This window comes from Bufo bufo, chromosome 2 (genome assembly GCF_905171765.1).
Source record: "Bufo bufo chromosome 2, aBufBuf1.1, whole genome shotgun sequence".
In the NCBI taxonomy this organism is placed as follows: domain Eukaryota; kingdom Metazoa; phylum Chordata; class Amphibia; order Anura; family Bufonidae; genus Bufo; species Bufo bufo.
Genome location: NC_053390.1, coordinates 537,740,856 through 537,885,034, shown reverse-complemented (window position 1 = coordinate 537,885,034; position 144,179 = coordinate 537,740,856). Strand labels below are relative to the sequence as shown.

Below are 144,179 nucleotides of genomic sequence, written 5' to 3'. Positions count from 1 at the left end.
ACGGATCTGCTCTGAACGCAAGTGTGAAAGTAGCCTTAGGGGCGAGAACCTGGGATCTTTCATCCCTTGTCCTATTCAGCTCTATCAGGGTGAATAGGACTTCACACTGTCCCTGCTGCTCTGTGCCTTGTGCACACAGCATCAGGGATGTTACCATGGCAACCAGGGCTTCTGTAGCGTCCTGGCTGCCATGGTAACTGATCGGAGCCCCAGGCTTACACAGCTGGGGCTCCGATCAGAAGCTGCCACTGCACCACCAATGAGGGGGAGGGGAGAGGTCCCTGTGGCCACTGCCACCAATGATTTTAATACTGGGGGGGTTGAGAGGGGCTGGCGCACTGTGCCACCAATGATTTTAATGGGATGGGGGGTTGAGGGGGGGGGGGCACACTGCACCACCAATGATAAATTACCCCTTTATACAGGAGGCTGGTACTGGCAGATCAGCAGTTAACCCCTCAGGTGCGGCACCTAAGGGGTTAACTGCCTCTGATCGCAGCTCCCTGTCAGCGACAGGGTGCCGGCAAGGCGATTCTGCTGCCGGCACCCGCCTCCTGTATTGTGTTAAAGACTGACTTTCACTATCAGGCCACACAGAGCGGCGCCCAGCGATGTCTCAGCACTCACCATTAGTCCTGGGCGCCGCTCCGTTCGCCCGCAGTGCTCCATTACTGTCTCCTCTCCTGCTCCACATGCTGCTGATTACTATCGGAGCGATGGGAGGAGACATCAGCTTCACTAGTGGGCGTTCCTTCTCCCTGGCTGTAGCGCTGTCCAATCGCAGCGCAGGGAGAAGAACGCCCACTAGTGAAGCTGATGTCTCCTCCCATCGCTCCGATAGTAATCAGCAGCATGTGGAGCAGGAGAGGAGACAGTAATGGGGCACTGCAGGCGAACGGAGCGGCGCCCAGGACTAATGGTGAGTGCTGAGACATCGCTGGGCTCCGCTCTGTGTGGGAAATGGAAATAGTCCTATCATTGGTGGCTCAGTGCGCCCGCCCCTCTCTCCTCATTGGTGGCGCAGTGCGCCCGCCCCTCCTCCCCCCCCTCTCTTCTCATTGGTGGCAGCGGCAGCAGCACAGGGGGAGGGAGGACAGCTTCCTTCTCCCCGTGCTGCTGAGAGAACATGAGCGCGCCGATAGCGCGCTCATGTTCAGAGATACTAGACTGCCGGGCCGCAAAGATATTCATTGCGGGCCGCATGTTTGACACCCATGCTGTAGTGTGTTTTTCCACTTTAATTTTGAGGGTGACTCCAAATCCAGACCTCCATGGGTTAAAAAATTTGATTTCCATTTTTTTTTTTGGTGTGATTTTGTTGTCAGCACATTCAACTATGTAAAGAACAAAGTATTTCAGAAGAATATTTAATTAATTCAGATCTAGGATGTGTTATTTTTTTGAGCAGTGTATAAAATAGTTTTTTTACACAATAAAAGCACACAGAGCTATGGGGACTGGGTATTGCGGATGTGCTAGCGGCCATCTAGCAAACCATGTCCTCAGCTCTATACACAAAATCCAGGTGACAGGTTCCCTTTAACATCATCTGACAGCAACACATCAGCTAGGAAGTCTGTTTCAGCAAAAGCAGTCAGAGTTTCAATCGGGATAACATTTCTATGTAAAGCATCCTTTTGTAGATGAACTTCAACTGCTAACTGAAATGTTCCAGCTCCAGTTTATTCTGTTTAACCAAAGAGCTTCACCCCTAGTGGAATGTAGCCAGCTTATGCCATCCATAATGGTGACCAGGGTTGCCAACCGACCAGAACTTTCTAGACCGTCTGTAAAAAAAATAGGCCACTTTTTTCCAATGCCAGTGGGAAAAAAAAAATGGATGTATGATTTTTATTTTTTAGGCTGGTGGTACTTCACTAGATTATTTTGGTGGTAATTATCAGTATTTTACTGCTCACAATAAATGCTGGTAATGAGTTCCTTTCAGTATATTGAGTTAGGGTACTTTCACACTTGCGGCAGAGGAACTGCCTGCCGGATCCGCCAAAACGTATGCAAACTGATGGCATTTGTCAGACGGAAACGGATGCGGATCCGGATCAGTCTCTCCGGTGTCATCCGGAAAAACGGATCAGATATAAAAGATTTTTGCATATTTTTCGGTCTGCGCAGACCAGAATGCCGGATCCGACATTCTGGCAAGTGTTCAGTCTTTTTGGCCGGAGAGAAAACTGCAGCATACTTATCTCCGTCCTGAAATGGCAAAAAGACTGAACTGATGCATCCTGAACGGATTTCTCTCCATTCAGAATGCATGGGCATAAAACTGATCCGTTTTTTTCCGGTATTGAGCCCCGAGGACGGAACGCTAAGCCGGAAAAGAATAACGCTAGTGTGAACATACCCTTATAGACAAGTATTACTTTATCATTCATTATGGTTTACTAATTTGTCCGTAAAAAATGTTGAATGTCTGTGATTTTCAAATAAGTTGTCCAGAATGAAGAAAACTTTTGGGGGTCCTGGGTTCAAATCTGACCATGGACAACATCTGCATGAAGTTTGTATGTTCTCCCCATATTTGCGCGAGTTTCCTCCCACCCTCCAAAGACATACGGACAGGGAGCTTAGGTTGTGAGCCCCACTGGGGACAGTTTGATGATAATGTCTGTAAAGCGCTGTGGAATATGACAGCGCTATATAAGTGCATAAATAATTGGTCAGTCTATCACAGGGATCAGCAACCTCCGGCACTCCAGCTGCTGTGAAACTACAACTCCCAGCATGCAAACATGCTCAGCTGTTCTCACAACTCCCATAGAAGTGAATGGAGCACTCTGGGAGTTGTAGTTTCAGAACATCTGGAGTGCCGGAGGTTGCTGATCCCTGGTCTATCAGGTAACAATGGACAAGGTCTCGCACAGACATTTCAGAGAAGTCTTCATTCAGCGGTCAGGATAGTTTTATCAGACACAATGGACAATATCCACATGTGTAATTTCACACCGCACCATTTCAAGGGGTGAAACACATAGCAGAAATTGACAAGCCACGGATAGTAAAAATCCACACTGCATGTCCATGCAGTCATTCATATAAATCTCATCCGCTCTGCTGCTACTGTATTCCTTTGTGCGTTTCCATCTGCGAATCCGGACTAAAAATCTGTAGGTATTCTGCTAGATGTGGACATAATGTAAGGGTATATTCATGCGCTGCAGAAATTTCTGCGAATGTCACATTCATCTGAATGGGGTCTGTGCAAATATCGGTCATGTGTGATTAGAAAATAAAATATGCATCAAGAACCTTCCTTTACTGCTGTGTCTGTAATAGGAGGCAAGGCATGCTTAAAGGGGGTGTTTCATCTAGGTCAGGGTTCCTCAGGCCCCACCTGTCTGTCATGGTTTCAGGATTTCCTTAGTATTGAACAGGTGATATAATTAGCGTCAATGCATCAGGACTTACCACAGGTATTCATTCTGTGGGATATTCTCAAATCATGATCGATAGGTGGGTCCTGAGGACTGGAGTTGAGGAACACTGATCTAGGTGATAAGTGTTCAGCACTGGACAACACCTTAAGGCCTCTTTCACACTGGCGTTGCGGGAAAAGGTGCAGGTGCGTTGCGGGAACATGCGTGATTTTTCCGCTCACATTGTAATGCGTTTTACTCGCGCGTGAGAAAAATCGGCATGTTTGGTACCGAAACCCGAACTTCTTCACAGAAGTTCGGGCTTGGGATCGGTGTTCTGTAGATTGTATTATTTTCCCTTATACCATGGTTATAAGGGAAAATAATAGCATTCTGAATACAGAATGCATAGTACAATAGTGCTGGAGGGGTTAAAAAAATTTAAAATAATTTAACTCGCCTTAATCCACTTGCTCGCGCAGCCCGGCTTCTCTTCTTTGCTGTGTACAGGAAAAGGACCTGTGGTGACGTCACTCCGGTCATCACATGATCTTTTACCATGGTGATGGATCGTGTGATGACCGGAGTGATGTCACCACAGGTCCTTTTCCTGTACACAGCAAAGAAGAAGACAGAAGAGAAGCCGGGCTGCGGGAGCAAGTGGATTAAGGAGAGTTTAATTATTTGAATTTTTTTTTTAACCCCTCCAGCCCTATTGTACTATGCATTCTGTATTCAGAATGCTATTATTTTCCCTTATAACCATGTTATAAGGGAAAATAATAAAGATCGGGTCCCCATCGCGATCGTCACCTAGCAACGGTGCGTGAAAATCGCACCGCATCCGCACTTGCTATGGGGCCTGCGTTACGTGAAAAACGCACAAAATAGAGCTTGCTGCGATTTTCACGCAACGCACAAGTGATGCGTGAAAATTACCGCTCATGTGAACAGCCCCATAGAAATGAATGGGTCCTGATTCAGTGCGGGTGCAATGCGTTCAACTCACGCATTGCGCCCGTGTGAAAGGGGCCTAAGGGTTCATTCACACGTCCGTAATTTGGGTCCATGTTCGTTCCGCAATTTGCGGACCCATTCACTATCAATGGGGCTGGAACGGATGCAAATCCGCATTTTTGGGGATCCGCAATTCTGTTCCTGAAAAAAATAGAACATGTCCTATTCTTGTCCGCAATTGCGGACCAGAAAAGGCATTTTCTATTGTAATGTGTGGTCCGTAAACTGGCCACACACACACACACCAAAAAATAAATAAAAAAATTGTATAAACCTGCAGTGAGATCAGCCAGTATTCCTATGTGGATGGGGCCACCTCTCTCTTTCCTGATGGTATTCCGATGTGGATGGGGCCACCTCTCTCTTTCCTGATGGTATTCCGATGTGGATGGGGCCACCTCTCTCTTTCCTGATGGCATTCCTATGTGGATGGGGCTCTCACTCTCTTTCTTCCCTGATAGCATGTCGGGCAAAAGAAGGATTGGGCATGTTGGATTTCAACCTGACTGTATTTTGTTCCTGAGGAAGATTTCCCACTTCCCATTGAACTAAACAAGCAGGCTTGGACTGGAGAAATATTTGCCTACAGCTACTAGTTTAGGACCAGCTTTAGACTGCTGCCGTGGAATATATATAGAATATTCACTGATCTGTTATACTAGCCATAGATTTCTATTATGACGGAATAGCAATATGCAGACTACGCAATTCACCATATACACGAACATCAAAAACTGAAGTTTGCTCATCCCTAATTGTTAACCGCAGCTGTGCTATCCATGCACAGCTATGCTGGGTACACATTACATAAGGAGCCAGTTGCAGATACCCTCTTCTCTGTGGTACCGTACAGGCACAAAATTGACAGGGCCGGTCGAGATCAAGTCAGAAGGGGGAGCCTCTTGAGCAGCAGGGATAGCTCCTCACAGCTCAACAACTCTGGTGAATGAATCGATTCGCTCATCTCTAATTATGTTATTTATCTCACACAGTAATCAATGAAAAATGAATGTGCCAGAAGTGCGTTTGTTACGTTGCCTGAAAACATAGAATAAAAAGTGATAAAAAATCAGCATGTACTACAAAATGGCACCTAATAAAACTACAGCTCAAGCAAGAAAATAAGCCCTCACATAGCTCCATTGACAGAAAAGTGAAAAAAGCTCAGAATATGGTAACACAATGCAAGTTTTTTTTTATGTAACGTTTAATTCTATAAAAGTAGTAAAACATAATGAAAACCATACACATTTTATATTGCTGTAATCACACTGACTGTCAGGATAAACTTAAAGGATAGCTAAATCCTTGTAAAAAAGAAAAGGGGCAGAATGGTAGAACTGCTTTTTAATTTCAGAATGCATTGAGGCTTAACTGATCCGTTTTGGGCCGCTTGTGAGAGCCCTGAAACGGATCTCACAAGCGGACCCAGAAACGCCAGTGTGAAAGTAACCTAAGACGCAAAAACCACACACATTAGAAACCACACTAAAGGAAAAATCCCATCCAATGTACTATCATGCAAACGATCTCCCTCTTGTGACAGAAGTAGGCAACTGCTGTTCATGGATTGCTACACCACATGAAGTCAAACCCTAATTAGTATTAAACCATAAGCGATAGCTCCCCAATATAATGCCCACCTAAAATATGAGAGACAAAAACCTTCACAGTTCACTATACAAATTTGATCAAATCTCATTAATAATACTCATATCAGTGAAAAAGTGATGATAGACTAAGGACTAGCCCAGAATAAATATTAACATGCCAAATAAAGTAATAAATACAGCTCTAAAAACCCTGAATTCATACACCCCCAGTGGAGGTCCTTAACCCAAGGCCAGGCCATTTTTAGCAAATCTGACATGTGTCACTTTATGTGGTGATAACTTTAAAAAGCTTTTACTTATCCAGGCCATTCTGAGATTGTTTTCTCGTCACACTTCATGATAGTCATAAATTGGAGTCAATATATTTCACCTTTATTTATGAAAAAATCCCCAATTTACAAAAAATTTGGAAAAATTTGCAAATGTGTCAATTTCTCTACTTTTATAACAGATTGTAATACCTCCAAAAATAGTTATTACTTTACATTCCCCATATGTCTACTTCACGTTTGCATTATTTTGAAAATTACATTCAAATTTTTTGGGACGTTAGAAGGCTTAGAAACAAATCTTAAAATGTTTAAGAAAATTTCCAAAACCCAATTTTTTCAGGACCAGTTCAGTTATGAAGTCACTTTCTGGGGCTTACATATTAGAAACCACCCATAAAATAACCCCATTTTAGAAACGACACACCTCAAGCCATTCAAAATTGATTTTAACGTTGTTAACCCTTTAGGTGCCCTGCGAAAATGGAAAATGGGAATGAAATTTAAAAATGTCACTTTGTCTTAGCAGATTAGAAATTTTAATCTATTTTTTCTGCAACACATCAAGGATTAATAGCCAAACAAAACTCAAAATCTATTACCCTGAATCTGGAGTTTACAGAAACATCCCATGTATGCTCAAAAATTGATGTATGGGCGCACAGCAGGCTTCAGAGTGGAAGGAGCACCATATGGCTTTTAGAGAGCGGATTTAGCTGGAATCGTAATTGGGCGCTATGTCACATATGAAGACACCCTGAGGTGGCCCTACAGTGGAAACCCCCAAAAAGTATCCCCATTCTGGAAACTACACCCCTCAAGGATTATTTCAAGGTATGTAGAGAGCACTTTGACCCATCAGGCGTTTGACAGAATTAGGAAACACTTGGTTGTGAAAATGAAAAATTAAAAAAAAAAATTCCAGAAAAAGTTGCTGTACACCCACATCTTTTACTTTCACAAGGGGTAACAGGACAAAATGCACCCCACATTTTGTTCCCCATTTTCCCCCGAATACGGAAACACTCCATATGTGCTCAAAAATGATGTATGGGCGCACACCAGGGCTCTAGAGTCAAACAGCAAAATATGGATTTTGCTGACCTGAATTGGCAGACATTGATTTTAGGTGCCATGTCGCATTTAAAAGATTCCTGAGGTCCCCAGAAATTAAAACCCCCAAAAAGTGACCCAATATCGGAAAGAGCACCCCTGTACGAACATTTTAAGTGGTAGAAAGGTTACTTTTCAGCAAACAGGTGTCTCACAGAAGGCAGAAACAAAAGGATTTCAAAGCACACGTTTGTGGGGAAAAAAAAAGAAATTACTAGCAGACTTCAATTTTTCCCCCACAAGGGGTTAACTGAGAAAATGCACTCCAGTATGTGTTCCCCATTTTCTCCCCATTCAGGAAACACCCCATATTTGCTTGTAGCCAGCTGTATGCCTCTAGAGCCCTGCTGTGCGCCCAAAGTGCAAAATATGTTTTTTGCAGGCTTGAATAAACAGACATGGATTTTAGGTGCCATGTCACATTTAATAGATTCCTAAGGTCCCCAGAAATTAAAAAAACCATTTTGGAAAGAGCACCCCCGTACGAACATTTTAAGGGGTGGAAGGGGCACTTTTGACCTAGCAGTTGTCTCACAGAAAAGAATATGTAGTGGTTGTTGGAAAGTGGATATGCAAGCGAGGTGGACTAAATCAGAGATATAAAGGGAGCATAAAGGATGAAATTAAATCAAATACTGCATGGATGAGTGGTAGATTTCAAAACACTCCTGCATGCACAGGCCAGGTTTTTCAGGGCAGGTTTCGCAGTAGTAAATGGTGTCTTTCGTTATCCCCCTTTTGGAACACACCCTGCATATTTTTTGGGTCCTTCCCTTCCTTGCTGTCTGGCGGACTTGACCTGTAAAATGTTGCCCTGGTACGACACGGGCACCATGACTTCCAGAAGTACTGGGACCCTCCCCGACCTGGCTTTGAAAAATTAGGGCCTTGAAAACCACCTCTTGGAACTGAAGGAAAGTTCCTATGTGGCCTGCAGACTGAAATAGCACGTACGCATTGCACATTGCCATCTGTACAATGTGTACGGCCAGCTTTTTGTACCACACTTTTGTTTTTTGTGTGGCCACTCCAGAATCAGAGTATCCACTCCTGTACGTATGGGTAAATAATTAGTATCCACAGGAATCCCTTTTTATCCACTGACTCTTATGGAATACCAAAATCACACTGATAGTGAAGTACTGCTATTGTCGACCGCAAGCACACCTGAAGTTATACTTACAAGCGCACAGCAGTATTCAGACACTTCAAAAGACGCTATAGGAGCAACTCCATCTAGGTCCTCCTTCCCGATGTTGATCCTATAAGGGGTTCGCTACAATAGTGAGGTACCGTCTCCAATTTATATAAAACAGGTATTTATTATACTCCCAATTCCATAAAAAATATAAGCATTTCTCAAATAAAAGCAGCAGCCAAATGCACGCACCTCTAATATTGGAGTTCGGACATTTTCTACCAGACGCTGCGTGCATAAGGCTGCTGCTTTTATTTGAGAAATGCTTATATTTTTTATGGAATTGGGAGTATAATGAATACCTAGAATAAAAGTTAGAGAGGGCTCACCTACACACCTAGACATTTTATACCTAAAGTGTAAGGTCAAACAACATGGTGTCCTGGGGTTGGAGTGATGTCACTTCCGGGTCATACACACATCGGCAGTAAAATCATTGATACAGTCATTGCTAACTTACATTTTTCGTGGGACTGATGGTGTAGCCTAAGGCAAGTATATCCAGTTATACTATGTGGGTTTTGTTCATGGAACACTGCAAAAACCGGCTCAGGTGGCAGAGCGTATCCCGGGACCACTTCCGGTCCGTGGAACGCACTGCTGGAGCGCACGCTGAGCAAGTGCGCATGCGCCGGACGAGGTGCTGAACGTGGAGTGCATCCGATGTGGCGCGCCCAATGCCTCTGCTGGAAGGGAGGCTTGGAACGCATGGTGCGTTCCACTGACAGCATCACGCTGTCCTTGAGCTCAGGGACCGAAATATAATGTCCCTGCGGGCGTATGTGTATCTTGGATAGGTGGTGAATGGGAAAAATAGATGAAATCTATTATCCGACCCGGATTATTACAAAATTCTCAAAGAAGACCCAACCAATATTTTCAAAAAGGCTCTGACAGAATTGATAGATCAGGGCTTCCATCTGAACATTATTGACAAAAAAGAGAAACTCTTTCTGTCCCCTTCCCATCCATCTTTAGCCAAATTTTATTTTCTTCCGAAGATACACAAATCCCTCGACAACCCCCCAGGCCGACCTATTATTTCAGGTATAAATTCACTCACCTCAAATCTTTCAGCATAAGTAGATTTTTTCCTACAGAAGCATGTCCAATCATTACCCTCATACCTCAAAGATACCCCTCATCTTATTAAGCTTCTACAGGATTTCCAGTGGCAGAATGAGTATATCTGGGTAACGCTAGATGTAGTCTCCTTGTACAGCAATATCAGACATGAATTTGGGATAGCAGCCGTTGGACATCACCTCAGCCAAGATTCCTCCATGCCCGATCCACAGATGAATTTGTTTTGAAATCAATAGAATTCATTCTACAACACAACTATTTCAATTTCAATGACCAGTTTTACATTCAAACAAAAGGTACCGCGATGGGGACCAAATTTGCCCCATCGTATGCGAATCTGTTTTTGGGGATGTTTGAGAAACAGTTTGATCTTCTCTCCCATCCAAAAATAAGATTTTATAAACGTTACATAGACGATATGTTGTTTATTTGGGAAGGAAATAGTGAAGAACTCACTCATTTTTTTAACGAGCTCAATAAAAATGATTGGGGTCTATCCTTCACCATGGAACAACATCCCAATAAAGCTATCTTTTTGGATATCCACTTGGAATCGGAATCTGATACCATCAAAGCGAAGACACATTTCAAAAAGGTAGATGCAAACAGCTACCTGGAATTTAAGAGCTGTCATTAGGCTAAATGTAAAAGAAATATACAAATTTAGCCAAATGAAACGGATCAGAAGAAATTGCTCTGATAACCAAGTTCTACGGGAACAACTCTCAATTCTTCAGAAAAAGGTTATCCTAGATCCTTAATCCAGGACTCCATGAAAAGATCCTTAAAGTTGAGCCAAACCGATGCCCTACTGCCCAAAAAAACTGAACCAGCTCCCATTAAAGCACCGCAGTTTAATCTCATTACCCAATACAACAACAAACATACACAAATCAGAAATATTATAACCAAACACTGGAATATCCTCTTAAAAGACCCCATCCTGAAAGACATTTTATCTGCTGTCCCGACTCTTACATTCAGAAGGGCCCCTACCCTGAAAAATATTCTGGCCCCATCTTGCCCTAACTTTGTAAAAAATAAAAAAATTAACCACGTGGACATCACCAAAGGGGTTTTCAAATGTGGTACTAAACGATGCAAATGCTGTCAGATGATAGCCCATGGGACAAAAGAAATACAAATCCCTGGTTCTGATGAGACTTACACTTTAAGACACAATATGAACTGTGGGACAAGATTTGTCATATACTTATTAGAATGCCCATGCAAGCTCTTTTATGTAGGAAGAACACCACAGACCTTAAGAGAACGGATGAACGAGCACCGCTCAAATGTAAAAAGACAAATCCTTATACACAGTGTTCCCAAACACTTCCACGAGTTCCACAACAGTGACACAGCACTCCTAAAGGTCACACCCCTCGAATGGGTCCCCCAGTCGTATCAGTGCCTGTCACGTAAAGAAATATACTGGATCTATCGTTTGAACACGCTGTCCCCCTTTGGTTTGAATGAAACCCTTGAGTATACCAATTACTGACCACCGAATCTTTAATTTATTTGCAAAACCAGCCACCCCTTAATTGGAGTCTCCTATTCCTTTTTTATATTCCTTCGACACCGTCCAGTTTTAAATATTTTTTTTTCTCTTTTTTCTTTGAAGTGTTCATATACTTAAAGATGATATATATCCTACATTTAGACCCAATATGTTATATATTTTAAAGAAGACTAATTATGCATCTATTTATGTATTTATTTATTTATTTATATATTGGACTTTACACAACCTGATGAGATGTTTCGATGTATATTTGCACTAAGTATTGGAAGTGTGTTTGTGTGTGTACATGCTGATACAATTTTTGTATATACACTCACCTAAAGAATTATTAGGAACACCATACTAATACGGTGTTGGACCCCCTTTTGCCTTCAGAACTGCCTTAATTCTACGTGGCATTGATTCCACAAGGTGCTGATAGCATTCTTAAGAAATGTTGGCCCATATTGATAGGATAGCATCTTACAGTTGATGGAGATTTGAGGGATGCACATCCAGGGCACGAAGCTCCCATTCCACCACATCCCAAAGATGCTCTATTGGGTTGAGATCTGGTGACTGTGGGGGCCATTTTAGTACAGTGAACTCATTGTCATGTTCAAGAAACCAATTTTAAATGATTCGAGCTTTATGACATGGTGCATTATCCTGCTGGAAGTAGCCATCAGAGGATGGGTACATGGTGGTCATGAAGGGATGGACATGGTCAGAAACAATTCTCAGGTAGCCCGTGGCATTTAAACGATGCCCAATTGGCACTAAGGGGCCTAAAGTGTGCCCAGAAAACATCCCCCACACCATTACACCACCACAACCAGCCTGCAGTGGTAACAAGGCATGATGGATACATGTTCTCATTCTGTTTACGCCAAATTCGGACTCTACCATTTGAATGTCTCAACAGAAATCGAGACTCATCAGACCAGGCAACATTTTTCCAGTCTTCAACAGTCCAATTTTGGTGAGCTCGTGCAAATTGTAGCCTCTTTTTCCTATTTGTAGTGGAGATGAGTGGTACCCGGTGGGGTCTTCTGCTGTTGTAGCCCATCCGCCTCAAGGTTGTGCGTGTTGTGGCTTCATAAATGCTTTGCTGCATACCTCGGTTGTAACGAGTGGTTATTTCAGTCAACGTTGCTCTTCTATCAGCTTGAATCAGTCGGCACATTTTCCTCTGACCTCTAGCATCCACAAGGCATTTTTGCTCACAGGACTGCCGCATACTGGATAGTTGTGCGTGAAAATCCCAGTAACTGAGCAGATTGTGAAATACTCAGACCGGCCCGTCTGGCACCAACAACCATGCCACGCTCAAAATTGCTTAAATCACCTTTCTTTCCCATTCTGACATTCAGTTTGGAGTTCAGGAGATTGTCTTGACCAGGACAACACCCCTAAATGCATTGAAGCAACTGCCATGTGATTGGTTGACTAGATAATTGCATTAATGAGAAATAGAACAGGTGTTCCTAATAATTCTTTAGGTGAGTGTATATTGATCCAGTCATTTTCCACTTTTTTTTCACATATTTATTCATATTTTTTCATATATATTTTTTTGTATTTGTACATATTCATTTTTTGTATTTTTATATATCTATTTTTTATACATACAGTACAGACCAAAAGTTTGGACACACCTTCTCATTCAAAGAGTTTTCTTTATTTTCATGACTATGAAAATTGTAGATTTTCAAGAGAATGCCAAGAGTGTGCAAAGCAGTAATCAAAGCAAAAGGTGGCTACTTTGAAGAACCTAGAATATGACATATTTTCAGTTGTTTCACACTTGTTTGTTATGTATATAATTCCACATGTGTTAATTCATAGTTTTGATGCCTTCATAGTCATGAAAATAAAGAAAACTCTTTGAATGAGAAGGTGTGTCCAAACTTTTGGTCTGTACTGTATATATATTTTTTATACTTATCCAGTCTATATCTATTTATCGCACTGATTTATTTATTTATATATACACATGGAAATATATTATATATCTTGTACCCATTAGCAGTGAGTTATAAATAATAATTTTTCCCTTTACCAATAGAATTTTAATATCTGATCCCTTGGGGATCTTGATATATATATAGTAGTCCGATTTTTATATTCATTAATTTCTTAGATATTTATCATTATCATTATCCCCTTTCATCTATTTTTCCCATTCACCACCTATCCAAGATACACATACGCCTGCAGGGACATTATATTTCGGTCCCTGAGCTCAAGGACAGCGTGATGCTGTCAGTGGAACGCACCATGCGTTCCAAGCCTCCCTTCCAGCAGAGGCATTGGGCGTGACATAGGACGTTAGGCGCGCCACGTTCAGCACCTCGTCCGGCGCATGCGCACTTGCTCAGCGTGCGCTCCAGCAGTGCGTTCGACGGACCGGAAGTGGCCCCGGGATACGCTCCGCCACCTGAGCCGGTTTTTGCACCGTTCCATGAACGAAACCCACATAGTATAACTGGATATACTTGCCTTAGGCTACACCATCAGTCCCACGAAAAATGTAAGTTAGCAATGACCGTATCAATGATTTTACTGCCGATGTGTGTATGACCCGGAAGTGACAATCACTCCAACCCCAGGACACCATGTTGTTTGACCTTACACTTTAGGTATAAAATGTCTGTTTGTTATATGTAATATCATTCTGCTCCTGATGAGGGGGACTTACTCTGGGCCCCAAAACGCGTAGAGCTCTATTTTCCGGTTGTTTGGAAATAAAGGATTTTTTGCAAGAAGTACTGACTCTGGGACTGCTGTCTCATCCTAAGATTCTTGAAGCGATCCAGGATTGGGAGGATTTTTTTGTTGGGTGTCTTGAGCTTTATCCCTCAAAATTTCCTCCCAGTGAAGTGAGTGGAGACCACTAATACCTATTGATTTTATATCTTTTATATTGATTATATTTATCTATATTTATTTTTATTGATTCTATATGGGACCAAACCTGGTATCATTAGTGTGGATCTCACTGCTACTTGATTTTATTGCACAATACCTATTCAGGAGTTGTACGTTCAGGGATTATTCCTGTTTACACTCTCCTGAATGCACCTACCTCCATCCAGCGACTAATAATTGGTCTAAATATTAGATACTTCTGGTGTCAGTATTATTGATCCGTAGGGGTCAACTATACGTACCTTCCAGATACCTTTATTGATACCTTCCTCTGCCTCGACTGGTGCCTCACATTTATGCAAAGAGTCAGTATTTGCAGTGTTGGCCCTTCTTTTTCAGGACCGCTGCAATTCGACTGGGCATGCTCTCAATCAACTTCTGGGCCAATTCCTGACTGATAGCAACCCATTCTTTCATAATCACTTCTTGGAGTTTGTCAGAATTAGTGGGTTTTTGTTTGTCCACCCGCCTCTTGAGGATTGACCACAAGTTCTCAATGGGATTAAGATCTGGGGAGTTTCCAGGCCATGGACCCAAAATGTCAAAGTTTTGGCCCCCGAGCCACTTAGTTATCACTTTTGCCTTATGGCACGGTGCTCCATCGTGCTGGAAAATGCATTGTTCTTCACCAAACTGTTGTTGGAAGAAGTTGCTGTTGGAGGGTGTTTTGGTACCATTCTTTATTCATGGCTGTGTTTTTGGGCAAAATTGTGAGTGAGCCCACTCCCTTGGATGAGAAGCAACCCCACACATGAATGGTCTCAGGATGCTTTACTGTTGGCATGACACAGGACTGATGGTAGCGCTCACCTTTTCTTCTCCGGACAAGCCTTTTTCCAGATGCCCCAAACAATCGGAAAGAGGCTTCATCGGAGAATATGACTTTGCCCCAGTCCTCAGCAGTCCATTCACCAAACTTTCTGCAGAAGATCAATCTGTCCCTGATGTTTTTTTGGAGAGAAGTGGCTTCTTTGCTGCCCTTCTTGACACCAGGCCATCTTCCAAAAGTCTTCGCCTCACTGTGCGTGCAGATGCGCTCACACCTGCCTGCTGCCATTCCTGAGAAAGCTCTGCACTGGTGGCACTCCGATCCCACAGCTGAATCCTCTTTAGGAGACGATCCTGGCGCTTGCTGGACTTTTTTGAACGCCCTGAAGCCTTCTTAACAAGAATTGAACCTCTTTCCTTGAAGTTCTTGATGATCCTATAAATTGTTGATTGAGCTGCAATCTTAGTAGCTACAATATCCTTGCCTGTGAAGCCATTTTTATGCAACGAAAGGATGGCTGCACGCGTTTCTTTGCAGGTCACCATGGTTAACAATGGAAGAACAATGATTTCAAGCATCACCCTCCTTTTAACATGTCAAGTCTGCCATTTTAACCCAATCAGCCTGACATAATGATCTCCAGCCTTGTGCTCGTCAACATTCTCACCTGAGTTAACAAGACGATTACTGAAATGATCTCCAGGTCCTTTAATGACAGCAATGAAATGCAGTGGAAAGGTTTTTTTGGGATTAAGTTAATTTTCATGGCAAAGGAGGACTATGCAATTCATCTGATCACTCTTCATAACATTCTGGAGTATATGCAAATTGCTATTATAAAAACTTAAGCAGCAACTTTTCCAATTTCCAATATTTATCTAATTCTCAAAACTTTTGGCCACGACTGTATATATCTAACTACCACTAACTGCTCTTCTTTTTTCACACAAAAAATTAATAAAAAACAAAACAAAAACGTGCAGATGTAAACGAGCACACTACTGATTGGTGTTCTGCAGCACGCACACAGATCATGCGTGCAAAAACTAGTATAAAAATTCAATACAGTGTTAAAAAAGTGAACACTGATTAAAAATTAACATATACATATATATATACATATATATATATATATATATATATATAATGGACAGCACTTCCAGAAATATAAAAACGTCACTGTATTGTACCACATGGGTAAATACATTTTTATATTTCTGGAAGTGCTGTCCATTTTATGTTTTGGGTCATTTAGCCTGTACCCTGGGACATAGCACCCATTTGTGATTTGGATAGTCGGTGCTGCCATTTTTTTTCTAATATATATATTAGAAAAAAATCAACACAGATGTAAAAAAAAATCAAAAATAAAGTGCAAAGGATAATTCCCAGGTGCTGATCAGGCAGGTATGCACTGAACAGCACTTGGAGGTCACAGCTCGTATGCAGAAAAAGGGGTGCAGAGCTGGAAAATTGTAAAAAAAATAAAAAGACCACAAAACACAGACAGACCAAATGGCGTCCGTAAAAAAAAAAAAAAGGACGGGGGATGGGAAGGGACAGGGATGGAGGGGGGTTTAGGGATCTGAACAGCTGCAAATGAAAAAAATAAATAAAATCAGTGCAGCAATTCCAGATGTTGTTCTCTTTTTCTTCTTTAAGCAGGAAAGGGTTGAAAGCGCAGTGGTGGTGCACCACAAGTCCCAGCAAGCCAACAGCAGCACAGAACCTCTCTGCATGCAGTTCACCAGCTAGAATGGCTGCATGCAGGGAGGTTCAGCCCTTTCCTGTGCAGCTATAGCACTGCCATTGGCTGGAGCATTGTTCCAGCCAATCGCAGCGCTGGCAGGGGGCACCGGTGTCCCCTGCCTCACCTTGGAGGAGACCGGTGCTGACCAATTCACCACCGGTCACCTCCCCCGATGCTTCTTACAGCTTCAGGCACTGCGATGTGCCGGTCTTCATTAACCAGTCAATCGCAGCTCTTGGAGCAGCAGGGGGGCGGTGCAGCACCATGGGGCCCTTACCCGGCATGGCTTCCTGCCGGTAAGAGCAGCCATGGTGCCCCGATTGTTCCTCAGAGCCCTGCCTGGTCAGGTGGCAGTAGGGGTGGACAACAAATACTTTGGCCTAGATATACTAATGTATCTACCAACAATCTGTCTAAAAATAGTGGCACAATTTGGCGCATCTTGGGTTTCTACACTTTTCCCCCTGATATGCTTGTTGAGGGGACAGGGCTTAGCTGAAAGTAGAAAGAACTTTGCTTGAAAGGGGCAGGGACTATAGTGCGCCATTTTTGTAGCAGTTCTTGCTTACAAAATAGGTCTCGAAGTAAGCCAACCAATAGAGAGAAGTAAACAGGAGGGAGCCATTACATTGAAGTGAATGGGACAGCAGAGCTGTAATTACACCTGCTCGCTGCTGCAATGTCAATGGCAAGCATGTAAACAGAAAAGAAAGCACAGCACTCGTATATATACTGATTCTCACCAGATGATCATGCGGCTGCTGCGAGTCGGGCCCCTGCCTATCTGACATTGATTACCTATCCTGAAGAGAAGTCACCAATATAGCAAAAGCAGAGAACCCATTTAAGGACCTCCACTGGGGGTTTGTGAATTTAGGATTTTTAGAGCTGTATTTACCATTTCACTTGGCATGATAATAGTTATTCTAAGCTATTCCACTAATGTGGGTATGTTTTAGTACTTTTTCATAATAATAGCACTTAAAAAATAAAAATACATTTTTGGGTCTCCAAATTATCAGATACACAACTTTTTTTTTTCATAGAAAAAGCTGTATGCAGTCATGTGGATTTATGTATTTTGGGGTTTGTTCACTCATTGGGTTTTGTTTACTCCATCGTATCTGACACAGTAGGATACTGCCTTTCCTCGCTGGAACCTGTTGACCATAATGGGACCCGGCCTGTTTCTGGCATTAGTGCTGAAATTCAGCCAGACAAAAACCTGATTCAAGTACTTTTTTTGTCCGTCTGAATCCTGGCACTAATGCCATATACCGGCTGGATCCTCCCTGGGGCCCATTATAGTCAACGGGGCCTGGTTGCGCTTCGGCCCTTTCCGGCTATGCTCGATAGAATGAACTCCAGCAGGTTGTTCCACTGCCGGAACAGCCTGCCTGAATAGTATAACACTAGTGTGAAACTAGCGTTAACTTTATTCTGTAGATCAGTACATTTACAGAAATATATTTTTGATAGTTTCTTTATGTTCTACTACCTGCATCCACCTGAAAAAAACCTGTAAAGTGGGAAGTAAGGGAAAGGATGTCACAGCAGTACAGTGCTGGCAGAAGGCAGACGCCCCCCTGCTTCTGAGTGAAATGCATTTGGCTGTGCAGCTGAAACAGGGAACATGGCTGAAAAAAATTCATTAGGGAAGCCCAAACATTTATGGTTGTACAAAGAAGCCATCAAGCAAACTTTTTCTTTGAAAACCTCAGGTACACTTTAAACAGCTGGGATCTCTGATCCAGGCCATGGCAGCAGGGTGTCAGCTGTGGTTAGCCCACACTCACCATCTGCGCCTACACCATCACAATCCTATAAATATACAGCGGATTGCAGAAACTCCTTGGTAACAGCGCAGTATATATACAGAGAATAACATCAAGGGGTTAAGGCTGGAACCATGTTTTTTTTAAGCCAAAGCTAGGAGTAGATCCAAAAGAAAGAAAATAAAAGGACTTTTGTTTTTGTTTTCTTCGCATGACCACTGCATGATTCACTTTTATAGGACTGCTAGAGAAAGCAGAGCATTGTACACAGCAGTTCCATTGAAGTGAATAGAGTGGTAGTGAAGCATGTACACAAACTCTCCATTCAGTCATGGGAATTGGGGAACCGCATTTTTATGATTGCTGGGAGTACAAGCATGATACATTTATTACCTATCATGTGGAAAAATGATAAACCTACAAGAACTAACAGCACTCACAATCATAATGTCATTGTGTTGTGTGTGTTTGGTCATTGCCTTTTAATGTGTTTTAACCATGGATATTTATATTACAAAGGGGAAGGGGGGGGGTCAGTCTTCGGTTTTCTTTTTGGCGTGTTAGACCTCTTGCACACGAACGTGTGAGCCCCGTGGCCGGGCCGCAATGCACGAACACCCACCGTGGGGCAGCTGCAGCGGACCCATTCACTTTAATGGGTCCGTGATCCGGCCGTTCCGCAAAAAGATAGGACATGTCCTATCTTTTTGCGGAACGGAAGTACGGGACGAAACCCCACGGAAGCACTCCATAGAGCTTCTGTAGGGTTCCGTTCAGCATCTCTGGATTTGCAGACCCATTGAAGTGAATGGGTCCGCATCCGTGATGCAGAATGCACACGGAACGGTGCCCGTGTATTGCGGATCGGCAAATGCAGTCTGCAATACGGCCACGGAGCGCACACGTTCGTGTGCAATAAGCCTTACTGTCTGATTTAGGTAGATATGGTTACAAAAGGGCTACTTATGTTGGTGTGATGAAATGATAAATTATGTTTATGGTAAAACCCCTTTGATTAAATGCTAGAGCCCTCCTCCCCCAACTTAATTCTAACTCAGTAGATGAAGTATTGTTTATTGTTCTATAAAACACTAAAATTAAATAAGAAACACACCGAATAGGATAATAAATTTATTATAAGATTCACATACCTGAGCTGTACATTTCTTTATCATCCCACAGATTTTACATACATACTTTTTACACAAGCTCACAAAGTTGGTAAAACAACAATGCAGATATACTTACATTAGAAAAGGTTGGTGCAAGTTTATAACCAATGGAAACAATATATAGTAGACCACTAACCTGCCCTGTGAGCAATGTACTATAGCGTTCACTGGCCTTTCACTAAGTTTCTGTATCTAATAGGTTACATGAGATTATTAATTGCTGGTGCCTTAGAGTACATTAAATGACCGGTAAACTAAGGTTTATGTTCCCTGCTTACCATTTTGGCAGCTTAGAATACCAGATTTGCCCTAGGTCTCACAAATGCCCCAGTGGTGGTTTAAATACAAGCAGGCTCAAAATAGCCAAAAACAATACCTCGGAGCCTTAAAGGGGTATTCCGGTTGTTGGCAGTTATTCCCTATACACAGGATAACTATTAGATCGGCGGTGATCCTACCGCCGGGACCCTTACTGATCACAAGAATGGGAGCCCAGTACCCCCTGCTGCTCCCCTGGAATGAAGTGGCCTGTTGCACATGCGCGTGGCCGCTCCATTGATTTCTATGGGAGTTCCGGAGATAGCCAAGTACATCGCTCGGCTATCTCCGGAATTCCCATAGAAATCAATGGAGCAGCCGAAAATAGCCCTATACTGTTTTACATGGACTGATGCATATCCAGTGATCGGGAATGAACCATTCATTAATTCCTGATCACTGCTTGTTGGTTGAGCAGAGATGATTGCTGCATTTACATACAGCAATCATCTCTTCTCTATGGAGATGAAAGATTACTACTTCTTGTCCACATACATATTCATGGTTTGCTGGCAGCAGATCACTGTTTACACAGGACAATCTACTTCCAGCAAATGATTTTATGTGCTGCTTGAAAAAGTGATAACCAATAAGCGTTTTGCTTGTTTGTCAGGAAAAACAGGCTATTACTGTGTCCTTTCACTTTACATTACTACAATATAGTCCTATAGTGGCCAAAAGTGAAACATCAGAAGCGTATTCCACTCTTCGGTGCCTGCAAATGGTTCAGATGTGTGTGCAGAAAATCTGCAAAGAAACCTGCACTAAAACGTACATAAATGCGTTTTTTGATGCAGCGCTCACCCTTTTACTGAAAAGGGTAAAATTTGCACAAAAAACCCCCACAATTGACATGCTGTGGATTTTAAAATCTGTACAATTTCTGAACCCAAGGGAAAAAAATAAAATATATGTATATGAGATTTGTCTAACCTCATACACTTTGTTGGTACTGTATTAGGGCTCATTCACACAACCGTGGTTTGCTTGCGCACCTGAGCTGCATTTTTTGCGGCTCAGGTGCAGACCCATTCACTTCAACGGGGCTGCAAAAGATGCGGACAGCACACGGAGTGCGTTGCTCCGTTCCATGGCCCCACAAAAATTATAGATCATGTCCTATTCTTGTCCGTTTTGTGGACAAGAATAGGCATTTCTATAATGGGCCGTCCGTTCAGCAAATTCCGGCATACGGGCGGCATCAGTGTTTTGCGAATCTGCAATTTGCGGGCCGCAAAACACGGCACGTGAACAAGCCCCCCTTACACTGTGGTTTTTCCGTTTAAAAAAAAAAACACATGCAGTTTGGTCAAGCCATACGTTTCTATGTTTTTTTCTGTTTGACATACAGCAAAAACATGTGAACGGCCACTTTAGTTTTTTCAAGGAAGTGGAGGTGACCAAAAAAAAACTGCAAATCGGCCATTTTTTTCTGTTATTTTAATTGTTTGCCCATGTTTATTTAAAATTGGGAAAGAATATATATATATATATATATATATATATATATATTTTATTTTAAAGTTTTTATTTTTTATGGTAATTTTTAGTCCCTTTTCTTGTACCATAGACTGCAACAGAATACGATTGCAGTCTATGGGGTTTTGACAGGCTTCCTATTAAGTCATGATGTAGGCAGGGCTTAACAGGCAGTTTGTTATCGAAAGGCTTCACAAGGCCGAAGGCTGCCATAGTAACTGATTGGGACCCTGTGAGCCTTCTCCTCTAACCCCTCAGATGCCATGCTCGCTATTGACTGCAGCATGTAAGGGGTTAAATGAGGGAGAATGGAGTCATCTCCAGTCCCAGTTATTGTGGCTGGGTGTCCTGCTGCATATGGAGTGGGATCACCTTGTGAGCCAATGTCATACATCCCTGCTCCACCTTAATCCTTTGCTGTCAAAGCAGTGGAATAGGTGGCTGTCAAATATTGATGATACCATACTTGACGAAACCAAAAATAGTAGTAAGACAGCACTACTCACTGAGATTGTTTACTCAAGGTAACCATTTAGTGGTGGTGCCAGCAGTGTTGAATCCTGGCCTATTGGACTCCTAGATGTATAGCAAAGGTAGAAAGGAAACCGCGGCACTCCAAGGTCTTCAAACAAAGTTACGTGTTTATTCCCACCAGGCAAGCGACGTTTCGACTCAGTCTTTTTCAAGCAAAAGAAAAAGACTGAGTCGAAACGTCGCTTTCCTGGTGGGAATAAACACGTAACTTTGTTTGAAGACCTTGGAGTGCCGCGGTTTCCTTTCTACATTTACCATACTTGACGAAAACATTATGGCTCTGATTCATCAAGACCAACATGTACTAAGCCAGTTTTGATGGGTCCTATGCTGCTGGAGGAGGCATAGGGATTTGTCAGATGACATGCCTCCTCTGGAAGTCCATGCGCCAATCTGAAATCTATGAGTAGGGGAATGATAAATTCCCTCCTAAGACCCTATGGAGTGTACCCATAGACATGAGATTGTCAGTGACAAAATCTGCTGAAAAAAGTATGATATCTACTGTAGGTACATCTACAATGACTTAAAACAAGTGACTTACCACTAGTGAGCTCAGTTGCATATGTCTTGTAGCTAAATAAGCATTCCTTTAGGTATCTGGATGACTGATGCCTTGTTTTATCAAGGATAGTATTATCAGTTAAGCTCATTTCAAGAACATAAGCTAATTCCTGAAATGGATTAACTGTCTTTCAATTCAGAAACAGACTTGTCAATGCTTGTAAAGCCAGCCTGTATTACACTGGCCAATGGTCGGCCAGTTCATCGTTAATGAGCGCTCGCAGGAACGCTCGTTAGCAATGATCTGACAGTGTAAAACTGGAGCAAATTACCCGATCAATGGGTTTGCACGTTGATTGGGCAATTGGAATGTTTAAAAATCATTGTTTGCCGGCAGCAGGTCGCGCTGTCTAATCGTCGCGCCTCAGCTATCGCTCCTCCCCATACTGAGGAAGAGATCACTGCATGAGCAGCAGTCTCCTTCACTAATGAGCAGGCAATTGCCGGGAAGAAACGCTTCCCTCCTGACAATTGCCTACAGAATCGCTGTATCTAATACAGCCTTAATACATAATGAAAGATTAGAAACAAGGGTTTGATCTTTTTCCCCCTAGAAAACAACCCCCAAATTCTCCATAGGCTTTGTTGGCATTTGCAGCTCAGCCAACATCTTTAATGGGCACTGTAGTTATTCACTGACTTGCTCACAAGGTAGTTTCAAGAATTAAAAAAAACAAAAACTCTGATGTTCACCATCTTTACTGTCCTGCTAGTTGTTCTACAAAAAGGACACAAAATAAGGGCTTATGTGCATGGCTTAAAGCAGTTTTAGAACCAACTGTATCTCCTATTTCACATGGAAAAAAATCCCTATAGGGATGTTCCATCAAACTGTGTAGCTGGTGCTTCTAGAACAGAATATCTTCATATATACAGTCAAGTCGAGGCTGTACAGCTTTATACCATGGTGCTATGAGGATCTGTGCCAATAAGACTAATCCCTAAATGTCTAAATTCACCCTATTCCCTCTTATGCCAGCCTATGCAGGATGGTCCTAGATAAAGATGTACAAGTTTCTTGGCCCTGCCCTGGAGTTTGTTCTCAGTGGCATGACAACCAAATTGAAATTTGGTTTTTAACCTAAAGACATCAAAACATTTACCCAGGTTTTATTAACCTTGTATATTAAAACACCAAAAATAATTCATAATGTAATTCAAGTCCCTGAAATGGTCTTCCATACCATACCTTGCAAATATATGAATTGTGATAGAAATATTAAAGGCTCTAGCAATACTAGCTTTAAAGTGATCTTTGCATAAACATCAGGGAATAAAATAAATCTGTAATTTCATACCAACTATCTAAAATGAAATAATAAATATCAGGCAAATATTGTAATACAGATGGCATTTATACTGATGCCAAAAGTTTTTTTTTTACCTCTTGAGATTAAAATCTAGAAAACACAGTGACATCACTTGGGTTTAAAACCATTTGGCTTTTTTGTTTGCAAAGTAAAATGTGGAAAATCTAAAGTCATCAGGTGTCTGAACCAAATGACAAACTTTACCTTTTTTCCATCCCTCGTTATTCAATGGGGTCAGAGGTAAGAGAGTAAGGATGAACTAATAAAAATAAAAAAACGCCAGTAAAAAAATCTGGGGGACTATGCCCTTTGTTGAAATAGAAGAACCATGATATGAGTAATCTTATTATATATAAATATATCATAAATATAAAGTGAATCACCAATAATAAAATAACACTGGTCTGAGGCGCTAACCTTCACCAAAACCACAGCAAATTACCTCCGATTACTGTAGCTTACAGAATGACATGAGCACAGTTTACAGGCCACTTTTAACACCAATATACACCATATGAAAATTGTCCAAAAAATTTGCAGGCACGTGTTCCCCCATGTTACTAGGTACTGCTGACAGTCATCCTTCTAGAGACGAGAAGCTGGTCAGATCTTTAGTCTCTGGACATTACCTGCCTATTGGGTCTTTAGATGACTTGCAATGCAATAGTATATCCATTGTATCAGAAACTCACAACCATGACACACTTCAGTGAGCAAGCAAACTCAGTCCCCAATACACAGGAACAAGTAATCCACAAAAAGTATACGTAAGGAAGAACAATGGTACAAGTCATGAGGCAAATCTTCCAAAGGGTGCATGTACCCTTAGACTGCTGCTCTTCTGTTCCCCTTACTGTCCATTACAGGAAAGATGTAGGACTGTCAACAGGCTGGTTATAGAAAGAAGAAGCTACAGAAAAGAGAGAGAAAAATGTTGAAGAACAGGGTACAATCTGCAACACCAACCGTGAGCCTTCAGCTGTTGAACTAGAAGTTAGCTTGAAGCTTAACAGTAACTGGAAAAATGACATGTTGGCCAACCAGCTCAGTAAAGTAATCTAGAGTGATCTGCATGGAAGGGAAAAGCAAACAGTAAAACCATAGGGTTATTGTTAGAAATTATAACGGAATAGTTGTCTGATGTTAGAAATAAATGTCTGCATTTTTCCTAGAAACAGAGCCACCTTTCTATGTGGATTGCTTTTTTGGTATTCCGCGATACTGGAATGGGTGTGTGGTCATTGACAAGAGAGATACTGTTTTTAGGAAGAAAAAAAGAACATCCCATTTGCTGAAAACAACCCTTTAATTGCATTCATAAAAAAAACTAATACATTTAAAAGAGTTTTCTGGGTGTTTAATATTGATGAACTGTCCTCAGGATACAGTAGGTCATCAATATCAGTTCGGTGGGTGGAGGACTCATAGCATCCCCGCCAATTAGATGTTTGATTCAGACCCCCACCAATCAGGTATTGATAGCCTATCCTGAGGATAGTCCATGAATAAGAAAATATTGGAAAACCCCTTTAAAGGGCTATTCCAAGTAATCCTTCAATTCAAATGGGTGACTTGGGGGGCCCCCGTTCTTAGGACAGGTGGTGGTCCCATCGTTGGAACCTCCACAGATCTTGCAGTTATCAACTACCCACATGTAACTTGCTATTCATGGAAAACCCCTTTAACCAATGAATTATAAAAACAGATGCACAGCACACAATACCAATATCTGCTGATCCACATCAGATATTCAGAAAATGCATCTTGTAAACCCACCAGCTTCATTGATTTCCTCCTTAAAAATTGTAAAAGCCTTAGAAAGAGATGTGTGCAAACATTTGCTGGTACTGCATGGACCCAGATACCATCTGGCTTTGGTCTAAACATGACCATAGGTATCCTGCTTTGAGGTTTTTTTTTGCCCCCACTTATGCAGGCCAAGTGGCAAAATAATGTACAATTGGATGGCAATGGGCCACACATCATACTGTATATATAAAAATGAAAGAAGAAAGAGAGTAGCCAAGCTCACCTGCATACACAATGGAAGCACGGGTATTGCCAGGAACACAGCAGAAATCCAACCAAGCGTGTCAGGTCAAAGACATTATTAAGAGTCTTTGACCTGAAACGCGTAGACTTGGTGTCTCTCTTGGATTTTATACTTCTGGAACAATAAAGGATGTTTTCTTATATTTTTTGAAAGCTGGGTTTATCGGATTTTTCTCCGTTATATATATATATATATATATATATATACAGTACAGACCAAAAGTTTGGACACATCTTCTCATTCAAAGAGTTTTCTTTATTTTCATGACTATGAAGGCATCAAAACTATGAATTAACACATGTGGAATTATAAACATAACAAACAAGTGTGAAACAACTGAAAATATGTCATATTCTAGGTTCTTCAAAGTAGCCACCTTTTGCTTTGATTACTGCTTTGCACACTCTTGGCATTCTCTTGATGAGCTTCAAGAGGTAGTCCCCTGAAATGGTCTTCCAACAGTCTTGAAGGAGTTCCCAGAGATGCTTAGCACTTGTTGGCCCTTTTGCCTTCACTCTGTGGTCCAGCTCACCCCAAACCATCTTGATTGGGTTCAGGTCCAGTGACTGTGGAGGCCAGGTCATCTGTCGCAGCACCCCATCACTCTCCTTCATGGTCAAATAGCCCTTACTTTCAAAGTTTTCCCAGTTTTTCGGCTGACTGACTAACTTTCATTTCTTAAAGTAATGATGGCCACTCGTTTTTCTTTACTTAGCTGCTTTTTTCTTGCCATAATACAAATTCTAACAGTCTATTCAGTAGGACTATCAGCTGTGTATCCACCTGACTTCTCCTCAACGCAACTGATGGTCCCAACCCCATTTATAAGGCAAGAAATCCCACTTATTAAACCTGACAGGGCACACCTGTGAAGTGAAAACCATTTCAGGGGACTACCACTTAAAGCTGATCAAGAGAATGCCAAGAGTGTGCAAAGCAGTAATCAAAGCAAAAGGTGGCTACTTTGAAGAACCTAGAATATTACATATTTTCAGTTGTTTCACACTTGTTTGTTATGAATATAATTCCACATGTGTTAATTCATAGTTTTGATGCTTTCAGTGTTAATCTACAATTTTCATAGTCATGAAAATAAAGAAAACTCTTTGAATGAGAAGGTGTGTCCAAACTTTTGGTCTGTACTGTATATATATGTTAGATCATTGGGCAAAGGATCCAACTTATTAGATCAAATTTTTAACAGATTGTCAGTAGCTGTACTAACAAAAAAACAAAACAGTGACTATTTGATGGACATCTGTTGGTTGCATATACTAGTTGAAAATATGCTTTTTGGCCTACAAAAAAAAAAGAAAAATAGAAATAATGGTAACTCCAAGTTATGGTATAGGTATTACCAGGGGAAATATATATATATATATATATATAATTTTCCCAGATTTTTATTTATTTATTCCATCTAGTCATTATTGATGGGTCACACAAGATTTTATACTAGGCCAGTTAAAACCAACATGGCCTTTAAATGGCATATTTAGCTGCCATTACGTTATATAAGGTTATATTTTCATTCCTGTGCTTGGTTGGAAAAACTCATATTGTTCATTTCTCAAGATCAAGAAAAAAAAATACATACAAGACAAACGATCTTTTCTGGGGTAATTTTAATAACAAGGCAAAAAGCCCATCAGTTGTACTTTATGTTACACATACTGTTCATCATAATCACAGATTAGCGAACAACTCGTGAAAGTAAAGAGACCATAACATTTTTTTTGTAGGAGGTGGAATTGTATCATTGAAACTTACCTTTATGGGCATCTTCCAATTTACTACAATACCTGGTAAATACTGTATGCACAGTTTAAAATGGTAGTCTCCAACATTTATTTTAAATTTGTAATTTGAAATTCACTGAAAATTGAACATAATCACTTTTGACAAAGATCTGGTGAAAGAAGGTTAGGACAGACCTATGGGCCATGTTATTAAAAAATTTTTACATCTTTTTGTAGTGTAATAGTCAAAAGGCGCCTACTTTTTAAATAAGTGATCTCATTGTGTAGCTATTATTATATTCAATATGGCAGCTAGCTAGCGGAAGAAAATGGTGGCCATTAATGGTTTAATGGGCTTGCATTGTAGACAGATTGTGCAATGTATCTTATTGTGGCAATCCTTTAAAAGCTGCTAACTATACACTAGGGCAGTTAAAAACCAAGCAAAAATCTGACATAACTGCACTGCATCAGTGTTCCTATAGAAAAAGGTTTCCTTCAAGTTTTAACCTCCAAGTTCTCTATTTGTATTGTGTCGATATATGTATGTGTGTGTAAAACACAATGAAAACATACAATATGCATGACAGACATATCAAACATGCAGCAGTGCATTTTGTCTTGTCAAAATCTGGAAATAAAATACTTTAAAGGGGTTCTGCACTTTGTTTAAACTGATGATCTATCCTCTGGATAGATCATCAGCATCTGATCGGCGGGGGTCCGACACCCGGGACCCCCGCCGATCAGCTGGGCCTGCGGTAATCAGCGGCCTTCTCACTGTTTACCGCAGGTCCAGTGACGTCACGACTAGTATCACTGGCCTGGGCGTGGCTAAGCTCTGTTCCCTTGAATGGAGCTTAGCCCCGCCCAGGCCAGTTGATACAAGTCGTGATGTCACTCGGCCAGCGGTAAACAGAATGCGGGCGTCCCGGGTGTCGGACCCCCGCCGATCAGAAGCTGACGATCTATCCAGAGGCTAGATCATCAGTTTAAACAAAGTGCAGAACCCCTTTAACATACTTTGGGCCATATTTATCATTAGCTCAAGTCAGAATAATGGAGTGAAAAACTCAAATTTTTTTGCGCAATCGCTAAAACTGCGCAAAAATTTGCAACTTTTTTCTGTTCTGCACTATGCTCGCCAGTTTTCTGAAAGTGGGTGTGTTTTCTTATGTAAATGAATCTCTAGACAGATTTACTATTGCGACTATTTAAAAAGTCGCAAAAAAATGCGCAATTTCACTCCAGTGAGGACCATGCTTATCTTATGAGACTTTTTAATAGAACATGCGACTTTTTCGTAAAGACGTGAGATTTTTGTAAAGCTGCTTACTGACAGATAAACTGCTACCATCAAACCACATTTATTACAGTCTTAAAGGGCCGATCATAAATCTGACTTGGCTAAAACTGACTTTAGCCATAGGTGAAAGTGGAGTGAGCTGTCAGAGTAATGATAAATCTGGCCCTTTAGGTCTAGATTTTGCCAAAAACCTGTGGCAAATTCTAGACATCATGAGGCTCATAAATGTGCATGAGTCATGCTTTTTCTGAAGTGTCCCCAAAACTGTTGAGTCACTTAAAGGGGTTGTGTCACTTCAGCAAGTGGCATTTATCCTGTAGAGGAAGTTAATACAAAGCACTTACTAATGTATTGTTAACCATATTGCTTCCTTCGCTGGCTGGATTCATTTTTCCATCACATTATACAATGCTCATTTCCATGGTTACGAACTACCTGAAATCCAGCAGCGGTGGTCGTGCTTGCACATTATAGGAAAAGGCGCCAGCCTCTCTAATGGATGAGACCCTGGGAGTGTGCATAGGCAGGTGCTTTTTTCTATAGAGTGCAAACACAGCCACCACTGATGGATTGCAGGATGGTCATAATCATGGAAACAAGCAGTGTATAATGTGATGGAAAAATGAATCCTGCCAGCGAAGGAAGCCATATGGATAATAATACATTAGTAAGTGGCTTGTATTAACTTTTCTACATAATGAATGTTATTTGCTAAAGTGACACATCCCCTTTGTCAGCTGTAGTTATTGTTTATAGTGATACATACTTAGACTTTGGAGTATCGTAGCATGGGCAGCCATATGTGGGTAGATGACCATTGGCCATCCTGAATGCAGTCAAGCTATCCTATGTACCTTAATTATACACTCAACATTGAAATTGCAACACCAAGAAAGACAAGCCATAAGGTTATGCAAATCGAGGAAGCAGCAGGTTTTCCTAAGATCTGCAGATGATCAAATTTTCAAGCACCTAGCTCCAATCTGTGGCAAGTAGGAGGGGCATAAAAGAGAGATTGAAAGCAACGTTTTTTAGTCACTAAATCAGATCAATTTGTGTGGGATGATTGTGCGAATTATGGCTACTTGTCGTAAAACTGACAGGGACAGCATCCTTGCACCGAGAGACCTTGGTTTATCATTCTAGCAGATCACTATGCGCCTAGGCCGAGATGTCTGAACTATTCAATGTTGTGTGTTCCGTTGGTTGGGAGAATGACAACGAACTGGAATTTCAGCAAGAGGTCACAGAAGAGAACCTCTGCATTGATGGATCGCCTGATTAGAAGAATGGCACTTAGTGATCCATTCTATACTGCAAGTAAAATTGGCTGTCACATCCCAAGCCTAGGGTGGCAAACAGTGTCTACACAAATCATCAGAAAGTGTTTGCACCACAATGGGCTACAAGCCAGACATCCGGCTACAGGAGTTCCATTGACCCTATGCCACTCCTCTCAAAAGGTTAACATGGTATACAGCAAGACAGTAATGGAAGCTGAAGTAAAGGTCTATGCTCTTCAGTGAGGAGTCCTGCTTTTGTCTCGGATGCAATGATAGCCGAAGATTGGTCTGGAGACAATGTGGGCTATGCCATGAAGAGGTCTTCACAAAGGAACATCACACCTGTCCTACTCCCAGGATAATGGTGTGGGGTGACATAATGTATGGTAGTAGTAGTCTTAGTTTCAGGTACACCAACAGCTCAGCATTACATTGATTTGCTTGTGAATCCACTGGTACAACCATTCATCTGAAGTGTCCCAGGAGCCATTCTTCAACATAATACTAGGCCGCATTTTGCTTGTGCTACTGTGAGCAGCCTAAACAAGCTACCATGGCCTGCATCGTGTCTAGACTTGTCTCCCATTGAGCACTTATGGGACATCATTGGTCGGCAATTGCAAAGGAAACTGCCCAATTTCATTTAGCGGGGCAGAACATGAATAACCTTATTGATAGCATGCCAAGGAATGGTTTCATACTCTATACTGAATAAGTAAAGATGTTTTGAATATTTTATCATATTTTATCATTATTATGTCTATCGATCCGAAGATTTCCATAATTCCATGACCTTTCCTTTATGAAGTAGCAATTTCAATATTGAGGAGTTTAGCTCATAGATTCGATCAAATATGTATTCTGAACACTGCCAGTAGAAATTAGTCTACTTTCACATTTGTGGCACAGCTCTCTGACAGGCTGTTCTGGCAGAGAATGCCGGGAACCTTCTGGCCTAAAACAGTTGCGTGCAGCGGTTTTTGTCCCGCTGAATCCCAGCATATTTGCCAGGGAACATCCGCATCCCATTATAGTCAATGGAATCCGGCAATGCTGCATCAGGAGAAATTCGTCAGGCTGTTCTCTGCCAGAACAGCCTGCCGGAGAGTTATGCCGCAGATGTGAAACTAACCTAACATTTTGTTTCCTCATCTTACAGCAACTTCTATAGGTCCCTTTACATGGAACAAGGATCAGTTGTGGGGAACAAACGTTTGTACTTCTAAATGCTGGTTCCCAATAACTTGCTTGTGTAAAGGTTCCATCGATCACCCAACAAACGAGAAAAAGGATGGTTTGTCAGGCGATCACATCTTTCATGCAGCACTTAAATCTTTGTTTCATCGCCCTGTGTAAATGGGATGTTCTGCTGACGGTATGAAAAGTGAAAGGGGGACGAACAATTATAATGATTGTTGGTTCCATTTTCACTTTGCATCGGATCGGGTGTAAAGCCCTTTAAACAAGCACCGATTGACTTGTATATTGTTGACTAGCACTCATTATTGGTCTGGCACTGGACTGTGTAACAGGAGCCTAAAACGAATTAACATCTAAACAACAAATTGGGTTAAGTTAAATGGAACTGGGCCAAATAGTCATCCTTCAGCTCTCTATACTTTCCAGTCACTTTAAATAATATGATGGGGAAAGTTTGCTGTGCAAACCGGAAAGTTGCTTTCTATCACTGTGAAGCCAACTGAACACGTCAGTTGTTAGCTGCTTAAGAAGACACCCAGATTAAACAATTATAGTTGATGAGACATTTTCCTAGTCTTTCTTATTTTTTGACAGTGAAAGGAGGCTCAATGGCTCTGGCAACAATGCTTTAATGGCATTCTCCCTGTCACCAGGTACTGCATAATATCACTGACGCTATCCATCAGTAACGCTATAATGGCACCAGACACATTATGTCATTGGCACCCAGCAACAGATGAAAAGATTGAATCCAACTTAACAGATAATCCAGACTATATGTAGATATACAGATTTGACTATATTTTACGGTAAAATTTTGTGTGATCGGTTCATTTGTTGCCATGTTTCACAATGACTTTTTATGGAAGTCTGGAAAACATTGCAGAAATATGGATTAATATGATCACATACCAACAAGATCCTTTTAAGTATTGACCCATTAGCCACAATATTTGTTTTCTATGGCTAGATTCTGGAGTACATACTCTGGACATGTGTCATGGCCTGACTGTTTACAGACCCAAACTCACTGCATAATTGGGATTTTAAACCAGAGTTTGGGTCATTAAATCAGAGGTCTTGCCAGGACACATCTGGAATACAGACCCTGGAAGTGTGAATCCAGCCTGGTAGGTTAAATAAATTAGCACATAGGTTAACAATCTACATTTGCCCTCAAGATCAGAGCTATGGAACAACATGCAAACCCGATAAATGAATGTTTGCTTGTTCATCGGGTAAGAGGCGGCAGTAATACACTGCCAGATCATTGCTAACGAGCGTTCATACAAAAGATCGTTAGTGATGATTTGCAAGATTATCTACCTGTCTATCTACCTTAACTTCTGGGTTCACACTGCATCCTAGACCTCACACAGGGCTTTACGTTAAGTCTGAATACCTGAAAACGGTGTTTAAATGTATACCATGATGGGTACATTCACTTTAATGTGTCAAACTGAGTTTGGGCTCTTGATTGACCTGTTTTTCGTTTGTTACTGCCTTTTTCTGGACAGTATAACAGAAGACAGCAATATTCGGTACAGCAAAAAAGCTGGAAGCAAAACAAATGGAAAGCAAGTCAAACATGAGACCAAAGATGAACCCTGAACTCTGTTTGACCTATTAAAGTGAATGTACCTGTCATGGTATACGTTTACTATTTGAATACCACGAAATGCCCTGCAGAGCCTAATACTGTTTTTTTTTTTTTTTTTAAATGGACCCCCAGTTAACTCCTGCCAGACCTTCAAAACATTTGCAGGAGAGGATTTCAGCATCTTACATCGTTGCCTATGCAAATAGACTGCTCACTTTTACAAATTTCATCTGGAAGATGCAGAAAACAAAAAGGTTTATGGATGATATAACTATACTTCTTTTCCTGTCTTCCTTGAGGACTGGTCTTGACAATTATTCCTCATGTGCATTCACATCAACATATAATGTTCCCTGAAGTGAAAATGAATACAGAATATACAAAAAGAAGGACAAACGCGTCTCAAGGTGGGGTAAAAGTATATATTTTTATGTGCTGGCAACATTTTCATGTCCTCTGTCTAACATACAAAATGGTATTCAAAAAGTTATATAGTTTATACACAAAATGTTCAAACACCATTAAAAATTCAAACATATAACAAGTGCCTACCATATGCATCAATTCTAGAATACTGCATTAACACTGGGTGCAAGGTAAAAAGTTCATAACGGAAAAAAAAAGACATTTTGAACAATACTGGTATTCAAACTCCTAAAGCTACAGTTTAAGGCTATTGGTATATTTAATATATATAAAAATTAAAGTACAACATTACATTATTCCTAGTGCTGTTCACAGCTTTATGTTCAGGATAAAAAAAAAAGTAACAGTGAGCTTTAAATTGCATCCATAAGCTTTCCAGATGGCATACACCTTATTAATCCAAATGCACTGCAAAACAAGATGCGGTGAGGACAATGGACGTATCTTTAGAATGAGAAAATGTGACGACCCAAGAACTTGCACCCACTGCAGTGGGAGAAGCGATGAGAAACAAGGCAAAGGCAAGCAGTGGGAACGCATGGAAGCATGGCTGGTGTGTTAGCATTCAGCTTTATAATGGCTCCTGGTTAGTCAATGTTCTAATAACTCATTGAATCTTGGAACTTTTTAGATTTTGTGAATGCAGTTTCGAGTGTCATATTTGCTACTGTGTTAGTTTGTGTGTCTCAAGAGGCTTCTTTTTGCTTCACTACCTCTATCTTTCCACAGAAAGAGCCTGCATAAAGCAACCAGGAGACTCAACGCAAGACTCAAATGTAAACCTGAGTTATTGGTAATATTGGACAGTAACCAAGGCAGATCTGGCCTATGGGAACTTGCCAAAGGACAAGCTTTCCACGTGTAGCAAGTTCAAGAACCGTTAGGCTCATGACACCAAGTTATCCTGCTGTTTTCTATGAGCACATGAACACATTTTTGGAAAACTGGAGTTTTCTGTACCTTCAGATTTTTTTTGGGCATTGGCTTTTTACTCACAAAAATGTGGAGTTTTTGAAGGCAACCATCAAATCACTGAAGAGAAAAAATGCACCTTTGAGTGAAAGGACACAACTGTACAGTTCTTCCCTCTGTGCCCTCATGCTGGCTGAATGGTTGACGTAACTAAATAACAAAGCTGACATTATTTTATTCTTGTTCAAACAAGTCCACATTCTACAGCATCCATCCAGATTAAAAACCCAGGCCTCTGAGATACTTACATGCGGGCAGGGGAAGCACATCCAAACAGATTGGAACGAAGCCACTTACTCCGTGCACAGCCAAGGACTACTGTGGAAAAAGTATAGACACAGAAAGAAAGACATACAGGTGCAGCGGCATTGTGCTAAACATGGCCCAGGGATAGGTCATGGAATTAAGGCTGGTAGAAGACACTAACTTGGAAGACTCCATTTTTTTAATGCTAAAAAAATTATATCTAAGTACCAAAAAAATAAATACATGTAAAATTAAGATTTAACCACATAATGTAGCAATTATGCCACATAATATATATAATGCAATGCTTTTGGTTTGGACTTTTCTCCTCAAAATACAGCTTTGGTAAAAATTCCTGAGACCAATCAAAATGTTATTTTCAAACAATATAAAGAGAATACTATAAAAAAAATGGTGCTGGAATGGGCACAGATCTTGGCACATGTCTAAAAAAGTATACAAAAAGTGTACATTAACTGCATAGCAGGCAAAACCACCACACACAACATGAAGAGCCTGGGCGTAATGAGCGACTAGACACTAATGGGAAGGAAACTGGTTTCTGATTTGCTGTCTAAAGCGTCAACCGTTGCTAAACCCGTAAATCCCAATGCCCCTGCAGGTTTGTATGTTGCTGCTTGCATAGTGGTCCTTCCTATATGAAACACCACCCAGAGCCATGTTTAGGCAGTGCAAAAATACATACTAGGCACCATCATGGCAATATCAAGCAGAAGAGAAGCGCATTGGATGCATTCCGGCAAGTGAGGGGGGAGTCAGATGCAGGCATAGTGCGAGGTGCAGTATTAGGTGAGCCGTGACCCGGGCGGGCTTACAGACAAGAAAAGAGAGAGGCTACCTAGCTAGGAGCAGACAGGGATCAGGCAAACAGCATCAGAAGAGAAAGAAATCCACAAGTCAAAAGGTAAACATGGGTCGCCACTTCCTGGAATGTATCATATTGGGATAGCTGCTGTCCGGGTAGGAACCGCATAGAGAGAGAATACAAGACACAGTTTAGTCAGTTTTCTTACCATGTATGCCAACACAAGATGGGCTCTGGATGTCGGGGATGAAAGTTTACTTAGGAAAATAAAATAATAGTAATGTGCGGGGTCAAGGAGCTCCTTCACACACACACACACACAAAGCGAGAAATCTCCTGCTCTCTGAAGTAAACGTACAAAAGTGAGGTTACGTAAAAAGGACATTTATTACAACTGGATAATACTGGTATAAAAAGGAAGGGTCGTGTTGCTTAGTAAGCCAGCTGCCTTGCCAAACAAGTGAGCTTCGCGTTGAATCGGAGGCTCTGAAGGAAACCAAAAGGTATCAAGCGTTAAGCTGAGGCCATAGCATTTTCCCAAGAGATTAAAAAGATAGAAAATAAGAGCTTATTAACGAGTGACTGCTCAATCATCGTGTCCGTTAGCAGCGTTCATTTTTTCGTTGCATATGGCTGCCATTTCATGTCTGGCCTCTTCTAACCAGTGTGAAGCATTTTCAATGGTGGAGATGCCAAAACGGGTTTCTGCAAATTAGATGTGCAAAGCGAAGTGGAATGGTTCACACTGGTACCCGAGGGGAAGGATTCTGACATGAAAATGCATCATCTAGTCACCGAATCGCTGAATTCTGCCAGATTTACTGAATATTAGCCATGTGCATACTGCTCGCCGGTCAGGCGGCTACTTGTAACCGTGGTGCGATGTCCGTGTAACGGCTCTGGTCAGTGATTGGTCCATTCTAAGTACATGCAGGCAAGGTCTTCAAGGATTAGTCAGATTTTAGCCAGCAGGAGCACGATTGTGATAGGCACGCATTCCTGCCATTCGGAGCAGGCCAGGCTTGGCAACATTCGCTTCCCAGAAACAAAACTAAGTCCGAGTGCACGCAGTCTCCCCCACGGGCAGCCAAACATGATGCATTAAATGAGTAATTAGTGGTCTGTGTCAAGGAACACAAGTGGCAGGGACACATTACTGCAAAAAGCAGGTGAATGCTGGGACATCCTTGGCTCGGCACACTTTATGTGAAGCTTGCACTGTAAGTTAAAGAAAGAAAAAAAAAAAAACACAAAACACACAAGGGGAGAAAACATACAAAACACTCACATTAGCAATGAAGAACTGCAAATTAAAGGCGAAGTAGAAAACAAAACAAAAGTAACAACAACCAGAGAAACAATGTTCATCTTTGGATGATTCTTGCCGTCAGCACTGTTATGTGGACAGGGCACAAATGAATACAGATAACACATTTTTCATTCAATAAAAACTCATGTTTAACTGTCAAGCTCAAAGTGCTCGCAATGACATAAGCTTTACATTTCTCTATATCTTTTAACCAACCATTTATAGAATATAAACGTAAAATATGGGCACGGCTTAATGCTGCATTAGACAGACCCATTCTGCCGGCGATTGACGGGAAGGAAGCGTTCCTTCCTGGCAATCGCCTGCTCGCTGGCGGAGGAGACCGCTGCTATTACATGCAGCAATCTCCTCCACAGCTCGGGGAGGAGTGATCGTTATACCATCACTCGTTCCCATGCTGTCCAGATGTTTGCCGGTAGTAGATCGCGATTAGACACCATGATCTGTCGCCGGTAAATGATAACTTTTAAACCTGTGAAAAGATTTGGATTTCCCAATGAACGAGCAGTAATCAGCGGTAATATTACACTGCCATATCATCGCTAGCAAGTGTTCATACAAACGCTAGTTACTGATGATTGGCCTGGTGTAATACATCTACCTGGGCTTAGGGCAATCTGGCAGATTTTGTTTAAACTATGACATGCTCATCCCATGTACTGAAATCTGTCATGATGGACTGGACCATGTATATACAATGACTCCCTTTTCTGGATCCTATTGTACTTAAGGGAAGATCCCAAGAATCAGTGCAGGAAACCTAAGAGCACTGTATTGCAGGACGCCACATGTAGAGTGTAAGATATTATAGGCGTGGATGAATCTTTAGTTTATGAATTTCACCGTAAAGCCTTTTTCACATAGTGCAGTTTTTGTTTTTCAGGTATTTTCTCAACTTAGCAAATGACGGAATATTGCTAGGAAGTACTAGGATGGCAGGTCTACATTCAAACTTACTGCTTGATGGGGGGGTCTGACCATAGCAGGAACCTGCACCAAAGCTTTGGCATTTCTCTGTTCACTGCTGCTCCCATCCCAGGTGATGTGCAGACTATTTGACCTCAGCTCCATTTATAGTGAATGGGGCTGAATTACGGTACTCTATGCTGTCACTTGCTTGGCTGGGAATATACCTGTAATGCTTTCCATCCGTACAGGATGAAGACATGTAAAAAACATTAAAATAAATAAATAAAAAGGTTTAACTTTGTGAACAAGGCCTACCATATTGGTGTGAAGAAAATACGATATTGTTGGACAACGACATATAATCAAAAACCTTGACACTTAGACGTATAATGTAGGTATACCAAGGACACTGTTAGTACCATGATGACAGGTCTATCATTCAGACATTAAAAATAGACCACAACATTACAGGCAAATACATGTAAAATGGAAACTGCAGAACTAAGGCCTAGGATTATCGTACAATATTTGGATAGATTTCAAATGCATTAGTTTTAACTGTACCTTTTACACAACATACAGAGCAGTTTAAGGGAGTTGTCCACCTTTGGGGACCTTTTGGCTAGATCTCCTTATGTTGCTGGACCTGTGGAGGGAAGCATACTTACCGGCTCCACGCCCCTGGTTCCAGCTTCTTCGGTCCCCTAACCGCCACGCTATGGTCACTGCTGGTAAAACTTCATGTTTGACGGGGGTCAAATGGCCGCTGTAGCCATTGACTACCCATAGCTGTGACATCATGTCCCTGGGTCACATGACACATGGGGGACACATCACCAAAACAGCCAGTCATTGGCTACAACAGCCATGTGACCGCTGTCAAATAGGACGTTTACCAGCAAGGACTAGACCATGGCAGAGGGGGTCAGAAGTAGCCGGAACTCATGGTAGGGAGCAAGTATACTTTCCTCTACAGATCCAGCAATGTGGGAGGTCTAGCCCTTGAGGGTGGACAACCCTTTTAAAGGGAACTAATCATATTGAAAATGCAGTGCAATCTGCAGGCAGCAAGTTATAGAGTAGGAGGAGCTGAGCAGATGGAGATATATAGCTTTTTGGGAAAACATTCAATATAACAGTTATTTTGTCTAAAACTGGGAGTCTAGTGGGTGGTCCTACTCAGTGATTGATGGATATCACGGTAGGTAAAATTATACAGGGAGGGTTGTCAATCACTGAGTAGTACCACTTCACTCCTAAGCATAAAATGACCAGAGATTTAGCTCAATGAAGTTTTGCGGAATCTTTCCTCACAAAACAATATCAATCTGCTCAGCTCCTCCTGTTCTATAACGTGCTGCTTTTTGGCTTTTCTCCTTGTATATTAAGAGAGTCAGTCTCCTCCACTGAGCACTGGTCTATCGTACTATAACATGGTGATCCCTCACGGACATACTGGCAGAATGAACTGCAATTTTCATTATGGCAAATTGGCTTTTTTCTAGAATATTGAACCAAAAAGTCTTTAGGCAAGTGTTGATCCTAGTAGTCAGAACCCCTTGTTATTTAAAGTGTAAATGTCATTTCCGTTCTTTTTTTTAGTGCAGGGACAGGGAGGTTAAACATTTTTGTAATGTATGATAAAGATGTTTCTTTGTACTAGAAAACAGGGTGTAAAGAGTCTTCTTAGTAAAGCTCTGAGTGTTGCTAAGGAGAGTCTGTCTTCTGTGTTCAGTTCTACTGAAGACGCCTGTGTGTAATATTCAGAGGCTTCCAGCCTGCCTTTTATCACTGCCCGAGTCCATCACTGCTCATCTCCCTGCCTATCTGACTAAGGTTCCATTCACACATCCGTATGTGTTTTGCGGATCCACAAAACACGGACATCGGCAATGTGGGTTCCGCATTTTGCGGACCACACATCCCCGTCACTCTCATAGAAATTGCGGACAAGAATAGGACATGTTCTATTTTTTTGTGGAACGGAAGTGCGGATCCGCAAATGCGGACCGTACATTCCGGACCCATTGAAAATGAACGGGTCCGCACCTGTCCGCAAAATTGCAGAACTGATGCGGACCCATTTTGTGGACATGTGAATAGACCCTTACACACAGGCGTCTTCAGCGCTAAGCAGACTGAAGACAGACTCTCCTTAGCGACGCTCATTTAGAGCTTTACTAAGAAGACTATTTATACCCTGTTTTCTAGTACAAAGAAACATCTTTCCCTAATAAAGTATATTACCAAAAAGTTTAACACCCCTGTCCCTAAACTATATTAAAAATAACTGAAATGACAGTTACACTAAGTTTTCTGTATCCAGCCGCATGGCTATGTAAGCACATTCACCAAGGTAAAAGGCTATTTTTTCCCCCCATCAGCATTTTGGGTATTACGATGGTATACTTTAAAACCGCCACTAGAAGGCAAGCGACTCTGGAAATCAGAAACGTTAGTAAGAGAATCTTAAAGGGAACCTGTCACCCGTATTTTGGGTATAGAGCTGAGGACATGGGTTGCTAGATGGCCGCTAGCACATCCGCAATATCCAGTCCCCATAGCTCTGTGTGCTTTTATTGTGTAAAAAATAACGATTTGATCCATATGCAAATTAACCTGAGATGAGTCCTGTGCCCGACTCATCTCAGGGACATGACACATCTCAGGTTAATTTGCATATGTATCAAATCGTTTTTTTCACACAATAAAAGCACACAGAGCTATGGGGACTGGATATTGCGGATGTGCTAGCGGCCATCTACAACCCATGTCCTGAGCTCTATACACAAAATCCGGGTGACAGGTTCCCTTTAAATACAAAAGTTTATTATAGAAATATAGGCCCTTGACTTGTACTCAATGTTAGTTCTACTCGGCCATTTAGGAGTATGAAAATGCTGGCTGACCCCCATATGACAGCCATATTTAGCTGTCATCCACTTTCTCAGAAGCAGATATAACCAAGTTACTGGCGATTTTCCCCACCCAGTGTATGCTGCCTATGGGAGAAAAAAGGTGGCTGTATTATGGATGGTATTATTAGTGATTTAGGAATGATACGAACCCCTGGGCCTTGCCAACAAGACGCTCCAGAATTCCAAATTAACTTGGAAAGCATCCTACGAATTAGCACGTCCCCATTGACAGCATTATAGGTAACGGATGGGATTCCTGTACTAACCAGATGATGGCAGCTGTGTTATTCTATTGATTCTGTTAATGCTCGCCTGGCGTAATAGCCATTCTATTTCCCCGACGGCTTTACTAGTCCCTACTATTAATAATTGTTAGCAAGCAGGCCTCCTCCATAGATATTCATTATAATTCAGGCTGCAGTCCAAATACCACACACTGCAGTGTTTGCCTTGTAAGAATATCTCCATAGGAATGAAAGATACTATATCCAGGGCTGAATGCCAGAAACTGAAGGCGGCCTGGATACTTATTACCTGTGCCAATACTGTGCCGTGGGAGATTTCCGCAGACTGAACAAGTCATACAGGGTGATAATGTAATGGGGGCTCAGCTTCATTACGGTACGCGTGGAATTTACAGCGATACCGTCTTATTGCTTACTTCCTAATGTGCAGAACAAAAAGAAATCAATCCATCCGCTTGTAAGTGGAGCCTCTTAAGTATTTCCTCATAGCCGTATAGAAGACATTCGTTTAAACAGAGAAATCTGAACTTAGTCTCAAGTTCAAAGAGAATAAAGCAGAAGGCATATTACACCATGAATACGTGGGGAGATGGATATGACCTAGCTAAACGTCACTCATTAAGTGAAAATTCAGTTAGGAGCTTGTGAAACTGGGAAGAAGATTTCTAATAAACAGCTCCTCCATATCACTTCTAAATTAGCACCCGATAAATGCCTTGTTACATGTGGCCACCACTGTTCAAGGAACACATCTACCAGTACAAAAGTATCTCAGGTCTACACTAAATCAAAATATAAAGGCCCAGATTTACTAATCCTAGCCAGGCTGTCTAGACCGGCACCAGATTTATCACAGGGGCTTAGGCTGGATGATGAATCTGCTGCAGGAACAGACACATTCCACTGACTGACTGACTGTGGTTGGCTTACTCAGGCAGATTTTTACACCAGAATTGTGCCGAAGTTTTGGCACAAAATGGCACATCTCAGGCACTGCATCTTTTCACATGAAGCTCCAACTTTTGCATTAAAGGGGCTGTCTCATGTCAGACATTGGTGGCATATCGCTAGGATATGCCACCAATGTCAGACGGTTGCAGGTCCATCTCTGGGACCTGCACCTATCTCTAGAACAGAGCCCCCAAAGTAAACGAGAGCGCAGCGAACATTCATTTCTATGGAATTTCCAAAAATAGCCAAGTGCTGACTTAGCTATTTCCAGCAGTCCCACAGAAGTGAATGGAGCGGTCGCCGCACGTGCAAGGTGCACTTTCCATTCATTTCTATGGAACTTCCAAAAATAGCTGAGCGCGCTTAGTTGGCTATCTTTGGAATTCCCATAGAAGTGAATAGAGAGCAAACAACGCATGCAAGGTTCATGCTCGTTCACTTTGGAGGCCTCATTCTAGAGATAGGTGCAGGTCCCAGAGGTGGGAGCCATACCCATCTGAGGGTGGCATATCCCAGCTCAGTGATATCTAACCTCCGGCACTCCAGCTGTGGTGAAACTACGACTCCCAGCATGCTCCATTCATTTCTATGAAGTTCTGAGAACAGCCCAGCAAGTGTGCATCTTGAGAGTTGTAGTTTTACCACAGCTGGAGTGTCCTAGCTATATGCCATCAATGTGTGAGGTGTCACAAGCACCTTCAAGCCCTGACCCCTTGTCAAGCATGTCGGAAAAAGTGTAGAAACCACAGATGCACCAAATTGGGCCACTTTTTAAGGCAGACGTTTGGGGCAGACACATTAGTAAATCTGAGCCAAAATACATCATAAAGTTGCACACCTAATGAAATGTAACTCTTTTGAACCATCACAATTAAATATCATTTTACCTGTGTTACTGTCATAAAAGTATCAGTCATGCCAACTACACGAAGAAAAAGTGCAACTTTCAGGGAGATTGGCTTTCCTTGAGAAGTACTTGACGAATCACATGCCAACATATGCAATGGCACATATCAACTGCTACGGTATACATTTCTACAATCACACAGCCTAACCACTCTGAAAGAAGCATTGCACACTGCCCCGCTCCAGCTAGCAGAGCAAAGAGGACTAAGTTAATGGTTGTGTACTATACTGTGCTGCATATGCAATTCCTTTTCTAATGCAGTTTTATTCTCAGTCCGGAGTAACGTTATACTAACCGCTTCCAAATCCGCCAAGGCAGCAACAAAAAAATATAGGTTTGCCTTAAAGCCTGTTGAGCTGACAGCTTTTCCACCTGAACCCCCCTATATACATGCATGCGTTCAATAGGATGAGGGGAGTTAGGGTACTTTCACACGAGCGTTTTTTGCGGATCAGTCATGGATCTGCAAAAAACGCTTCCGTTACAATACCCCCGCATGCATCAGTCATGAACGGATCCGGTTGTATTATTTCTTCTATAGCCATGATGGATCTGTCATGAACACCATTGAAAGTCAATGGCGGACGGATCCGTTTTCTATTGTGTCAGTGAAAATGGATCTGTCCCCATTGACTTGCATTGTGTGCCAGGAGAGATCCGTTTGGCTCCGCTTCGTCAGGCGGACAGCAAAACACTGCAGGCAGTGTTTTGGTGTCGGCCTCCAGAGCGGAATGGAGACTGATCGGAGGCAAACTGATGCATTCTGAGCGGATCCTTTTCTATTCAGAATGCATTAGGGCAAAACTGATCCGTTTTTGACCGCTTGTGAGAGCCCTGAACGGATCTCACAAACGGAAAGCCAAAACGCCAGTGTGAAAGTAGGCTAAGCAGCAGACAGGTAGAACCAGTGCATAATGTAAGCCATGAAATCCCCCGCAACCACCCAATGTTACTATTTACAGTTCTCTTTTTGCCCACTAAAAACCAATAAAAAATATAATTTCTATTAAAGTGCTTATTTAAAAAAAATAAAGCTGCACACTGCCTAAGGAGCTTGAGCCTCCTACGTAACATATCTACATATTATACATAGAAAGATTCTATACAAAGGGTCAGTTATAAGTCTACAATACACCCCCTTCTCCAATAATAGCGGTGTATGCCAGTGAGGACTACTGGCATGGTGGTGATGACCTATGTGTTGGTCTTTTTCTTATTACCGGTATATGCTTTCTACTGAAAAAAAAAAAAAAAAAGTCTTGTAGCACAATGGACTGGTTCTGTGCCCATATAGACCTGACGCTGACCTTGTGGTTATACATCCAGGAACTATAGGATGTCACCACACATTTTTCAGATTAGACTGTAACAAGATATAAAAAAAAACTATAAAAAATAAAAACAGAAGACCAGTTTCCCATTATGAAGATGAGATGGCAAGTAGCTGCATTCATGCCAAAAGCCAGAGTTTGAGATGGGGAGTAGTTACACAAGCCTGCTTACTTTTTCTTGTCCTTGTCTTTCTTGGTTTGCTGGGATCCAGCTTGTTGGGCTTGGGACTGAAGAAGTTGCGTGGCAGCCTTCTTCTTCTGGAACATGTTCACTTCATCCTCAATCTCCTTTTTCTTGTCTTCCAACTTCTTTTTCTCCTCTTGGTGAGTCCTTTTGAGGTGGTCAAATTTTTCGTGGAGCTATGAATGGTTAGTATAGACGTAGAGTTAAAAAAGGGTTGTCCCACCCAAAAAAAAAATTCTACATTTTTCAAAGTAGCACCTTTTCTAATTTCAGGCAATTAAATATTTAGTATAGCCTCTTAGCTATTCAATAAAATCTATCTGTATAGTGCCGCCTGTTTGTTCCTTTACTTACTTCTCTGTCCACCTTTCTGAGGTGGTCGCACATGCTCAACTGCCACCAGCCCTATCTACTGTTAGAAGCTGTGACTGTTACAGAGCACGCCTCCCTAGGAAGCCAGCCAGAAGAAAATCTAGCAGGACAATTGGAGCACTGAATGGGGAGAACTGTGCGAGGTACCGGGCTGGTTTTAGCTTTGTTACATGGATACTCCCAAAGAAAGTTTTTTTCTTACCTCTTTCTCAGCCTCTTTCAGCTCTGCTTCCTTTTCTTTCACTCTCATGACAAACATTTGTCTCATTTCTTCCTCCTTCCTTTGCAGTTCTCCAAGGAACTCATTCCTCTTTGCTTCATATGTTTCCTGAAGGCTAGTAACATAAAAAGGAAAAAAATAATGCAGAATTAAAAATAAAAAAAAGAATCGTATAACATAGAATTTAAATAAATCCATGGCTCTTCATGAGTGGTGAAAAAAAGCTATGTCCTTTCAAAGTTTTACACTTTGAATAACCAAAAGAAAACTCCCATCATTAAGGTGCCTGCATGCCTTAGATGTGTGTCTTTCATTACCGGGTGCCATAGGGTGTAGTCTATGAACACAAAGGCGGCGGTCTAAATATAAAAACAAGCTTCCCTTCTTAATCAAAGAGAACCTCTCACCATCTGACACGTCCATCTCAGTAAATAATTGAACACTGCATGAAATTCCGGCGCACTGCTTCTTAGAACGCTGCAGTGTGTTGTTCCTTTGTTATTCCTCTTAGAAATTTCTGAATAAACAGAAAACCGGACATTATGATTCCCTTTATCAAAAGGGTGCGCCGCTATATAGTCTAACACTGCAAGCACAGAATGGTGAGAGACTGAGAGACTGTGCAGGACACCCCCCCAACATACAATGTATTCATAAACTTCTAGTAGGAATAACAGAAGAACGGCACAATGTAGAGTTCTAAGAAAATATGCTCCAGAATTATGATATTAGAGGGAATGCAGTTATATTTACTAAAACAAACAGGTCTGAACAATTGACAGGCCCTCAAAGGAGAACTCTGGTAATGGGCGGCACCTTCTTATCGCTAACGAGCGTTCCTACTAATGCTCGTTAGCGAAGATCTGCCCGATGCTCAGCCAGTGTAGAGGGGTGTTAACACAGACCTCAGCAACTGCAGGGGAGAAAATGGCTGCACTTAGGCCTCTTTCACACGAACGATACGGATTAGGCCCGGATGCGTTCAGTGAAACTCGCACCATTTTGCAAGCAAGTTCAGTCAGTTTGTCTGCGATTGTGTTCAGTTTTTTCCGCGCGGGTGCAATGCGTTTTGATGCGTTTTTCACGCGCGTGATAAAAAACTGAAGGTTTACAAACAACATCTCCTGGCAACCATCAGTGAAAAACGCATTGCATCTGCACTTGCTTGCGGATGCAATGTGTTTTACACTGAAGCCCCATTCACTTCTATGGGGCCAGGGCTGCGTGAAAAACGCAGAATATAGAACATGCTGCGTTTTTTCACGCAACGCAAAACTGATGCGTGAAAAAAAAAAATGCACTGTGCACAGACCCATTGAAATGAATGAATCAGGATTCAGTGCGGGTGCTGTGCGTTCACGTCACGCATTGCACTCGCGCGGAAAACTCGCTCGTGTGAAAGGGGCCTTACTGTGCATCATCTCAGCATGCTGTAGCCTGGAGGAGATCAATGATGCACACATTTATTAAGAGGCACACACCTATTGTCCGACTTCTCCAGCTTATAGCCTCTTACCACTTATCTGGTCGCTTTTAGAAAAGTAAATGGAAAAAAGTGCAAAAGTTATTTGGTGCAACTGGTGTACAGCCTTTGATAAACTGCCCCCATAGTTTACATTTTAAATATCAACCGGTATCTACAATAAGGAAAGAATTTACACTCACTGTTAAGTTTTCAAGACTCTCAAGACAGGCACTTTAAATCAGAACCTAAGGGACGACGTATTTGATAGCCATAATACAATAAAATGAGAGAAAATAAAATAAACATATCCTTACTGTTATTGGTAAAAGGGGCGATTTATTGGCGAGTTGCAAAAAGGGATTATTCTTGGCTTTCAGCCCAAGGGGGGGGGGGGGGGGGGGCAGTATTTCTGAAACTGAGCAGTTTGTTAACTGTTTGTGTTCTGCTGTGGTGAAAGTTTCAGGAGTGGACAAATGGCACCATTGTGAATAACATACGTGAGGTGCACCACGTGCCATTGATGTGAGAGGTGAACGTCGACAAAGGTGCGCAAAAGCGAACAGACATGTTAGCATGGAGCAGCTCACTGTCATAATGAACCAGGGGGCTACCAGACATATCTAAAAACAGTTCAGCAAATCCTACTGTGTATGGGGCTATGAAGCAGACGGATGATCACCACCTCTGCTAACGAGGTTGAATTGGCAGAAAAAACTTCAATTTTAACGGCAGTATTGTAATTGGACCTTTGCCGATTGGGAAAGGGTTGCTTTTTCTGATGAGTCACGTTTTCTGCTTCATCAAAGAGATGGACAGTGGTGTGTCAGACGAGAAACATCAGAGCACAAACACCCTGTACTAGGGGTGGGCGACATGGCCTAAAATCTATATTGCGATATAATTTTAAGCATGTGCGATATGTGATATATATCGCGATATATTGTTTTCTATATTTGGGGGGGGGGGGGTTTAAACTTTTTATTTAATAACTATTAGCCTTCTTAAGGGCTACAACCCTTGTCATTTTCACCCTAATAGAGCTCTATTAGGGTGAATAGGACTTTACACTCTCCCTGCTGCCCTGTGCACACAACAGCAGGGAGCTGACCATGGCAGCCAGCCTCTCATGTGCCCCCCAGCCTCTGATCCGCCCCCCAGCCTCTCATGTGCCCCCCAGCCTCTCCCTCTTATCAGCCCCCTCTGGTAACTCAAACTCACCCCCCCTCCCTCCCCAGTATTAATCATTGGTGGCAGTGGCCGCAGTGGTTAATGCAGGTCATTTTTTGGGAATATCCTCGGTACGTCCTAGAGAGCTCAGACTCGGTCTAAAACCTTCCCGGGCACCTGATGTACCTGTGTTCCAAATTTGGTGAAGATCGGTCCAGTCGTTTGGTCGCGCATAAAGAACATACAGACAGATAGAAACTCATTGTGTATCGGCATGTTACCTCCACAGTATTCTTTCCCAGATAGTAAGTGATATGTGTACCAAGTTTAGTAGAAATTGATCGATGAGTTTTTGAGTTACAGAGCAATAAGTGTGTAGCAAAAACAGTTGGAGCATACAAACTCCATGCAGCTGCTGTGTAGGGGCGTATGACCCCCACAAGATTCCTTTCCAGGTAGCAAGGGATGTGTATACCAAGTTTCGTTGAAATCGATGGTTGCGTTTTTGAGTGATTGCGGAACATACATACATACATACATACATATATACATCCTCCTTATATAAATATATTATTATTATTATTATTTCTAATACATCCTACCCGGGAAAGTGATTTGTCTTGGGAACCTCTCCTTTCCTTGTCTGTATCGTTAACCTTTGTTCTGAAGGTACCAGACAGGTCAGTGCACTCAACATACACATTAACACATATTTTGAGGAAGCAGTTTATTATATCTTTGGCTTTTCGAGACTGTTAGTTTTGAGTAAGCATTTTAGACCATTACTTCAATTTGTTAGGAGTTGGGTGTTTTTGAGCAGTCAGAAAGGTGACATAATACACAACGCTAAATGGTGGAGTCTCACCGCGTCAAGGAAGTTGTGAGGGAAACCACAATGATCCAGTATCCCTGCATTATTCTGCGACAGTACATTGTTGTATATCACAAGCAGACATTTTCTACAACATTCTGACCGCCTACTACTACTGAAAACCAACTGGGACCTGTATCTCCTTCCAAGCCTAATATGGACAGATGGGGGCCTCAGGCATGCAGGAAGTCAGTCAGAAATTCCTTAAATGCTTGACAGACATATTTGAACACTGCTGTGGTAAAACAACGTATAATCTGCTGTTCATGTAAACGGAGAAGCAAATCATCTGGTTGGCCGCTAGTTCAGCTGACAGGATTGGATTCCAAGTATGTGATTTCACTTAAAGGATAGCTAATGTGAGATAACTGAGGGTTTTTGCAGGCCAAGCGGTAAAGCCAAGCCAGAAGACCATAATATTTCACACATACACATGGAAGACATAAGCAGACAAAATAAATTGTGGACATTGCTAAGCAAACCACACAGCACAGATTCCACAGTGCAGTACAAGTGTTACCATTCACACCCGTCTTTTCTGATCTTAGACACACGCATATAACAAAGTAGACGGCGTGCTCATAACCATTAAAAAGGATGCCGCACTTGCACAAACGGTGTGGCCCCTTCAAATAGCTGATCAGCAGGGATGCTGGGAGTCGTACCCCAACAGATCTGATATTGAGGACCTATCCTCAGGACAGGTTATCAATATCATGAAACACGACAACCCCTTTAAGCAGTTGGATCATCGTATACAAGCATTTGCTCAACATCAGGTTTTTACAGGCACATTTAATTGACCCGATCACTGGGCCATGAAAAAGGACCTTTTTAATGGTAATTCCATAGGAAGTCAATAACCTTATCAATCCTAGCAGAGTATCAAGCATTAATTCTCACACTACATATCTGCTCACAAATGCTTAAAAATTATAAATCTATGGTTATTTCTTGAAATCTCTGACCTCTCGGGTACTTTTTGCATAAATAATTGTACAGGCTGTGCTTTGAAAAAGTCTTTGGGACTCCCATGAACCCAGAAGGTGCCAAGGGGGTTTACTAGGAGGATGAACTTTCTCTATTAGTTTTGCCTAAAAGGGGTCTTTTTGTGCCCCCTCTAAATGAAAAATGAAGCAGGCCATCACTCCCAATGGCTGAAATCTATTCTTAAACATTAGCTGTTGTGAACAGGTCCAAATCAGCTTATTCCTATTTACCTGAAGGGTTTGCTGTCGGGGTCTGTGTCTTTGAATCCCATTTCTTCCAGTTTGCAGCGCCTGTACAGCTCATAATGGCGAGCATGAGTCTGCTCTCTTAAATCCTCCATGTTCACTCGTATTAACATTTCTCTCAGTTTCACAAAGTCACAGTGGTTCTCGTTCTCAACTGAATAATAAGGAAAAAGTTATGTGAGAAACCACTCGTAACAGAAATGATGAAAGCCAAACAGAGGACATTGTCCATGGCCTTCCCCCTGGGAGAACAAAAGGATCTGGCATTCACAGATTCAACATATCTGAACCTGGTTTCTGTCCCCACACATTAGATCAGTGGAAGGAAATATATCTAATGTGAATGATCAGCTCTAACTCTTAGATATTATACTCCTTATTTTACAAAAACGCTATTAAAATGGAACGCTATGCTCAATTTTGCTTGAAACCTTTGAAACGTACCCTGGACAATGCCCCACGGATACTGCCTTGCTTTTGCCATTTTGTTGCCAATTTTTACTTCTTCTGTACTTCCAACTACTGCAAATGGAAGGTGTACCTAAAACAAAATTAAGTAAAAATGATTTTTCATAACCATCTGTTTAAAGACACCAGTGGAAAATGAGAAAAGAACACCGGTAAAAATGTATGCGATTGACAAAGTATAAATTGCCTGAGGTGCTTGGTCAATGATCACACAACCGAGGTGGTGCACCCTGTATTTTGGGTTTTGCAGAAAGGTAAATGTTGAGGTAGGGTCACAGTAATACTGGGTGGCATCACCCATTGCTGTGATGTAGGCTGCCACTTTGGCATGGTAACAGTCATACAGATGCTGAATATCCTCTTGTGGTAGGTAGTTCCAAGTTCTTTCGACTTGGACCTGTAGCTCAGCCAATTTGGTTCTTGGCTGCTGTGCAAGAGAGATTCATTGCCCACCCAGTCCCAGACATTCTCGATGGGGGGAAAGATCTGGTGATTGAGCTGGCCAGGGGAGCCGCTGGAGACCCTGAAGAACATGTAGTGTAGCACAGGCACTGTGTGGCCGGGCATTATTTTGTTAGAACACCAGGTCTCCTGGTTTCATGCTGTCCCGAATGTACTGAAGGCTGGTCAACGTTCCCTCCGGCATAGTAGCTAATGGCACCCCACATCATGACACATGATGCCAGTAGGCGCGCTCCAGCAAAGCCTGTTGTGGCCATCACTAGTACCAAGGCAGAACCTGCTTTCATCAATGAACACTATAATTTGCCAGTGATTAAAGCAAGACGGAAAAAAACAAAAGTGCAATAATGGAAATTGGCCTGGCCCTTATTGGGTTAATCACTGTACCCTTTCTTCTGGTACCCTTTTGCATGGTTAATGTCTGCAAGATGTTAATTTATATATGTCTCTTAAAGGAGTTATCCCATGACTAATGTAAAAAATTCAAATCAGACACCATATAGAACATGACAACTTCTTTCTAACAAAGCTAGAACCAGCCCTGTACTTATCATGGATCCAGAGATCTCCCCATTCATTGCTCTGCTAGATTTATATCAAGCTGGCAGCTCAAGGGGAGTGTTTTTTCTGCTGCAGATAATTGGGTGTGTCCATGCTCTCCCAATCACAGCTCAGGCAGTTGAAAGATGAAACTGAGCATGTGCGGCCATCTCAGTGAGCAGGTCAAAGAAATAAGGAAAAAAACTGCAGGTGGCGCCATACAGATGCATTTTGTATAACAACTCAGTGGCTATGCTAAATTTTTAATTACATGCAATTACAAAAGTATTCAGATCCAGGTGCTGGTTTGAAAACTGTAGAATATTGATCGTGGGACAACCCCTTTAAAATAAGATATATGTTATTAATAAAGACGTATTTGCTATTTTACATTCTATTGTGTGGTGTTATTTATCCGACAGCAAGCCTAAGAATGTGCTACGTATACAAAATGGATACATCCACCTCCTGCCATTTAAGTGGCTTCAAAGAAACTCTGAATTTCCTACAGGTTCGCCTGTAGGAAAGGCAAAGGGTTAATAAAAAAATAAAAAAAATAAAAAAATAATGCTCAGAGTTTAAGTGCTTTCTGACATCGGACTGGATGTTGGGTCTTTAAAGATGGCACCTGCTCAAGAGCTCAGTGGACACCACAGACTTCCGTGCCTGCTGTTTTACACAACAGACACTCAGTGGTAGAATCTGTGATCATCCATAATTGACCAGGGCATCTGAGCAGTTATTTTCCGGAAGTACTGTGCTCCACGGGACCGAACGGCTTCCCTGTTCCGAGATCATGGGAGCCGTTCAGTTGCTATGGCAGCCTCTGGCCTTCTGAAAGCTCTGAGGCCTGCCATTGCAAAGTTCTTTGATCATAGAAGTGATCAGATGATCGCATGTTGAAGTCCCCTAGAGGAACCAAAATTAAATACAAAAGTTTTTTTTTTTTTTTTAAGTTTTAACAAATATATTTAAAAAAAAAAACTCTCCATCATTTAAAAATAAATGTTGTATTGCTGGATTCCCAAAATGCTCAAACTATTACAATATAAAAGTAATGGTTTAAAACGGAAAAAAAAATAAAACTGGCCCCTTCAATTCCCAAAACAGTTGAATAAAAAGTGATCAAAATAGTATCGATAAAAACTACTGTTTGCCTCATAAAAAGGAACAGTCACACAGCTCCATAGACGTAACGAAAAACACAGGCAAAACTATAACAATATAGTACTGCTGTAATTGAACTGACCCAGAGAATAAAGTTAATATGTCACTTTTACAGCACAGAGAACACCATAAAAATGAAAAAACATGAAACTATGGTGGAATTGCATTTTTATCTCATTTTCCCATTGGGAATTTTCTTTCCAGCTTCCCACTACATCATGTGCAATATGAAATGGTGTCATTAGACAGTGCAATTTGTCCAATACCAAACAAGCCCTCATATGGCTTTGTGAATGGAAAAATAAAAAAGTTATGGCAGGGAGTAAAATAGGGAAACACAGAAAATTGCTGCAGCAGGAAGTGGTTAATGTCTCTGCAAGACTTGACTTTTCCATTAAGGTTTTCATCATTTGATGGATGGAAGAATGTGCTATTCTTGCCATCAAGGTGGAATCTTGTCTGACCCCATTTGAAGTAAATGTTGTCTGTCATGTGCCATTCAGATTGATCTATGATAGTGCTGACACATCGCTACGGCAAACGGATAAAAATAAAGTTATGAGTTCTCTTAAAATCTACAAGGGGCTTAAAGGGAACCCGTCACCGGGATTGTGTGTATAAAGCTGAGGACATGGGTTGTTAGATGGCCGGTAGCACATCCACAATATCCAATTCCCATAGCTCTGTGTGCTTTTATTGTGTAAAAAACCTGATTGATACATATCTCAGGTTAATTTGCATATGTATCAAATCAGGTTTTTTACACAATAAAAGCACACAGAGCTATGGGGACTGGATATTGCGGATGTGCTAGCGGCCATCTAGCAACCCATGTCCTCAGCTCTATACCCAAAATCCCGGTGACAGGTTCCCTTTAAAAATAACACAGACATAAACTGTAACTTACACTCATGGTCGCATTGATCTCTGCAACTGTTTCTTCATCAGTAGGAAACTGGTAGATCTGGACTCCATTGCTGACCAGCTCGCTCATAATTTTGCTTTTGAATTTGTGCAGCTCATTTTTGGCAATCGTGTCTGCTTTCGCAATGATGGGGATGATATTAACCTAAAATGAAAAAAACATTTTTTTTGGATAACTGAACTCTGGCAAGTATGAAGTTACTGTGGATCACATGGTACGACAGACTTGAAATATACAGTGCCTTATTAAAGTATTCACTCCCTTGTACAGATGAGCAAGTCAATTTGTTTGAAATGATCAGTTCATCAAACAGTCTTCTTGAGTAGGGAGGGGTTGGCTCCGCTGCATAAGACTCCCCCATACCCCTTGATAGAGAGTGCTGAACATCTGGTGCCTGCGCCGTCGCTGCGAGTAGCGGCGAATGCGCAGAGGAACTCATCGGTGTATTCGAAAGTGTTATTAACGCATGCACATTTGGAATCAGCACTGCTCCGGTAGCAACGGCACAGATGTCCTGTCAATCAAAAGGAGAAGGGAGCCTGTTGGGCAGATGTCCGTTTGATGAACAAATAGATTTGCTCATCTCTACTCCCTTGGCGTTTTCCTGTTTTGCTGCATTAGAATCTATAATTCTAATTGGAAGGTTTGCACCGTTTGATTTATACAACATGTCTACAACCTTGAAGGTGCAAAATAAGTTTACTGTGACAAAAACAATAATTAAAGACAAAAACGGAGAGCAATAATGTGCACAAGTGTTCTCCCACTGTGGGCCACCTTTTCCTGCAATTACAGATGCAAGTCCCATGAGGTACGCGTCTACAATCTTTGTACATCTAAACACTGGGAACTTCATCCATCCTGCTAGCAAAACTGCTCCAACGCCTTCAAGTTAGAGGAGTCATGTTGGCGTACATCAGTCTTCAAGTCACATCACAGATTCTTGATTGGATTGAGACCTGGGCTTTGACTAATCTATTCCATGACATTGAAATATTTCCCCTAAACCACTGCAGTGTAGCTTTATCAGTGTGTTTAGGATCATTTTTCGCCTGCTGCGGTCCTTCACTCACTGCGCCTGGGCCTAATACTAAAATGGACGGCGCAGGCGTGGGATTTGCGGGGCACGGAGGAGACCGAGGATGTCAATCACCTTTACAAGGGCGAGCCAAATGGTGACTAGCACCTAGAGGCTCATTTGCCTATTATAAAAGTCATTATTTAGCGCGAACGGCGGCAGGCAGGGAGATATAAGTCATACAGTTATGTTCTGCTGACATTAGCACATCGCTAATGTCAGCCAGCTACATAACGATTTTTCTGATGACAGAAACCCTTTAATTTATCACAAGACACAAATTAAGTGTATCCTCCAGCAGTCTGTGGGCCTAGAATGAAAAATCTCATGTATACCCTTTAGAATATTTTATCAACTATATCAGATGCTACCGACTACATACATTCAATAGTGTCTTCTATAATTACATAATGCAATAAACCTGTTACACTACATTTTCAGTTCATATTCCATCTGCAAAGGGTAAGTATATGGAGGAGTGTCACAGAACAAACTATTTACCCTTAATAAGTCACTTTTATTAATGAGGACTAAAAATATTCCCACATAAAAAAACAATACATACATATATAATACAAATGTTGCAAAGGAGACCATTATCAGAATATAGGGGTATAATGTTGTAGGCATCAGTTACTACCACAGGTGTGGTTACTCACGGTACTTTGGACCTCAATAGTGGGGGGGAATCCACATCTGTGGTAGTAACTGATGCCTACAACAGTATACCCCTATATTCTGATAATGGTCTCCTTTGCAACATTTGTATTATATATGCATGTATTGTTTTTTTATGTGGGTATATTTTTAGTCATCATTAATAAAAGTGACGTATTAAGGGTAAATAGTTTGTTCTGTGACACTCCTCATATTCCATCCGCAAAAAACAGGAATGGTTTCTGCCAGAAGAAATCGGTTAACCGTTAACCACACCTATCCTCTCCTTTTTTTTGCACCAAAATTTTTGTATGAAATATGGACTCTTATATTTTATTGCAATATACTTTCTATTGCATCTGCCCAGGAACTTGAAGGGAACCTGTCAGGGTGAACATAGTGTTTGAACTGCATGCATCATGTTATAGAGCAGGAGGAGCGGAGCAGATTAATATATAGATTTATGGGAAAAGATTCAGTAACACTTGTCATTTATCCATTTAAATTCCTGTTCATTCTGAGCTTTGATGTCAAGGAGTTGGAGCTACCAGTGACTGACAGCCTTCCCTCTATGACTGTGTATACAGAGATAACTGTCAGTCACTGACTGAAGACAAGTAGACGGTCCTACCAGTGACTGACAGCCTTCCCTCTATGACTGTGTATACAGAGATAGCTGTCAGTCACTGACTGAAGACAAGGAGGAGGTCCTATCAGTGATTGACATCCTTCCCTCTATGACTGTGTATACAGAGATAGCTGTCAGTCACTGACTGAAGACAAGGAGACGGTCCTATCAGTGATTGACAGCCTTCCCTCTATGACTCTGTATACAGAGATAGCTGTCAGTCACTGACTGAAGACAAGGAGACGGTCCTATCAGTGATTGACATCCTTCCCTCTATGACTGTGTATACAGAGATAGCTGTCAGTCACTGACTGAAGACAAGGAGACGGTCCTATCAGTGACTGACAGCCTTCCCTCTATGACTCTGTATACAGAGATAGCTGTCAGTCACTGACTGAAGACAAGGAGACGGTCCTATCAGTGATTGACATCCTTCCCTCTATGACTGTGTATACAGAGATAGCTGTCAGTCACTGACTGAAGACAAGGAGACGGTCCTATCAGTGATTGACATCCTTCCCTCTATGACTGTGTATACAGAGATAGCTGTCAGTCACTGACTGAAGACAAGGAGACGGTCCTACCAGTGACTGATAGCCTTCCCTCTATGACTGTGTATACAGAGATAGCTGTCACTCCCTGACTGAAGACAGGGAGACGGTCCTATCAGTGATTGACAGCCTTCCCTCTATGACAGGATAAACAGAGATAGCTGTCAGTCACTGACTGAAGACAAGGAGGAGGTTCTACCAGTGACTGACAGCCTTCCCTCTATGACTGTGTATACAGAGATAACTGTCAGTCACTGACTGAAGACAAGGAGACGGTCCTATCAGTGACTGACAGCCTTCCCTCTATGACTGTGTATACAGAGATAACTGTCAGTCACTGACTGAAGACAAGGAGACGGTCCTATCAGTGACTGACAGCCTTCCCTTTAGGACTGTGTATACAGAGATAGCTGTCAGTCACTGACTGAAGACAAGGAGATGGTCCTATCAGTGACTGACAGCCTTCCCTCTATGACTGTGTATACAGAGATAGCTGTCAGTCACTGACTGAAGACAAGGAGGAGGTCCTATCAGTGACTGACAGCCTTCCCTCTATGACTGTGTATACAGAGATAGCTGTCAGTCACTGACTGAAGACAAGGAGAAGGTCCTATCGGTGACTGACAGCCTTCCCTCTATGACTGTGTATACAGAGATAGCCGTCGGTCACTGACTGAAGACAAGGAGACGGTCCTATCGGTGATTGACAGCCTTACCTCTATGACTGTGTATACAGAGATAGCTGTCAGTCACTGACTGAAGACAAGGAGACGGTCCTATCAGTGATTGACAGCCTTACCTCTATGACTGTGTATACAGAGATAGCTGTCAGTCACTGACTGAAGACAAGCAGACGGTCCTATCAGTGACTGACAGCCTTCCCTCTATGACTGTGTATACAGAGATAGCTGTCAATCACTGACTGAAGACAAGGAGACGGTCCTATCAGTGACTGACAGCCTTCCCTCTATGACTGTGTATACAGAGATAGCTGTCAGTCACTGAAGACAAGGAGACGGTCCTATCAGTGACTGACAGCCTTCCCTCTATGACTGTGTATACAGAGATAGCTGTCAATCACTGATAGGACCGCCTCTTGACTTCAAAGCCCAGATATAAATTAATAAAATACAAGTTCTACTGAATCTTCTCAGCTCCTCCTACATACTGCCTGTAGCTCACAGCACATTTTCAATGTGACAAGCTCCTTTTAATATGGTTCAGATAACAGGAATGTTTAGGGCATGCTGAATTTTTTTTAAACTGAAGAATGGCCTTCAGTACAGTATATCTGGTGGTCCCTCTCTTTCCAGCCACTGACTTTAAACGAGCAAACTTTTGTGGGTCACTTCCAAGAATTTTATTTTTAAAGAAGCCACCCAATAACTACAGCAAAATAAATGGATTACCATATTGCAAAATTACTACTAATCGCCACTACTGTCAGGTCTAAACAGGGCATACAATATAAGACAACCTGCTCTAAAAACTAGAAAAACATTAATTGTAGTAATAAACTTCTATAGAGTAGTTCTAACTTTTATATAGAAGTCCGCTCCAAAAATATCTTCTATGTTGTAGATGACTGGACCTCCACTAAGATTTAACGGACAGTAAATGTTAAAAGATTTGGATGACAGATCGACAAAAGTCTACATAGCAGTAGATTTGATGTACTTTAAGCCCAGCAAGAATTTGGACAGGAAATGTGGTGCCGTCATTCATATACCAGAGCAGGAAACAAGTTCAAGGTTCTCATCCTCCCTCACAAGAAAAAGTTTTAGGTAGTGTCACCAGTCTAAATATAACAAACCAATGCTGGATAAAGGTTTACTGCAATAAGTTGCTTTCTGGCATGCTCAAAAGGGGAATTTTTCTGACTCTGTGACCATGAAAATGTAGGCTGAAAGTTAAACCGCATAGATCTGAAGAAGCAGAAGCAGATTTGACACTTTGTACCCCCTATAACAGTGATGGAGAACCTTTTACAGACCAACTTCCATGTACTTTATTATTTAGCTAGAATATCCTGCCTACATTCAATGTGCTGCCTGTCCTGTTTATAGCGTGCCATGCGCTGATGAATGGCAGGAAAAGTCTAAGGCATATTGGTACACCATGGACTTTTTCCAGGGCGTGGGTGCCCACAGAGAGGGCTCAGAGTGCCGCCTCTGGCATCCGTGCCATAGTTTCGCCACCACTGCCCTATAAGTTCACACCATACATTTGGAGGACATTTAACTTTACATTTATTGCTGATTTCTCCTGTAACTGGGCTGACATAGTAATAATAGCTACAGCTCGTTGAGCACTGTGTGGGGAAGGCAGGGGTGTTAGGATTTGGTTAAACTAACATTCTCTCTGAAATTTGTGATAAATATGTCCTGTTAAAACAAAAATACAGACTGCCTGCTTACTTAAAGGGAGTCTGTCACCAGCATTTCACTTTTTTAACCCTTCCCACAGCTCCCTAGCATGCTTAGAGTTAATAAAAACGTTACCTCTGGCATCAATCCTGGACTTATAGAACCCTCAAAAACGATCTTTATAAGATATGCAAATGAGGGCTCGCAAGTGCCCATGGCGGAGTTACTCTCTTACCTGCCTTTGTACTAACTTGTTATGCTGCCGATATCCCGTGCCGGCGCACTCATTCCTTTGGCCGCAGCATGCGCACCGCGATGCCCATTCCTTGTACGGCATCACAGTAAATATTGCGCATGCGCCGGCTAATGACGCCGATTTTCGCGTCGTTAGCCGGCGCATGCGCAATAGTTACTGTGATGCTGTACAAGGAATGGGCATCGCGGTGCGCATGCTGCGGCCAAAGGAATGAGTGCGCCGGCGCGGGATATCGGCAGCATAACAAGTTAGTACAAAGGCGGTCAGAGGGAAAGAAGGGGCGGGGGGACGCAATGAGAAGGCTGAGCAAGCAGGGCACCTAAGAGAGTAACTCCGCCCTGGGCACTTGCGAGCCCTCATTTGCATATCTTATAAAGATCGTTTTTGATGGTTCTATAAGTCCAGGATTGATGCCAGAGGTAACGTTTTTATTAACTCTAAGCATGCTAGGGAGCTGTGGGAAGGGTTAAAAAAGTGAAATGCTGGTGACAGACTCCCTTTAAGAATCAGTTTACATCATCCCATAAGGGTCCATTCACACGTCCACAGTGTTTTGCAGATCCACAAAACACCGGGCCGGCACCCCAATAGAAATGCCTATTCTTGTCCGCAGCCGCAGAACGGAAGTTCGGGGCCGTGGACCGGAAACGCGGATGCGGACAGCACACTGTGTGCTGTCCGCATCTTTTCCGTCACCATTGAAAATGAATGGGTCTGCACCCGTTCCGCATAATTGCGGATCCGGACCCAAAGTGCGGACATCTGAATGGACCCTAAAGGAGAAGACTGAGAAGGGAGGAGACACAAAGAGAAACAAGTAGACAGAGAGAGACAAACATACATGATTCAGCAGATTTATTTGCTAATTTAAAGTGTAATATCTCACACCAAGTGACATTACTGCTCAGAGCTTCTCTATAGTTTTCTACTTTGGTGTTTTCGAAGAATACCAAGTGTGTTAAGAGTATCTATGCATACTCTATGAGGAGACATGAAGAGCAGCTACTCTTTTCCTAAAAGTCTATGAGCTCATGTTCAGCTTAAGAGGAGAGACAGCGCTTGGTTAAAAGGGTGCTCCAATGTTCTCCCTTGCCCTCTGCTGTATAGCGCAGGGCAAGGGCTTTTTTGTTTACTTTGGCACACTGCTAGGCGGAGGCTTCCACCGAGCAGTATTCCTGGTGACGTTACAGGCTCTGATGGGCGGGCTTTAGTGCTGTCCTATCTGTTTTACAGGCTAGGGCAGCGCTAAAGCCCGCCCATTAGTGCTGGTGACGTCACCGGGAACACTGCTGGGCGGAAGCCTCCGCCTAGGAGTCCCTATAGAGAGCCCGGTATATCACTGGATCTCCTAAAAATGACTGGATGCTCATATCAGTTGGACCAGAGGGGTGAAGATAGTGATATGTCCGGGTTTAGCTCTGAACCCTGACAACCCCTTTACGTTCTTTTTCCTCCTCGTTTTAGCAATGGAGCCAAACTGATCAAAACTTTAGATATATTACTATGAAATGAAAGTTACACTTTACGCCACTATGGAAATCATTCAGTCTGTTGTCAGAAGACTCCTTCACATCATCAGCAAAAGCATCTCTAATGTGTAAAAACACAGCCGAAATACCCCTTTGATAAGCTGCAAGTGTGATATAATAATGAGTGGGATTAAACTGATGGTATAAACTAAATCCACGCATGAATGAAACATAAAATAAAAGGCAAAACAAAATCATTTCATGACTAAAAAACAATAACTATTATATAGGATTTTCCCCTAAATAAAAAGCAAGTCTGCACTTTTTGTTTCCCATCACTGCATAATTAGTTAGCATACCATTTGCGAGAAGATGAGGTTTACACGTACACGTCAGTAAAACACAAATGAATCTGCTCACGTATCCATTGATTTTAATGTGTGTGCTCACGCATCAGTGGTTTTTCACCACGGAAGCATGCCCTATTTTTGTCTGTGATTACGGATCCCCCACGCACATTATAGTCTACAGGACAGTGAAAACTTCGGACTCAACACGGATTCTTCACGGATGAATCACTGACTGATCTAGTCACACACGTCAACACGGATGTGTGAAAGAGGCCTTACTTGCATATTGCTAGTGTTATCTGTCACATTATAAAAAACAGTTCTGCGTAGTTTTATTGTTGGCTAATTCTAGGTTAGTACCTTACTGTCAAGCTTCTTCATTGTGACCAGGTCCAGAGATTTCAAAGAATGGCCGGTGGGGGCAATGAAGTATAGGCAGGCATGAATCCTTGTGTCATGGTAGTTGAAAAGAGATCTTCTGATTTTCAGCTCTTCTTGTAGGTAGGCCTCAAACTGTGCATCAATGTACTCCACAATAGGCCGGTAGCTGAAATGAAATACATTACCGGACGTTAAATTTGTCCTGTGGTTTCCCTTTTTTGTGTAATTGAGAATAGATTACAGGAAAACAATTACAGCCCTGAGAAAGAGAGATCCATCTCAGAGCTGAGTTATTAGAACTCAATATTACTATTACACCAACTAAGCAGCAAATACATTTTACAGTCATCCACATCACCCAAGGACAGACTGAATATAACTAGTATGTTACAGAACAGATCGAGGGGGGGGGGGGGGGGGTCATGTGATCGAGGGGGGGGGTTTCCTACTAATAATGCGCCTGTGTTAGCGAGTGTTATCTTACTGGCTCACAAGCGTTGTTCATTTCCGTACCGAGGACTGCAGTCAACGCTCTTCTATAGAATTTCTATCATAGCTTTATAATTGAGGACCCATTAGATGCTTCCTGGGAAGAAAGAGCAAGCTACTTAAATAAAAAAAGCTCTGCTTATTCCTAATGAGGTGAAGTCTGAGCAGATACTCTCACACAAGCACTTTAGGTTCTGTTTGGGTGAAACATTAAATAAATGAACGGTTAGCTCTCCAATCCCATAGCATATTCGAAAGCCCCCGCGTTACTGTTGGTGGCCAAACTTGCCGTTTTTGGCGGGACTGGCCAACAGTCTAACATGTACAGCAGCTTCTTTCTCTTCCCCAACAGATAATGTCGAGGAAGAAAAGGACTGAGTATGTTGAATTTTAACACCCGATCCTTTTGTTCTGATGGAAAGCATTTCTCCCTTCTCTCTGTGGAAAACGCTTATATGTTTCAGCCGTGTACGTGGGATATGTGGGAGTTGAGAGAGTCAGTGCTGTCGGCCAGATGATCGCTCAACTGACCGCTACTGAAGGTGCATGGGAACCTAAGGATTACAATACCTTCCTCAATAAGTTGCAGTGCCCACCATCAGCACTTACCGTCACTCTACTGACACCTAAAGACTTTTATTACCTACTTTTTAAAATTGAAATAGTTTTTTCACAATCCAATTTAAAAAGTATTGTAAATTGTACTGTACATAAAGAATAGTGTCCTGTTCGAAAACCTGTTCTAGTAGTAAATTAACTTTTTTAAACTGCAGCCCATACAAGTCGTTCAGAAGACATAACCCAAAATCATACTAGACATACATTTATATCTAGGAGAGTTACATTTGAAAATATCATATACTGTATATTAGATGAGCTTTTCTGAATCCGCATACCAACAACATCAGAATTGGGGGGGGGGGGGAGGGGGGGGGGGGTGTCTGACCCTTCATTGTTTACACGTGTGTGACTACCAGAATGCCCTCTACTTAGTAGTAGCGGTGCAGGGTATTGCAGTTTTGGCCCATTCATTTGAATGGAGAAAAGCTACAATACCCTGTAACCCACTACCAAGTAAATGGTATGCCGGTAGTTAGACCCAAGTAAACAATGAAGAGACCTTGGCCCTTCCAAACATCGGATCAGCAGGACTGCCAGGAGTTAGACCCCTATGGATCTGACATTGATGGACTAGCCAGAGAACTGACAAATGTTTCGATCCGTCTTGCCCCATCGGTTCATAGGAACCTTATATGACATGAGCCAAAAAGGAGAAAAATACCATCCTGACCCTACATGATGATCAGATTGGATCCACATTTAAACATTCAGTCTTTTGAGGACGTGAAGGTCATTTAAATTTTCCACATCATTATGGGATTCTCATACGTCTGGCACAGCGTTTTCTACTAGAAAGACCGCCAGAGCCAAATTAACAATGACTACACAAAAAGTCCACAATCGTGCAGCAGAGCTTTGAACTATCCATCTTTTCCTGTGCAGACTTCCTTATGAACTCTTTACTTCAACGCACAGGAACCCATGGGAGCGCACAGTGCAAGGACAGCGTTTGATTGACAAGGCCTGGTGTGACCATTTTGCCCATACATGGAGACAACAGTGATAAAGTGGGCAGCTGAACATCCAAATATCATGAATAAGTAAAACAGAGTGCAATTTCATATTTTTCTTCACCGAGATCTAATTTTAAAAAAATGGGATATAGGTTATAAGAAGCCAATAGGGTATGCAGCAGGTCCTCATGAGAATCAGCCCAGAGACATTTAATGAGGCTAATCTTGGACTTTTCTGACTGAAATCCGCAAACTTAAGTAGAATGCTACTTATTTCTGTGGTGGCACCAAAAATCGGTTTGGATCGGTTAGTTGTTTTCCTATTCACATGCATGAGATGCAGCTTGTCCTCTGATTTGATGTGGATATTGGCTCAGAATCCACACCCAAATCTGGGTAGCCTTAGGTTGGGGCTAAGTGACTTTCAGCTACATGTGCATTCCAGTTAAATCACAGGATTACAGCAATCTTAATGTTTCCTTATGGTACACATGGTCATGGACTACCTTGCAACATTGCAAAAGGTTGCCATGGTCAAATCTTTATCATGACAGCCGCAAGGTCGATTGGAACTTTATTTGCTATAGGATAAGGGCTCATTCAGACGACGGTATCCATTCTTGTGGGCCGCAAATTGCGGATCACCAAAAGCATGAATACTGGCCATGTGCGTTCCACATTTTGCGGAACAGAATGACCAGCCCTATGATAGAAATGCCTATTAATAGGACATGGTCTTTTTTTGCAGCCTCAATGAAATGAATTGGTCCGCACATGGAAGGGATGCGGACACAAATATATACGGTCATCTGAATGAGGTTGCAGCACAATTGTGGTACAGCCACCACGTGGCCCCAGTATAAATGTTCTGCTTCAATCCCAACTGTTCGTCACAATCCTTGTCAAGCATTAGTAAGCTCTAAATAATCCCTTCCATTAGGCCAGTTGTGTGCACGATACCTGAAATCGAGATAATATCTAACATTTATTATATAGCTACAGTTTATATTAAATTTAAAGTTGAGATACTATTTGAAGGTCTTGGCTACCGTGCTCACCATAAAAATACCCATACTAATATTTTCATGTGACCCTGTATATTGTCACATTTTGACTTGTAAAGTGAAAAATAAATCCATCCCCGAAAAATAAATAGGATAATTAGGGTTTCAAAGATGCCTTGTGCTTCTGAAACGTCATTCTAATAATTCTGCTCCTATGACAATTCATATATTAGCACATTCTATGCCAATTCAGCTTGGAAAATAATTCCCCAAATAGCTCATTTAACCGTGCAACACAGGGGGCAATTGAAAGATGTCGAGATGGTGCCAGTCACTACCAGTTCCTGTCATAGTTGACAGTGTTCCTGACAGATAAATGGATGGTTAGAAAAACTGCTATAAAGAGCACAGTGTTGTAAGTAGCATCTGGATATGCATCTTTAGGCTTGAAAAAATTACAGTTTTAGCAATTTTCCAACATAAAGCACCTTTATCAGTTCTTATCAACAAGGTGGGATCTTCAGATGGAAACCTACATTATCAGACTTGCCTCTCCTGGGCCGCTGAGGACATGTAGGATCCAGCCACTTTCTTCTCTAATGGAAAGGCTTGGAAACTGCGCTATTCCTCACAGAGGAAATGCCATTGAGATTTAGGAAACCCATAGTGGGAGCATAACAGGTAAATGCGGATTTATATGTATACATCCCAAGGTAACGGTTCCTACCCATATACATACCTATCATCTTTATTGATCTGATCTCCAAATCCTACAGTGTCAACTATGGTTAGCTTCAGGCGCACATTGCTCTCCTGAAGTTCATAGCTTCTAGCTTTTAACCGCACTCCGGGCTCACTGTGAGAGACTGGTTCACTTTCAAATTTCGTGTTAAATATAGTGTCCATTAAGGTCGACTTTCCAATGCCCGTTTCCCCTGAAAATAAGCAAATATGAAGATTACATGGATTGTAATAGGCCATTGACATTTGACCGGAATATTGAGGCAGGTATACTAATGCTGCCTAATAGTTGTTAGACAGTAAAAAGTGCATACATTTGGTACATTTTCTCACTAACACTAAGCCAACAAATAGGCGGTGTGAAGTTAGGCTACACAGTCTTAACCTGTGCCAGTGTTCTCACAGTGGCTGACCCTGGATGATAAATCTGGCGCACCTATAGACTGTCTAACCCAGGGATGCCCAACCTGCGGCCCTTCAGCTGTTGCAAAACTACAACTCCCGCCATGCCCTGACAATCTACAGCTATCAGGGCATGTTGGGAATTGTAGTTTTTCAATAGCTGGAGGGCCGCAGGTTGGGCATCCCAGGACTAATTTAACGTCACACGACCTATTTGTTGGCTTAGTTTTACTTGACCATAACGCAATTCTATGACGGAATGCCTTTAGAGGCATTCTGTTATTCATTCCGCCATAATAGAAGTCTATGGGCTGCAAAACGGACCCGCCCCGTTTCCGTTATTCAGGAGACGACTCCCCTGCATAACGGAAAACGGGACGGGTCCGTTATGCAGCCCATAGACTTCTATTATGGCGGAATGAATAACTGCCTCTAAAGGCATTCCACATGGAATTGCGTTATGGTCCGTGGTAATGAAATCCATAACGCAATTCTGCTTTTACCACCAAACGAAGAGTGAACGAATTTTATAACATGAAGTTCGCTCATCTCTATTTAAAACCCTTAAAAAATGCAGTGCAAAGCGTGTAAACCAGATTTTTTAAAATTGTGTCAAATAAAACTGCCGCATTTTTAATAGTACCGGTAAATAAATCTTCCCCATTGTTTGTTACTTATCATAAGAATCAACTAAAGGGAATGTGTCATCAGAAAAATACCTATTGTTTAAATCATGCTTTTATGTCTAACTTTGTATTTTATTTTTTATTTTAATGTTCTTTTTAATTTTCCATGTCAATATCTATATTTAAAGGGGTTCTGCAGTTTGCTTAAACTGATGATCTATCCCCTGGATAGATCATCAGCATCTGACCGGCGGGGTCCGACACCCGCTTAGGGTACTTTCACACTTGCGGTAGAGGATTCTGTCGCCGGAACTGCCTGCCGGATCCATCAAAACGTATGCAAACTGATGGCATTTGTCAGACGGATCAGGATCCTGATCCGTATGACAAATGCATTCAAAAGCCGGATCCGGCTCTCCAGTGTCATCCGGAAAAACGCATCCGGCTTTTTTTTCAAATTTTTTGCAGTCTGTGCATGCGCAGACCGCAATGCCAGATCCGTTTTGCCGGAACACTCGGGGCCGGATCCGGCATTAATGCATGCCAATGGCATTCCGGCAAGTGTCACTGAATTTTGGACGGAGATAAAACCGCAGCATGCTGCGGTATTATCTTCATCCTGAAAAGTCAAAATGACTGAACTGAAGACATCCTGATGCATCCTGAACGGATTACTCTCCATTCAGAATGCATGGGGATAAAACTGATCAGTTCTTTTCCGGTATAGAGCCCCTGTGACGGAACTCAGTGTCGGAAAAGAATAACGCTAGTGTGAAAGTACCCATATCCAGCGGAGGACTGTTTAAACTGCTCATAGAATAAACGATGGTGGATCATAATCTATTTAGTCATGATCTGCTGATCCAGTGTGAATGCAGCCTAAAGATGGCCATATACAATAGATCTGTGTCAACTGAGCCCACCGAATTCGGCAGCTACGTTCTATCATCTAATGTGTATGGAGCCTCCCAACTCTCCCCCAGCAGCAGATGTTGGGGGAAGATAAGGATCGGGCAAGTTGCAACTGCCTGATCTTCTTGCTCTCAGAGAGCTAAGCCATCGCCAGTGGTGTCTGCCAGCAGCTTTCTCCCCGCGCCTCCATTTACATCAGACGAGCCAAGCATGCATACTGTATGTACAGGAGGATCAGGAGAGGCATTTGTCGGCGAATGAGTGTTATCTCACAAGTATGGCCAGCTTTAGGGTCCTTTTGGCTGGCAGATTTCTTGTTCTCAATGAGCATCGATTGACAATATAGCGATAGCCAATGGATTGGCGATCATTTTGCTCCATTTACATGGAGAAATAAAAACGGTACTGCACATGATTTAATGATTAGTGGGACACATATGGTTTCACTACTGTAGGCAGCATATCCCTCTATGAACACCAGCAACAACTCTCACAGGTTCATAGGCATGATCAAAGATTAGAAAGCACATACATTACTACAGTAATGCTACCTCCGCTCTAAGGTCTTGCATGTCATCACATCTGAGAAATTAACAGGCAGTAAAAATGTCCCATAAAGTATACTTAAAAGGGAGCTTTACAATTCTGGTTTTCCAGTATAAACATATGAATGAATCATCCACAACCACATATCCATTTGGGACTTTCACATCATGCATCTGCCCATCAGTCGGCAAGGGGTATATATGAACTAACTACCGGTATAACCCACAGGATTTCACATAATTGGATATTAAAAGCAGGAATTAACAGATGTATTTTATTTCTACTCTGATGTTCCTGTAGCAGTCATGTGAATAGGTCAGACATCGGGATTCTCAATAAAGCAGGAAATCCCAGCACAATCTGAAGCAGTTATCAGTTTCTGAACTACATCAAGCCAGCCAATCGGCTGCTGTAAATAAAGAACTAAGGGGAACACTTATTAGGACTGGCGTTTTAGACGCCGGTCTTAATAAACCCCTGCACTGGATCCGCCGGAGTTATGAAAAGGCGCCCGCCTCTTCATAACTTCGGCGGATCCACCACCGCTTCTAAATTCTTCCTAGCTGTCTTACATTTAGAGCTTTTTCTACGCCTGCCGGCCCGTACCCTCCCACACGCACTTTATTAGGACTAGCGTGATTGGGGAAAAGTCAATCTGCACCTGAAGTACGCCTAATATAGACGTATTTCAGCTTGATAAATGACCCCCTAACTTTCTATATTAACTGGTATGTCCATCGGGCTAATTCTTATTTTACATAAAGCATTTTATCACTTCACTGTTTACATCTGTTGAAAAAAATATTTCACCATGGTCCATTACAGATGCTGTTGCATAGGATATCTTTGTCAAAGGGAGTCTTTTGTAAGTGCAAAACTGCTGACAGACACAGGTATGGGCTGGGGATAGGAACCAGCAGGGTTTCCTTTATCTACAATGAAATATTTTCCCTCCCTATGTGTAAATGGGCTCACTTGTTGTCACTTGCTATACTAATCCTCACCAAATTTCACAAATGCTTTATTTTGGTTGAGAGTTTGTGAAACATTGACTATGTTCCTTTCATTTCTAGCTCCAGCGGCCAAGTACTACCATATGGAAGATGTAATTGCCTCCAAGTTTAATACTCTAAACAAATTTTCAATTTGCTGTAAACTAGAGAACAAAGTGCATCCAGAGAAAACACATTTTTTAATCAGTCCATGACAGTTCTATAAATACCAGCATGGGCAAGAAATGACTACAAGTTACATAGACTGGGTGTCTAAACAGCTCTTTCCTGCTCTAATAGGATAAAAAAAGCCATATTTCTAGCAAGTTATCAGATTTCTATCCATTTCCTGGACTTATAATGACCAACACTCCCCAAGGCAGGGTGGAATAGTTCCTGGTCAATAGGTCATCAAGAAGAGATTTGTCTCAGTAAATGTTTTGCTTCTTTATTCCTAGGGGAGACCTACTTTGCATACTTTTTTTTTTTCCCAAGGAGCATTGTCTGGCTTATAAGACTCCCTACGCCAACTTGGCGCCCTCCAAAAGGAGAAACAGTACTCCCGTAACCTCCATGCAGACAAAGTTCTACTGAATATGCCAAAGGCCTGGCCGTTGTCTTTGAAATACATAACCTTACACCTGAAGAAGACAGGCTTCCCTATTTCGTAAAAATGTAAAGGTTTGGCTATAAAGCATGTAACAGTGATAAGGGCAGAAATATTTTTTTGGACTTTTTTTTTAAAATGACAGAACATAGAATTGTTGTAACATCAAACAAAACACTAACTCACCAACACATAATATATTAAAGCAGAATCCTTGGGATGTGGACTTGTTGACTAGCTGGTCGGGCAGACTGTCAAATCCAACATGTCCAGAAAGGGCCAGATTCCTGAGGTCATCATTGGGCGACTGAAAAGCAAAACATATACATTAAATGAAAGATGTATTAAACAACTCAGAGAAAACTACTATTGTTCAGCTTGGTGGAACTGCAACCAATGAAAGACTCATCTACATGTGTGATCTACACCTAGGCAGAGATGGCCAACCTGCGGCTCTCCAGCTGTTTTAAAACTACAATTCCCACCATGCCCTGGTGTAGGCTGATAGCTGTAGGCAGTCTAGGCATGCTGGGAGTTGTAGTTTTGCAACAGCGTGAGAGCCACAGGTTGGCCATCCCTGACCTAGAGGGACATCTTCACCTGATGGTCTGCGTAAATTTTCATTTACAGAATTTTCATTTGGACTTTGACATACAGAATAAATATAAAATATGGATAAACTTGGACAGGTAATGGTTTAATTCTTAAAATGTAAGGCCATGCAGCCCAGACCTCCCAGAAAGACCATGTTGCCTGATTGAATATCATCTAGCAGGAGAATTGTTCATAACTTTGGTGCAGTCATGCATCTCGGCCTTTGTTCCATTCAGGTGTTTGGAAAGCTTATCTGTCGTGTTCAAACAATCCTAGATCCCTTATGTCTGGTGTAAAGTTATCGTATCATATTTGTCAAAGGGTGCATTCTAGTAGCATAGCAATACTATGAGGGTGTACTATGTTCAGGGTGGCTGCAGGCAGGCCCCTTGTCATGAAAACCCTTAGGTATCAGGAAGTATACACGTGGGAATACCTTAGGCCCAGACCTTGAACATGGGTGCACGTGGCTATTTTCTACTATTAGATAAGGAACGTTGGTCTCCCAGATAATTCCAATTAAAAGGTGCAAAGAAAAAGGGGGTCAGTCAGCACATCCCAATACGCAGGTGTGCGCTGTCATGGCTAGAAACACAAAGAATAAAACACAATGCAACAGCTCTCTGCAAACCAAATACAATGATGCCAGAGTAATAGAAAATATTCTGGTGCTAATGCTATGCTTATTTTGTAAATTTTAGATTCTTGGCAAACACATTTTGTACAAAACTATTTGGGCCCGTCTGCCACGCGTCAAGGCGATCTCTGTAAGACGGGAACCTAACACTAAATGCTAGGGATCGACCGATTATCGGTTTTACCGATATTATCGGCCGATATTCAGTATTTTGACAGTTATCGGCATCTATTTTGCCGATATACCGATAACGTATTGGGAACACAGAACGCGCTGCTCTCAGCGCTCTCCGTGTTCCCTCAGCAGCACAGGGGAGAAGGAAGCAGTGTCTCCCTCCCCCTGTGCTGCCGCCAATGAGAGGAGAGAAGACAAGAGGAGGGGGAGGGGCTGTGGCACCTGAGGGGTTAACTACCGCGGACCGCAGCTACCGCTCATAGAGGTCGGGAGCCGGCTATGTGATTCTGCAGCCAGCTCCCGCCTCCTGTATATGAATGATTGAGAGACTTATCTTCATTGGTGGCGCAGTGCGCCCCCCCCCCCCCCCCCCAAGCCCCCCAGTATTAATCATTGGTGGCGCAGTGCGCCCCCCACCCCCATAGTAAAAACATTGGTGGCGCAGTGCGCCCCCCCACCCAGTATTAATCATTGGTGGCAGTGGCCACAGGGTCCCCTCTCCCCTGCTCCTCCGATCGGAGCCCCAGCAGTGTAATCCTGGGGCTCCGATCGGTTACCATGGCAGCCAGGACGCTATTGAAGCCCTGGCTGCCATGTTCAGCTCCATGCTGCTGTGTGCACAAAGCACAGAGCAGCAGGGACAGTGTGAGCTCCTATTCACCCTGATAGAGATCTATCAGGGTGAATGGGACAAGGGTTCTAGTCCCTAAGGGGGCTAAAAGTTAGTAAAAAAAAAAAAACACAAAAATATTAAAGTATAAATGAAAAAGATTTACAAAAAATAAATAAATACACGTTAACAATAAACATATTAATTTTCAGCAGATTTGTGTAGGATTTTTTTTTTTCCTCAAAAATGAAAATTCCCAGAATATCGGTATAAATTATCGGCTATCGGCCTGAAAGTTCACAAATTATCGGTATCGGCCCTAAAAAAATCTATATCGGTCGATCCCTACTAAATGCTACCTGTTATGTGCCATAACGGCCACCATAAAATTCAGGGAGTGCAGGTTCCACATGCATGTTGGGTCCACTCTGCTTTTTATCATTTTGGGTTTCAAAATGGCCTCCATTAAATTAAGGGAATGCAGGTACCAACATGCATGCTGAGCCCACTCTATATCTCTCCTGATGCCAGTCGGCTTCCAATGAATGCAATGAGAGTCCACTCTATACCTCTCCTGGTGCCAAAAGTCTTCCAGTGAGTGCAGGCTACAGCTTTATACTTACACTAATTAAAATCAGCCTATGGGGCAGACAGGCTAGTCAGGGGTGCAAGACTAAATGGAGTCAGCCACAACTCCAGTACAAACTGCAAAATAAAGGGGTTAGTCAGCACATCCCAATGCGCAGGTGTGCGCTGCCATGGCTAGAAACACAAAGAAAAAACACAACGCAACAGCACTCTGCAAACCAAATAAAGTACAATAATGCCATAGTAATAGAAAATATTCTGGTTATTCTAATTAAAAGGTGAACACACACTAAAGCTATCACCACAAAACGTATTCCTGGCAAGTCTGATGAACTAGAATTTCCTGGCACGATAATGGACACATTGATTCACATGAATTTACGCCAAGTTACAGTATTGCTTATTCAGCTTGTGCTCATGATGCTAAGGGAGACAGTGCACTCATTATAAATTAAAACAAGCATCTCTTTAGATAGGAATGTCCACATTATATTCATCATAAACATGGAGAAGTGAAGAAATTAACTTGGCAAAAAAGAATTGACCCTTCAGAAGACTTGACTCTCCGGCCTAGTGAAATAGATACAAGCACAACATTTGAAAAGTCCACTTCCTGCGCCAACAACTAAAAATGCAGAAACCCAGAAGGGGAACATTCATGAGCACAATTTATCATTGGGCAGAGAGGAGCTTTGATGAGTTGCTCGCTATAAACGCTGCTCTAGATATTAAAAAGGGGTTGTCCTGCAGTATTTAAAGACTTCAGGCTTATAAAACTAAGAAGTGTTTAGACGGCACGATCTGCTGCTGGCAAATGATGAATTAGGTGACCACGCCAATGATCCTATTACCCAATGAATACGCACACCTGCAGATCATTGCTATGGCTATGTGAACAGAAAAGTAGAAAGTTATACCTTTTGGAAGGCTGGAAGGAAATCATGAAAAAAATATATATATATTTAAAACACCTTTCAGACAACCCCTTTAAGAGCTTTAATTTTCTTTGTGAAATATAGTATCCTACCCCAGATATCGCTAGGGTATTCCACCACTTTTTCAGATTTGTGGGGGTGACTACTAGTATACACCGATACTGGAATGAAGGGGCTGCAGCACTCAATTGGGTCATGCTCACAGCCACCCAATGTGCAGTTTCATTCTCAGGAATCGGATAAGAAAATCAAAAACAGATTGGCGGCACCCCCGTTGATCAGCTGTTTGAGGAAAACACAGCGCTGTACGAGTCGCTGCCTTCTCTTCACTATTTACGGTCACATGCCGCCTCCGGCCTATTGAAATAGGACGGAGGGGGCACATGACCGCTGCAGCAAATTGCGGTGGGTACCAGGCAAGCATGATCACCACCGCGGGTGGGCCGCTCTGTGAGGTCTGATATAAAGTTAGAAAACCCCTTTAAGTACTACTCTTCTATTTTTTCTGGTGCTCTTGCACACCACACCTTACAGACCAGAAATGGCAATAACGGAAACGTTAGACTCCCTCATGGTTTCTGTTCATACTTTCCTTTTATAAACACAGATAAAGGAAACACTTGACCATTATTCAAGTCAAAGCCAACATTTAAAGCCAAAATGTATTTTTACTGAATCCTACAGAAGCTGGGACGGTCATTTATTAACGGTCATATAGGCTCGGTACAATACGGATGAAGAGAGATGTACATGAACACACTGGTCAATCAAGGCACCCGAGATGGGTCAGTCCAGCTGTATATCAATTGAATGTACTTCGTTCAGTCAACTCAAAAATCAGCCTGGCTATGAGATAAGGACCTTATAGACACATGGGACATTTTATGGGTCTTAATTTCAAATGCTCATTTTTTTGACATTGTAACTAACATCTTCTGGACTTCAATAAAGACACTTAAAGGGAACCTGTCACCGGGATTTTGGGTATAGAGCTGAGGACATGGGTTGCTAGATGGCCGCTAGCACATCCGCAATACCCAGTCCCCATAGCTCTGTGTGCTTTTATTGTGTAAAAAAAACGATTTGATACATATGTAAATTAACCTGAGATGAGTCCTGTATGTGACTCATCTCCAGGAGAGGACTCATCAAATCGTTTTTTTCACACAATAAAAGCACACAGAGCTATGGGGACTGGGTATTGCGGATGTGCTAGCGGCCATCTACAACCCATGTCCTCAGCTCTAGGCACAAAATCCAGGTGACAGGTTCACGTTTACTTTTAGCTAATTGGCTTGTGATAGTTAAAGGGGGTTTCTGGTTTTGTGTAAATATTGGACACTACATGACGAAACAGTCCACAACTTAGCATTATACTTTGCTTTAACCCCTTTAGGAAGCAGCTATTTTGGGCGGCATTGCTCACGTGGTTCTATCTGGGGCAGCATGTTCTAGATTGTGACAGGCATATATTCAATCACTTCTTTTCTTCTTTTTTAAAACTAAAAACAGATTTCACAGGGCCCATAGCACCAAGCAGTAGTTTTCTGGCCAAATGCAAGTGACAAAATGAAAGTGTGGGCGACACCGCTATCTGGCGAGTGATGGATCCAAATCCAGATTATTTTAAGAACTGATACATTTATTGACGTCTTTTAAAAACAACGTGTTTCAGGTCTCTAAAGTCTGTTCTTCAAGTTGCTTTTAAAAAGACCACAATAAATGTATCAGTTCCTAAAATGATCTGAATTTGGATCCATCACTTGCACCTTAGCGGCTTCACCAACAATTTCAGTTTGTCTCCTACTTGGAAGTTGCTGGCAACCAGACCCAGGCAATCGCTTGATGTTACAAGCTTACAATAGTGTTGTGCCTATTTCAGCCCACCCATACCTTGCTTGGTTATACATGTCTTTACGCGCTTACACTAGGAGCGCCTTTCTGTTTTCTCTGACTGTGACAAATCGATCTGCAGAAATCAGTAACTGGCCACTCATAACAATCTGGTGATCTAAGGTTTATTTCACACCAGTTTTACGTCCTGATGAGTTCGTTTTTTGCAACGGACTGAACCCTGACCCGTTCATTTCAATGGGTATAAGCCATTAGCATTGTTTTACACTGACCATCTGTCCGTTCAGGAAAAAGCGGAACATGTTCATCTTCATGTGTTTTTCAAGAAAGATTGGTGCATTGAACACAATGGATCCATGAAGAAAAAAAACAGGAGATTCTGTGTGAGATTCAGGTTTTTCTTCACGCATGTGAAAAACGCATCAAAAACATACCTGCAGAAAACACTGATGCAAACTGAAGGAAGATCGAGTTTTGCATCGCTCGTATGAAATATGCCTAACTGAATGCACAAGCGTGCCGGCTTGTAGAAAGCATCACTTAGTGATAGGGTTAATTATCTCAATGTATGGGCCGGAAGCCAAGACTATGTTAGCCTTTGGATTGGATTTACAGGTTTCCACAACCATTGCCTATCTGCCATCATTAAATGCTTATAGTTTTGTTAAAAAACTAATGTGAAAACAGTTCACTTGGCAGTGTGGTTCCAGATTAACAAAACACACCTAAAGTGCACCAAAACGTAATGTTTGTGGAGGGCAGTGTGAGAAGGTAGCTTATATAACTACTACAGTCTTTTTGCTGACCAGCACATTACATTAGCTCCGCATACTTTAAAGAAAAATGTCTGGCATGCCAAGAACCGAGCAGAAACCACAAGCACACAGCAGATGTCTTCAAAAAGTGTGTGCAAGATCAAACCTATGCAACTTCGCTCGCTTTCCATAAAGAAAAGAAAACTGGGCCTTTGATGCCACCAGATAAGATAGCGATCCTAAAAAAATAAATAAAAATCAAAGCTTGACCTCTTAAACAGGACTTAAGGCATAACTTTGATAATCCTTAAGCCAGTTCGTCATCTGCAAACCGCCATTTTGGGGTGACTGCCCCTCATCAGTTCAGAGCAGATTATGGGTGTACCATTACCTTTTTCCCTATAAGAATCCTTATGCCTGCTAGGCCCTCTCCATAAAGAGAAATAGTATCTGACGGGGGGCCTCCCACGCACTTAAACCAGTTCTTTCTGCTGTGCACTGATGAGGGGCAATCCCCCTGAAACAGCCATCTGCAGATGAGGTGCGGGCTTATTTACTATCTAAGTTAAAGGTCGAGCACTGACTTCGGATAGGATTGCTACATTACTTCTGGGGGCATCAGAGGTTCAGCTCTCTTTTCTTTTTTGGAATGAGTCAATTTTTACACCTTTTTCCCAGAGAAGCACTGCCTGGCCTTCAAGGCTCCTTACTCCTAACTAGGCGCTCTCCGTATAGAGAAACAGTACCCCCCAAATGCAAGATATCCAGCCATGTCATGAAGAAGATTCTTCTCTATAGTGAGGATACGTCCCTAGCATTACCATGGGACTTTCCACATGGGTAATTATCAATGATCATACATTACAACTACAGTTACCAAAATTAGTCAATCTACTCTCAAAAGTTTAAGTGGTTTTCCGAGATTTAAAGAGGACCTTTCACCGATTCTTAGCCTAAGAACTAACTATACAGACATGTGGAGCGGCGCCCGGGGATCTCACTGCACTTACTATTATCCCCGGGCGCCGCGCCGTTCTCCTGCTATGCCCTCCGGTATCTCCGTTCCCTAAGTTATGGTAGGCGGAGTCTGCCCTCGTTCTTCTGTAGCGCTGGCCAATCGCATTGCAGAGCTCACAGCCTGGGAGAAAATAACCTCCCAGGCTGTGAGCTCTGCGCTGCGATTGGCCAGCGCTAGAGCAGAACAAGGGCAGACTCCGCCTACCATAACTTAGGGACTGGAATCTCCGCCTACTATAACTTAGTGAGCGGAGATACCGGAGGGCATAACGGGAGAACGGAGCGGCGCCCGGGGATAATAGTAAGTGCAGTGAGATCCCCGGGCGCCGCTCTACCTATCTGTATAGTTAGTTCATAGGGTAATAATCGGTGAAAGGTCCTCTTTAAATACTGATAACCTGTCCTCTGGATAGGTCATCAGTATCTGATCAGTGGGGGTCCGACACCAGGGACCTCAGCCAATCAGCTGTTTGAGAAGGCACCGGGGGCTCCTGTGAGCGCTGTGGCCTTCTCCGTGCTCACCAAACACAGCGCAGTACATTGTGTAGCGGCTGTGCTTGGTATCATAGCTCAGCTTCATTCACTTCTATGGGGCTAAACTGCACCTAGGCCATGTGACCGACGAACGTTTCGTCACTAGGCCCAGGAAAAGCAGCCAGCGCCGCTGCCTTTTCAAACAGCTGATCTGTGGGGGTCCCGTGTGTCGGACCCCCCACCGATCAGATACTGACGATCTATCAAAGAAGAAACTGTATGCTGGGTACATCATAGGTCTCCATGTACTATAGTGTTACATAATTACATTCCCACAAAATCCCAATTCTGGCACATCTTTTCTTATAACTGTGCATTGCACTGCTGCCCTGTTATTCCTCCTGAATATTTATGAATTTATTGACATTCAATTATCGTGTGTCCCTACACAGTCTGACACTGGCAACAATGAACAGACCGTGTCAAAGTCTGTAATGACAAGCCCCCAAATGTCTGTGCATACATACATCTCTAGTAGTCATCACAGAAGAACAAGACACCGTTATATGAAAAGATGCTCCAGAATTGGTATTTTATGAAGAAAAGAACATTTTTGGAGAGCTGAAACAGTTCTGTCGCAGACGAATAGAGGTCCCCAGCAGTAGAAGTTGCCTGGCTGGTGACAGGATAGGACATCACCATCTGATTGGCAGGGGTCCAACACCCCCTCCGATCAGCTGTTTTGCAGCATCTCAGGGCACTACACAGTTCTGTTCATTCTGTAGAGGACAAAGATGGTTATTGATGGGGGGTAGATATAAACTCTGTGTGTTCCTGCCCCTACAGAGGTCAAGGGTCATCTCTCATTGGGGCCGTCATAGTGGATGAAGCTTGTCTGGTTCCAGCACTGGAGCTACAGTAGAACAGCTGATCAGCGGGGGTGCGGGGTGTCAATCATATAGTGATGACCTATCATCAGGGTAGGCTGTCAGTTGTAAAATCCTGGACAACCCCTTTAAAAAGGACCTGTAGCCTTTCTGGACATGTCTGGTTTAATAACTCCTTGCATTCCCCATGTAATAACCATTCTGGAACATCTATTCTAATGACTCTACGCTGTGCCATTCCTGTATCATTTCTGCTAGAAGTTATAAATGAGTTGCGAGCAGTCTGCAATGATGGTCAAGATGGGTACTGCTAGAGGTAGCCATCTGTCGACCTTTATCTTATGCCCTGTTTTCGGATATGGGAGTGTGCCACGCCACTACCACCAATGTGTTAGAACGTCCCACTCTCCTTTAAGATGAACTGTCATTTCTCCCACCTGTCTGTTTTTGCAAATACTTACTTTTCCCAAAAATAACTGCTTCACTGGGAGACAGACATGCGAGCGGACAGATCTCATTAAATGACGCTTTTACTATTTGATTTAGGTATTTTTATTTATTTATTATACGATTCAACCTTTTTGTTTTTCATGGATTGCACATCTATATTGGCACTGATGCTTTTACTCTGTGATAATTGAATTCTTTCCTGCCCACAGAAATCCAGTATGTGGCCACTACCTCTTTCACCAGAGTCCAGGGCACTAAAAGTCTTCCAATCCAGTGTGCAGTGTGGTTAGCCGCATGATAAGCACTTGCAGACAAAAGTATGACTCACCCGCTACCAATTCCACACCCCGGGATCATGGCATATACAGCAAAGATAAATCAGAGAGATTTTGGCAAGCATAAACTCACTTAGAGTTCCACTTCATCCAGTTCTGTATGTATTATAGGAATATATGTCTGCTTTTTTTTTATGCTTCATTTCGACTGTGCCTTGTGTGGTACTTTCTATTGGCACAACCTCACACAATGTACTGTCACAGAGTGTACGGTGCATATTAAATGGTGCCCAAGCATGTGCCGTACAGTACTGAGCTTTCTGAGATACCAGAGTTAAAAAAATATATATATGTCTTTTTGCAAGCTGTGACTTTGTTTTCTTTGAATCCCATCAGCTGGAGGCTCATGTACAGCTCTTATCTGTATCAAAAAAATCACGAAAAATAATGCACATTAGATGCAAACATTATATATGGACTAAGCCCTCACTCAGATATGATAAAATCTGAGAATCATAGCCAATTTATTTTGATCAAAACACATCTGTGCCCGTCTGATTTTTCTTTGATAAATGTTGCCATGTACATCCGCATATTCAGTTCTATATCGTGCAGGATGGTTTGTATCTTTTTCTGTGATTTTCTCTTATCTCTGACCTCAACCTGATAAGAGTATGGTTAAGGGCCTTATTACACCAACAGATTATCTGACAGATTTTCTGTCCAATCATTGGTCAAATGGCCGTTTACACACACAGCTCTTTTACTATACACACCAACTATTGGTCGGATTGGACAGATAATGGTCAGATAATCTGTTGGTGTAATAAAGGCCTTAAAGGGGTTCTGTACTTTGTTTAAACTGATGATCTATCCTCTGGATAGATAATCAGCTTCTGATCGGCGGGGGTCCGACACCCAGGACCCCCGCCGATCAGCTGTTTGAGAAGGCAGCGGCTCGGCCTTCTCACTGTTTACTGCTGGCCCAGTGACGTCACGACTAGTATCACTGGCCTGGGCGCGGCTAAGCTCTGTTCACTTGAATGGAGCTTAGCCCCGTCCAGGCCAGTTGATACTAGTCGTGACACCACTGGGCCAGCAGTAAACAGTGAGAAGGCCGCCGCGCTGCTGGAGCGCCGCTGCCTTCTCAAACAGCTGATCGGCATGGGTCCCCCGCCGATCAGAAGCTGATTATCTATCCAGAGGATAGATCATCAGTTTAAACAAAGTGCAGAACCCCTTTAAGTGTTTATGGGGTCATACCCATATACATACAGTCATATTTGTATGACTAATGTACAGACACATGGGGTCGTGCCACTGTCTGTACCCCAATATTCTTGACTGACCGTATAATTTTTATATAGACTTTTCTTTTAATATGATCTAAAAAATATGAATATTTTATGGCTATATTAGGTCTAATTTCTCAATACTAGGAGAGATCTAGAGTTAAATGTGGCAGAATGGTGGCCTAATTTGCCCTCCAAACCTGGCATACATGCTTTGCACCAAATATACTATTGGGGTCATTTATCAAACTGGTGTAAAGTAGAACTGACTTAGTTTCCTATAGCAACCAATCAGACTCCGCCTTTCATTTTCCAAAGGAGCTGTCAAAAATGAAAGGAGGAATCTGATTGGTTGCTATGGGCAACTAAGCCAGTTCTACTTTACACCAGTTTGATACATTTCCCCTTGTGTTTTAGATATTATTTGCACCTTATCCACCAAGAAGGAGTGGCTTATTGCAAAAGGCATGGCTTAGATGGTGTAAAATTAGGCAAAAGATGCAAATTTATTATCCAGCAGGGAGTTTGATAAATCTTGTGCGCCTTTAGACTTGTCTAGTTTAAGTGTACATTGTCTTTCTAAATATTACACAGGATTAGTAAATCTGCTCCAATGGGTCATGAAAACATTTCTTGTTGCCCGTATCAACCAACCACAGGACAGCTTTCATTTCTTCAACTGGTTTGGAAAATACAAGCTGCACTATGATTGGTTGGATAATAAGGTCAGTTTTCTGTTAGGCAGTTTTGATATAGGAGTACCAATTGTATGGCTTTACTTTGTTTTTGTTAGTTCTATATTCTCTTTATAGTTGTAGGACTTACAGAGATATTACATGGTTCTTCACTAGATGCTTTGTTTTTCAATGTATTGTTTTACCTCTATACTGCGGTTCTATCGTTTTTACTTGAGTTTACTACAACAGTATGCTCAGTTCTTATTAGGTTGGCCAATATTTTTCAGGGACACTTGTCAATCAATTCAAATCCTCATAAGGAGGTCTACTGAACTCTAACATTAATGGTCCGTCAACCTTCTGGTGGTTCCCCAGTGCTAGGGTTGAGGAGAAAACGACTATCACCCTGGAAAGTACCACAGGAACGAAGACAGAGAAGGCTTCCTTATTTGCTGGGCTGTAAAAGTTCAAGGCTTGCTTTCAACTTTGTAAAGTTAACATGACTTGGCTGCTGTAAATTCATACTGGTAAAAAAAAAAAAAAAAACACACACAAAAAAAAACAAAAAAACAGTAAACTGGAAACTTATGGTCCTGTCATTGCAGATATTTTTGTGAGAACATCTCTGTATCTAACACGTTTGAGGAATTGGAACAGACAGTTGCCCACTAGAAACCCAGGGTGCAGAGATGAGTAGGAACATCTGTGCATTCTTCTGCGTCTCACAAACTTCCTCCAGAACAAGGATGTGAGAGGCAAAGAAGAATTCTCAGATTCAAAGTCAAACTGGAAACATATGTTAGGTCCAAGTGCTGGGCCAAGCCTCTGCTAGTCCTCTTCTCCAAATATCAGAGCTGCTTCTCCAGCACAAGTGTGTATTCTTAGGATAGCTGCATTCCATTCCATGCAATGTCACAACTAGTCCCATTCACCAACATGCCCCATCCACACAAAGCATCCAGCAATAGGAGTCTCCTGCTTCTATCTGTGCACACCAACAACTGCTTGTCCCTGCGCAAATGTTAAGAAATACAGAAGATAGCAGGGATGAGTGCACGAATAAAGAAATGCACCATCTGGTAGGGTAGGTATATCAGTTCAAGGGTTTAGTCAGCGTGCCCGTTCTCAGAACGTGTTCTACAATGTCACGTATGCATTCTGAAAACCCAGCCTTGGATAGCAACCATATGATACATGGTGCACTTCATTCCTCCCGCAGAAATGTGTAGGTGCTAGGCAATGACATTGTCCTCAATGGATGGCCCCTTTAAAAAGGGTTGCCCACCAAATAATATTAGTTTTCAACCACCACTTTGATCTGAATTCTTTTGTAGTTGCATGTAATAAAAAAAAAAAATTGTATAGCTATTGAGATAGTCAATTAAATCTATCTGTATATAGCGACCTACTGTTGGCTCTTTTTATAATTTCTCTGTCCTTCTCACTGAGATGGAAGCACATGCTCAGTTCCGTCCTTCAACTACCACTAGCTGCAGCAGACAGGGTATGCCCTTTGAGAAAGGACATGCCCCCTAAGCTGCCAGCTTAAAATAAATCTAGCAGGTTTGAGTAATGAATGGGGAGATCTCTGGATGCATCTCAGAGTCACAGGGCTGGTTCTAGCTTTGTTAGAAAGAGGTTCTCATGTACTATATTATGTCTGGTTTTAATATCTTACATCAAACATGGGATAGCCCCTTCAAGCAAAGTTCACATCTAGACACTGCACTGCACCTCTCATTCCTTCAGCGCCAGGAAGCTCTGAACAGCAGTGATTCCAGGTCACTTTGCCAATAACTGGATTTATTAAACATTAGACAAAGTTCAGCAGTTCTAGGCCTTAAAGGGGTTAGCCCATGACTAATCTAAAAAATGAAAACCAGACCTCATAGTACATAACAATCTCTTTCTAACAAAGCTAGAACCAGCCCTGTACCTCACATGGGCGTGTCCATGCTCTCCCTATCACAGCTCAGGGGGCGTGTCCATGCTCTCCCTATCACAGCTCAGGCAGTTGAAGGATGAAACGGAGCATGTGCGGCCTTCTCAGTGAGCAGGACAAAGAAATGAGAGGATAAAAACAAAAAACAAACAGCAGGTGGTGCTATACAGATACATTTCATTGAATAACTCAGTGGCTATGTGAAATGTTTAATTATATGCTATTACAAAAGTATTCAGATTCAGGTGTTGGTTTGAAAACTGTAGAATATTTTTCGTGGGACAACCCCTTTAAGCTTTGTATTAGCACAGTTAGTCTACTTTCACACTCGCGTTTTGGCTTTCAGTTTGTGAGATCCGTTCAGGGCTCTCACAAGCGGTCCAAAACGGATCAGTTTGCATTCTAATGCATTCTGAATAGAAAAGGATCCGCTCAGAATGCATCAGTTTGCATCAGTTCCATCTCCATTCCGCTTTGGAGACGGACACGAAAACGCTGCTCGCAGCGTTTTGATGTCCGTCTGATGAAACTGAGCCAAATGGATCCGTCCTGGCACACAAGGCGTCAGTGAAAACGGATCCGTCCCCATTGACTTACATTGTGTGCCAGGACGGAGCAGTTTTCACTGACACAATCTGGCACAATAGAAAACGGATCCGTCCTCCATTGACTTTCAATGGTGTTCAAGACGGATCCGTCTTGGCTATGTTAAAGATAATACAAACGGATCTGTTCTGAACGGATGCAGACGGTTGTATTATCTGACAGGATCCATCCATGATGGATCTGCACAAAACGCGAGTGCGAAAGTAGCCTTAAAAACATATGATATGGACAATGATTATAGACAAAGGATGTTACATCTGAAAACATACAATAAAGGTCTTTTTTCTAAAGAAAAGTTCTGTGCAAAAAGTCTGCACATCTGCTTCAAGAAGAGCTCCACTTATGTCCAGCCTTTCTAAATGTTATTTTGTGAAAACAAAAATATATATTAATGATGCCAATACATGAATAGGCAGAAATTCTGCTCTAGCATGTGGCTCCTTTACTTACCATAAATGTGTTTTAGGCCTCATGCACACGACCGTTTTTTTTTGCGGTCCGCAAAAACAGGGTCCGGAGGTCCGTGATCATGAAATAAAAAGTCGTTTTGGTGTCCGCCTGGCCGTGCGGAGCCAAACGGATCCGTCCTGACTTACAATGCAAGTCAATGGGGACGGATCCGTTTGACGTTGACACAATATGGTGCAATTGCAAACGGATCCGTCCCCTATTGACTTTCAATGTAAAGTCAGGAGTCCCTATTATACCATCGGATCGGAGTTTTCTCCAATCCGATAGTATATTTTAACTTGAAGCATCCCCATCACCATGGGAACGCCTCTATGTTAGAATATACCGTCGGATTTGAGTTAGGTCGTGAAAACTCATATCCGACAGTATATACTAACACAGAGGCGTTCCCATAGTGATGGGGACGCTTCAAGTTAGAATATACTACGAACTGTGTACATGACTGCCCCCTGCTGGCTGGCAGCACCCGATCTCTTACAGGGGGCTGTGATCCGCACAATTAACCCCCTCAGGTGCCGCACCTGAGGGGTTAATTGTGCGTATCATAGCCCCCTGTAAGAGATCAGGTGCTGCCAGGCAGGAGGGGGCACACCCTCCTCCCTCCCCAGTTCTAAATTCATTGGTGGCCAGTGGGCCCCGGCTCCCTCCCCTGTATTACTGTACATTCATTGGTTGCCAGTGGGCCCCCCCTCCCTCCCCTGTATTACTGTAGATTCATTGGTGGCCAGTGGGCCCCCCTCCCTCCCCCTCCTAATTAAAATCCCCCCCCCCCCCATCATTGGTGGCAGCGGAGAGTTTCGATCGGAGTCCCAGTTTAATCGCTGGGACTCCGATCGGTAACCATGGCAACCAGACATCGCAGGTAAGTATAATGCTTCTAAAAATTGCTAAGTAACCATGGCAACCAGGACTGCAGTAGCGTCCTGGTTGCCATGGTTACCGATCGGAGCCCCAGTGATTAAACTGGGACTCCGATCGGAACTCTCTGCTGCCACCAATGATGGGGGGGGGGTTTAATTAGGAGGGGGAGGGAGGGGGGGCCGCACTGGCCACCAATGAATGTACAGTAATACAGGGGAGGGAGGCGGGGCCCACTGGCCACCAATGAATGTACAGTAATACAGGGGAGGGAGGGGGGGCCCACTGGCCACCAATGAATGTACAGTAATACAGGGGCGGGAGGGGGGCCGCACTGGCCACCAATGAATGTACAGTAATACAGGGGAGGGAGGGGGGCCGCACTGGCCACGAATAAATGTAATACAGGGGAGGGAGGGAGGGGGGGCACACTGGCCACCAATGAATTAAAAACTGGGGTGGGAGGGGGGTGTGCCCCCTCCTGCCTGGCAGCACCTGATCTCTTACCGGGGGCTATGATACGCACAATTAGCCCCTCAGGTGCGGCACCTGAGGGGTTAATTGTGCGGATCACAGCCCCCTGTAAGAGATCGGGTGCTGCCAGGCATCAGGGGGCAGTCATGTACACAGTTTGTAGTATATTCTAACTTGAAGCGTCCCCATCACTATGGGAACGCCTCTGTGTTAGAATATACTGTCGGATCTGAGTTTTCACAAAGTGAAAACTCAGCTCTGAAAAAGCTTTTATGCAGAGGGATCTGCGATCCGTCTGAGTGTGAAAGTAGCCTACGGCCACGGATCACGGACGCCAATCTTGTGTGCATCCGTGTTTTTTTACGGACCCATTGACTTGAATGGGTCAGTGAACCGTTGTCCGTCAAAAAAAATAGGACAGGTCCTATTTTTTTTGACGGACAGGAAACACTGATCACGGCCGCGGATGAACAACGGTGCATTTTCCAAGTTTTCAACGGACCCATTGAAAGTCAATGGGTCCGCAGAAAATCACGGAAAACGGAACAACGGCCACGGATGCACACAACGGTCGTGGAACATGTTACAGAGCAGGAGCAGCGGAGCAAATCGATAAAACATTTTCTAGGAAGAGATTCAGTGTAACTTGTAATTTTGTCATTTAAAGAAGCACTCCCACACAAATTTGTATTCTGTGATCTGTTAGAAAGGTACGTGATGTAAACTGTAGTGAAGGTAATCGTCTCACCAGTGAGTGTTTTTGTGAGATATAACCTTCCTTCTGATCCTGAGCTGTGTCATGTGACCAACTCTCTAATCTCCAACTGACACAGGACAGGAAGTCAATTACTTCTCTACTCATTCCTATAAAAAACAGACATTGAGGCTCCCATAGGAATACATAGAGAAACTGACTTCCTGTCCCCATGTAAGATGCTGTGTTATTTGGAGAGCAAGAAAACAAAACACGTCCCACGGCGCGAATTACCGTCTACCAGTCACCAGGGTCAAGAAGGAATCTTCTTGACCCTCTTTTGTACCTGATGAAGGGGAGTGATTCCCCGAAACGCGTTGTATTGCTGCATTAAAAGATTCCTTCTTGACCCTGGTGACTGGTAGACGGTAATTCGCGCCGTGGGACGTGTTTTGTTTTCTTGCACTACTATCTTCTTGGGGGCTCCAGGCTTCTCCTTTTGAAGATCCCTCGTGGTCCCGAGGCTGCAGACCGCCATATCCAGACGTCCAGGCTTGTTTGAAAATACCTACAATAGTGTTGTGCCTATATCCGCACAACCACACAAGGTGAGCCTTGCCAATTCTTTTTGTTCACCATTATACACCCACAGAATTACCCTATGGTGCGCCCATCTGTTTCTCTACAGATTCAAAACCAGCCTGCTACATCACGTGTTATTTGGAGAGGCAGAGTGTTGGTCACATGACATACAGGTTCTTCTCCAAAAATTAGCATATTGTGATAAAGTTCATTATTTTCTGTAATGTACTGATAAACATTAGACTTTCATATATTTTAGATTCATTACACACAACTGAAGTAGTTCAAGCCTTTTTTTGTTTTAATATTGATGATTTTGGCATACAGCTCATGAAAACCCAAAATTCCTATCTCAAAAAATTAGCATATCATGAAAAGGTTCTCTAAATGAGCTATTAACCTAAATCATCTGAATCAACTAATTAACTCTAAACACCTGCAAAAGATTCCTGAGGCTTTTAAAAACTGCCAGCCTGGTTCATTACTCAAAACCGCAATCATGGGTAAGACTGCCGACCTGACTGCTGTCCAGAAGGCCATCATTGACACCCTCAAGCAAGAGGGTAAGCCACAGAAAGAAATTTCTGAACGAATAGGCTGTTTCCAGAGTGCTGTATCAAGGCACCTCAGTGGGAAGTCTGTGGGAAGGAAAAAGTGTGGCAGAAAACGCTGCACAACGAGAAGAGGTGACCGGACCCTGAGGAAGATTGTGGAGAAGGACCGATTCCAGACCTTGGGGGACCTGCGGAATCAGTGGACTGAGTCTGGAGTAGAAACATCCAGAGCCACCGTGTACAGGCGTGTGCAGGAAATGGGCTACAGGTGCCGCATTCCCCAGGTCAAGCCACTTTTGAACCAGAAACAGCGGCAGAAGCGCCTGACCTGGGCTACAGAAAAGCAGCACTGGACCGTTGCTCAGTGGTCCAAAGTACTTTTTTCGGATGAAAGCAAATTTTGCATGTCATTCGGAAATCAAGGTGCCAGAGTCTGGAGGAAGACTGGGGAGAGGGAAATGCCAAAATGCCTGAAGTCCAGTGTCAAGTACCCACAGTCAGTGATGGTCTGGGGTGCCATGTCAGCTGCTGGTGTTGGTCCACTGTGTTTTATCAAGGGCAGGGTCAATGCATCTAGCTATCAGGAGATTTTGGAGCACTTCATGCTTCCATCTGCTGAAAAGCTTTATGGAGATGAAGATTTCATTTTTCAGCACGACCTGGCACCTGCTCACAGTGCCAAAACCACTGGTAAATGGTTTACTGACCATGGTATTACTGTGCTCAATTGGCCTGCCAACTCTCCTGACCTGAACCCCATAGAGAATCTGTGGGATATTGGGAAGAGAAAGTTGAGAGACGCAAGACCCAACACTCTGGATGAGCTTAAGGCCGCTATCGAAGCATCCTGGGCCTCCATAACACCTCAGCAGTGCCACAGGCTGATTGCCTCCAGGCCACCCCGCACTGAAGCAGTCATTTCTGCAAAAGGATTCCCGACCAAGTATTGAGTGCATAACTGAACTTAATTATTTGAAGGTTGACTTTTTTTGTATTAAAAACACTTTTCTTTTATTGGTCGGATGAAATATGCTAATTTTTTGAGATAGGAATTTGGGGTTTTCATGAGCTGTATGCCAAAATCATCAATATTAAAACAAGAAAAGGCTTGAACTACTTCAGTTGTGTGTAATGAATCTAAAATATATGAAAGTCTAATGTTTATCAGTACATTACAAAAAATAATGAACTTTATCACAATATGCTAATTTTTGGAGAAGAACCTGTAGCTAAGGCTCAGAAGGGAGGTTATAACTCACAAATACAGTCGCTGGTATGAAAATTACCTTCACTACAGTTTACATCACATACCTTTCTAACATATCAGAGAATAACATTTTTTGTGGGAATGCTTCTTTAAGTCTCTGCTTTTTCTTTGCTTAGGAGTCATGGGGGCAGTCTTATCAGTGCAGTGCTCCAGACAAAAAAAAATGACCAGGAGCCATTGGCTCCTAAACTAAAAAATTTAGGAGCCAAATTACATTTTTTAGTCGCCAAATTTAAAATGCATATCATTTTAAAAAAAAGGACTTTGAGAAGATGAGACGCAGGTGCACTACATATAGGAGAAAACAGCACCACATGCCTCTCACATCCAGGGACATTTTCTGGGGAACAAGGTGACTAAAAATGGCGAATTGCGTGGTTTAGAGGTTTTTTTTTCTGTTACGGCCTTCACCGAGCGGGAATATTTTTTAATATTTTAATAGCTCACACTTTTTGGGACGTGGCGATATGTAATATGTTCTTTGTTTGTAAATTTTATATGTAAAACTGGGAAGGGGGCCATTTAAACTTTTAGTATTTTTTTAGTTTTTTTTTTACTTTTTATTTGACAACCATTTCTCCCATTAGGGACTAGAACCTGGATCGTGTCATCCCTTGTCCTATTCACCCTGATAGAGCTCTATCAGGGTGAATAGGACCTCACACTCTCCCTGCTGCCCTGTGCATAGTACACACAGCAGCAGGGAGCTGAACATGGCAGCCAGGGCTTCAGTAGCTTCCTGGCTGCCATGGTAACTATCTGAGCCCCAGCAGTGTAATCTGCCACTGCCACCAATGAAGGGGATGGGGACACTGTGGCCACCATATAACAATGGGAGGGAGACGGGGACGACTTGTGGCCAGTGATAATGGAAAGGGGGGGGGGGGGGGGGAGAGGCTTTGGGAGAGCGCACTAGAGGACCTTTCATGGGTCCAAAGAATCTGAACTTATCAGCAGGCTGCATAGAGCGGCGCCCAGGGATCTAAGTGCACTTACTATTATTCCTGGGCGCCGCTCCGTTCGTCCGCTGTGGCCCCCGGTATTTTCAGCATTCAGAGGAAGGAGGAGGAGACGCCAGTGTGTCTCCGTCTCCATGACAGCAGCGCTGTCCAATCACAGCGCAGAGCTCAAAGCCAGGGAGAAAAAACCTCCCTGGCTCTGAGTTCTGTGCTGTGATTGGACAGCGCTGCTGTCAGGGAGAAGGACAGACACTGGCGTCTCCTCCTCCTTCCTCTGAATGCTGAAAAGACCGGGGGCCACAGCGGACGAACGGAGCGGCGCCCAGGAATAATAGTAAGTGCACTTAGATCCCTGGGCGCCGCTCTATGCAGCCTGCTGATAAGTTCAGATTCTTTGGACCCACGAAAGGTCCTCTTTGACTCCATACAATTGTCTGCAGCGGTATCGCAGACCGGGCACCCGGCCTCAATAACAGGGCATGCGATCTGGGGCACCTGAGGGGTTAATGGCCGCGGATCGCATGCCCTGTTATTGAGGCCGGGTGCCGGGTCTGTGATACCGCTGCAGAGTCGCAGACACTTATGTTTTACATTCATTTCATTGGCGGCGCAGTGGCGACAGCTCCTCCCCTCCTCCTCCCTGCTATCTCCCCATTGGTGGTAGTGGCGGCAGCGTCACAGTGGAGAGGGAGGGACTCCTTCCTTCTCCACTGTGCCGTGTCCTACTGAACTTAGGCTGCGCAGGATCGCGGCGGTACAGTCGCAAATGGCGACAAGACTAAAAAGTCTTGTCGCCATCTGCAAATTTTAAGGCGCATTGGCGACCGTTTTGGTCGCCATCTGGAGCCCTGCAGTGACTGACAGTTATTTCTGTACGAGTCTGTATACAGCTATACAGAATCTTTTCCCATAAAACGATATATTAGTCTGCTCAGCAAGTCCTGCTCCAGAACATGCTGCCTGCTGACTCCTCTGCTTTTTATAGACAGGTTCCCTTTAAAGCACTAATGGCTATATAGAAAAAACAAAAAGAAAAAGTCTCAGAATACGTTGCCTGTCTTCTATGCGCTGCAGGTCCTGAAGTGATATGGGCAAGTTCACACAGTAATGCGTTTTATATGAAGGACCGCGCTGCTTCAATCTCCATAGAGGGATATGACTTTCGTAGCAGGATTTTTCCGCACTTCCTAAATGTAGTATATACGAATCCTCACACAAATGTTTTAAAATGCCTTAAAACATATCCTTGTGTTGAGACCTGACCCGGGTTTCGCTTGAGGCTGACGAAGCGTCAAGCGAAACCCGGGTCAGGTCTGAACACAAGGATATGTTTTAAGGCATTTTAAAACATTTGTGTTTGTGAGTATAATAAATTGTACTTTTATACCTTTTGTGGTGGTTCTTCACTATCTGCGCACATCCCTTTTTGAAGGTTATACGATCTACCGGGAGGGTGTGAGCGACTGAGGATTCGTATATACTACATTTAGGAAGTGCGGAAAAATCCTGCTACGAAAGTCTATCCCTCTATGTAGATTGAAGCAGCGCGGTCCTTCATATAAAACACTAATGGCTATATATTCAGGATTTGCTGTATATAAGAAAAGGTTCTCAAATTGTAAACCTTTGGCATTCAGTAAAACTAAGACCAGGAAGTCACAACAATAGGATCTAGCATTTTGAAATCCAGCTGCCAGATCCTTTTCTCCCCCAAAAGAGTTGGGAAGTCCTGCCGAAATCTATGGGTTTGGCTGACATTAATCTCATGTGATGGCCAGAGTAAAGTGACAGAAGAATAGCAAGGCAGAGACCTCTGCTCATAAATAAGACCAATGCTCAGCTCATATTTGCAGATATCTTTATATCAATATGTCTGTGGGCGTTTTTTGTCAATGTACTGCCTTTGAAAAAATAGGTTATAATTATTGCTGCTATATGTGGCAAGAGCAGTTCTTACATTTATGGGGACAGTTACCTTTACACAAATATTCCCGTTTTTACTCCGGCTTTCTTTGACAGAAACAGTTTAGTGTGACAAGGTGAAAGAGCTGAATAGGGGCAAATACTTTTCAAAACCACGTTTCCTTGCCCTTCGTTTGGATCAATACATGCTGGAAAATGTCTGGCTGAAGCGTCTCCTAGAAAAAACAGCTGTTTGCCAGGGGTTATGAGAGCCATGTGTAATTAAATTCATTTAAAAGATATTTTTAGAGTTCAGGACACTGATGGCCTATCTTCAGGATAGGCTATCAATATCAGATTGGGAGGGGGTCCGACTCTCAAAATCCCAGCCAATCAGCTATACGAAAGGGCCCTGGCAATTGAGCGAGCACTGCGGCCTCTCAGTTGTTCACATCAGTCCACCTACCCGCATGAAGTTTACAAGACGACTGTGTGCAGGTAGATTGCCCTATGTGAACAAATAAAAAGGCAGCAGAGCATGAGCACCATGGCACCTCCAAGCAGCTGATTGCCGAATGTGTGCACTCCTGAATCCAGAAAACCCTTTTAAAGCAGCTCTGTCACCAGGATCAACCCTATTAAACCAGACATACTGGCTGATAGGGCTCATGCTGATTAAGGGTACTTTCACACTAGCATTTTTCTTTTCCGGCGCCGAGTTCCGTCCTAGGGGCTCAAATCCGGAAAAGAACTGATCAGTTTTATCCCTATGCATTCTGAATGGAGAGTAATCCGTTCAGGATGCATCAGGATGTCTTCAGTTCAGTCTTTTTGACTGATCAGGCTTTTCAGAAAAACGTAGCATGTTGTATTTTTACCTCCGGCCAAAAATCCTGAACACTTTGACTGAACGCCGGATCCGACCTTTTTCCCATTGACTTGCATTAACACCGGATCCGGCGCCGTGTGTTCCGTCAAACCGGATCCGGCTTTTGCATGTTAAACCCGAAAAATGTGAAAAAAAGTTAAAGTCCATAAATGGCGGATCCGTTTTTTCCCAATGCATTTTTTCATTATGATCAAAATCCTGATCAGGATTCAAATGTAATCCGTTTTCACACGTTTTTCCGGATCCGGCGGGCAGTTCCGGTGTCGGAATTGAACGCCGGATTCAAACAACGCTAGTGTGAAAGTAGCCTAAAACAATACCTCTCTTTTGTCTGTATGATAAACAGCTGCAGAGAAATCTGTTTTTATTCATATGCAAAATGAGAAGTTTGAGCACCAGAAGGTGGGGCTGAATCCTTCAAGCACTGCTTTTAACACCCCCTGTGCTCTGCACACTCCCCCCTCTCCTTGATTGATTGATTGGGATAGACATGCTAAGGGCAGAGCTGTGTCCTAGCATCTACACATCATATACACTATGTACTATAGCTTCACTGCATGGAGATCTGCTCAGAAAGCTAATATACATATTACTGCTGTGTTAGTTTATAAGAAAAGAAAAACATGCATCTCTATGTGGTAATGCCATGTGGATGCTAGGACACAGCTCTGCCCTCATCATGTCTAGTCCTGTCAATCAAGGGGAGGGGGGGCAGTATGCAGAGCACAGGGGGTGTTACAAAGCAGCGCTCAAAGGATTCAGCCCGCCTCCTGGTGCTCAAACATCTTATTTGCATATGAATAAAACAGTGATTTCTCTACAGCTGTTTAGTATATAGACAAAAGAAAGGTATAGTTTTAAATCAGCATGATGAGCCCTACCAGGCAGTATGTCTGGTTTAATAGGGTTGATCCTGGTGACAGAGTCACTTTAAGCAAAGTGTTGCTCCCCTCTTCTTGTCCTGTTAATTTTTATAGAGGATTTTTTTTTCTGTACTACTGACAATAATTCGGTCTATTATGCTCTATAGAAACCTGGCTTAGCAGCTAACCTGTTCCATAGTGCCCTGTCCTGACTAGGTTCTCCACAACGTCCTAGTCATACAACGATTTATATGGCTGCATAAAAAGCTGATCTGTTGTCATTACCTCACTGCAGAACTTACAGACCTCACCTACTGAGGAGAAACAACACTGCCTATCCTACCTTCATTGGTCATTATTATTACAGCAATGACCATTACATACCAATGAGTTTTCTACTCAAAGGTAATATGCTATTACTTAGAAACCAGGAACCCTCCCCTGTGGATGCTTACAGTTCAATAAGCCAAAGCAAAATGAAAAGCCTGAGGCGTTACTCCAACTGTAATATTACACTGTAATGCATAAAGACGCACAATCCATGAAGACGGGCAATTATGGAGTACGTAGGTAATGTAAATATGCATAATTTAGAAATAAGTACATAAGCTTTTTTTTTTTATTACACATTTTATTCCATTTTGGATGGTGAGGCCTATTAAGATACAGTAGATCACAGGGTTGTGTATGAGCTCTTCTGCGGACATTGCTGGACCTTGATGCAATCATTTCTCTGCACAGCAATGACATGCCAGTCTCCGCCACCATGAGCTATAGGAATGCAATGCATGATCAGTGCAGGGCTGCATCTATCCATTATTTTAGTAATCAAGTATTATACCTTATTCCAACGATTAATCGAGTACTCTAATAAGAAAAAACTAATTAAAAAGAACGTTTTCTATAAAAACTCATCAGCCCCCCCTGCCATCAGTTCCCCCTCCAATGCAATTAGTTCCTCCAGCAGTGCCACCAGCTTCCCTGTTATCAGTTGCTTCCCCTCTCAGTGCCATCAGCTCCCCCTCCAATGCCACCAGCTCCCCCCACTGCCATCAGTGCCCAGCCACAGCAGCAGTGAACTAAAATGTCCTGACGATGTGTGTATGTTAGTATCCAGTGCAGCGCTGGGTGGGCGACCACGGAGCGTGAGTAATAGCAAGCTCTTCCCTCACACGCCGTGGTCACATGGCACAAACGAATCATCGATGCAAAAAATATGCAGAGGATTTTTGTGTGTCGAGTTAATCAATTGATTCGACTAATCGTTTTAGCCCTGGATCAGTACACACACGTCTGCATGCCAGGCCACGCCAAGCTATAGCTGAGCCAGCTCTGCCCACTTTCCAATACACTGAATTTCTATCAGTATGAAATGCAAAGCTAAGAAAAAACTCATACAAATATTACAGCATGTCCTGAAATAACACGAAACACGTACATACCTAAACCAAAACCAGTTCACAAGGTTTGATAAACCTAAAACACAAGCATATTCCTAGCAATGAGTGCAAAAACGTACTAATAAAACATCCAGAGAAGAGCTGCTTCAGTGTGTACTATATACAACCGCATTCAGGACCAGATAAAGACTTCCTTAGTACAGCTGAAGAAGGGTCAGACTGGCCCACCAGAATACCAGAGGACCCTCCGATAGAACCAAGCTAATACAACACTGGGCCCCAAAGATCCATAAGAATTTTTATAATATATATATATTGACCTTTGGCGCTAATCACTTGCCACTAGGGTCTATTTCCATGATTAAAACCTGTTAGACTCTATTGATGATATAGGAGTCGGACCTCAAGAATAATTCCCTCTAGTGGGCCCAAGGAACCCCAATCCGAAATGACATGTTGCACTCAATTTGGGCATGATGTATTTTTAGTTGTATATAAAAATATACATCCTATTTCATCCCTTTGATATAGCAAAGAGAATCTCTCACCCCGATTTTGGACCATTATCTACAGCAGTAATACCTGAGTAGTATGGCAGATAAGGAGTCCAGATCACTAATTATTTTTTGCCTACCGCCCCGATTCCCCTGCTATCAGTGACACGGAGCTGTGTTGAAATACAGTCAGGACTGCTGTGCTGTTGTGACATAATGGAGAGGACTCCTGTGTGCATGCACAGCAGTCCTGACAATGTATTTCACCATACACAGACTGTATATTTCAGTGCAGCTTTAAGTGCTGTAGTAGGGGAAACCGGGGGCAGTACGAAAATAAGAAATAGTGATCTGCACCACTACTCATGCATTACTGTAGAATAGATCATAGTCCAAAATCGGGCTGACAAGTTCCCTTTAAAGGCCATCTGTCAGCAGATTTGTGCCTTTGAAACTGCCTGACCTGTTCCATGTGTACTTGGCAGCTAAAGGCATCTGTGTTGGTCCCATGTTCATATGTGTCCGCATTGCTGAGAATGAGGCCTCTTGTACACAAACATATTTTCATTCCGTGTCAGTTACGTTTTTTTTGCGGACCGTATACAGAACCATTCATTTCAATGGGTCCGCAAAAAACAAACAAAAAAAAAAAACAACAAACATGTCCCATTATTGTCTGCATTACAGACAAGGATAGTACTGTTCTATGAAGGGCCAGCTGTTCCGTTCTGCAAAATACGGAATGCACACGGACGTCATCCGTATTTTTTGCGTATCCGTTTTTTGTGGACCGCAAAATACACACGGTCACGTGCAAGAGGCCTTTAGATGTTTTAATATATGCACTTTGGCCCTGTCAATCAAGCGTTATGGCGTTTTCCTGCCTGGACTTGTCAAAGTGGAGAGGACGTGGCAGGAGCAGAGCCTTTAGGTGTAATGGCCACACCCCCGTTGCTCCTAGAGCCCAATTTGCATATATTAATATGCAATCAGCAATGCAGACACATGTGAACATGGGACCAACACAGATGCCCTCAGCTGCCAAGCGCACATGGAACAGGTCAGCCGGTTTCATAGGTACAAATCTGCTGACAGATGCCCTTTAACATAAAGGTCGGGATGCCTTAGAGAAAATGCTATGAAGTCTGTTTCTTATCAGACTATATTCCATAAGCACCTAGACAATGATAAAGACATGTTTTGCCAACCTGGATTACTGTACAAACGAAGAAATGGATTTTGAGAATTCCAACGCATTTAACGATTAATTAAAATGTAATGATTAATAATTTAGCAGACCATAGTCTGAAATACTACAGTAATCAATATCCAGACAAACTTTCCCTCCGTCCACATCCTAGCTCTTAGGATTGGGTATCTAGTCTGCGACAATGTATCTTCTGTAATATTTCATTTGCAATATGGGTATTGCCACATTGATCATACACTGATAATATCTACAGTCCATTTGCTATTCAAAGGGAAGCCATCATCAGTTTTGTGCTGCTCTAACCACCGGAGGCATGAAACAGTGCCAGGTTCCCTCTTTACATTTTACAGTTCTCCTCTGAAACAAAGTTATGGCACAGGAGAAGTGTCCATTGGGTGCTTTTCCTTCTGCTTCCACGCCACCTGCCTGAGTCAGGCACTTCCCTATACCACCATTCACGGCTGATGGTGGAATATCTAGAAGGGAAGACATTTCACAAACTGACTTGGTACAACGTTGGCTGGAGTTCAGGGAGCTCTTTAGAAGGACCCAATTGTTCACAAAATGTTTGTAAAGGAAGACTGCGTGGCTAGATGCTGGATTTTATACACCTGTGGCAATGGAACTGAATGAAATATCTGCATTCAATGACTAAGAGACGTGTTCCAATACGTTTGTCCATATAGTGTATGTACAACTAGCTCATCCATAGACAAGAAGCCTTCCTTGCATACAAAAAACTGTGTAGGCAACTTCATTCTAAAGGCTAGTTTCACACAAGCTTATTATGGGAGTATTTTGGTGCCCATATTAGAGTCAAGTGTCCTGGCTTGACCTGGCGTCTACTGACCAGAGCTTATATAGTATGATAGATTCCTATGATACCCACGATTGGGCCAGGACATTCATCCGTAATACAGGCAAAAAGTAAAATGCAGCCATAATATGTTCATCTGAAACTGGCCTAATAGTGCATCTCTGATACTTGCTCTTATAGCATTTTTCTTTTCCAAAAGGACTTTTAACTTGTGACACTGCGGACAATTAGTTTATGCATTATGAAGAAAATAATTCACGTGTGTGGGCAAAATAAAAATCAAGCAAATAATAAGATAATAGATTTTGCAGAACACAAAATGGGACAATAATATAAGCCGGAATAAATACCAAGCATAACCACATATAATTTGGTCTGTAAAATGGCAGAAAGCCTTGCGTAGAGTTTACCACACTGAACATTATATCCCTCTATCCTCAACTTCACTAAACAGGAAGTTGTGACTATTGAAAATACAAGGGAATGTCAGGAAAACAACCGGCATTTGCCAACTGTTCATCTTTCCTTCCAAAACACAACTTGTGCACTGGACTTCTAAGTACAAGAAGAAACGAATATTGATTTTACAGCGGCATGCAAAGATTTGGGCACCCCTGGTCAAAATTACTGAACAAATTTAGCAAGTTGAAGATGAAATGATCTCCAAACGGCATAAACTTAAAAATGATACATTCCCTTTGCATTTTAAGCAAAAAGTTTTTTTATTTTGATCTTTTAGGCCCCTTTCACATCTGCATTTGTCTTTTCCAGTATTGAGATCCGACAGAGGATCACAATACCAGGGAAAAACGCTTCTATTTTCTCCCCATTCATTGTCAATGGGGACAAAACTGAACCGAACAGAACGGAGAGCACCAGAATGCATTCTGTTCCGTTTGGTTGCACTCTCAAGGAGCGGTTTGCTGTCCGGCATGGGATGCAGAGCAAAATGGATCTGGCATGATAGACAATGCAAGTCAATGGTACCGGATCCGTGTTCTCGAACACAATATAAAACTGATCCGGCACCCATTGACTTACAAAGGCATTTAAAAAGATAACACAACCAGATCCGTTCATAACGGATATAGCCGGTTGTATTTTCAAAAACTTAAAGGGATTCTGTCATGAGATTTTAGCCCTATAAGCTATACATATGCCCATGTCCGTACTAATAACATGAATCCTAAACTGGCCTTATTAAACCTGCTTGTGGCTCTATTAGCCCAAAAAACTGGTTTTTATAACCGGTCAATCGCTTACCTAAGGTGCCCAAGGGGACGTCAGTTAATACAGGGTGCCCAGTCGTCTGGTGCCTAGCGCCTCCTTCCCAGTCTTAATCGCCGTCCTCCTCACCTCAGCGCCGCCTCCGCCAGATCCGGCCAGCCCTCTGCAGGATCCGGCGCCTGCGCACTATGCTCAGCCTGATGCGCTGCGGACTCCTGGCATCGGCTTCGTTGAGGGAATTGCGCACCAGGCTGCGCATAGTGCGCAGGCGCCGGATCTGGCGCTGAGGTGAGGAGGGCGGCAATTAAGACTGGGAAGGAGGCACTGGGCACCAGACGGTCGGGCACCCTGTATTAACTGACGTCCCCTTGGGCACCTTAGGTAAGCGATTGACCGGTAATAAAAACCAGTATTTTGGGCTAATAGAGCCACAAGCAGGTTTAATAAGGCCAGTTTAGGATTCATGTTATTAGTACGGACATGGGCATATGTATAGCTTATAGGGCTAAAATCTCATGACAGAATCCCTTTAAGTGTTTTTGCTAATCTCTGCTGCATCAGGGAAAAGTGCAAGTGTGAAAGTAGCCCTACATTTTCAAAATAACAAAAAAGGAAAAGGGCTTGAAGCAGAACTTTGGGCACCCTGCATGGTTAGTACCTTGTAACAGCCCCTTTGGCAAGCATCACAACTCGTATACGCTTTTTGTAGCCAGCCAAGAGTCTTTCAGTTCTTGTTTGAGGATTTTTCATACATTTTCACTTAGCAAAAGTCTTCCAGTTCTGTGAGATTCCTGGACCATCTTGCATGAACTGGTCTTTTGAGGTCTATACACACAGATTTTCAATGATGTTCAGATCAGGGGACTGTGAGGGCCATGGTAAAACCCTCAGCTTGCGCCATTTGAGGTAGTCTGTTGTGGATTTTGAGGTGTCTTTAGGATCATTATACATTTGCAGAAGCCATCCTCTTTTCAACGTCAACTTTTTTTTTTTTTTTTTACAGTTTGTGTTGTGTTTGCTTCCTGAATTTGCTTAGATGTCATTGACGCCATTCTTCCCTCTAACTGTAAAATGTTTCCTGTGCCATTGGATGCAAAACAACCCCAAAGAATGATGGATCGACCCCGATGCTTAATGGTTGGAGAGGTGTTCTTTTTTTTAAAATTCTGTGCCTTTTTTTTCCCCAAACATACCGTTGCTCTTTGTGGCCACAGAGTTCAATTTAAACCTCATCAGTCCTCAGGACGTGTTTCCAAAATGCATCAGACTTGTTTGCAAACTTCTGATGCCGAATTTTGTGGTGAGGACACAGAAGAAGTTTTCTTCTTATGACTCTTCCATGAAGGCCATTTTTGTGCACGTGTCGCTGAACAGCAGAGCAACGTACCACAATTCCAGATTTTACTAAATCTTCATGAAGGTCTTTTGTAGTCAAGCAGGGGTTCGGATTTTCCCTTCTAGCAACCCTACGAGCAGCAGTCTCTGAAATTTTTCTTTGTCTTCCAGACCTTCTCTTGAACTCCACTGTTCCTGTTAACTGACACTTCTTAATTGCATTTCAAACTGAGGAAATGGCAACCTGAAACCACCTCAAAAGTTGAAGGTTTTACCATGGTCCTCACAGTTCTGTGATCGGAACATCATTGAAAATCTGTGGATAGACCTCAAAAGAGCAGTTCATGCAAGACGGCCCAGGAATCTCACAGAACTGAAAGACTTTTGCAAGGAAGAATCGATGAAAAACTCTCAAACAAGAATTGAAAGACTCTTTCTACTGGTAATGCCTCTCCCTATACACCCAAGCATTCTGCTAGCAATGCTTGGAAATAATACAATCTACACAACCTTGAACCCAAACCTGAACTTCTGTGAAGTCTGGGTACTACATTCAGTTTTTATCACGCGCGTGCAAAACACATTGCACCCGCGCGATAAAAACTGACTGCAATTGGGTACCTACTCGCGCGGGTTTGCCGCAACGCATCCGGACACGCTCGCGTGAAAGAGGCCTTAGGCCCCTTGTAGACTAGCGTGTCCGGATTAGGTCCGGATGCGTCCCCGTGCATTGCGGCAGACACGCGCGAGTAGGTACGCAATTGCAGTCAGTTTTGACTGCGATTGCGTTCAGTTTTTATCGCGCGGGTGTAATGTGTTTTGCACGCGCGTGATAAAAAACTGAATGTGGTACCAAGACCCGAACTTCTTCACAGAAGTTCAGATTTGGGTTCAAGGTTGTGTAGATTGCTATTATTTTCCCTTATAACCATGTTATAAGGGAAAATAATACATTCTGAATACAGAATGCATAGTACAATAGGGCTGGAGGGGTTACAAATAAAAAATTATTTAACTCACCTTAATCCACCTGTTCTCGCAGCCGGCATCTCTTCTGTCTTCTTTAGTGAGGAATAGAACCTTTGATGACGTCACAACGCTCATCAAATGATCTTTTACCATGGTGATGGATCATGTGACGGACCATGTGATGAATGTAGTGACGTCATCAAAGGTCCTATTCCTCACAAAGAAGACAGAAGAGATGCCGGCTGCGCGAACAAGTGAATTAAGGCGAGTTATTTTTATTTAAAATTTATTTTTTTACCCCCTCCAGCCCTATTGTACTATGCATTCTGTATTCAGAATGCTATTATTTTCCCTTATAATGATGTTATCAGGGAAAATAATAATGATTGGGTCCCCATCCCGATCGTCACCTAGCAACCGTGCGCGAAAATCGCACCGCATCCGCACTTGCTTGCGATTTTCACGCAACCCCATTAATTTCTATGTGGCCTGCGTTAAGTGAAAAACGCACAAAGAGGAGCATGCTGCAATTTTCACGCAACGCACAAGTGATGCGTGAAAATCACTGCTCATGTGCACAGCCCCATAGAAATGAATGGGTCCGGATTCAGTGCGGGTGCAATGCGTTCACCTCACGCAATGCACCCACGCGGAAATTTCGCACGTGTGAAAGGGGCCTTAGGAATAATTTTATGTCTACACTGTTTACCAGGCAGTAGTCCAAGCTAGCTTGAGATGTTGCTTAGAGATGCATGCCATGGCCAGTATGTGAAGCATCCAGATTTCCAAGCTCAACTAGAGATCAAAATATGCCACCTTTAACTGAGGTTCTGCCAGTGTTTACGAGTATTGATGCCCGCTGCTACCACCTGAACCCCAGAGAACATGGTAAGGACTTCAAAAGTGCTTGACTGAAGGCAATAAGGGGAAAGAGGGAGATGTGACAGGAGGAACACTAAACCTAAAAATGAATGATGAAGGTGAACAGAAGAACAACTGTGCTTATTATCCGGCAGAGCGTTCTACATATCCCTGAAACAAACAAGTAGTAGAAATCTTGCAGAGAACATGGGTTAATTTCCTCCTGATCTCTTCCATTTTTAACAGGCAGACAGCTGATGAGGTATAGTTTAAATGAGAGGACAGGGAACAGATTTCCTGGTCTCGGATGGCAGACAGAGCTATAGGGGAGAGGATCCTTCTGCAGCCAGCTGTTTTACAGCTAGAGACCGCTTGTGAGAAGAGAGACACAATGGCTGGTCTCCAGGGAGACAATTCTTGATACATTTCTTACAGTTTTGATCACAGTGAGACAGAATGTGATCAAAGGAGGAGGAGAGTAAGGGAACATTTGCTGGGATTTAAAAAGAGGTCATCCAGCTTTTTAACAGTTCTTTGGTCACCCCTGAGCCTCACTGTGCATGTGACCCAGTGAAATGCTGCTGGGGACGGGGGGACACACACGTCCCCGCTGTGGCCGGCCGGCCAGCCATGGATTGCAGATACACACGTGAACCCCGGACATTCTGGAAGTTGACAAATTGGGACAGGAGTGCAGTGACTGAAGGGTCAGGAACCAAGCGCTGGGCAGCAGGTTAATATGCATCCCTCCACAGTTCTGGTGGGCGATTATAAAAAAAAAAAAAAAAAAAAAAAAAACATTAAGGCCTCTTGCACACGACCGTATGGCTTTTTCAGTATTTCGCCATCCGCAAAAAATACGGATTAAGTCTGTGTACATTCCATTTTTTTTTTTGCGAAACGGAACAGCTGGCCCCTGATAGAACAGTACTATCCTTGTCCGTTATGCGGACAATAATAGGACATGTTCTAGCTTTGAACGGAAATACGGAAACGGAAGGCATACGGAGTACCTTTTTGCGGATCCATTGAAATGAATGGTTCCGTATACGGTCCGCAAAAAACGTAATGTAAACGGGGAATTTTTTTTTCGTGTGCAAGAGGCCTTAAAAGGTTGGACAACCCCTTTCATTTTTTTTTGTGTGTGTAAAGCGAGACCCCCACCTTTCAGCGTGAATGCCTGTGTACATTTTGGCAGATTTCTGAGCCGACTGTGTACACAGATGTTTTGACAGTTGAGAGAAGTGTGACATTTCACGTGTGAATGGGAATCAGTGGTTCCTGTGGTGCTATGTGTAAGACACACGAATTCCGTTCTTTTTATTGAACACACTGCAATTTGAACAGCCAAGAAGTAACGGTACACTGTTGAATAGCAATGCAAGTATAGAAAATATGAGTGGAGAACTTTTACGGTAATTCCACGTATCTGTTTTTGCATTGGGTTTTCTAAATGCAAGATCAGCAAATTCTGACATATACATTCTTGGCAGAATTTTTTGTCCGTTTAAGTAGGACTGCTCCGAGTCTAGTTCAGAAGGTTTTATGGGCACATAATAAAATGTTATTCCAGGACTATTCCACAGAAAATACTTACAAATAACTGATAACCATGTAGCAAGTTTGCACTTTCTGGTTCATAAATTGAACTACAGAAGGGCCAGAAATCCTGAGGCCACACTGAGGCCCTTGCAGACGAGAGTGAGCGGAATAGGTCCAGATGCGGTCAGTGAAAAAAATGTGCGATTTCGCAAGCAAGTTCATTCAGTTTTGTCTGCGATCGCGTTCAGTTTTTATCGTGCGGGTGCAATGCGATTTAATGTGTTTTGCACGCATGTGATAAAAAACTGAATGTTTACAAACCTCTCTTAGCAAACATCAGTGTAAACTGCGATGCGATTTTCACGCAGCCCCATTCACTTCTATTGGGCCAGCGTTGCATGAAAATCGCGATTTTCACTCAACGCACAAATGTTGCGTGAAAACCAAATGATCATGTACACAGACCCATTGAAATGAATGGGTCCGGATTCCGTGCGGGCACATTATGCATTGCCCCCGCACGGAATACTCGCTCGTGTGAAAGGGGCATAACAGAAGCTCAATGTAAGGAAAAAGAGGGGTAGTGGTGGTACCTTATACCAATATATCAATTATCTATCTGTATGGCTCCATTCACACATCAGTAATAATGGGTCCGCATCCATTCCGCAAATTGCGGAACGGGTGCAGACCCATTCATTCTCTATGGGGACAGAATGGATGCGGAGGGCACACCATGTGCTCTCCGCATCCGCATTTCTGGAGCGCGCCGCCGATCTTCCGGTCCGCAGCTCCCGAAAAAAATAGAACATGTTCTATTCTTGTCCGCAATTGCGGACAAGATTAGGCATTTTCTATTATAGTGCCGGCGATGTGCGGTCTGCAAAATGCAGAACGCACATTGCCGATGTCCGTGTTTTGTGGCTCCACAAAACACATACGGATGTGTGAATAAACCCTATGTGTGTGTGTCAGGAGAACAGGGTCTGATTCTCTACCATCCGGAACGAAGAAAGGCATCATGTGCATCCTTATTCTATATGAAGTTTTTAGGTTCACATATATGCAAATAGATCATAGTGGGGCACATCCTATAGACACTGTAAACTTACACAGGCAGTCCAAAGAGGTGCCAGATTTATCACACAAGCTCATGACAGACACTTTTTATACCACCTACTGGTTGCCTTACCTTGGGACAGAATTATGCCCTCCTTTTACCACCAAAGGTCCCTTTACATGGGAAAATTCACCAGGCGTTTGTTATTACATGCAATGATCTCCTCCACAGTATGGGGAAGAATGATTGCGAATGCCATCGCTTGTCCCCATACAAAATCATTGTTTGCTGGCAGCAAACCTGATTTTGGTGACCGCACAAACCATTTAATTATCCGAACAAGCATTTCATGCATTCATCGGGTAATCGGCGGCAACTTTACACCGCCAGATAATCACTAAAGAGTGTTCCTATGATTATCTGGCAGATTCTCTGTCTGTGTAAAGGGCTTGGTTTGGTAGATTTTTCTAACACTAGATGCACCATATGTGCGTCAATCTTTGGTGATTTTACCACAAGCTCTTGCCACAATCACATTAGTAAATGTTGGTCAATGACTAAATGACTGCACATCCCAAGTTCCATCACTGTGGAAGCTTGACGAGAATTGACATGAATTATATTTTCATAAAATGTAGCGTACTTCCAGTTTCAGAAAACTTTCAACATGTCATAGTGGCATGTTATAAGTTCTGACTGGCGAGTGTCCAGGTCCTGAGACCCTATTGCTGAAATGAAGCAGCAGAAGTATTCAGCTACTATGCTTAATTGACTGTGCTAAAGGGGTTCTCCAGGAATTAAAAAAAAATTTAATACTTAAATATTATTTTATAATAAATACATTTCAATACTTAGAATGGCTTGTTTTGTCTAGGGAGCAATAATTAGGAGAAATAAAATGGCTGCCGTCCTATCAGTACACACAAAACCTGTCCTAATCACACAGGAGGACAAGTTACTTCACCACAATGAGCCATAGTGCTGCCTCATCCTCCTCTCTGCTGGTCAGGAATCATGATCCTGAATACAGGTGAATCTCTGTGGGAATGGAGATGACGAGTAGACATGAGAGGAGGGTGAGGTGTGACTAATGAGCAGCAGCACTTGTATGTAGTCTCCATTACCACAGCCTGTCTTGTCTGTACTTCTTGTCTGCTCATGAACTAAATTCCCCAGAGATTCAGCTAAAGTTCTTATCATCTGTATTCAGGATCATATCCCCTGACAAGTAGAGAGGAGGATGAGGCAGCTCTTTACCTCAGTGTTGTAAAGGAACTTGTCCTCCTGTATGATGAGGACAGGTTTTGTGTGAACTAATGGGACAGCGGCCATTTTGTTCCCCCTTATGATTGCTGCTCAGACAAAACGAGTCATTATAAATAAGGAAAGGTATTTGAGAATATATTTCTAATAAAGTTATATTTTAGTATTTTCATTTTCTTAATTCCCGGAGAACCCCTTTAAAAGGAGTTTTACGGGAATACTATATGGATAACCCATCCTCGAGATAGGCCATCAATATCTGGCACCCCCGCGATCAACTGTTTGAAGAGGCTGCTGGGGAGCTCTGTGGCCTCCATAAAACATACCAAGCACAGTGACATTAATTGTATAGTGGCTGCGCTTGCCATTGAATGGGACTGAGCAGCACCTGCACCAGGCGACCAATGAATGTGATATCATTGGCCTAGGAATCAGTTGTAGTGCTGACCAGAGAGCTTCGGCCTCTTCAAACAGCTGATTGGAGAGGTTGCTGGGAGTTGAACCCAAGAAACACAATCATATCCAACAGATGCAACGTTTCGGCCCGCTGGCCTTTATCAAGCATAGCCAACGTTGCATTTGTTGGATATGATTTTGTTTCTGCAATAAATCTCGACACCTATTTTTGAACTACCTATGGGAGTGCTGCTTCAACTTTTTACTCTGGAATTCGTATCAGGGGTGAGTTGGACCAAACCCCATTGGAGCGAGCGCCCACTGTTCTTTCGCCTTTTCACACATTTTTTTTACTTGGCTGTTCCCCCAGTTTATTGATCAGATATGGATGACCTATTTGGAGGATAGGACAACAGTAGTCTAGTCTGGAAAACCCCTTTAAGCTCTGGTTGACTCTCCTCAGATCTCTGAGCAGATTGTACACTCTGAGAAGAGCTAAAACACAGTCACGTGGGTAAAACACCCAGCTAAGATCTTCTGCCCCTTCATTTTAGCAACAGGTGGGGGTCTTAGCATCCAGACCCCTCATGACATGTTTTTTGGAAACTGGACGTATGCTTGGATTTTAATAATCTTCAACTTGGCGAAAAGAACAGTTTTAACAGAGAGGTCACTTCCCTCCATGCACGCCCACAAATCTAAGCATAATGGGTACCATTGCTCATGAAGCATTCACTTACTAGTATTTCTGCAGCGCCTGTTTATAGGATGCTTGATTTACTGTATAATAAACTAACCATGAGCAGAACTGAGCAATCACATTAATTACAATACACTTATGAGTAAAGGCTTGTGGCATCTCTGTCCAGTTTAGATTACTCAAAACGTAAACTTGTTCAAATACCAAAGGTCATGTACAGTATATCCAATGCGCGGCTAGAGGAATCCAATGCAAGACTGCTAATCTGGCTAAGCACATTATAATTATTGACTGTAACATACACCGTAAAAGAGAAGGGATGCGGGGGTTAATCCAACCGCTTTCTGTCATAAATGCTTGGTTTAGGCCACATAAAAACTGTTGCAGGCAATGGTTTTTGGTCCGGCTGACAGCCAGCATTTGTGCAGTATCAGGCAGCCTAAGCCCGCCTGCGCACATTGCGGATGGTGTGCTTTTTCTGCGCTGATTCTTATGCAGAAAAAGCGAAGCGTAATACAGTACCAGCAAACTGTAGGAGATTTCACAAATCTTTACTCTTTGCTTTTTCGTTTGGGGCGGAAATTAACTTGCTGTATGTTTCTTTTGTGTGGATTTTACCCTTTTCAATGCAAGGGCGGGATCTGCGGCAATGATGTATAGGGACCTCCTGACTCCCCCCAATCTTTTGGTTCTGGGGGGGGGGGGGGGGCTACTGAGTTTACATGCATACTCAGCTGAGCAAAGCAGGCATGTGTATGAGGTGATCAGGGGTGACAGCCATCTGATCTGCATGGGGGGGGCTGAATCATCCAGCCAGAGGTCGCAATAACGCCTGTACAAGCGTCATAGACGCCTGTTCAGGCCATTTTACTCCCTGGAAAAAAGTCTACGCCTTAGACTTTTCCCTGCCATTCATCAGCACTGTGAACGGCACAGGCAGCGCAGCGATGCTGCTGCCTGAAACAACCAATAACAAGGCTCCTTACAGTGAGGAGCTTTGTGATTGGTCAGTTTGAGCGGCTGCCGGAGCTTATGCCACACCGCTGTGAAGTAAGGAAGCAGGCGCACGATCCTCACTGGCGGGGTAAGTGGCCTTTCTGTGTAGTGAAATTTAGTGGGGGTCCCGGATCTGAGCTCCTTGTTTTTCCCTATAGTGATGAGTCTGCAGCGCTCAGCCGAGCGCCGTCTCTCCTCCCTGCTGAGTGCAGTACTGAAGACAGCCTCAATAGAAGGTCTAGGGGACCGTCTTCACTACCGCACTCGGCAGTGAGGAAAAGTGGCTGAGCGCTTCAGACTCCTGCTTTATAGAAGTCAGCGAGGGTCTCAGCGCTAGACACGCCAACAGGAGACCTTCATAACGGACCGACCTGTCACCCATAGACCTCTACCTAGGTCACCTGTCAGCTTTTCTATGAATCCATCAAGGATAATTAATTGCAGCATGTTCCATCAGACGCTGCACTAGGGATCTTGTGTGCTATAAGGATTTCTTCTGTAATGCGGCGACACATGGTGCTACAAGGACTGCATGTGGCCATTTACAGCCTCCAGGACATACAGTCCCTCTGTATAATCCAATAACCACAGCGGTGGTGCTGGTGGCAATTTTGTGGCATGAGATGCAATGGGTCATGGAAGACAAACTCCTCTTTATAGCAAGATCAAGCATAACACAAAATGACAGCCTCTAGATCAGGGATCAGCAACCTCCGGCACTCCAGCTGTGCTGAAACTACAACTCCCAGTATCCTCCTTTCACTTCTTTAGGAGTTACAAGAACAACTGAGCAAGTGTGCATGCTGGGTGTTGTAGTTTCACAGCAGCTGGAGTGCCGAAGGTTGCTGCTCCCTAGATCTACAGGCGAGCCTGGTGGTTATCACTGTGTGATGTCATCATCCAGATCCACAACATGTGACTGTGGCGTTGCGAGCACCTGGCACCAGAGGTATGTGCCCGGGTCTTTCGCTTGTGCCCTTGGCACCAGCATGCACCACCATCCATTGTGCCTGTGTCCTGCTCCGCCAGTGCCTCAGGTCTCTTCAGAGTCTACCAACAGCCCCGGTGGCACCAACATACCCACCTGAGAGCTCCTCTACAAGGACGTAACTTTGGTGGGCAGCAATGGCCACGTGATGGATGGCAAACCCCAGTGACCAGCGGCACAAACAGCAGCAAATATTTAAGGGATTGTCCCAAGATCAACACTATTTACCTATCCATACTTGACCCAGAGAACACTAGAACATGGTAACCAAGGTGGGGCCCCCAGCGATCATGTACTTGAAGGGGACATGTCTGTTTTAGTAACGACTTGCATTTCCCATGCGATAACAATTCTGGGGAATCAATTCTTGTGACTCTATATTGTACCATTCCTCTATTATTCCTACTAGATCTTATGAACAAATTGCGAGTAGTCTGCAATAAAGGTCCAGCGGGGGGTTACCAGTTGACAGCACTGATGGAATATCAGGCTGTGCAGTGACACCCCCATCTGGACCTTCACTGCAAACTGCTAGCAAGTCATTCATAACTAATAGCAGAAATAAGAGGAATTGTGCAACATAGTCATAAGAATAGATGCTCCAGGATTGTTATTACATGGGGGGGTGCAAGTAGTTTCCAAAATAGAGAAATCCGGAGAGGTGCGGGGTCCTCTTTAAATATCGATCTTAGGACAAACCCTTTAAACCTCATAAAATCACTGCAACAGTGTCCTCAGTGGTGCCGACCCCCTCAGCCCAACAGTGTCCTCAGTGGTGCCGACCCCCTCAGCCCAACAGTGTCCTCAGTGGTGCCGACCCCCTCAGCCCAACAGTGTCCTTAGTGGTGCCGACCCCCTCAGCCCAACAGTGTCCTCAGTGGTACCGACCCCCACAGCCCAACAGTGTCCTCAGTGGTGCCGACCCCCACAGCCCAACAGTGTCCTCAGTGGTGCCGACCCCCACAGCCCAACAGTGTCCTCAGTGGTGCCGACCCCCACAGCCCAACAGTGTCCTCAGTGGTGCCGACCCCCACAGCCCAACAGTGTCCTCAGTGGTACCGACCCCCACAGCCCAACAGTGTCCTCAGTGGTGCCGACCCCCTCAGCCCAACAGTGTCCTTAGTGGTGCCGACCCCCTCAGCCCAACAGTGTCCTCAGTGGTACCGACCCCCACAGCCCAACAGTGTCCTCAGTGGTACCGACCCCCACAGCCCAACAGTGTCCTCAGTGGTGCCGACCCCCACAGCCCAACAGTGTCCTCAGTGGTGCCGACCCCCACAGCCCAACAGTGTCCTCAGTGGTGCCGACCCCCTCAGCCCAACAGTGTCCTCAGTGGTGCCGACCCCCTCAGCCCAACAGTGTCCTCAGTGGTGCCGACCCCCTCAGCCCAACAGTGTCCTCAGTGGTGCCAACCCCCTCAGCCCAACAGTGACGTCAACTAAATTAAAAATTGTCTAAATTTGCTATTTATGCATGGAAGACAGTTCTAGAATACTAGTAATAGTTTCCCTGCATAAATAGCAACCCCTTAATGTTATACAGGCCTTCGTATTAACTGTTTGAATTACTGTAACTTTCGTACTCATCGGCTGAAAATACTCCTCAAAAATGGTAAGAGGAGTATTTTTACTCTTCCAGAAAAAATGTAGCGCGACCTCTGCATCCAGCTGTTTATTAAACTAGGACATCTCTGCATGCATGCTCTGCTTTAGGAAACATTGATATCTGCTGCAACATTTCAGACTACCCGAACTTTAGACACCGAACTTAAAACACAAGTTCGCTCAACACTAATGAAGACGCGTCTCCTGCAGACTCCATGTGTCGGCTCACTCTCCACTGAAAGGTAAGTAAAGTTAGCAGAGGCAGCAGCTGTGGGGGAGTGGGCTAATGGTGGGACACCTGTGATTTGGCACATGGAGGGGCTGATCTGGGGGAGTGGCGGACATGGTGGATGACATGGAGGCACTTGGGAAGGGGGACATCATGGCAATCTGGATGGAGGGGCGGATGGCAGTGCCATCATTGGAGCACTGGGGGACATGGCATGGCGGGGCTGCTGCTGATCTGATGGCACTGGGGGACATGGTGGATGGCATAGGAGGCACTGGGAAAGGGGGACATCATGGCAATCTGGAAAACATGGAGGGGCTGATTGCACTGGGGGAGTGGGGGACATGGTGGATGGCATAGGAGACACTGGGGAAGGGGGACATCATGGCAACAGTGTGCCCCTGAGCAATCATTTATGTAAATCACTGACATAGATTTGTAAAGAATATGAACGCAGTGCTAATTTGTGCTGACACACTGCAGCAAAAGCTGTTATTTCTTTATTATTTTTATTAAAAAGGTACCCGAATTTGATGAAGATAAAGAATGCGTCACCCACAAGTCAACTTCGATCACATAACAGCTGCGTCCTACAGCCCTAGCACCAGCAATGGTTATAGGTTATATGTATACATGTTAATGTGGCTTATAACATTCTTAAAAATACATTTGTAATTTACTCACTTCATGTATTATGCCGTGTTTCTGCAGGGCCGATGCGGGTCACGTGACCCCCGACGTCATCCACCAGGCTCCTGTGGTGACGTTTCGTGTGCAGGCTTATCCCTGCCTTAGGGAGTGGCCTGGCTCTGTACACGAAACGTCAGAGTTAAGTTACTTTCACACTAGCGTTTGGAGCGGGTCCGTCTGATGTTTCATCAGACGGATCCGCTCCTATAATGGAGACGTTTGCATCCGTTCAGAACGGATCCGTCTGCATTATAACTTAGAAAAATTTCTAAGTGTGAAAGTAGCCTGAACGGATCCGTCCAGACTTTACATTGAAAGTCAATGGGGGCGGATCCGTTTGAAGATTGCGCCATATTGTGTCATCTTCAAACGGATCCGTCCCAATTGACTTACATTGTAAGTCTGGACGGATCCGTTTGCCTCCGCACGGCCAGGCGGACACCCGAACGCTGCAAGCTGCGTTCAGGTGTCCGCCTGCTGAACGGAGCGGAGGCTGAACGCTGCCAGACTGATGCATTCTGAGCGGATCCACGTCCACTCAGAATGCATTAGGGCAGGACGGATGCGTTCGGGGCCGCTTGTGAGCCCCTTCAAACGGAGCTCACGAGCGGACACCCGAACGCAGGTGTGAAAGTGTGCCCGCCACTTCTCTCTCATCTGGCAGCCGGCCGGCTCCTGTGAGGGATCGCGCATGTGCGATCCCTACCAGTGCCAGCAGCAGTGTGAAATCATTTCTGCAGCGAGACACAGCCAATCCCCTGCCAAAGCCACCCCCAACGACCAGACAAAAGTAAATCTATGCCCATCAGTGACTAGAACCAGAACTGAGGGGAGACTACAAGCCCCAGCATGCACTGGCACAGAATGGTGGGAGTCGTAGTCCCTATACCTGACCTGCAGGAGTTGCAGCAGCTGATCCTAGAGCTAGAAACCAATGATCTCCACATGGGGGAGAGAAGGCCTTTGGTGACATCACGGTCATGTGATCAGTCACATGACCTGAGGGAGGGCCGTTTGGTAGGACGCTTGGTGTGGATAAATGGGGGAGTGACGCGTTCATGTAGCAGAGCTGGGTGTGTGGTGACTGCAGTAGTGGTGTGTGTGTGTGCGCGTGCATTAGGTTGCTGATGCACGCAGAACTGGTTTTGTAATGTGTGCCGCAAATCTACGTCTAGTTTTGTAGCAAAGCGGTGTGCAATCTGTACGGCAAATCCATGTGTAGTGTTTGTATAGCAGTGTGCAATGCGTGCAGGAAATCTATATTTAGTGGTTGTATAGCAGAGCTGTGTATGTGTAATGTGTGCAGCAATTGTATGCATAGTGGTTGTGTAGCAGAGCTGTTTGTAACAAGTGCATCAAATCTGTGTAGTGATTGTGTAGTAGGGCTGTGTGTAATGTGTGCATTATATATAGAGTTGTGTGTGCAGTGCTGATTGCATGCATGTGTTTGTGTAGCAAAGCTGTGTGTGTAATGTAAATCTGTGCAGTGGTTGTGTAGCAGACCTGTATGTGTACTACAAATCTATATACATAGTGGTTTTGTTGCAGGGCTGTGTACGTGTGCACTAAATCTGCGGTGTTGTGTGTGCAGTGCTGATAATGCATGCATGTGTTTGTGTAGCAGGCTGCGTGTGTAATGTGCGCAGCAAATCTGTGTAGTGGATGCTATGGCAACCATTGTAAATGGTGTAAAATAAGATAAGAATCCAGGTTCACCTGCATTATATGTTACTTCTAAGAGCTCATTCACACAACCATATGGTCGCCGTTCCCGTGTTGCGGACTGCAAATAGCGGTCTGCAATATACACAGGCACCAGCTGTGTGAATCCCTTTTCACGGATGTAGACCCGCTGACTTGAAATCGGTCTGCGATCCACAAAATACGCCAAAAGATAAGACATACCCTATGTTTTGTCGTATCTTGTACATCACAGAGCAATTAAAGTGATTGCATCTCCATCCGTGACATGCAGTTCACATGTATGGCGACTGTGTTTTGTGGACCACTACTTGGTCATACGTTTGTGAGAATGGGTTCACATCACAAGTTTGTCCTCTGTTTAACCCCTTCCAGGCCAGAGCCATAAGTGTATGGAGCAGAGGGATGTAACTTGCCGCCCAGCGCTGTGATCGGGTGGTTACAGGAGTTGCGCCCACGCGATCCAGAGCAGCTGACGTAACAAAATGTATTCCTATTGTAAAAAATAGGAAAAAATAAATAAATTATTTGCCACATCTGTAACAACCAACTGTTTAAAAATATCACATGATGTACCCAATCACGTGATCTTTAACCCCTTCACTACCGAGCCACTTTTCACCTTAAAGGGGTTCTGCACTTTCATTTAACTGATGATCTATCCTCTGGATAGATCATCAGCTTCCGATCGGTCGGGGTCCGACACCCATGACCCCCGCCGATCAGCTGTTTGAGAAGGCAGCGGCGCTCCAGTAGCGCCGCGGCCTTCTCACTGTTTACCGCCGGCCCACTGACGTCACGACTAGTATCAACTAGCGTGGGCGCGGCTAAGCTCCATTCAAGTGAACAGAGCTTAGCCGCGCCCACGCTAGTTGATAATAGTCATGACGTCAGTGGGCCGGCGGTAAACAGTGAGAAGGCCGCGGCGCTACTGGAGCGCCGCTGCCTTCTCAAACAGCTGATCGGCGGGGTTCCCGGGTGTCGGACCCCGCCGATCAGAAGCTGATGATCTATCCAGAGGATAGATCATCAGTTAAAACAAAGGCCGATTTTTGCAAATCTGACATGTCTCACTTTATGTGGTGATAACTTTAACACACTTTTACTTATCCAAGCCATCTTTTATTTATAAAAAAAATACCAAATTTACCAAAAATTTGCAAATTTCGAAATGTTAATTTCTCTACTTTTATAATAGATAGTAATAACTCCAAAAATAGTTACTACTTGTCATTTCCCATATATGTCTACTTCATGTTTGGATCATTTTGTGAATGCCATTTTATTTTTTGGGGACGTTAGAAGGCTTAGAAGTTTAGAAGCAAAACCCACTTTTTAAAAGGACCAGTTCAGGTCTGAAGTCACTTTGTGAGGCTTACATAATAGAAACTACCCAAAAATGACCCCATTTTAGAAACTACACCCCTCAAGGTATACAAAACTGATTTTACAAACTTTGTTAACCCTTTATGTGTTCCACAAGAATTAATGGAAAATGGAGATGAAATTTCAGAATTTCACTTTTTTTTCCATTTTAATCAATTTATTCCAGTAACAAAGCAAGGGTTAACAGCCAAACAAAACTCAATATTTATTGCACTGATTCTGTAGTTTACAGAAACACCCCATATGTGGTTGTAAAACTGCTGTACGGGCACACGGCATTGCGCAGAAGCAAAGGAACGCCATATGGTTTTTGGAAAGCAGATTTCAATGGGATAATTTTAAGCTGCCATGTCACATTTGAAGACAGCACACAGCAGCAGGGAGGTTACCATAGCAGCCAGTGCTTCAGTAGCGTAATCGATCAGAGCCCTGGGATTACACTGCTGGGGCTCCTATCAGAACTGCCACTGCACCACCAATGAGGAGGAGGGGAGGGGACCCTGTGGCCACTGCCACCAATGATTTTAATACTTGGGGGTGGGGGAAAGGGGGGGCGCACTGCACCACCAATGATTTTAATACTGGGGGGGTGCACTGTGCCACCAATGATTTTAATAATGGGGAGGGGTGGGGGGGCAGGTGCACTGTGCCACCAATGATAATTAAACCTTTAAAGGGACACTGACAGGCCAAAACAGCATATATAGTTAGATATATCACATTACAGGTCTTATACAGTCTTTTAAAAGCATATAAGTATCCCCCCTGTCCACCTTATAAAGAGCGAAATATAAAGTTTTATAACCTGCTTCTCCTGTCAGCAATCTGCCCAAGGGGCGGCGTTTCATGTGAAAATGCGCCCAGCCAGCCTTCCCAACTGCCGTTTGAAGCCCTGCCCAGCTCATCAATATTCACTTCGCTGGGCGGCGGCTAGAACTCTCCCCAGTCCCGATCCTGCGCCTGCGCAATTCAATCCTCCGGGCTGCTCTGAACAGTGCATGGCTGAGGCTGCAGCTGCCTCGAAGACGCAGGCTGGTGTGTGTACGCAGGCGCGATCTAAGGGCACGGCGGGGCGCAGGCGCAGAAGATTGGGCATGAACGATGCCCGGAGGATTGAATTGCGCAGGCGCAGGATCGGGACTGGGGAGAGATCTAGCCGCCGCCCAGCGAAGTGAATATTGATGAGCTGGGCGGGGCTTCAAACGGCAGTTGGGAAGGCTGGCTGGGCGCATTTTCACATGAAACGCCGCCCCTTGGGCAGATTGCTGACAGGAGAAGCAGGTTATAAAACTTTATATTTCGCTCTTTATAAGGTGGACAGGGGGGATACTTATATGCTTTTAAAAGACTGTATAAGACCTGTAATGTGATATATCTAACTATATATGCTGTTTTGGCCTGTCAGTGTCCCTTTAATACAGGAGGCAGGTGCCAGCAGCAGATCAGCAGCAGTTAACCCCTCAGGTGCCGCACCTGAGGGGTTAACTGCCGCTGATCGAACCTTCTTGTCAGAGGCAGGGTGCCGGCTATGTGATTCTAATGCCGGCACCCGCCTTCTGTATTAAAGGTTAAAGAGGACCTTTCATGGGTCCAAACATTGTAAACTAACTATCAGGATATGTAGTGTGGAGCCCAGGGATCTCAGCACTTATTATTTCTGGACGCCACTCCGTTTGCCTGCTGTGGCGCACAGAGTCACATCCAGAGGGGGGGGGGGGGGGGGACTCATCTTCTTCCTGACTCTGACGCTCTGCGCTTTGATTGGACCGTGCTGCAGCCAGGGAGAAGGAATGCCCACTGAGAAAAAGGGTAGTCTCCTCCCCATTGCTCTGATGCTAGCAATTAGCGTACAGAGCTGGAGAATATACCGGGGGCCACAGCGGGCGAATGGAGCAGTGCCCAGGAATAATAGTAAGTGCAGTGAGATCCCTGGGCTTTTGTGGGCTGAGATTACGTTTTGATTGGTACTATTTTGAGGTGTGTATGACTTTTTAGTCGCTTGGTATTACAGTTTTGTTTTTTTTCTGATGAGAGGCATGGGGGTTCATATGAGGGCTGATGAGATTATATATGTAGATAGAGATATAGATCAGTAAATATATATCGCTACATATATCGATGTGACAGGAAGATCTGCCTGTGTGAGCTAGGAGATGATCATGTGACTGTTTGCATGCAAGGTTAGGTTGTGCAGAGCAAGCGCTGCAGTGCAGGGGGCGGGGAAGGGCAGATTATTCACGCCCACAAATATTCATGAGGGAGAGCTCAGCCATTGTTGTTACACGCCCTCACAGCTTTGCTGCAGCATGTACACACAGCAATAACAGAACCATGCAAGGTGTAAGTATGTTTTTTTTTTAAAGAAATAAAGCTTAACTAATGTATATGGAAGCCCCGAGGAGTGTTATAATGTTTGTTTGTTTTTTCATTACTCGGATAACCCCTTTAAATAAAACCTTCTCATTTTGACCAGCCATTTACATGAAGGTCATTACTAAGAGATGTGACAATCAATAACCTGCACTTTCAGCCAGTTATATTTAGCTCTCTACACACATGGAAATAATGGGATCTGCAGTCAGAGGACATCTTACCATACCCCCATAAAAGAAGTCAGAGATCCACCATAGATCAAACACCTGCAAAGTTTCAAACTGGATTCCCATACCATCTATGCACATTTTTATACCGTGCCATATCTACTGCAAAATACTCTGGTAGGACACCCGTTCAGCTCAACGGGAGACATGGAACATGCTGTGTGGCACTTGCACTACCTAGAAATCGGAGCCTTCATGATCTCCTAGGAAAGCACGGTCCAGCTCCGGTCAAACCTTCTAACCATTTATAACAGACTCATTATTAAATACACAGGTTCAGGCTAATATCAATGGAGGCCTCATGTCTTCTCTCAGGAAAACCACAGACTGGACAGGCTGAGGTTTTCTCTCTCCTAAAGGGTTAGTCTTGCACATTGGGGGCATATAGCTAGGATATGTCCCCAATGTAGGTGCGGGCCTCACCATCCACACACTTTAGGCCTCTTTTAGCCAAGTTACTTGACTGGGCGAGTCTTATGTGAAAACTGGACCTGGGTGATGCTTGTTGACACTCTCTGCATGGCCCAGACGAATGTGAATTGGCCCATTGACTATTAAGGGTCAGTGTTTAGTCTGCTTTGCACAGACAGCACCCAGATGTGAACACTGTCCATCTGAATGAGTCCCGTCAGCCTTTCCTCCCAACCCCCTATACAGATGTACATGTAACTCGACCAAGTGTGCATGTGTTCTGAATGGGGAAAAGCCACTGCTAGACAGCTCGGCCAGTGGCTTATCACCCTAGTAGAACAAAGGATTGGGCATGTTGAAATCTCACATGCCCATTCCTTCTTTCCCCCGATATTCAGATGGTTGGTGGGGGTCAGCCGACATTCATCTAATGTGTCTAGCCTGCTCTTCAACAAGCTGATCGGTGGCGGTGCTGGGTGTCGGACCCCCGCCGATCTGATATTGATGATGACCTATCCTGAAAATGGGTCATCAATATTAAAATCCCGGAAAACCCCTTTAGGAATAGCAAACCATTATTCAACTGTCAATAAGGGCTCATGCACACGACCGTATGTATTTTGCAGTCCGCAAAAGATACGGAATGCACACGGATGTCATCCGTATTTTGCGGAACCGAACAGCTGGCCCCTAATAGAACAGTACTATCCTTGTCCGTAATGCGGACAATAATAGGACATGTTCTATTTTTTTGCGGAACGGAAATACGGACATACGGAAACAGAATGCACAAGGAGTAACTCTATTTTTTTGCGGACCTATTGAAGTGAATGGTTCCGCATACGGTCCGCAAAAAAAAAAAAACGGAACGGACACGGAAAGAAAATACGTCCGTGTGCATGAGCTCTAAAGGGAAGGGAAAGGCTGGTACCATTTTTGTCACTTTAAGGCTACATGTACACGACCGTATGTGTTTTGCGATCCGCAAAAAAAATATTAAAAAAAAACACGGATGACGTCCGTTTGGGATCCATTATTTTTTTAGCCGATCCATTGTATATGCCTATCCTTGTCCGCAAAACAGACAAGAATAGGACACACTCTATTTTTTTTCGCGGAATGGAACCAAGGACAACGGACGCGGAAAACAAACGGTTGACTATCCGCATTTTTTAACAGCTCCATAGAAATGAATGGGTCCGCATCCTACCCGCAAAAATAAAACCGAACGGACGCAGAAACAAAATACGCTCGTGTGCATGAGGCCTAAATATGAGAAAAAGTGAGAAGTGCCCTTGCCATTCAGCCACTGGTAAGTTCATCAAACTGATATCAAGTGTCAGGAAGGCCCTCCAAGCTGTAGTCTCAAATTGGGGGCAGGGGAGTTAAGTGGCCTGGTCTTTTCAGCTCTAATGGGTAGCTCCAACATGTGTAAACTATAGGGCTTCATTGTCCCTCTATGGATAGGTCAAGCAAACATCGAAGCTGTCCAACCAGAAGGATTTGCCGCAAATATAAAGAAGTCCAATCTACGGGACTATGAATTAAAAAATATCCTTATTTACATAAAGGCATCTGGTAAATTATATAAAGCTTGAAGTTATAGTTAGCATCTATTATAGCTTACATAGTGCCTTCAAATGGCACAACATGGTCAGAGTTAGATGACTATGCACAAGTACTTACATAAAAGAACAAGGAGATCACTGGGGAAAGGCAGGAATGTGAAGAGGGTAAGGCTACATTCACAGGACCATGCTCGGGCCAGGAGCCACATCTCTTGGACCCCATCATAGTGATTTATATACAGTCAGTTCCTATCGCATTGCGCGTCTATTGGACTGTACCCACATGATGACGTCAGGACAGTACAACAGACCAGGGACCAGATTAGATCAGGTTAGGGGAGCCGCGGTCTGTCCCAGAGAGGCAACCTGTGTTTCCCAAACCGGTCGTGTGAGTCGACCCCAATTCGAAAGGAAATGACTCCTGTTCCCAATCCTCATTTCTACTTAGACCTTTAGGCCTCTTTCACACGGGCGTTGCGGGAAAAGATGCGGGTGCGTTGCGGGAACATGCAATTTTTTCCGCGCGAGTGCAAAACATTGTAATGCGTTTTGCACTCGTGTGAGAAAAATTGCACATGTTTGGTACCAAAACCCGAACTTCTTCACAGAAGTGCGGGCTTGGGATCGGTGTTCTGTAGATTGCTATTATTTTCCCTTATAACCATGTTATAAGGGAAAATAATACATTCTGAATGCAGAATGCATAGTACAATAGGGCTGGAGGGGTAAAAAAAAAAAAAATAATTAACTCACCTTAGTCCACTTGATCGCGCAGCCCGGCTTCTCTTCTGTCTCCTCCTTTGCTGATTGCAGGAAAAGGACCTGTGGTGACGTCACTACGCTCGTCACATGGTCCATCACATGATCCATCACGTGATGACCGGAGTGACGTCACCACAGGTCCTTTTCCTGCAATCAGCAAAGGAGACAGAAAAGAAGCCGGGCTGCGCGATCACGTGGACTAAGGTGAGTTTAATTTTTTTTTTATTTTTTTTTTTAACCCCTCCAGCCCTATTTTACTATGCATTCAGAATGCTATTATTTTCCCTTATAACCATGTTATAAGGGAAAATAATAATGATTGGGTCTCCATCCCGATCGTCTCCTAGCAACCGTGTGTGAAAATCGCACCACATCCGCACTTGCTTGCGGATGCTTGCGATTTTCACGCAACCCCATTCATTTCTATGGGGCCTGCATTATGTGAAAAACGCACAAAGAGGAGCATGCTGCGATGTTCACGCAACGCACAAGTGATGCGTGAAAATCACCGCTCGTGTGCACAGCCCCATAGAAATGAATAGGTCGGTATTCAGTGCGGTTGCAATGCGTTCAACTCACACATCACATCCGCTCGGAAAACTCGCCCGTGTGAAAGGGGCCTTAAAGGTTCTCATCAGGATATCTTCATTGAATCTTCTAATTAGCATTTCTTTGAAATCTGATTTGACTAATTAGGGGGGATTAACAACCATAGCAATCAGGCTTTTGGGAGTAAAATAAACTGTCAAGAAAGGCAGGGAGGAAGAAGATGCCCGCAGGCACCAGCCTTTATATGGGAACTGATTATAATGAGAAGAATTCAGAATTATATAAGAAGCGGAAGACGTAATGCCTTCTGAAAGTAATACTGTGTATTAGTAGTGTCCTTCCATTAGTTTTTTTGGGGGGTTTACGGCGCCAAACACAACTGATATATGTGTAGCGCACAGATCTGGCATCCATAAACATAACGTGGAGCGTTTTTCTATCCGGCACTATTTGACATCCGCCATCATAAGTGATGTGCTGAATGTATGTGAACGAACCCATAGAAAACTACGGGATCAGTTCTAGCTTCAGGGTAACTGAGCTGGATCGCCAGACACATGTGAAGGGGGCATTAGCACTGCCATATACTGCTTTGTAGAGCTTTATGCTTGCGCTGTGAAACCGTATACACTGGAAATTGTCTGAGCTATACGGGCCGAGCCGACACCTCAACTGTCTGAGCTATACGGGCCGAGCCGACACCTCAACTGTCTGAGCTATACGGGCCGAGCCGACACCTCAACTGTCTGAGCTATACGGGCCGAGCCGACACCTCAACTGTCTGAGCTATACGGGCCGAGCCGACACCTCAACTGTCTGAGCTATACGGGCCGAGCCGACACCTCAACTGTCTGAGCTATACGGGCCGAGCCGACACCTCAACTGTCTGAGCTATACGGGCCGAGCCGACACCTCAACTGTCTGAGCTATACGGGCCGAGCCGACACCTCAACTGTCTGAGCTATACGGGCCGAGCCGACACCTCAACTGTCTGAGCTATACGGGCCGAGCCGACACCTCAACTGTCTGAGCTATACGGGCCGAGCCGACACCTCAACTGTCTGAGCTATACGGGCCGAGCCGACACCTCAACTGTCTGAGCTATACGGGCCGAGCCGACACCTCAACTGTCTGAGCTATACGGGCCGAGCCGACACCTCAACTGTCTGAGCTATACGGGCCGAGCCGACACCTCAACTGTCTGAGCTATACGGGCCGAGCCGACACCTCAACTGTCTGAGCTATACGGGCCGAGCCGACACCTCAACTGTCTGAGCTATACGGGCCGAGCCGACACCTCAACTGTCTGAGCTATACGGGCCGAGCCGACACCTCAACTGTCTGAGCTATACGGGCCGAGCCGACACCTCAACTGTCTGAGCTATACGGGCCGAGCCGACACCTCAACTGTCTGAGCTATACGGGCCGAGCCGACACCTCAACTGTCTGAGCTATACGGGCCGAGCCGACACCTCAACTGTCTGAGCTATACGGGCCGAGCCGACACCTCAACTGTCTGAGCTATACGGGCCGAGCCGACACCTCAACTGTCTGAGCTATACGGGCCGAGCCGACACCTCAACTGTCTGAGCTATACGGGCCGAGCCGACACCTCAACTGTCTGAGCTATACGGGCCGAGCCGACACCTCAACTGTCTGAGCTATACGGGCCAAGCCGACACCTCAACTGTCTGAGCTATACGGGACGAGCCGATACCTCAACAGGAATACTGTATACAACGCTCCATGCATCAAAATGAATACTACCTTGTTACCTATAGTAACTAATCCATTAACATTTTGGAAAAAAGCACTCGAATGGTTAAAAAGTTTTCGTTAATTCTGATAATAATGACCTATCCTCAGCATAGGTTATAAGACCGGCAGGGGTCTGACACCCGGGACCCCCCGCTGATCAGCAGTGTGGAGGAGGCCGCGGCATTCTGGTGAGGCCTGCAGCCTCCTCGGAGCTTACCAGGCACCGCAGCGTCCATTGGATAGCGGCTGTGGTTGCTATTTCAGCCCAATCCCATTCACCTGAATGGGACTGAGCTGCACCGAGGACACGTGACGTCACTGGCCTTGTAAAAGGCCTCTTCAAACAGCTGATCAGCGGGGACGCTGGGAGTCGGACTCCCAACGATCTGATATTGATGACCTATCCTCAGGTCCAGTGCTCTTCTCTGTTCTTCTGCAGCTGTCTGTGCATGCGTAGTGCATGTGACCACTGCAGCCAATCACACTCAGTTTTTTGTTTTTTTTCCAGGCATTTTTGCACACTTTGGGGCAGAGCAGATTGTGGTGCAATTCTGACACAAAAAGGCCCATCTTAGTTCATGCCCTTCTGTAGAGAAGCTCTCCCCCCTTTTTGAGAAAACCATAAAAAAAATTATAAAAAAATTAAAATAAAAATTGCCGCGCCAAACCTAGACTCTAAGTGCAGACACATTAGTAAACGCTTGTGTGTCCTACATTTGATCCTTTGATATTTCCCATAGACCTTCTGCTAATATCTGGTGCTTTACAGCAAAACATATGCTGGAAAAGATGCAAAAAACGACACTAAGGGCTCATGCACACGACTGTATGTATTTTGCAAACCACAAAACATGGATCTGAAAAAAAAAAAAAAAAAAACGAATGACAACAGTATTGCATCAGTTTTTTATTTTTTTTTGCAGATCCATTGTAACAATGCCGCGAAACGGCCAAGAATAGGACATGTTCTATTTTTTTTTTGCGGAACGGCCATGCGAACATACGGAGTCATTTCATTTTTTTATTTTTTTTTGCGGACCCATTGAACTGAATGGTTCCACATACAAACCTGTAAAAAAACAGAACGGAAAAAAAATACGTTCATGTGCATGAGCCCTAAGAAACACGTGAAAGCAGCCTAAGGGTCCATTCATTTTGGGTCCGCATTCGTTCCGCAATTTGCGGACCCATTTACTTTCAATGGGGCTGGAACAAATGCAAATCCGCATTTCCGGAATCCGCATTTTCGGGATCCGCAATTCCGTTTCTGAAAAAAATAGAACATGTCCTATTCTTGTCCGCAATTGCGGACCAGAAAAGGCATTTTCTATCATAGTGTCTGTGATGTGCGGTCCTTAAATTGCGGATCGCACATTGCAGGTGTCGGTGTTTTGCGGATCTGCAAAACACTTCCGGACGTGTGAATGGACCCTTAAGCATACGCTTAAAAAAAGAAATAAAAATTTTAACATTAAATCATTTGAGCTAATTTGAAACTACTGTATGCCAGCGAACACATCCGCAGATAAATGTACATGTTTGCCACGGACTACAATAAAAAAATGCATTGCACTGGATCCTTTTTTTTTTTGTTTTATAAAATTATGGACACTTTGGGATGTATTGCCAAGCATCCCAGTCAAATATACAACAGTGCACCCTTCAAACATTTGCTTACGGGCACGTTGGCCTACACATCGTTTCTATGCAAATAACCCATGAAACGCTAATTCAGATAAGATGACTATTACAAGCATAAATCAGAAGATGAGACTTCCCAAAGCAGTTATGTTCTTATGCTGGAAGGTCTCATTTAGCACTTTAGGAGGTGTCACTATTGTACGGATTTATCATGCTGAAAGGAAGGAAGAAGCAGACGCTGCGGGCGTGCCGCTGACATCAGAGATGACATCCTGGTCAAACCCTATGTCCTTCTTCCTGTCACTAAAAGACGTCTGGTGATTAACCATTAAAGGGAACCTGTCATCAACTTTATGCTGGTCTATAAAAATATCACATGATCTAACCTGTCAGATGAATGTTGTAAATAACAAAAAATAAAAACGGTGCCAAAACAGCTATTTCTTGTTATCTTGCCTCACAAAAAGTGTAATATAGAGCAACCAAAAATCATATGTACCCTAAACTAGTACCAACAATACTGCCACCCTATCCTGTAGTTTCTAAAACGGGGCCACTTTTTTGGAGTTTCTACTCTAGGGGTGCATCAGGGGGGCTTCAAATGGGACATGGTGTAAAAAAAAAAAACAGTCCAGCAAAATCTGCCTTCCAAAAACCGTATGGCATTCCTTCCCTTCTGCGCCCTGCCGTGTGCCCGTACAGTAGTTTACGACCACATATGGGGTGTTTATGTAAACTACAGAATCAGGGCCATAAATATTGTTTGGCTGTTAACCCTTGCTTTGTAACTGGAAAAAAAATTATGAAAATGAAAATCTGCCAAAAGAGTGAAATTTTGAAATTGTATCTCTTTTTTCCATTAATTCTTGTGGAACACCTAAAGGGTTAACAAAGTTTGTAAAATCAGTTTTGAATACCTTGAGGGGGGTAGTTTATAGAATGGGGTCATTTTTGGGTGGTTTCTATTATGTAAGCCTCGCAAAGTGACTTCAGACCTGAACTGGTCCCTAAAAGTTGGGTTTTTGAAAATTTCTGAAAAATTTCAAGGATTTGCTTCTAAACTTCTAAGCCTTGTAACATCCCCAAAAAATAAAATATCATTCCCAAAATGATCCAAACATGAAGTAGACATATGGGGAATGTAAAGTAATAACTATTTTTGGAGGTGTTACTATGTATTATAGAAGTAGAGAAATTGAAACTTGGAAATTTGCTATTTTTTAAGTTTTTTGGTAAATTTGGTATTTTTTTTATAAATAAAAATGTATTTTTTTTACTTCATTTTACCAGTGTCATGAAGTACAATATGTGACGAAAAAACAATCTCAGAATGGCCTGGATAAGTCAAAGCGTTTTAAAGTTATCAGCACTTAAAGTGACACTGGTCAGATTTGCAAAAAATGGCCAAGTCCGTAAGGTGAAATAGGGCCGAGTCCTTAAGGGGTTAAAATGTATGGCCTCTGGCGAGGTGAAATGTGTTCGAGACTTCAGAGAATAACGTTGGCATTCGATTTTTAAACTTAAAAACCATTTTAAAACAGAAATGCGAAGTCGGCTTCCGTACCGGAGCCGACTTTGGATCCAAGTTTTAAAATGGTTCGAAGTCTGAAGTTATTCACCGGAGTCCAGCGAGACTTCTGAGCAGGGTGGATAAAAATCAATGATTTTAAAAAAAAAAGGATTTTTTTGATTTAAATCAGATTTTTTTAAAATATAAAATGCTTTTTGAGGAAAATATATTACCATCCAAAGGTTATTCCATCATGAAATAAAGATTCGTTTTTTAATTATGTAGAATAAGGCTGTACGTGGACTCCCATATTGTTGAATGGATTAGGCAGTGGCTGAGGGACAGACAGAGGGGTTGTAGTCAATGGAGTATATTCAGACCAAGGTCTTGTTACCAGTGAGGTACCTCAGGGATCTGTTCTGGGACCCATATTGTTTAATATCTTTGTCAGCGAAATTGCAGAAGGCCTCGATGGTAAGGTGTGTCTTTTTGCTGATGACACAAAGATTTGTAACAGGGTTGATGTTCCTGGAGGGATACACCAAATGGAAAAGGACTTAGGAAAACTAGAGGAATGGTCAAAAATCTGGGAACTAAAATGTAATGTTGATAAGTGCAAGATAATGCACCTGGGGCGTAAAAACCCAAGAGCAGAATATAAAATCAGTGATACAGTCCTAACCTCAGTATCTGAGGAAAGGGATTTAGGGATCATTATTTCAGAAGACTTAAAGGTAGGCAGACAATGTCATAGAGCAGCAGGAAATGCTAGCAGAATGCTTGGGTGTATAGGGAGAGGCATTACTAGTAGAAAGAGGGAGGTGCTCATGCCGCTCTACAGAGCACTAGTGAGACCTCATTTGGAGTATTGTGCGCAGTACTGGAGACCATATCTCCAGAAGGATATAGATACTCTAGAGAGAGTTCAGAGAAGAGCTACTAAACTAGTACAGGGATTGCAGGATAAAACTTTACCAGGAAAGATTAAAGGACCTTAACATGTATAGCTTGGAAGAAAGACGAGACAGAGGGGATATGATAGAAACTTTTACATACATAAAGGGAATCAACAAGGTAAAAGAGGAGAGAATATTTAAAAGAAGAAAAACTGCTACAAGAGGACATAATTTTAAATTAGAGGGGCAAAGGTTTAAAAGTAATATAAGGAAGTATTACTTTACTGAGAGAGTAGTGGATGCATGGAATAGCCTTCCTGCAGAAGTGGCAGCTGCAAATACAGTGAAGGAGTTTAAGCATGCATGGGATAGGCATAAGGCCATCCTTCATATAAGATAGGGCCAGGGGCTATCCATAGTACTCAGTATATTGGGCAGACTAGATGGGCCAAATGGTTCTCATCTGCCGACACATTCTATGTTTCTATAGGTGTAATTTTTTTGGTAAATAAATTCCATTAATCCATTCACAATGTCATGCTCTTCCATAGGTTTTTGTAAGATTATTGGCCACTTTCTCTGCCTACAAGATATTATCACAAATGCTTGGTTTACTTTTGCAGTTCTCAAAACTGAATTTGACTCAGCAGAGATCACATGCCTCTTCTTCACAGCAAAAATGTTATAACATGAACAGAGTTGAGAAAAATACCTTAATCCTAACTTCTACAAACCTATGAATGCAGAATCAACCTAATCAAACTAATATGAAAAGTTGTTTAAATCCTCATCTACTTGCATATTATAAAAGTTACACCATCAAGAATTTGTCTTTATGTAGAAAACTATGATTTAAAAAAAGCCTTACTGACTAGGGATTTAAATCATTTTGATTTAAATCAAATCCACCCTGCTTCTGAGATAACGAATTGCCCTAGCTGGAGCCCATACATTTGCATGCAGTACAGAGACGGATCTCCGTACAGCATTCAAGCGAAGTTTTGAGCGAATCGACTTTAGATCTTGGATCTGAAGCTTGATTCGCTCAACACTAGTAATAACCATTCTGAAACATTTATTCTTATGGCTATTTCTTTATTATTTCTGCTAGAAGTGATGAATGAATTGCTATCCGTTTGCAATAAGGGTCCAGTTGGGTGTTTCCAGTTGGGGGGGGGGGGGTGTCCCCGCACAGTCTGATACTGGCAGCACTGATTGAATAGTATCAGACTGTGCAGGGACACACCCTCTACTGGTAACACCCAACTGGACCTTCATTGCAAACTGGTAGCAATACATTCAGAACTTCTAGCAGGAATGGAGAGATGCAGGTAGCTGCTAAAACAGACATGTCAGGAGAGGCTACAGGCCAACCCACTTATGGCTTTGGATCGAAAAAAAACAAACAAAAAAAAAACAAAACACAACAACACACAACATATCAAAAACTGCCACAAAACGGTGAATACACCCTAAGGGCTTGTTCACACCAACGTGCCGTATTTTGCGGTCCGCAAAACACAGATGTCGCCTGTGTGCCTTCCGCAATTTGCGGAACGGACGGCCCTTTATAGAAATGCCTATTCTTGTCCGCCAAACGGACAAGAATAGGACCAGACTCATAAGTTTTGCGGGGCAACGGATGCGGACAGCACGCGGAGTGCTGTCCGCATCTTTTGCGGCCCCATTGAAGTGAACGAGTCCGCACCCGAGCCGCAAAAAATGCGTCTCAGGTGGGGAACCAAACCACGGTCGTGTGAATGAGCCCTAACAGTTGAATTTTGCTTGAAAGGGTCTTTTTTCATGCAACAGCACTACCCTAGCCCATGGGCTGTGCTTGGCTCTGCAGCTCAACACCATTCAATTCAATGAATGGCAAAACCAGACACAGCCCATGAGCAAAAGCAGTACTGTTTCTGAAAGAAAAAAAAAGAAAAAAGAAAAAAGAAAAAAGGCGCTTTTTATTTTTCAAATCCTGGACAACGCCTTTTATTTTCATCTACAGATGGGCCCAGAAAATCCTTATGCCGAAAATCTCAACGAAAACAGCAGAAAAAAATTGCGCTATTTGTGTTTTTGTGGATTTTCTGTTTATATTCACAACCCCTTTTAAGTCTATGGGGGGGGGGGGGGGGATCACTATATAAGCTGTTGAATCACACAATCGGCATAGCAGGTCAATTTCGGCATGTTCAAAATATGCAATGTGTACAAGAGATTTGGCAAATCTCAGTCCCTTTGCTGGTACTGTATCATGCTGGGTTTTTCCCAAAGAAAAAAAACCCATCATGAGTGATCGCACAGTATTATAAACAGTATACTAGGTTTTTAAAAATCCCAAGCTGTGAGTTTACATGATGCCTAAGTGATGATGAAAGCACTAGAAACAATTTAGGAGGGCTGAACATTCCCACATTAAAGTGACAAGCAATTCCTCAAAGTGAAGATTACCAATAACAGCTGTGCATTAGAGTGTGGGAACCCGGCTGAGGGAGCGAGCGGGCCCCTGGAAGCCCGACATCATGTCACCTCCTGTACAGACATATTCCTGATGTGGGGGACCCCAATTACAGCAACTGCAGCCATACCCAGCCAACATAATAAAAATACTACAAAAAGAAGGGCCCAGATGGTGGAAGCCTAGCCAGTGGCGGATTTTCCACCCACAATTCTGCTGTGGAGTTACTACAACCTCATCCTCGCCTTACAAGTACCGTTCTCTGTTATCAGCCAATTCAGGTGGGCAAGAGGCTGACTGCAGGACAATGTCTCCTCCATGATCACTATGTGAACCCACTTAACACAGTCCCTGATTTACTAACTGTCTGCTCCTAGAATCTAAAAAGTGGTACAAAATGGCGTAATGTGGTGCAACTAGGGTTTCTACACTCCCCTCCCCCCACACACTGATTTGCTCAAAAGGGGCTTAATGAGAAGGGGTGGGGCTTCACATGAAAGGGGGCAGGGTCTAAATTGTGACATTTTGTGCCAACATTGTGCCACAATTCTGTCACAAAAAAGCCAACCAATAGTTGGCTTACTTTACAACACCAGGTTTATCGTCCAGCCTGAACCCCTGTGATAAATCTGGTACAGGTCTAGACGCCGGTCTAAAATTATACAAGCTACGGGATTAGTGAATTGGGGGCCACTATCTGGACCACTTAAGGAGACACTTCTTATTGGCCCACCAATACCTAGACATAACAGCCTAAAAAGTAAAGCTGGCCATACATTTCAGACAATGGGGGAGATTTAGCAAAATGGTGCAAAGGAAAACTGGCTTAGTTGCCCATAGCAGCCAATCAGATTCCAACTTTCATTTTCCAAAAGAGCTCTGAACAAAAGGTGGAATCCGATTGGTTGCTGCTATGGGCACCTAAACCAGGTTTTGTTAAATCTACCCCAACAATTAGCTGCATCGCGGCCGATCAGTCGTCTGTGGGATTGTTTGTGGTAACGATCCCACCAGCCATATGCCAGACTGAGGCCTCTTTCACACGAGCGTGACAGATTGGCTCCGGATGCGTTCAGTGAAACTCGCACCATTTTGCAAGCAAGTTCAGTCAGTTTTGTCTGCGATTGCGTTCAGTTGTTCAGGATTCAGTGCAGGTGCTACGCGTTGACGTCACCCATTGCGCCCACGTGGAAAACTTGCTCGTGTGAAAGGGGCCTAAGGGTCCATTCACACGTCCGTAAGGCCCCTTTCACAGGAGCGAGTTTTCCCACGCGGGTGCAATCCGTGACGTCAACGCATTGCACCCACACTGAATCCTGACCCATTCATTTAATTTCATTTTTTTCACGCATCAGTTCTGAGTTGCGTGAAAAACGCAGCATGTTCTATATTCAGCGTTTTTCACGCAGCCCTGGCCCCATAGAAGTGAATGGGGCTTCAGTGAAAAACGCATTGCATCCGGAAGCAAGTGCGGGTGCGATGCGTTTTTCACTGATGGTTGCTAGGAGATGTTGTTTGTAAACCTTCAGTTTTTTATCACTTGCATGAAAAACGCTTTGCACTTGCGTGGAAAAAAAACGACAAAACTGACTGAATTTGCTTGCAAAATGGTGCGAGTTTCACTGAACGCACCCTGAACCTAATCCGTCATGCTCGTGTAAAAGAGACCTAAGTGTTTTGCCGTCCTCAAATTGTGGTTCCACAAAACACAGATACCGGCCGTGTGCGTTCCGCATTTGTCCGGCCCTATGACAGAAATGCCTATTCTTGTCTCTCTCTTTTTTGCGGGGCCGCGGAACGGAAGTACGGATGCGGAAAGCACATGGTGTGCTGTCCGCATCTTTTGCGGCCTCATAGATATGAATGAGTTTGTGCCTGTTCCGCAGAATTGTGGAACGGATGCGGTCCCAGAATTACAGACCCTAAACGGGGTAACCAGGGAGTACGTTTTTTTTTTTTTTTTTTTAAATGACCCCCTGGTCCTTGAGCACAGTGACAAATAATTGTCTGAACTATGCCATATACATGCAGTTTCGGCCGACAACAGCCAAAATTTTCCAGCATGGCTAGTTACATTTTCACCCATCGCGAACAATCGTTTGCACCAGTTTTTCCAAATGAGTCGACTGAAATCGTCAACCTTTTCTCGCGTACGCACTGCGATGTCTCCTGGAACATTCGCCTACGGAGGACAGTAACCGTTCTCACAGCCTGCACTTCTGTAAGTTGGAGAACTGGAGCGACAGCCGGGAAAGTACCGTACGACTCCGTGGACGGAGACTTCCCCGTGTAAAACCGCCAGGGTTATTTCTGTCTCAGCCTACACAGCGCAGATAGCCAGACTGTATTCAGGGAGGAAATGATAACTGTTTGTCCAAGGGCTGGATGAGGGGGGAAGCTGAGCGGGATGGGGTGAGGCCTCTCCATCCGGCCACCGCAGCCAACAAAGGGATGCCTTCACATCTCAGATTGTAACCTCTAACACCTCCTCTGGCTGCAATACTAGGAGCCCATGCCAAACCACAAGCGCCCCTCGTTACCAGGGGGGACGAAGCTTGGACCACACCCTTCCACTACAAGTCCCAACATCTCCTTTCCTGAAGTCAGAAATTTGGGGCTTTTTAAATCGGACGTTTCACCCCCACATCTTCATCAGTGGAAAAAGAAGACAAAAATACCTGCCTTTTTTTGCATCAGGCAGGATGTCACTCACAGCGGTATTCAGACTGCTAGCTCTTGGGTTCATCTAGAATTCTATTCGCCTGGCACACCTTCTGCTCACCCACATACCCTGGCACACTCCATGAAAATCCACTCCTGTGCATGGGCACCTGGCAGCCCATCTAGGTGCATGCCCTGCACGGATCCGTTATATAACTCACTCCTACGCTTTATATAAAAAGACAGACATTCTCTGCTCATCCTCCTCGGATTGTAGCGCTTTCCACTGCAGGATGGGATCGTACAGGACAAAGGAGCAGCACTGATGGACGAGGCGAGGAAATACAATGAAAACCAGAGGCATGCAACTTACGGTCTGCCTGCCCACTGCCACTGCCATGCTGCTGTCCTGCGGGTGCTAGAGGAGGAGAGGGACGGCGGAGCCAGAGCATGCGATCCAGCTGCACACAGCACTGACTGCAGCTCCTCCAGCGCTGGAGGAACATGGCCACCACGGGGGAGGAGGGGTCGCGCAACTCACCAAAGGGGGAGGGGAGTCCAGGCCCTGGAAAGCGCACAGCGGCGGAGAGCGGCCGCACGTTTACCTCAGCCCCGAGGTTTAGGGGGTTGGATATCGTGCCCCGTTACTCCCGGCCTGCTTCACAGTCACTCAGGATGGCGGAGGCGTCTAACACAGCAGGGACTGTACGGAGCACCCCCCTTTACACAATGGTGGCGCCTGTGTTGCTGAGGAATACTCGTCTGTGGTACCGTGTGACTGACAGGAGTCTATGTCATATAGCGCCAACGTGTTCTGTGGCGCATAGACTACTTCATACATTATTGGTGCCTCTACTTCAGTCCCTCCATTCACTGCTATGGGAGGTAAAGAAACAGCAAAGCCATGGCCCCTCAGATGGTTAGAAGACAGTCTGCAGGATCAACCCTGTTAAACCAGACATACTGCCTGGTAGGGTTGGTCATGCTGGTTAAGAAGATACCTGTCTTGTGTAAATCAGTGTTGGCTTTCTTAAAGAGCACCTGTTCTTGTGGTAGGTGCGGGTCCTTAGCTCTCCAATGCTGGCCGTGCTCCTTGGTGCACTGAAGTCCTCATTTGCATAAAGAATTGAAGGGCATCTCTCAGCAGATTTGTGCCTCTAGAACAGGCTGACCTGTTATATGTGCGCTTGGGGCTGAGGGCATCTGTGTTGGTTCCATGTTCATATGTGCCTGCATTACTGAGAATAGTGATGTTTATATGCAAATGAGCAAAGGGGGCGTTACCATTACACCTGGAGGCTCTGCTCTCTCTGCAGCTGCTGTGTCCTCTGCACTTTGATTGACAGGTCCGGACATGATAACATTTTCTGGACCTGTCAAAGTGCAGAGGGCGCTGCCGATGTAATGAGAGCAAAGCCTCTAGGAGTAACAGTAACGCCCCCATTGCTCCTAAAGGCTCATTTGCATATATTAAAACATCACTATTCTCAGCAATGCAGGCACATATGAACATGGGACCAACACAGATGCCTTCAGCTGCCAAGCGCACATGGAACAGGTCAGCCAGTTTCATAGGCACAAATCTGCTAAGAGATGCCCTTAAATTTTTTATGCAAATGAGGACTTCAGTGCACCAAGGAGCACGGCCAGCATTGTGCACCGAGGTCTAGGACCCGCCCCTCAGTGCACTGTCCCACCTCTGGGACCCGCACCTACCACAAGAACTGAGCGGTGGCTGGAGGACCAAGCGCTCTCCCCATACAAGTGAATAGGAGTGCGCCACGCTTTGAGTGGCCACCGCTCCCATTCATTTCTATGGGGCCGACAGAAATAATGAGCTAGCGGCGCTATTTTGGCTGCCACATAGAAATGAATGGAGGGCGCCCTCCAGCACCTTTCCCCGCTCTGTTCTGCAGAGGTGGGACCCGCACCTATCAGACAGTGATATGCCCCCATTGTCTGTGATGGGACAAGCCCTTTAGGTTGATCAGCTGTGTATAGAGACTTAATGGCAGTGCTCCTTGGAAAAATAATAATATGCAAAGATGTATCTCGCACCAGGGAAAGAAAACCGTCTCCATAGTGGTTTCCTATGGGTCAATGTCTGATGTAGTGTGGGAGAAAACTGGATTGGCCACTAGGAGGATGTAGAAACTCCATGCAGATATTACCACCCAGAGCTTCCACCACACATTACCACCTTGGCTGTAACAGGAGACTGCACGCCACCATGTTATATACAGGCTTCACTATTCATTACATGTCTACACCAATCAGCCAGAAACAATGGCATTGCCACCACGGACTGCGGCTGGATCTCCGCCGGTCCCCATTATAGTGGGCATTCAGGCAGTTTCTAGACTGCTCCCTGCCAGAGCTGTCATGTGCTGGAGTGAAACTAGCCTAACCTGGCAGCTAAAAAAGTATAGCTCACTGTGCTGCACTGTTTTCTGTGTCTCCCATTCACTAATATGTGAGGTATGGAAGCAGCATAGCGCAGCCTGCTCAGCTATCCCTGGAACAGTCTGGTCATCCTGGCTGCAGCATACAATAGGTCAGGGAGGGCCAACCTGCGGCTCTCAAGCTGTTGCAAAACTACAACTCCCAGCATGCAAAGACTGCCTACAGCTATCAGCCTACAGCAGGGCATGGTGGGAATTGTAGTTTTACAACAGCTGGAGAGCCGCAGGTTGGCCATCCCTGGAATAGGTAGTACAATTTCAGCTATGCATGGCTGAGGTGGGAATACCCCTTTAATTTTATATATGAGCCATTATCAATGAGGATCTGAAGAAAATCTTGAGCGAAACACCAAAGTTGCATGACCTCCATATCCCCACTGACAGGCCTATGTTATAAAGTTTGATAAAAATTCAAGTACCTTGTAAGTAAAATATTGATCACAGTGAGTTTAACGATAGCTCTCATGCTGCAGTCGGACGTTCCGTTGCAGGGAAATTCATACATGTATTATTATGCTAACGAGGTACTTGGGGCACCAAGGGGCAGGCCTAGCCCCTCGGAGCACCGCTCCATCTCCTCCTCTCCCCCATTGACTGACAGGGCCAGGCATACTCACTGTTCCAATCTCACACATGGCAAGAGTGCAATCGGAGCATGCACAGTTGATGTCATTCAGTTGAGACCCACACCTATCTCCAGGCCCCCAAAAGTGAAGGAGAGTGCACCATGCATGTGTGGTGTGCCCAAGTCCCACAGACATGAATGGAGAGCGTACGCATGTACGGCCACTGCTGCATTCACTTCTATGGGACTTCTGGAGATAGCCGAGCCACTGTTCTGCTATTTTCAGCAGTCTCATAGAAATGAATGGAGAGTGGCTGCTCGTCCACTTTCACAGGTGGGACCCGCACCTATCTGACATCGGTGGCATATTCTAGCCTCCAATGACACACCTCTTTAAGGCACCCTGCTGAACACGTATATATCACAGTGATCGCTCGGCCACAGAGACAGCCTCCTTGGCTGTTTAACCCCTTAGATGCCGCAGTCAACAACAGCTGCAACATCCAAGGTTTTTGACTGAAATATGGAGCTCCTTCGATCAGCCCATCTTCACAATGTGATTTTGGGCATCACTGGGTTTATAGACAAAATTGAGAAATCTATTTGCGTGTCCATTGTAATGAAAATGATAAAATTCCTGTGTGGATAAATGATTGAAATTAAGACGGAAACACTTTAGATGAGCCAGCTATAATTACATTCATCGGGCTGGATCTATTAAGGCATCAGAGGCCATGAGTCAGCTAAGGGTACGTCCGTGTGACGTCACGAAGGGGTGTCAACGTAGTGTCCTCACTAATGCAGAAATAAATTGACCCACATTACAGACATACTAGGCCTGCGTTGTGAAGGGCATATGGTAATGAGAAGAGATGTTCCTATCTTCACTGCACGCTACATTACACAAATATGTGCCTGCGTGTGCAACAACTCGATTAAGGCCATATACCACCTATGTAACCCTGGTGCCAATATTGCATGAGTGGCATTGTTTCCTGGCATGGCTGCAGATATTATTCAAAATGCAGCATGCAACGGAAGTTGGATTGCATCTCTGTGTGCGATCAACCTGGAAAGCTTACGTAGGGGACCACCACAGCAGAGGATCATCTGCAGTCTAATAACGTATAGCTATGAAGAATGACCACAACATGCTGGCCATGCACATGGTCTCCCCCATAAAAAGGCATGCATATGCCGCTGCTAGATACTTCTAGAGGTGACATTGATCACCTGGGGGAACAGAGGATCAGGTGAGATGAAATCCAAAAAGACAGATCCTTCATTCTGAAGGTGACCCAATGCAAAGAGTCATTGGCCAATCCTCTACAGGTGCCTTCACACTTGAAAGAATTTGTTGCAGAAAATTTCTGCAATGGAAAATCAGTTCCATTCATCTAACTGGGTGGGGCATGCAGTAATCCATTTGAGTGAATGGAACTGATTTTCAGTCGCAGAAATGTTTTGCAACACCATAAACAGGATTTACCCCTGTCCATAGGATAGTTGGACCTCTCAATGATCTTAGGGTTGGGAGAAAAGAATTGATTGTGGAGAAGCCCCTCTAACCCCTTTGCTACCAGCTTCGTACATGTACGGCGCTGGGCAAATATGGTGCTCGCTCGTGCGTGCGTCATGGCCAGCGGGTCTCCGCTGTTTCAAACAGCAGAGACCCGCAGTTAATGACCACGACCAGCAACAATGCCGATCGCGGTCAATAAAGCCTTTAGATGCTGTGCTCAAGTGAGTCACAGCATCTAAAGGGTGAAAAACCCAGAAGCTTGCGGGTTTCTAACCGGCATCCTCTGCGGCCAATGAAGATGCCGGTGATTGATTTTAATGGGCTGGGTCTCGCTGAATAGACCCAGGGCATTAATGCTGCAATTCTTTTTTTGACCAGCAGGTGGCAAGCCAACATAAAAAATGAGCAATTCTGAACAATTAATGAATGTAAAAAATGTCTAATCAGAATTTAAAAAAGAAATGTATTTTGTAGGTTGAAATACGAGCTTCAAAGTCGTAAAAAATAAATAAAAAATATATAAAGAATGTAAAAAAAATAAAAGTTTAAATCACCCCCTTAGAATAAAAAAAAATACATAAATAACAAAAAAAATAAACATCATGGGTATCAACGCAACCGAAAACGCCCGTACTATTAACCACCTCAGCTCCCCTAGCTTAAACCCTCTTAATGACCAGACCACTTTTTACAATTCTGCACTACACTACTTTCACGGTTTATTGCTCGGTCATACAACTTACCACCCAAATGAATTTTACCTCCTTTTCTTCTCACTAATAGAGCTTTCATTTGGTGGTATTTCATTGCTGCTGACATTTTTACTTTTTTTGATATTAATCAAAATTGACCAAAATTTTTGCAAAAAAATGTAATTTTTCACTTTCTGTTGTAAAATTTTTCAAATAAAACTACATTTCGATATAAATTTTTCTCTAAATTTATTGTTCTATATGTCTTTGATAAAAAAAAATGCAATAAGTGTATATTTATTGGTTTGGGTAAAAGTTATAGCGTTTACAAACTATGGTGCAAAAAAATTAATTTACGCACTTTGACTTTCTGAGCACTTGTCATTTTTCCTGAGGTTCTACAATGCCCAGACAGTAGAAACACCCCACAAATGACCCCATTTCGGAAAGTAGACACCCTAAGGTATTCGCTGATGGGCATAGTGAGTTCATGGAAGTTCTTATTTTTTGTCACAAGTTAGCGGAAAATGATTTTATTTAAATTTTTTTCTTACAAAGTCTTATATTCCACTAACTTGTGACAAAAAATATAATTTTACATGAACTCGCCATGCCCCTCATGAAATACCTTGGGGTGTCTTCTTTCCAAAATGGGGTCACTTGTGGGGTATTTATACTGCCCTGTGAAATCGTAAAGGTACTCATTGGAATTTGGGCCCCTTTGCGCACCTAGGCTGCAAAAAAGTGTCACACATGTGGTATCGCCGTACTCAGGAGAAGTAGGGCAATGTGTTTTGGGGTGTATTTTTTACATATACCCATGCTGGGTGAGATAAATATCTCTGTAAAAGACAACTTTTCCCATTTTTTTATACAAAGTTGTCATTTTGGAAAGAAGACACCCCAAGGTATTCCGTGAGGGGCATGGCCAGTTCCTAGAATATATATTTTTTTTGGCACAAGTTTTACATGAACTCGGCATGCCCCTCACGAAATACCTTGGGGTGTCTTCTTTCCAAAATGGGGTCACTTGTGGGGTATTTATACTGCCCTGGCATTTTAGGGGACCTAAAGCGTGAGAAGTAGTTTGGAATCCAAATGTGTAAAAAAAATGCCCTGTGAAATCGTAAAGGTACTCATTGGAATTTGGGCCCCTTTGCGCACCTAGGCTGCAAAAAAGTGTCACACGTGGTATTGCCGTACTCAGGAGAAGTAGGGCAATGTGTTTTGGGGTGTATTTTTACATATACCCATGCTGGGTGAGATGAATATCTCTGTAAAAGACAACTTTTCCCATTTTTTTATACAAAGTTGTCATTTTACAGAGATATTTTCTCACCCAGCATGGGTATATGTAAAAAGACACCCCAAAACACATTGCCCTACTTCTCCTGAGCCCGGCGATACCACATGTGTGACACTTTTTTGCAGCCAAGATGCGCAAAGGGGCCGAAAGTCCATTGAGTACCTTTTAGGAGGGCATTTTTATGCATTTGGATTCCAGACTTCTTCTCACGCTTTAGGGCCCCTAAAATGCCAGGGCAGTATAAATACCCCACAAGTGACCCCATTTTGGAAAGAAGACACCCCAAGGTATTCCGTGAGGGGCATGGCGAGTTCATGTAAAATTTTATTTTTTGTCACAAGTTATGCCCCTCAGCGAATACCTTGGGGTGTCTTCTTTCCAAAATGGGGTCATTTGTGGGGTGTTTGTACTGCCCTGGCATTTGAGGGTCTCCGCAATCATTACATGTATGGCCAGCATTAGGAGTTTCTGCTATTCTCCTTAGGCCTCATGCACACGACCGTTGTTTGGGTCCGCATCCGAGCCGCCGTTTTGGCGGCTCGGATGCGGACCCATTCATTTCAATGGGGCCGCAAAAGATGCGGACAGCACTCCGTGTGCTGTCCGCGTCCGTGGCTCCGTTCCGCGGCCCCGCTAAAAAAATATAACATGTCCTATTCTTGTCCGCGCTTTGCGGACAAGAATAGGCATTTATATTGCCGGCGCCCGTTCCGTTCCGCAAATTGCAGAAGTCAACACGGGCGCCTTCCATTTTTTGCGCATCCACAGTTTGCGGACTGCGAAAAACGGCACGGTAGTGTGCATGAGGCCTTATATTGAGCATACGGGTAATGAAATATTTTTTTTCCGTTCAGCCTCTGGGCTGAAAGAAAAAATTAACGGCACAGATTTCTTCATTCGCATCGATCAATGTGGATGAAAAAATCTCTGCCAAAAAATGTGCAAAAAAAAAAAAAGCTGCGGTCGCTAATAAAGATCCAAAAAGCTCAAAAGTAATCTTTATAGCGCCGCAGCGATTTTACGGTGTTTTTGCAGTGATCAGAAAAAAAAACATTTCTGTCACTGCGGTGGAGCGGACTGAACGCAAGTGTGCGCACAAGATCAGGCCTGATCGGGCGAACACTGCGTTTTTTGTAGAGCCTAAGGTGACCCTAATGTACTGATATAGATCTGATTGCGATCAGTCTTGATCACTTACAGATACTATATAGTACTAGTGCTGATTAGCGACAGCGATGATGCTAATGAGCGACTAATCAGTGACTGCGGTACGGTGGGCGCTAACTACCTAACAAGTGGCTAACTAACTGGCGGTGATAAGGGACCCTTAGGCCCCATTCACACGTCTGCAATTCTGTTCCGCATTTTTTTCGGAACGGAATTACGGACCCATTCATTTCTATGGGGACAGACTTTGTCCCGCTCGGATCCGGAATTGCGGATCTGCACTTCCGTGTCCGCACTTCCGTTCCGCAAAAATATAGAACATGTCCTATTCTTGTCCGCAATTGCGGACAAGAAAAGGCATTTTCTATATAGTTCTGGCAATGTGCGGATCCGCAAAATGCAGAAAGCTCATTGCCGGTGTCCGTGTTTTATGGATCCGCAAAACACATACGGACGTCTGAATGGAGCCTTACAGGGGGGTGATCAATGACGGGGGTGATCAGGGAGTCTATATGGGGTGATCATGGGTTAATAAGGGGTTAATAAGTGACAGGGGGGGGTGTAGTGTAGTGTGGTGCTTGGTGCTACTTACAGAGCTGCATGTGTCCTCTGGTGGTCGATCCAAGCAAAAGGGACCACCAGAGGACCAGGTAGCAGGTATATCAGACGCTGTTAACAAAACAGCGTCTGATATACCTTTCTGGGGTTAAAAAAATCAGATCTACAGCCTGCCAGCGAATGATCGCCGCTGGCAGGCTGCAGATCAACTCATTTACCTTCCGATCCTGTGAACGCGCGCTCCTGTGTGCGTGCGTTCACAGGAAGTCTCGCGAGATGACGCGCCGATGCGTCTACGAGGAACAAACCGCCCGCAAGACGCATCCCTGCGTTAGGCGGTCAGGAGGTGGTTAAAATATTTTAAAAAACTTCCAATGCGGCGAATGGCGTAACAGAAAAAAGGGTCGAAATGGCCAATTTGCCATTTTTTTTATCGCTTCTCTTACCCAAAAAAAGTTATGAAATATGATCAAAAAGTCACACACACTCCAAAATGGTATGAAGAAAAACTACAGATTGTCCTGAAAAAAATGAGCCCCAACACAGCTCAGTAAATATAACTATAAAAAAGTTATGGGAGTCAGAATATGGTGATGGTAAAATTATCATTTTTCTCAAACTTAAATTTATTTTTACACTATTTAGACATAAAAACCTATACATATGTGTTATCTTTGTAATCATACTGACCCAGAGAATGAAGGGCACAGGTCAGTTTTGCCACAAACGGAACGTCGTGGGAACAAAACCGGTAAAATGGTGGCGGAATTGCGTTGTTTTTTTTCCAATTCCACCCCATTTGGATTTTTTTTACCGCTTCCCACTACATTGTATGTCATAATTAATGGTGGCATTAGAAAGTACAACTTGTCCGGCAAAAAATAAGCCCTCATACAGCTATCGAAAAAAACTCCGGCATCCTAAAGGTTAGGCCTCTTTCACACGGGCGTGTGCACCCAGTGGTCGTGCTGCGGGCCGCAATGCATGAGCACGGTCCGTGGGGCAACCGAAGCGGATCGCGGACCTATTTACTTGAATGGGTCCGCAATCCGGCCGTTCCGCAAAAAGATAGGACATGTTCTATCTTTTTGCTGAACAGAAGTACGGGACAAAACCCCACGGAAGCACTCCGTAGGGTTCTGTGCTTCCATTCCGCATCTCCTGAATGCCCACGGAACGTCACCCATGTATTGCGGATCCGCAAATGCGGTCCGCAATATGGCAACAGGGCGCACACGCCCGTGTGAAAGAGGCCTTAAAGGGTTTTTTCTGGAATTTTAATATTGATGACCTATCCTCTGGATAAGTCATCAATATCAGATCGGCTGGGTCCAACACCGTCAACCCCGCCGATCAGCTGGTTGAAGAGACAGCCGAGCTCCATGCGAGCGCAGCCTTCCCTTAATTGTTTACCTGCTCGCCATTGCAGCGGTGAGCAGGTGTGATTACAAGAAGCCGTCCCATTCATTTCAATGGGACAGCTCGTACCTATTCAAGCTTATACTACAGAGCCATCCCAATGAAGTGAATAGGACGGCTTCTTGTAGTTTTTTTTTAATAGTATCTTTTTATTTATTAATTTAGCAAAAAGCATAACAAACACATCAAATACAGACAATCATCAATTGAGTCCAGTACAAATCAAATACATGGGAGGCTTCTTGTAGTTACACCTGCTCACCGCTGCAATGTTGACGGCGAGCAGATAAACAATGAAGGGATAGCTGTGCTCACACGGAGCACGGCCCTCTCTTCAACCTACAGATCTGATATTGATGAGTAAGGATCCATTCACACGTCCGTAGTGTGTTTTGCGGATCCACAAAACACGGACATCGGCAATGTGCGTTCCACATTTTGCGGACCGCACATCGCCGACACTAATAGAATATGCCTATTCTTTTCCGCAATTGCAGACAAGAATAGAACATGTTCTATTTTTTTCGGGAACGGAATTGCGGACCCGGAAGTGCGGGTCCGCAATTCCGTATCCGGACAGCACATTGTGCGGCCCCATAGAAATGAATGGGTCCGCAAAATGCGGAACGAAATTGCGGATGTGTGAATGGGGTCTTAGGGTCCATTCACACGTCCGCAATTTCGTTCCGCAATTTGCGGAACGGAATTGCGGACCCATTCATTTCTATTCCCGAAAAAAATAAGCAATGCGCCGCACAGACCTGTGATGAGTTACAAGAAGAAGGAGCACCAGGCGGCCACAGCGCATGTAAGTATGCTGCAAAGTAACTGACCATAGCAGCAAGGACTTCAGTAGCGTCCTGGCTGCCATGGTTACTGATCGGAGCCCCAGCATTACACTGCTGGGACTCCGATCGGAACTGCCGCTGCCACCAATGAGGGGGGGGTCCGTACTGTCCACCAATGATTTTAATACCGGGGAGGGCGCACTGGGGCCTGATGGAGATGGTACTGGGGGCTGGTGAGAGGCACTGGGGGCTGATGGAGAGGGTACTGGGGGCTGATGGAGAGGCACTGGGGGATGGTGAGAGGCACTGGGGGCTGATGGAGAGGCACTGGGGGCTGATGAGAGGCACTGGGGGCTGATGAAGAGGCACTGGGGGCTGGTGAGGGGCACTGGGAGCTGATGGAGAAGCACTGGGGACTGATGGAGAGGCACTGGGGGCTGGTGAGAGGCACTGGAGGCTGATGGAGAGGCACTGGGGGCTGGTGAGAGGCACTGGGGGCTGATGGAGAGGCTACTGGATGCTGCTATGAGGCATGGGGCTCTAATCTGAGGTCTGATTGCGGGTCATTCATATTGGGGTCTGACCTGAGGTGTGATCTGAGGTCTTATTGGGGTCTTATTAACATTGGGGATCTTATTGGGGCTGTCAGGTGAGGTCTGATTAACATTGGGGGTCTGATTAGTGGTCTGACCTGAGGTGTAATGAAACATTTTTTTTTCCGGAGCAGCTTGGAGAAAAAAAGGCCTCACAGTCTCCAACACTCCTTCTGCCCGGCCAAGCCTGTCAACACCCCTGAGGCCAAGCCTGCCAGCAACCCTGAGGCCAAGCCAGCCAGCACCCCTGAGGCCAAGCCAGCCAGCACCCCTGAGGCCAAGCCTGTCAGCACCCCTGAGGCTAAGCCACCCAGCACCCCTGAGGCCAAGCCTGTCAGCACCCCTGAGGCTAAGCCTGCCAGCACCCCTGAGTCTTCAGAACTGTAAGTAAATTATATATAAGGGGAGCTTATAATATGAAAGAGACGAATTATGTCAGAGCGGCTCTTCACCTACACGTGTATCAGCACTAGATATATACCCCTTACTCTCTCTAATACCCAAACTACACAAGATACATATCCCTACCTTCTGTCTAATACACATACACACCCCACGATATGTACTTTCACCTTCTTGTTTTACAGACCCCTGTACAATTTAACAATCTTCTTTAATACACAGACATTTAGATTCATACATTTCCTACACTGACAAATGCGTTGCCAGTGACCAACTGTTGTGCTCAGTCCTACGCGTAACCGTCGCAAGTGCATGAGGAGCTGCGGATGTGGCGGCGAGGTCCGAGAGGTATGTGGGGGTGGGAGATCCGGGAGGGGGGGGGCCCATAAAAATTTTTTGCTATGGGGCCCAGTCATTTCTAGCTACGCCCCTGCGCGACAATACCAAATATGACTACTTTTTTGGGTTGTTTGTTTCAGTTTTACATAATAAAGCATTTATGAAGCATTTTTTTTTTTTTTGGCGACTGTCTTATGTAGGGGCTCATTTTTTTCGGTATGAGATAACAGTTTGGTACTATTTTAGGGTGCATATGACTTTTTGATCGCTTGGTATTACACTTTTTGTGATGTAAGGTGACAAAAAATAGCTTTTTTGACACACTTTTAAATATTTATTTTACAGTGTTCATCTGGGGGTTAGGTCATGTGATATTTTTATAGAGCAGGTTCTTATGGACGAGGCAATACCTAATATGTCTACTTTCTTTTATTTATTTAAGTTTTACACAATAATATAATTTTTGAAAGAAAAAAAAAATCACGTTTTAGTGTCTCCATAGTCTTAGAGCCATATTTATTTTTTGGGTGATGGGTAGGGTATAATTTTTGCGGAATGAGATGACGGTTTGATTGGCACTATTTTGGGATGCATATGATCGCTTGCTATTACACTTATTGTGATGTAAGGTGACAAAAAATAACTTTTTTGACACATTTTATTTTAAATGTATTTTTTTATTTTTTTACGGTGTTCACCTGAGGGTGGTGACGTCACCGAAGGTCCTTTTCCAGCCAGGTCCTGCAAGAAGAAGAAGAAAAAAGAAGACCAGCCCGGCTGCGTAATCAAGTGGTTGAGGTGAGTTACACTTTTTTTTATTTTTAACCCCCCCCCCCTTTTACTTAACATTCAGAATTAAAGAATGCTATTATTTTCCATTATAACCATGTCATAATGGAAAATAATAAAGTAAATGGGGTCCCGGGAAACTCATCCCTTGTCTCCTTAGCAACCATGCGTGAAAATTGCATTGCATCTGCACTTGCTTGCGGATGCTTGAAATTTTCACGCATCCCCATTCATTTCTATGGGGCCTGCGTTGTGTGAAAAACGCAGAATATAGAACATGCTGCGATTTTTACGCAACGCACAAGTGATGCGTGAAAATCACTGCTCATCTGAACAGCCCAATTGAAGTGAATGGGTCCGGATTCAGTGCGGGTGCAATGCGTTCACCTCATGCACTGCACCCGCGTGGAATTCTCGCCCGTGTGAAAGGGGCCTAAGGATGGCATCGGGCTGCTTTCCCTGCCTTCGGGTCCATGTCACAGCAGCGCGGTGACCCGATGGCCACCCAGCTATCAGTGACTACCGGACCCCTGCAGCTGATCGGGCGGGCGCAGCTCCTGCACCCGCCCGATCAGAGCGCCGTAGCTGTACAGCACTGGGATTTGTGTCCCAGCTTCCAGCACCGTACATATACAGCGCTGGTATCCTACGGGTTAAAGGACCACTAAACCCAGAATCCAAACAAAGAGCAAGAGCATGTTCTATCTTTTTGGGGTGCGGAGGCACGGAGCGGAACCCCAGAAAGCACTCCGTAGTGCTTCTGTAGTGTTCCGTTCCGTGCTTCCGTTCCGCATCTACGGATTTGTGGACCCATTGAGGTGAATGGTTCCGCATCCGTGATGAGGAATGCACACGGAACAGTGCCCATGTATTGCGGATCTGCAAATGCGGTCCGCAATACGGCAACGGGCAGCACATGTTCGTGTGAATGAGCCCTTAGAAAGCTGGGTAGCATGGTGAAAGTATGTTGGAGACCAAAATAAATCTATATGGGGTAATTTACTATCCAGAAATACGCCTATATTAGGTGTATTTCTGGCACAGATTGTGGTGCAAAAGTTATTTGCGCTGCAATCTGTGACTTTTCCCCACTCACACCAGGTGTAAAAAAGCAGACATGGCAGGGAAGGGGATGGGCAGCCCCGTCTCATTCATCATTTTCTACGCCTGTTTTAGGCGTAGAAAATGGTCTAAATGTAAGGCAGCTCAGAAGCTGGCTTACATTTAGACTGGCGCTGGATACGCTGAAGTTATGTAGAGGCCGGCGCCACTTCATAACTTCAGCGGATCCACTGCCAGCTATAGGGGCTATTAAGACCGGCGTCTAAAGTAAAAAATGACCCCATAGTATATACTCACGGTTGTCTTGATAATATATTTTTGGATATACAGTATACAAAAGGTATGTACCATGGAAGCGTGGCCTCTATTACATCGCTGCAGAGGATGTTACCCAGCTTTCCCAGACTGCTGAATTCCAAAATTGCCTTAGGCCTCATGCACACAAACGTATTTTCTTTCCGTTTTTTTTTTTGCGGACCGTATACGGAACCAATCATTTCAAGGAGTCCGCAAAAAAAAAACGGAAGGTACTCCGTGTGCATTCCGTTTCCGTATTTCTGTTCCGCAAAAAAATAGAACATGTCCTATTATTGTCCGCATAACGGACAAGGATAGGACTGTTCTATTAGGGGCCAGCTGTTCGGTTCCGCAACATACGGAATGCACACGGACATCATGCGTATTTTTTGCGGACTGCAAAATACATACGGTCGTGTGCATGAGGCCTAATTATGTAGAGATAAATCCCTTCACATAGCTAGAGCAACTTGCTGTTCAGGGGCCTGGAAAACCTCACTGAGCAGCTGCGTTGGTGACAACAGATT

General features: G+C 43.6%; 1 protein-coding gene across 3 annotated transcripts; it reads right to left on the bottom strand.

Moving 5' to 3' along the window:
- Positions 1–23,897: 23,897 nt before the first annotated feature.
- SEPTIN11 (septin 11) lies at positions 23,898–130,315 on the bottom strand. Of its 3 annotated transcripts, none has more exons than XM_040418021.1 (10): positions 130,065–130,308; positions 68,916–69,036; positions 64,643–64,838; positions 60,816–61,002; positions 53,083–53,244; positions 49,983–50,079; positions 49,524–49,692; positions 44,783–44,915; positions 44,197–44,384; positions 23,898–24,692 (listed from the first exon to the last, which is right to left on the bottom strand). In XM_040418021.1, the coding sequence occupies exons 1-10, from the start codon at positions 130,089–130,091 to the stop codon at positions 24,677–24,679; spliced, it is 1,296 nt and encodes a 431-aa protein (XP_040273955.1). In that variant the 5' UTR covers positions 130,092–130,308; the 3' UTR covers positions 23,898–24,676. The 3 variants fall into 3 exon arrangements, with proteins under 3 accessions (XP_040273955.1, XP_040273954.1, XP_040273953.1); XM_040418020.1 differs by lacking the exon at positions 23,898–24,692 and adding an exon at positions 33,366–36,651 and having other exon boundaries at positions 130,065–130,301; XM_040418019.1 differs by lacking the exon at positions 23,898–24,692 and adding an exon at positions 36,677–36,826 and having other exon boundaries at positions 130,065–130,315.
- Between the last annotated feature and the right edge of the window lie 13,864 nt (positions 130,316–144,179).

Coding starts and splice junctions, on each gene's coding strand:
- SEPTIN11 (XM_040418019.1), bottom strand. CDS start 130,091: ATGGCAGTGGCAGTGGGCAGGCAGACC. Junction 61,003..64,642: donor CAGATCAATAAAGATGATAG/GTATGTATATGG, acceptor ATTTCATTTCAG/CTACCGGCCTATTGTGGAGT. Junction 53,245..60,815: donor TGAAGAAGCTTGACAGTAAG/GTACTAACCTAG, acceptor TTTTCATTTTAG/GTTAATATCATCCCCATCAT.